The sequence below is a fragment of the Semicossyphus pulcher genome, unplaced genomic scaffold (assembly GCF_022749685.1).
Source record: "Semicossyphus pulcher isolate SPU_LCO1_2020_fin unplaced genomic scaffold, fSemPul1.0.p SCAF_1, whole genome shotgun sequence".
Taxonomy (NCBI): domain Eukaryota; kingdom Metazoa; phylum Chordata; class Actinopteri; order Labriformes; family Labridae; genus Semicossyphus; species Semicossyphus pulcher.
Window position 1 is genome coordinate 291,196 of NW_027211603.1, and position 144,179 is coordinate 435,374.

General features: G+C 41.2%; 6 protein-coding genes across 19 annotated transcripts; all 6 read left to right on the forward strand.

Moving 5' to 3' along the window:
* The first annotated feature begins 4,525 nt into the window (after window positions 1-4,525).
* Window positions 4,526-54,683, forward strand: ppfia1 (PTPRF interacting protein alpha 1). 11 transcript variants are annotated; one of them, XM_069657919.1, is made up of 31 exons: window positions 4,526-5,529; window positions 7,236-7,505; window positions 24,312-24,413; window positions 25,443-25,607; window positions 27,267-27,341; window positions 29,185-29,286; window positions 30,062-30,295; window positions 30,544-30,690; window positions 31,783-31,917; window positions 33,554-33,595; window positions 34,562-34,645; window positions 34,951-35,082; window positions 35,266-35,328; window positions 36,186-36,265; window positions 36,356-36,506; window positions 37,126-37,349; window positions 37,429-37,660; window positions 43,012-43,136; window positions 43,261-43,433; window positions 43,537-43,630; window positions 45,156-45,237; window positions 46,223-46,423; window positions 46,751-46,813; window positions 48,623-48,649; window positions 50,956-51,131; window positions 51,355-51,452; window positions 51,553-51,728; window positions 51,928-51,996; window positions 52,095-52,266; window positions 52,813-52,877; window positions 53,104-54,683. In XM_069657919.1, the coding sequence occupies exons 2-30, from the start codon at window positions 7,236-7,238 to the stop codon at window positions 52,866-52,868; spliced, it is 3,750 nt and encodes a 1,249-aa protein (XP_069514020.1). In that variant the 5' UTR covers window positions 4,526-5,529; the 3' UTR covers window positions 52,869-52,877; window positions 53,104-54,683. The 11 variants fall into 11 exon arrangements, with proteins under 11 accessions (XP_069514020.1, XP_069514002.1, XP_069514011.1 ...); XM_069657901.1 differs by lacking the exon at window positions 52,813-52,877 and having other exon boundaries at window positions 43,261-43,445; window positions 53,126-54,683; XM_069657910.1 differs by lacking the exon at window positions 52,813-52,877 and having other exon boundaries at window positions 53,126-54,683.
* A 1,112-nt stretch (window positions 54,684-55,795) lies between these two features.
* cttn (cortactin) lies at window positions 55,796-75,154 on the forward strand. 4 transcript variants are annotated; one of them, XM_069679112.1, is made up of 17 exons: window positions 55,796-55,949; window positions 57,352-57,423; window positions 58,077-58,177; window positions 58,293-58,366; window positions 58,448-58,577; window positions 59,573-59,683; window positions 61,109-61,163; window positions 62,592-62,702; window positions 63,730-63,840; window positions 66,601-66,711; window positions 67,760-67,870; window positions 69,965-70,020; window positions 70,095-70,164; window positions 70,260-70,537; window positions 71,450-71,570; window positions 71,718-71,786; window positions 73,736-75,154. In XM_069679112.1, the coding sequence occupies exons 3-17, from the start codon at window positions 58,094-58,096 to the stop codon at window positions 73,870-73,872; spliced, it is 1,629 nt and encodes a 542-aa protein (XP_069535213.1). In that variant the 5' UTR covers window positions 55,796-55,949; window positions 57,352-57,423; window positions 58,077-58,093; the 3' UTR covers window positions 73,873-75,154. The 4 variants fall into 4 exon arrangements, with proteins under 4 accessions (XP_069535213.1, XP_069535178.1, XP_069535277.1 ...); XM_069679077.1 differs by lacking the exon at window positions 57,352-57,423; XM_069679176.1 differs by lacking the exons at window positions 57,352-57,423; window positions 67,760-67,870.
* A 21,427-nt stretch (window positions 75,155-96,581) lies between these two features.
* On the forward strand, window positions 96,582-98,453 carry LOC138588587 (CUB and zona pellucida-like domain-containing protein 1). The gene is made up of 3 exons (XM_069658797.1): window positions 96,582-96,707; window positions 97,843-98,056; window positions 98,155-98,453. Exons 1-3 carry the CDS (start codon window positions 96,582-96,584, stop codon window positions 98,325-98,327), a joined length of 513 nt encoding a protein of 170 aa, XP_069514898.1. The 3' UTR covers window positions 98,328-98,453.
* Window positions 98,454-106,308: 7,855 nt separating this feature from the next.
* Window positions 106,309-108,203, forward strand: LOC138588603 (ras association domain-containing protein 8-like). The gene is made up of 2 exons (XM_069658823.1): window positions 106,309-106,338; window positions 107,544-108,203. The coding sequence occupies exons 1-2, from the start codon at window positions 106,309-106,311 to the stop codon at window positions 108,201-108,203; spliced, it is 690 nt and encodes a 229-aa protein (XP_069514924.1).
* A 17,993-nt stretch (window positions 108,204-126,196) lies between these two features.
* Window positions 126,197-128,675, forward strand: LOC138588626 (CUB and zona pellucida-like domain-containing protein 1). The gene is made up of 5 exons (XM_069658854.1): window positions 126,197-126,207; window positions 126,291-126,349; window positions 127,720-127,910; window positions 127,998-128,398; window positions 128,552-128,675. The coding sequence occupies exons 1-5, from the start codon at window positions 126,197-126,199 to the stop codon at window positions 128,673-128,675; spliced, it is 786 nt and encodes a 261-aa protein (XP_069514955.1).
* A 9,520-nt stretch (window positions 128,676-138,195) lies between these two features.
* On the forward strand, window positions 138,196-140,090 carry LOC138588634 (ras association domain-containing protein 8-like). Its single transcript, XM_069658865.1, has 2 exons — window positions 138,196-138,225; window positions 139,431-140,090. Exons 1-2 carry the CDS (start codon window positions 138,196-138,198, stop codon window positions 140,088-140,090), a joined length of 690 nt encoding a protein of 229 aa, XP_069514966.1.
* The last annotated feature ends 4,089 nt before the right edge of the window (window positions 140,091-144,179 follow it).

A 144,179-nucleotide genomic window follows, 5' to 3' on the forward strand; every position in this document is an offset into this window, starting at 1 on the left:
AGACAAGTCACTTGATTGCTGACTTTTGTCTTTTGTAATCACAATAGTTTAAATAAAAATCTTTTTGAAGGCCATAATTTCATGCAAAAAAATTCTTTATTGCTTCACCTTAGACAGCTACACAATACAAAACAATAATATACATTATGACAGTACAATTCAAATCATCCTGCTACAACACAATATAATACAAAAAATCATTTACGATACAATACAAAAACACATGCTACAATACGTTACGATATGATACAATAGAACACATAATGGTACAATACAATATAGACCAGTGGTCAGCCTTCTTTCATCTGAGAGCTACTTTGAAAAAATGAAAGTGGCCAAGAGCTACTCGCATTGCTGCTGGTGGCGCCCCCTGTTGGTTTTTATGTCAACTGAAACGTTGGTACTACAGATGAGGCACACACACTTGTCCTTCACATTCATGAATAAAAACTTTCCCACACTCTGTGGAAATAGTATTCTTTCTGCTTTTTCTTGGCATGGCCACCTTCACTGTCTTAAATCTGGCTAAACAGGCTTATAGCACCGACTCCGACCTGTGGAAGGAGGTTGCTGCAACATTGCTGTGATAGGTTAGGTTCAGATGTTGACAAACTTGCTAAGAGCATCACCATTTTTTAGTGACAGCTGATAGGCCTGTCCTATTGTTTTGTATTGGAGGGGGTTTGATTGAATGGAAGTGGGAAGAGGCTTTCAAGGTGCATTTATGGTAAAAAAAAAAATGCTACCTGTAGCTTGTAAGCTACCTGTTGGAGACCCCTGATATAGAACAACATCCTACAGTTGAAACACAACAATAAAACATGCTACATGATACAACTAAATACATTATGATGCAATACAGTATGCTGCAGTACGACATGATATAATAAAACACAATAAATTACAACACAATACAACATGCTATAATATAATACAATAAAATAAAACATATGATGATACAATACATTACAACATGCTACAATACTATACAATGCAATAAAACACATTATGATACAATACAATACAACTTTCAGCAGTTCGATACTAAGATGCAATAAAACAAATTTTAGACAATACAATAAAACCTGCTACAATACGATACGATAAAACAAATTCAGATGCAATACAATATAAAACAATATCCTATTATAAAAAGAGGGACAGGGAGAGACTGAACCAACTGGTCAGGAGGGCCGGTTCTGTCCTGTAGACTCCATAGAGGAGGTGGGTGAGAGGAGGATGTTAGGCAAGCTAACATCTATCATGGACAACCCCTCCCACCCCCTGTGTGAGACTGTGGGGGCCGTCCGCAGCTCCTTCAGCAGCAGACTGAGACACCCACCCTGCAAGAAGGAGCGCTACCAGAGGTCCTTCATTCCATCTGCAGTCAGACTTTATAACATCAGCATCACTATCTGATCACAACGCTCTGTACCTCAACCATCAGTCACTACATGGAAGCTACTTTGCACTGTTTTTACTATTCATGCATATCTACTGTAACATATTATTATAGTATAATATCAGACTTTAGTACATGTATTTCTGCTTTTTTTTACCTCATCAATATCAGCAGTTATGTCTGTGCAACTACTTCTTATGTGCAATTGTTATTTATTATGCAATATGTCACTTTACTTATCATCAACCAGATCACCACAATATACACCGTGTGTGTTTTTGACTGTTTTTTGTACAAAAATGTAACCATCCAAAATAAGTGAAAGGTGTACAGTGTATATATTTATTATTGTATTATTATTGTATTTTATTGTCTATTTGTCTTGCCTTTTTTTTAATCTATCCCTTCTTTTACCCTGTCCTTTTTCCCCAATGGGGGATCAATAAAGTCTATCTTATCTTACTATACGATGCACTACAATACAACATGCTAGGATATGATATGATACAATACGATGCAACAAAGTAATTGACACTTAACAAATACAACAAAACATGCTACAATATGATATAATAAAACCCGAACCTGAACGCCCTCATCCAGGTCTACACTCCGTCCTGCCCACCACGCTCTGCCAATGAAAGGCGTCTGGTGCTCCCATCACAACAGGGCCCTAAGTCTCTAATTAGACTCTTGTCCTCTGTCGCCCCCCAGTGGTGGAACGAGCTACCAAACTCTATTCAGTCTGCAGAGTCCCTTTGACCTTTAAGAAGAAGCTAAAGACCCAGCTCTTTATGACCTCTGACCTTAATGATACTGATGCTGTTGATGATGATGACACTGAGGATGTTGTTGATGTCGATTAGGACATTCATGATGATGATGATGACTATATTGACCATATGCCTCCAAATATATGCGTCATCGTGTTGGTGAATGGACGGAGCCAAAGATTGCAACTTATAAACAGAATAGAGGAAAGAAAGAAAAAAGAATAAAAGACAGGATCTTCTGTCGTCATGGTTTTATATTCACAGAAAAAATGATTTACATTACAGATTAGCTACAGCGTCAGTTGTGACAGGTCAATTTACAGCAACACAGGAAACCCAGCAACAGGTGAAGGTAGTTTGGCAAATTTTCTGCACACCAGCTAAATTAAAGTGGCAGTAATTTGTATTTTGTGTACATATATATATTTATGTACGGTGTCCTTGAGTGCAGAGAAAGGCGTCTTCAAATAAAATGTATTATTATTATTATTATTAATATTATTATTAGTAGTAGTAAGCAACATGAACATGCCAATGGAAATGCTGACACAATTCACGTAGAAGCCGGAATGTTTCAGTTTGTACAGAGTCGCTGTGATTGGCTAGTTATGTGGAAAGCTAACCCTGATTGTTGTTTGATTCAGACTGGACACATTTTTTAACAAACTAAATACAAAGGGGCGGGCGCTCACAGTCACAGATCAGCAATCAACATAATTTCAGTTTAATGTTGTTAGGGAAATGCAACAATCAAAATGTGTCATTTTAACCAAATTCTTATGAGATAATGTTGCCTGCTGTAGCTTTAAGTATCTTAACCTTCAAGCCATGGGGTTCGTGGGAAAGTTTGGGAATGCCTGCTTTAGACTTCCATTCTTCAAGCTCTGAAATAAAAATGTCATATTCAGTTAAAATGTTGTCATGATAATGTTTTACAAAATGAACATGATTTATTTTATTTTGTATGATTTTATTACCCATCACATTATTGTAAGTGCTGTATCATAAATACAAGTTGTGTTGCGTTGATTCCCCAGAAGATGGCGCCACTATCCTAAACTGCGAGTCCTACAATAGAATGCATTGTTTTATCAGCAATTCCATCTGCTACAGCTGAATGTAGGTCACTCAGTGAAATGTACAGTTTTAATGCTTATAATCTCAATATGTTAAGTGCAATAAAGAGGTTTGACCAACCAATTCCTATTCTCATACATTTTGTTTAATGTATTTTATAGACTGAAAGGAATTATTTGAGACAATTCAATTTAATTCAAAGGGGAAAATGTGCAATTTGTTATTAAGAATATTTTACAGCATTTTGGTGGATAAACTAATGTAGATGGATAAAATCAAAATATGACACCATGTTTAGTAGGTATTTGTTTCATGTATATCTTGATTCATATGTTGTAATGGAATTGGTAGCCAAATTGATTATTTAAGAGGCAGTTTATGTAACAGACTTGTTGACTACATTAAGAAGTAAATAAAGCATTAAGGGACCTAGGGGAATGTGGTCCGTGTGCACAAAAGTCATACTGGATGATAAAATATGTGCGTCCAGTTTATGATTTTAGATTTGTGGCCTTACCTGAATGAAGGCTGGGTTTCTACAGGATCAGAAGGTGCTGCTGATTTTCTCTTTAGTGATGTTTGGTTGCTAACAAATAAGCTCTAACGTCTACACCTTTTAGTGAACAGGGCAACCGGCTGCTGTCTGATAGCCAAATGTTTTTTAAATGCAAATCAACAAATGACATAATAAAAGAATGATCCTACAACAAATTTGTGACCCCTTCAATCCAAATAAAAAACAACAGGGTAAATAAATTATTTAATAAATCAGTATTCTAATAGTATACAATTGAAATAAAATATATGTATCTGTACAGATTTGTGTTAGATAATTATTTCGTTAACCATTATCTGAGGGTGATTTGTTTTTGTTAGACAAATAGGATAGTTATTCTTGACATATCTCAGTTGTAATCATCAAAATGAGTCTGTAATAATGTTTTATATTCTGACATGAGACAGGTGTAAAGTTATGGAATATAAAAAAATATATATGTTTTTGCATAAGGCACAACATAATTTAATAGTAACATGTACACAAATACCAATACACATACCAATCATGGTTCAAAACATTGACTCAATTATAAAATCCACAAGTTATTGCCTTCTAAATTTAAAGCGTTCAGGAGACGGCTCTTGAGATCTGATCATTAAAACAAGCAGCAATTCCCATCACTACCTCCTGTTGCCAGCCTGTGCAGCGCTCTCTTCCCGTGGACTAGCTGGCTAATGAAAAGTGCTAGCGACAGAGAGCCCACCATTGGCTGTCCCGACTGCCGAGGCTGGCAGGCAGTGGCGACGGGGAAGGACCGGATCAACGGACCTTTTTGGTGGGAATACCGAGAAAACTCCAGAAACTCGGACGGAAACGAAGGGAATATACGTTTTAAATTACAGTTTGGATTTCCCAAACGGACATAAAACGTCGCTAACGTTCAATGTTGGCTGGAAGTTTTCGAGTCGAGCCGTGATGTGGTGACGCGACTCCACCGAATCGACAGGAAGCTAGCGTTAGCTGATGCGCTAATGATAGATTAATCATTTCAGCAGATCTTTGAGGAGCTATTTCAGGATTTTTAAAAAATTGTTTTAGTATTTTCGATAATGTGAGATAAATATTTATGGTATACTGTATCATGTTGTTAACTTTTCTACGGAATAGAGCTTATCCTTTGATGACTACCCGAGGTTGTCTTAGCTAAGTTCGTATATGAGACTAGCAAGCGTTAGCTACCTAGCTGGCTAGTAGCTAACGTTGGCTAGCTGTCGACTTTAAACTGTCTTCAAGCCAAAGAACTCTGCTTCAAATTAGCTAAAGCTAGCAATGCTACAGCTGTTACCACGTCAGCTAACTGTATCATAACATTTCTACCTGTTATGAGATGTTATTCTTGGTGGATTAAACTTTATTTTAGAGGATGGCAATTTGTTTTTCTAGGCAGAGGTAGACACTTTAAAATCCACATATGCAATCATCGGATCGCCAGCATACTTAATGCTAGCGTGCTAACGTTGAGTTAGCCGGCCAAACTTGGAATACTGCCCCCTGCTCACTTTATGTGGGTTTCTCTTTGAGGCCTTTCGGATCCCTTTTATCCCTTTTCCCCACAGCCTTAATGCATCCCAGCCTCTGAATGGAATGTATGTGCTCTGATTGACTCTGGATATCTGTGGAAATTGAAACATAAATTGGAGTACCTGCTTGTTGACGTTTACTTGACACCATAAACTAACGTGGATTAAAGGCATTTGGAATAACGCCATTTTTCCAAGGTGAGATAACTAAAAAACTTGTTGTATGTAAATTGTGATTAACCATATTTACAGATCGATTGTGTGTAACTGCACCATAGTGGATATCAATTATAAACTGCACGTACGTCAATTTTTGGTTGAGGTAGCTCCAATTACACTTTATTCTCCTTTACCTGAATCGTAATTGTGGTATATTACAAGGTCAAACTTATGTTATGTCTATATTTGATTTGTTTTGATAGGTCAAATTCAGCTATAATTACACAAATTCTATTTTAAGTTAACTTAGTCATGCCAGATTAGGTCAGTTCTCCCTGTAGCATCTTTGTAAATGTAATCAAAATTGTTCCCTTTTTGATTAGAAATGTTTAAAGTCTATCTACATGTCCTGCCTCCAGATCGTGGTTTGTCATCTTTACTTTTTGATGTTTGGGATTTCTTTGCATTCACTGGACCCACCATCTGTCACTCCCTCTCATGGATGCTGAGTGACCCTCCCCCTTACAAACATTGTTGAGCCTGAGTGGCTTGACCTCGATATGGAGCATTGGTTTTGTATTTTAGGTTAAGATTTGCGCCTTCCACAAGCTATATTGTTTATTATATGAAACACTAAGTTTATGATTGGAGTTAAATAAGGATAGCAGGTTAGTTTTTGTCTGGTTAATTTGCATACACAACAGGCATTACCCAGTTTTTGAACGTCGTTGCTGGACAGTCGAGTGTTGGTGCACTGAATCAAACGCAGTGCTTTTTGGCATCTCAGGCGATGCAAAGAAAGAGATGAAGGGGTAGCTCCGGCTGCCACTAAGTTCCTACTCCACTTGTTTCAATTTGTAAATTGTTGTTCTTTGTAGGTATGTGAAATCCAGCTCACATGATTCTTGGCTATTTGTCTAACAGTCTGTCTACAGCACCTAAGCTCCTTGGTGTGGAGTGTGGTTCTAATTCCCCAGACCTTCCTGCCCAGCTGTTCCCTGATCTGACGTCACTAAAGGAGCTTCAGACACAACTAGTTTAGTTGCATGTGATTGATTAAAGGCTCTGTGTACTTTTCTGAATGCAATGTAGGTGATGCTTACTCTAGGCAAGTATATTCCAGCAGTTGTTAACAGTCCCTCTGGGATTTTGCAGGCATTTTTGATGATTGTTGTGGTCAAAAAAGCCTGATTTTTGCAGCAGCTTTTTTAATATTTTGCAATGCAAATTACAGCGTATTTAAATGCATTACACGTCCACTGTGAGCAACTGGGACAAACGCTCCAGTAAAGCCATCTACTGGCTAAGCAAGCTGTTTTTCTTCTGACTTTACTTCTGGTCGATTTCCATGTCAAGATGCCAAATAAAATGTGTGAAAACTGAATTAAACTAAAGTAAATGCTCATTTCGCACTGCACAATGCTATCCATGTGTACGTAGATAAAGGACAATCGACATGAAATCTTCAATCTACAGAAAAATAATTTAGGTTGTGTAGGATAATCCACTGACCTCACTGTGAAGAGTTTACAATAATTTTGTTTTTGTTAGTTTGTTTTGCCGAGTATTATTGCCAGGGAACTATTGGGTGTACCGTCCTTTGTGTAGGACAAAGGGTTAAGTCCATTGCAATAGACCTTTTTCACGGCATGTCACTACAGGAAAACCACAGGTGTAATTTATATTAATATCAACTTCTAAACTCTTTCTTTTCCTGCTGTCCTCTGTCCACCCCCGGGCTGTAGATGATGTGCGAGGTGATGCCCACCATCAGTGAGGCTGAAGGGCCCGGCGGGGGAGGCGGCAGTGGTCGTCGGGGCTCTGGCTCCCCGCTGCAGTCAGACTCAGAGGGTCACTTTGAGTCGCTGATGGTGTCCATGCTGGAGGAGAGGGATCGACTTCTCGACACTCTGAGAGAGACTCAGGAGAATCTGGGCCTGACTCAGGGGAAACTGCACGAAGTCAGCCATGAAAGGGACTCACTGCAGAGACAACTGAACACTGCTTTGCCACAGGTAAGTGGAGGGAGAGCTTTATAATTTTCAAAGTAAGCCCAGTCGTTTATTAAATTATTTTTTCCCTGACATGATCGAGATTTGTTACCTGCAGTATCCGCCCTTCAACTAAACATTCCTACAAAACAAAAACACCTGCTGGGTCTCACATTTGGTGAGAGGGGTGTACTCTATTCTTGTACATTCTGTGTGGTCAGCCAATCTCACTTTTTGAATCACAGCTCTTACAAATGTTTTGTTCCAACTAGAGCTGAGCAATAAATAAGATTAATTTTTACTTTAACTTGGGTAATTATGGTGCAGAACGGCCGCCCCTTTCCAGAGCTCCTGTAGATCAAAATAATGCCGCAATTCTCTTCTCACACAGGTAAAATGTCAACATGGCAGCATGCGCTAAGACGTTCATAAAAGAGTTTCTTCCTAAAAAAATCTTCTCAGTTTCCTAGAAGTGGTTTGGTTTTGCTGTGTCCGACCTTGAGCAAACCTTCATGTTTTTCTAAATTGTTTGGCAACCAAAAAGCAGCAGCACAATTAATTAATTCCAGCTTTTCAAACAGAGACACACAGCCCACTTGGACAGCTGTGTGACTGTGAGTTGCACCAGACAGTTGTAGCCCCAAAACACCTGCTCAAAAAGAAGCTAACATATGGGTACAATATCAAAGACAAATTAGATTTTTGGCCATATTGCCGAGCCCTAGCTCTCGCAGTAGAGAAAGTGATACCAGAGCCTGGCATGGTTTTGATAGTTGTATGGCTGACTGATTGCAAGGTGTGTGTGCACAAAGGTCATGTAGGCTCACGGTGGTTTGCTCGTAGTTTTTTCAAAAGTAGCCTGTCTACTAAATATATTGAAATGTTGCTTTTTCAAATATCTTGGAACCCTTCTGTGCATATAATTTCTACATAGTGCTTTCCTTACAGTAATGATGTTGTCAAAACTGTGGTTTGGTTTCTGTTATTTGCATAACAAAATGTAGAGGGAATCGTGATCCAGACTTTGTCCATCTGCTGCAGGTCTCTGTTATATTACTGACTCATGTTTCTGCCCGCTGGGGTCTTTCATTTAAAACAAAGGGATCAGGTTTCTAGGTTTTAATGATGCATTAGAAGCTGGTAATAATTAAAGTGTTGTTGTAGTTCTAGTTGAATATGCATCCTGTGTATGAACTTAAACAAGCTATCTATTATCAGGGTTTGTCTGACATTTTATTAAACTAGTGAGGGAACCATGTGGCATTCAGACTGTGAGCGATCACAGCTCAGAGGATGACAGATGACACATCAGTCTTAAAAGCAGTGAGGTCTGTAGATTGGGAGGGATCACTACATTCAGAAAGCAGAGAAGATTACACAGTCCTCTAACTGATAGTATCCCAGCTCCCATCTCCCAAGAAGTGATGCAGATGACATTTGTGGGATGCCGAGGCCTTTTCTTGCAGCTCTGTGTTGTACAGCCAGAAAAACTACATCCAAACACTGAGATACCGTGGAAGACTTCATTCTTCATTTATCCATTCTTTGACAGTCGATGCCCTTCAAAGAAAACAGGCCTATATGAAGATATAAATATGTGAAAGTAAAATGTTGTCACAGCACCCACACAGGCTGTTGCTTTATGGACGCTGAATTGATGGCAGTATTGAAGTCAAGCTACTAACACTGTTTTTTTACTCATTCAGAAGCTGCCTGACTTTCTATACACTGTCGAGCTGCAGCAATTAATCATATGAAAGAAAATGAATCTAGGGCAAATAGGGCTGCACAGTATGACGATATGAAAATGTTGTCATAATCGTATATGTTTTTCTATATCGCCTCTATCGTGATGTCACGAAACCAGCGGCTGAACTTTACAGCTGCTTTACAGCAATTTATACCTCATTTCGACAATGCTTGACGTTCTAATCCTTGCACGTGGGAGTGAACCTGGAGCGAACCATAGAGGGAGCCGCTGTTTATTAACATGGAGAGGACGGACACACAACATGCAGAAAAGGACTCGGGCTCAGGCCAAGCAAAAACAGAAACTCAGAACTCTTATTTATCAAGTATGTAGTTCGCACAGGATTGTCCGAAATAGGGTTTACCATGTGGTTATTGCATATAGACAAATCATTTGTTAAATTACCAGAAAGCCTGATATCTCGTGATATAGGATTTTGGCCATATCACCCAGACCTACTTGGGTCTCAATGTATTGTTACAGTGTTTACAGCAAAAATGTCAACATTAGCTGCTTTCAGCTTCTTAAATGTTAGGCTGCTTTTTGCCATTTTGTAAATAAAAGTTGGTTTGACCAAAATAAATCTCCAAGAAGATGTGACTTTGGGCTTTGGGCATTTTTGACACGTTTTAACATTGGATAGACTCAACGATTTTTCAATGAATCCAGTTTTTTTTGTGATCAATTTTTTATTGGTCCCTGATCCAGCCCCATGCATTCTTGCCATTTATGGTCCCGTAATAATGATATCAATACATGTGTTTATCCATTGATTTTTTTTTGTAAACGTAAAGCGTATCTTTTTGGCAGCAGTGATGTCCGTTGAGAAACATGTAATTTATACTTGTTAGTTTTAATGAGGCGGTATCATATAGGATTAGCAGAGTGGGAGAGCGTGGCACTGCTATACCCAGAACATCAGACGAAGTAGCACAAACCTGACCCCAGAAAATGTCACAACCCTGCATTCCCAGTACATATGCATGTAGGAACCCGTGGGATCATCTGTGCACAAGTTGCAGTTTGGAGAATATAGCCGTTTTATGGGATGAGCATCCCTCGATTTGATTTGGCTTTTGTGCCCACTAAACTGTGCAAAAAGACTCATTCTCAAAGCACATGCAGAGGGTTGAATGCACCTCAAAGTGCGATGCAGAGCAAACAGTGCCTCTGTGCTCCAGTGCCATTCGTGCATATTTAAATGACTGGTATTGCACTCTTGTTTAAAAAGCTGCGTTACAGACAGTTAAACTAGTTAACACCTGTGGAGTCTGGGCTTTACAATGAACTGTTAACTGTGAACTGTTGAGCTTGAGGACAGAGTTGTATTTAATCCTGCAAAATGCATCAAACTGCCAAAATGTTTGTTACATTTTCTTTACATTTCGTTTTTCTTTATTTTGTGATTTTTAAGGGTTTCAAATCTCAGCAGTATTTTAAAGTCCATGAAAACCTATTACACTGCCTTAAGACTGCCGTTATTTCAACTTCCACTCTTTATATTCATATATTTTTTACTAGCGATAGACCGATATGGTTTTTTCAGGGCCGATACCGATTATTAGTAGTCAAGGAGGCCGATTACCGATATTTGGAGCCGATATTCATTTGCAGTAAAAGTGAAAATATTGGCGTCAAAATTTTGAATAATACAAACGCCAACACTTAACTTTGTTTAAATGCCTTTAAGCATATGTTTATTAAACAAACATACAAAAAGCACAGGGAGTTCCCAGGGTCAGCAGCATCTCTTATAAAGTTACCTGAAAATTTAAATGAATAAATAACTTCCTGAAGTTTTATAAAGTAAATAAAACAAAGTCAAATAAAATTAGCAAAGAAATGAACTTATTCTCCTCTCGGCTGTGTGTGTGAGCACTCTGCATGCACAGCTTTCACTGCTGATTGACTGTTACCCGTGCCATGGCTCTGCGTGTAACCAATCAGTGCTGTGGGTGGGACAATGCTGGAGACAGAGAAGGGACTGCAGACAGAGAGGCGCGGCTGCATCAGAGCCAAAATAACCCCGTTTTAAATTGATCTCTTATCGGCCGTCGGATTGAAAAAAAAAGGCCGATGCCGATATGCGTCAAAATTCCGAATATCAACGCCGATAATCGGCCCGGCCGATAATCGGCCCGGCCGATAATCCCTATTTTTACCTTTTGTTCATCATAAAAGTATCTGATCTGTACAAGTCAGACTGAAGTTACTGCGTTCATAAATGTATGATTCCTTTGTGACTGTTCGTGTGCATGCACACTGCTGCTCATGCTTCTGTGATGTTGTCAGCTGATCATCTGGCTTTCTGCCAGGTCTCCTGGGATTTGTATCTGGAAGGCAGGAAAAATACTGCTGTTAATCAAGTAGAGGCACTTTTTATATGCTGTAATCTGGCTTTAATGCACTGTGTAATGTGTTCTTTTGTTTTCAGTGCACTTTTTAAATCTTCAATCCCAAACTCCTCTTTGGGTCACTTAATTTCATGGATCAGATTAAGTCTAATGACAATTTTGATAGTCGACTAGTCATTATTAAAACGATTAATCAGACAATGAATTGCACATTACTTAACGGCTCTTATTTAGCTATCAGCTTTAAATGTAGTGTGAGGTTCTTTTAAGCGTGTGCTAACTAACAATAAAGACAATAAATATGAGTTCCTCATTAAAAATGTCTTTTAAGAAACTTTGGGTTGACTGTGACTTAAAATGTTGCTTAGAATCCTTTAAAAGTTACTACATTTCCTTAAACCTATGACAGAATGGAGATTTAAACATTTCTGATTAATGATTGAAAGCTCTTAAATGAAATTGTTGCTTTGTCCAGATCTCAGAGACAGTCCTAGTAACCTTACGTTAACCTTGCTGCTCTCTTGACCTATTGTGTTGGAGGGAGTCACAGTGTTGAGGCTGGAGTGGGCAGGTAAAGGGGAGGTGCATTTTTCTCTCCTGTTCCCTCCCTCCCGGTGAGCGTACCCTTGGACTGGAATGCTCAGACATTCCTCAGTAGCTTGCTCACACGTCAACAGCTCTTTCAGACTCCAGCTTTGTCCTGTTGGATGGTGCTTTTTTCCCCTTTAGTTGTCCTTTTTTGCTTCTGTTGTGATTGTAACTTGGTTAGTAAATTGAAATGTCTTCTTCTGGATATCTCATTGACTCCAGTTTTCGGTGCATGCACGTGTCAGTCAAAGAATAATTTCTGACTTTTGCATGAAAGTACATCCATTCTATCCTGAAAACATGCACAGATGAATTTTAGGGCCCACATGTTGCAGAAAAGCCCACTTCTGTTTTTCTGTATCAGTCAGAGCTTGAGATAGTATTGCTTGAGCCTCACCTGTTGTGTGTTTTTGTCAGATGTGAAATTCCAGCTGTTTTCTACAACCGCTGCGATGATTGTTGATTGAAAGAAGTGGTAGTAGCTTTTACACTCCTGGTGTTGCTTCATTTATATTTTTTCTGCATATTTTAGCCGAACTACAAACTCTTTGGAATGGCGTTTCTTTCATAACTCCTCACTCTGTAGAAAAACTTGCAACAAAAAAGATAACTTTGCTTATTTGAAAGTTAAGTTTCACTGTCTGAGCTTTTATGGAGTCGCAGATTGTGCAGCTGTTTTATTTACCATTTGTGATGGGCTTCATTATGATGAAGGTTTCTTCATGGTGAAGTTGTAAAGCCCTTTTGAGTGTTTTCTTATGTCTGGTTCGGGCTATTGTATTTCTATTCATCGTGCTGCGCTTTGTGCTGCTTTTTCAGCTGGTTGAACAAGTTAGTTGTGTTGCTTTGCGGCGCAGACGCAGGTTTCATGCTTTGCTGATTATTTTTTCTTGCTTAACATCACTTGCCCTAAACCCGAAATACATCCAAACAACCGACGCTAAGCTGTTTAGGGAGCGCCGATGTTTCTGTTTAACAAGTGACTTCCTGTTTTAGCATAACATCAAGTAGTGTTCAAAACGCAACTGAGCGTTAGTTAGGGTTGGAAATCGAGAACCGGTTCTAAAATAGAGCTGGTTCCAACATTCAGATTCTGACAGAATCATCAAGAAATTTAAATTTCGATGCTGCTTATCAATTCCTAAACAAATTTCCCTCAGGCAGAGCCGTTGCATGGCCGTCACATGCATGGAAATACAGACCGATTGTGTCTGTATTTATTCAGTAAGGAGACTGTATCTAAGTTTTTAACTGATGAGAGGGAGAGGCCACAATTCTGTAATCATGCAGCGCAGTGAGGACACAGATCTGTGTGTCTCTCTCTCATGCCCTGCCCCTGACTTAATGGGGTTGCGTGATTTCCGTGAACAACCTTTTATAAAGAATAAAATCTTGGCATGCCTTTGATGAGTTAACCGGAGGGGATCAACGTGTAGTTTATCAGAGTTATCGTGGTTTATCCCTATGCTGCGCGGGGAGGACACAGATGTTAGGAGAGGAGCAGATATGACACAGATCTGTGTGTGTGTCTCATGCTGTACCTGGCTCAACAACGTCACGATCTGTCCGTATTTCAGCGCACAGTTACCATAAAGTACAAACTCCGTCTCGACACGCTGTCATGTGTGCTGTGAAGTTCATATTTTTCACTGTTAAACACAGAGCTGTGGAGGAGCATCAGGCTTCATGATCAAACAAAGTTTCATACCACGTGATCGCTCCCTCTCTGCCTCCCTCTGAGCGCCTGCGCAGCAGCTCTCCCCCTCTCTGTGCTGCTCGTCTGCTTCATTACAGTATAATATGTTTTAAAGTCTTATTACGATGCATAATGGAATTGAACAACAGGAATTTCATTTCAGAATCATGTTGGGTCAACAACAGTCAACAAAATATTATATATAGTAAAATCCTGGGTTGCCAGGTCCAGTTTTTTCCAGTGGAATTGGGCTACTTTTGCAGTGTTGTTGCAGACCCTGTGTGTGCGATTTCTTCTGTGAAATAAGCATGTGACATGTTTCAAACCTTCCCTTTAAAGAATTGGAATCGAGAAGTGGCTGTTAGTCTAGGGAGCGCTTGATTTGATATGCAGCAGAGTTTTCTACGGGCAGAAATGTCAATATCACCGTCAATCATGTTTATATAATCGTGAGAAGACAAAGCTTTAACCTACCACATGACCCTCTAGTGGTCACCGCAACCCAAGCATCATAATTAACCAGACCCAGGCTCCGCCATGAGCTCAAGGTACTGACAACGCCAATACTACAAGCAGCATACTGCAAGAGAAAAATGGACAGAAGGATAGAGAGAAGAGTTTATATAGAGAGATGTGTGAGATGTGGGGCTAGCACTCTCCCCCCGACGGATCGGGCCGTACGCTCTACCTCCCCTTACTCCCTCATGAAAGTGAGAGGAGAGAAGAGAGAGCAAGGAAGATGAGGGGTTAAGGTTAGGGTAGGGGGTGACCCTACCTAAAAGCTGGTTATGTCGCCATGTGTACCGACCTTGCGTCAGACTAATCTTACAACCGGACAAAATATGCCTCAAGGTGGCTGTCTCAGGACACAATGGGCACGATGGGTCTCCATCTATTGTAAGTTGCCCCTAACAGGAATGTGATAGGACTATCCTCCAGACTCCACAGGTCCCTCCAGCTAAGCTTCCTCTTCTTCTGAATTTCACTCTGTGGCAACATTAACCTTCCCTCCGAGACTTGGTACTTTAACAGTTGCGTTACAATATTTCGTTCACATGCACAAAATATCCACGTTTTTGCCTTTAAAAAAAAAAAAAAGTCAGTATCCTTACCAGGCTGTTTACATGCCTAATGAACAGGAATATTCCACTAATATTCGCTTTTGCATTTAACCATACATACTGTGATTAACCCTAGCTTAGCAAACTGTTGTCTAGTATTTTTTTAACAATACACAGAGCTGACTGTACACAGTCACTGTCTAAAACGGCAGTAAAGTCTGACTTGGACACACATTCTGAATGTGCTGTTTACATGTCCCAAGAATGCTCCTAACACTTGAATTAAGCAGCTTCTCCCACATGTCTGGCATGGAAACTGTTACATTCATAAGTTCTATTTCAGATCCAAACTGAATATGCAACATACATTGCAAATGTGCAATATTGTTATATTCAGAATAATAGTATTCTTTCTTTACACTGAATAGTAGTAAAACAAACTTTTGTATTATGAAGAGTATAAAACTTTTAGTCATGATTGACATGTTGCCTGACAAAATGTGCAAAATGGGGGATTAGAAGGACCCTAAATGATCTCTGATGTTGCTTCTAGAGGTCGACCGATAGTGGATTTTTAAAGGCCGATATAATAACGATAGATTGTACGAGGAAAAAGCCGATAGCCGATTAATCGGCCGATATCTCCCTACCCCACGAAAAAAAATGAAACCAATTTAAATGAACAATCTTTATCTTTATTACACATCCTTACACATAACTGTTGAACTGAAAGAATGTGTCAAATAAATAACAAAATAAAAACATAAATCTTCAACAGAGCATGAATCTCAAAGAGTAATCAATACCTAAATAATTAAAATAAGTAGTAAAGAAAATATAATCTGCAGATGAACATCTAACTCTGTTGTTGTGCCCACATTGTGCCTTTGCTCAGCAGATAGTCCCACAGAGAGACTGTATTGAACTGATTTACTTTACATTAGATGGCAGCTGGAGGAAACATAGCTATTAACTACATAGGCTATCAAATAGATAATCTATAAATATATAACTTTATTATTTACTTTTATATATTTGATGTTTATTTCAATCTACATGAATGATTAAAGTTGCACTTTATTAATCCTTTTTAAATTGAAATGATGCTGCAGATGTTTTCTTGAAGTTGCTGGTTTAATAAAACCTTTCTGATAAAGTAAAGTTTCACTAAAGTTACAAATGAATGTTTATTATCATCACGGAAGCTTTCTGGTATATTTGGGAGAAAAAAATAGAAACTCTAATTCAGCAGACACAACTCAAGTAGCATCAAAGAGTCTTATTTAAAAAGCGAATGTATCGCCCCTGCGTCAGCCTCTCGCTCTTTTCCTTTAACTTGACCTACACATTGTTGTTCACAACAGTTTGTGTTGACGCTGTGACGTGCTTTACTCCTACAGCAGCCTTATGCAAACGCTGGTTTTTAATAAACCCGTTTTTTGCCACTTCGACTTTGATAATAAGTTCGGAGAGTATCCTGAAGTGTGATCTGCTGGATTACATCGTTGGAAATGTGTTGGATTTGTTTACATGTCGATGCGCTCCGTGGCGTGTATCAGGCCAGATGCTGCGCGTCCCGTTACATTTTTAAATACCACTCTTACAAACTATTAGTGTTTGTGCACATTACCGGAGTGAGGAGGATCATAAAAAGTGTGATTTCATGTCATGAATGGACAGTTGACGTTACGTGGTTGGATTATTTAGAAGAGAGAACGCCACATTGGTAAGTAATCTAAGTAACAGTTAAATGATGTATTTTCCTCCCTGCCTGCCCGTCTTATATCGTGGAGAGCTGATATTGTTACGTTATATTCCAGAGATAACTTCTGAGGGGAGAAATAAACTGAAACGAGTCAGATATAATATGAATCACGGACCACCTGTCAGCTGTTCCCCGGTACAGCAAAGGTTTAGCCCCCACCCACCCCTCTCACGGTCTCCACGTACGAGTGGCTTTTCATGGTTTCTAACAGTTGTTACGAGTATCGTCGGGAGTTGCACACGTAAACTTAAATTTTAGCAAAAGTGCCCCTCAAATGATCAGATATGATCCCATTAGTTGTGCTAGGCTTGCACTCACTGCTAGCCAAATTGTAGCGAGCTTGCTAGCTAAACAGAGACAGCAGCATGAGCTCGGCAGAACAGCAGTGAAAGTTAACGATAGTCTAATTCATTAATGATGCAATACTATAAACAACAACCTTATCATGATCATAATTTGTGAATAAAGCTGTGTTTATAAAGTTAACTTTAATTAATTATCCCAGGTACCTGCATTACCTGTATGTCACGTATGGAGACTCCATTAAAAAGGCAAATACACGCGAGGTACGTCCCCGCCTGAGGCTGCACAGCCATCGGCCGCTATCGGAGCCAAGATCCGCCGATGATTATAGTTTTTAATAAGTCTTATCGGGGCCGATTAATCGGCCAAAACGATCAATCGGTCGACCTCTAGTTGCTTCCCTTCATCTTCATGTTCACAGTTTAGTAGAAGCTGTATGAAGAATTTAGGGGAATAAAGACTGAACAATAACTACAAGCGAGCTAGCTGTTTGTGCATATTTCTGTTTCCTGTCTGTTTGTTTTTCCTGTGCATTAAATCTATGGGACTTGTGAAGTTATATCAAATTGAATAAAATGTATGCACATGCCTAGTGAAGCAATGGGAATAATAATGTACTAGACTGTAACCTAGTTCTGTTGAATCTGTAAAAAAAACATGTTATGATTCCAAAGTTGGACAATATTTAATATTCCTGAGATGATGCAGACTTTTAATTTAAAGTAGCTGAGGTAAATATGGTGCAAACTATTCTTCGGTAACCTTCGTTACATTGACTTTTTCCTTCTCTGTCTGTGTTTGGGCAGCAGGCTAAGCAGCTCTGAATAGGAGCCATTGTGGTGTCTAATTAGTTTTTGACGGTGAGTCCTCCTCCAGGAGAACAGATGCCCTCTGCACAGTGTCAGATTTCAGCACACGCTGTAAGCCTTTAAGAGCAGCTAAAGTCATTATGCAGGAGGAAGGCCTATTGGTTCCGATCTCAGTTCCAAATCCAGAACAGTCTGACCATCATATGGTGAAGCAAAGAAAAAGAGCTTATTCTCAAGCCTATTAATCAGCTGCAATGCTCTGATATGCTGCCAAATTTTAAGAATCCATAAATTGTACCGGTACTTTCCACAAAGTCAAAACAAAATGTTATGTGCAGTGAAGACTTGAAAAGTCCCGAACGGCTGCAGTGCCAAAAACATCCTAGAGGGATAGTAGACATGACATGATGAAAGTAATGATATTCTGAAGCCGTGTTAACTTTCGTTAAGTCGGCCGTCATTTGGAGTTTGTTTTACATTCTTGTGCTTACTGTTGACACAACAGAGAGGAGCCTCGCTGTGTTCTGCCTTCCTTCCCTTTAGCAGCGTCAGAGCTGCAGTGGAGTCTAGGGATGCCACGGTGGGGACATTTTTTAAACCTTTTAACTAGGCTAGAACTTTAATGAACAAAACGAACAAGGAGGATGACGGCTTGGCAGCGATGCATGGCGCGCATACCCGTGCTGTAATATAAAAATACACAAATATTTTAGATCTATAAAGTTTTAAATAATATAGGCCTACATAGAATCAAAAAGTGACATTGGCAAACACTCTCGAACCAAATAAATGAAGGGAAACAAATTCAAGTAGGAACCAAATAAAAAAGAATACAAAGCCTATACTCCAGGTTGTAGGTGACGGTAAACAACAAAAATCCACAGGCTTAAAAGCCAAAGAACAATAATGATGATGATGATAATAATAATATATAGAGTAGAAAATTGAAGTTAGCAAACACTATTGAACCAAACAAATATAGGAAAACGAATTCAAACGGGAATCAAATAAATAATGGACTGAAAAGAAAACAATGCTAAAACACATGCTGTGTGCTGTGAATCTGCGCTGCTGCTGCGATGGAGTGGATACTGCACTTTCTAAGTGTAGCAAGAATACACACCATAGTATTTAAAAAATAGTGTTTTTAATTTGATGAACATGGGAGCTGCGCCGATAAGCGAAAATGAAATCTATGGGTTTTCTTTCTATACGCCCAAAAAAGGCAAAACGACGGTGGGGGCGGTGGGGGAGTTATGCAGCCGGTGGGTGCCTGAACACCGTGTAGCACCGGTAACACCAACTACCGCAGCAAGCCCAGTGAAGTCTGTTTGAACTATCTGCTAAAAAATGAAAGGCATTGCTTTCTTCTTGCACATATCAGAATTCAAGATTAAAAGCAGCAAATACTGTAGTCTGCTACAGATCTTTTTTTTGTGCTACCAGAAGAATTTCTTTTGCAGCAAGGAAGAATGTAAGAAATATGAAAGTAAGGCAGGACATTAAAACCATCTGAACTTAGGGAATATCTCTTTATTGTTCAATCAATCAGCCTTTCGGCAGTTTTTTGTGCACATGAATTAAATGCCAGAACAACTTCTCTACTGCAAATAGTTTGAGCCAGTGAAGAAATTTGATGTCTTCTTCCTGTTAACCTCCAAAGATGATGAAATGATGATGAGAAAAAAAAAATCCGTCAATTGAATGGACGTAGGTCTCAGCTCAGGTAGCACTGATTGTTACACAGAATTTCCTTTTATTCAGTGATTCTGATGGTTTTTTAATAGGATCAGTTTGTTTTGTAGAGGAGACCTTTGCACATAATTCAGCTCCCAATGAAAACTGAAGGAATCCTAACCCAAAAACAAGCTGAGCAAATGTTAGCATCAGCTCGGAGACCCTGCTGACATCCTGTGTCGGCTGAAGAGCATCAGAGACACAGTTTTATACTTGATTTGCTTTATTCAGTGTTTTAACCACTTTTAATTCTCTTCCTTTGTCCTCTTTAAAAAGAAGATGCAGCTTTAAAGTGTGTCATAAACAACTGTAGCACCTTAATAAACTTGTAAATTGAACTTTTAACATGCTGCTTTCTTAAGGCTTACTTTATTATCAGGGGACAAAGAAAACAAACTTTGCTCCATAACTCACTTATGTTACAACTGTGCTCTCATTTTTCCTCATCCACTTTTAACCAGGCGTCTTTCTGTGTTGTTTTATAGCCATGAAGAAACTAGCCTCTGTGTTAGTGCCACAAAGCTGAGACATGAATATCCTGGCGCTGTGTACAGTATCCCTGAAAAGCTTTGTGTGTTCTCTGTGATTTCGTACACTGTTCCTTTAATAGGTTGGCACACATTTTTTGTGCCCCCCCTTTAATCCCCTTCCCTGTTCTAAGGCTTATAGAGCAGCTCAGTCCACTTCTAACCAGCATGTCATTCATCCACACTGGCTGAGCCACACACCAGTTTGCCCTGCTGCAGGGGGGAATGGGATCACACTTCAATGCACATGGCTGCACTTGCATGTATATAAGCTTTAATTCTACTGCATTCAATCTGCATATCTTACTATCATTTATATAGTTGGGGATTAAATTGTTGACTGCATAAAACAAATGAACATTTGAATTTGCAGCGTGATGACTTCACTTTTTTTAACTATTTAAATATGGCCATCATGGCTGAGGACCTACAACGATTATGTAAGATGACATAGGGCACTAAAATAATCCTTTGATGTGTTGAAATGTCAGGCTTTAGCTATCTACAGGCATTTTGTAAGCGTATTGGCCCCTTTGTTTCATAGTCTCATGTCGGGGTTAATGATCAAAGGGATTAAGCTTTTAAAACTCATTTATGCAACAGATATCACCATAAACGAGTCACTTGGACAGTTTGCGATGTTCTATATGCTATCATTTCAATCCTTGACATGATTTTTTCATGGAAGGATACTACAAATATATAATATTGTTATGATGGTAAGTAAAATATCCACGGCTCCAGCAGGATGACTGTGTGACGGCTTCAGGCCCCCAAAATCTACCAAGTTACATTCTCATGTGTAAAAGTGAACTTCATTTTCACATCAGATATATAAGAAGCGTTTCTTCACAAGTGCCTCCGTGTGTATGTGATAGACATGTATTATCCTATAGAAAGGGTCAGCTTCTTTTCTAATATCCCCAAAGAAGACCATGTGTCTCATATTATACTGTCGTACTTTGTTGTGGATGTGCCCAGTTTGTAAAGTGGGTGGGAGAATCTGTGGGTCGATGGTCCTGCCTGGGTCATATTTCAAGACTTTCTTTGAACCAACCACCACATGCAGGGAGCTCGACGTTTTCTCTGGTCTTTGGTGAAGTTCTTACAAATACATAGTTTAATGAATAGTTATTTAGAACAGAGGACAAAGTGCATCACATGTAGACGCTCTTGATGTCTCTCTGCATCCATATTCTTGTACTGATACTCGGTAAATCTCTTGTGGGTGCTCCTCTGATTTGATTTGCAGACAGAAATAATTAAACTGCTTTTCAGCCATTCTAGTATACAATAAACTAGCAAACACCCCCATGTCTTTGTACTAAATGTGATTATTTGTCCAACTGATGAGTTAAGAATCATTATAGGAACACAAGAGGGTCATAAATGTCGGACAGAGGCAAAGACAAATCTTTAGCTTGCTGTACAACTCAACCTCAGCGTCTGCTCTGGAATGTAGGAAGTAAGCCACTCTGTAATTACCCCTGGGCCCGCCTCCAATGGCCTCTCATTGGTTAGAAGGGAGTGAAGACAAGCCAATAGCAAACTCCCACTTATTCCTTTAGCGAAGCAGAATCTGTGGCAGTCGCTGGAAAAGCTCAGAGGCTGGAGTGAAGGGAAGAGAGAATAGTTGTGGTAGTGACTGAAAAGAACGATCCGTTCCAGCAGCCCCCCTACCCCCCGTCTCTGCACACACACACGCACACACACACACACACACACACACACACACATCCCCAACCCTTGGAAATGTAGCAAGAAGGCCGCGCCACTCAGGGTGCCTGTGCTAGTTTTTGTAGGGCAAAAAATCAGGATGGCACATTCTTCAGGTTCATCCATGCATGTAATCCCTGAAAGCAAGTGTGTGTGTCAGTGCACGACTGCATTTGTCTGAGGAGGACCTGAGGAAGATGTGAGTAATGTGAGGTTTATTTGTCTGTCCAGAGAGGGGCAGTATATTTTATTCTCATCTTTCTCATGACTGTAGGCGTGTTTCAGGGAGGTTCCTGGGGTTTCACCCTCTTTCTTTATTCTTCTTCTTACTCAACATCAAACCTTTTTGCTGCATGTGTCCTTTGCTCTGATATATGAATATTGTTGTCCTCGTAACCCAGTCAGTTAATTTAGCAAGATCTACAAATATTAATCTATGGCCACAGAAGAACCAAATCTACATCAAAGAACGAGAGGCATCGAAGAGGACTGTAGCGTCCCCTTGCTCAGGCCAAGATGTTGCACTCTAATACAACGCAAAATCGATATAGCCCCTTTCATACATGTACTGCACTTCTTATGTCCGCATTTTACCCAGAGGGGCTGCGTGTGAGAATGCAAATGTCCAAATTAGTTGAACTGAACATCGAACACACTTGAATCTGCTAAGTTAGGCCGATGTGTAAACGGAGACGCTCATTTTCTGGAGCAGTTTGTGCGTAGAGGACTTTGCTGCTTTGCTGCTTCAGCTGGCCTGTATATTGGTTTTCATTCTTTAGGATATGATCAGTGCATGTAGTATTGAAATGAATGCATAAACAAACATAATTATGACCTAGTCTTCCTCCCCCTTCTGCACACTGTAGCCAAACCAGACATAGTTTTTCCAGTATAGAGAACACTGGTGACACCGACAATCTCCCGCTGTGAGCTACACATATAAAAAGGCAACTTATGACAATGTCCACACCTAAATCTTTTGACAATGTCCAGAGTTTATATTTGAAAACAGACTGTTTGATGAAAGAGTGCCTGACGGAGAGCACTGAATTGTTTTTGTTGTTTTTTTAGTAAAGAGCTCTGAGGCAAGAGCTCAAGTAGTTTTTCACAAATCGCACCCTGGTGATATCATCAGGTTATCAGGCCTGCTCATGCATTCATGTCAGAAAAAGCATTAAACTTTACTGTGGGACAGCTGGAACCATGAAATGTTTTTATATGGACAAGACAAGGTCAAAACCTCGTATGTGGCTGACTGCATCAGGTCAATGTGCGCATTTGTGGGCAATGTGTTACAGGACTGTCCTCATGAGGCCGATGACAAGGTGTTTGAAAGCAGGTGCGCGCTGCGGACGTAGGTGAGGACAGCGGACGAGCAGCGGAGCAGCAGCCCCGCCTAGTCCCTGAACAAAGTATCACAGCAATATAGACAGAGTCGTGTCGGTGGAGGTCCAATATGCTTTACCGGCAGGCGAGGCTGTCCGAGCCGAGAGAGTCAGGGCCCGTAGAGCATGTTCCACATCCAGGAGAGTATCTTTCAACGTCAGCTGCTACACGTCCTCTGTGGTGTTTTCAAACAGAAACAGGAACTGGGATTCTGACAGCTAAAATGTTAAGATCAAAGCTGCCCCACTCATTATGTGGCCTACTTGAAATAAGGATTTAGATACACAATAGCTCCTCATTTCACTACAATATTGCAGCAGCTGGCTGGACAAAGATCGCCAGGGAGCTGAAAGTTTGCTGCTGAGCACACAGCTGATATAGGCACGAGGATTGTTACATTGCGTAATAGAGCTGCGTATGATTCTGTGTGGACGGAGAGGAGATGTGCAAAGCGGAAACACTGCATATAATGAGTTGCGTTCCTTTCACACAGCAAGCAGCTCTGATCTCGTCTCCATTCTTTCTTTTGGAAGCATGACCATAGACATGTCATCGTGGTTCACAGCGTGTGCACAGTTGTTTGCTGTGGCTTGCTGTGGGATCACGGCATCTGCAGAAACCACAAAGTGATGCAGGAGCTAATTTAACTGGTATCTTTACACCACAAGTGTTCAGATGTGTTATTTAAGAAAAGAGGTTCAAAGTGTGATGATCCAGTCTGGACCAATAAAATGATAACTGTATTAGTTTGCTAAACCTTCTGTATCTAACATGTCATATTGCTGATATTTCCTCTACTTTATGGCACATTCCCTCTATTTTAGGATGAGATTAGAGAAGTTGATTGGTCAGTGTATTGTCCTCCCAGGTTGCTGTGTTTTTCCGTACTTTATAATCCTTTTTTAAAACAGGTGATTGATCAGGTGCTTGCACAACCAGTAAGGTGTTAGGATTATTAGCCGTCTAAGAACATGCATCGACTTTGGGGAACAGATGTTAGATGGCTGTGTTGGATGTAACATCATACTCAAAGCTTAAACTTTAAATATATAAGCTGTGCAACGCTCAGCGCCTTCAAAATAACTGAACTGAGTAAGTAGCAGTTACATGTTTCCGTGTTTGTTCTTTTCTATTCCAGGAGTTTGCTGCACTAACAAAGGAGGTGAACGTGTGCCGGGAGCAGCTTCTGGAGAAGGAGGAGGAGATCGCAGAGCTGAAGGCTGAGAGAAACAACACACGGGTTAGTATAAATGTGCAGCTACACACATACACAAACACTGCATAAATATGTTTAACACATTCAAATAGTTCACGACCTTCACTATACAACACTGTTGTGGAAAGTTTTAATTGGCCTCCCTTTCACATTCCTGTGTGTTTCTGTTTTGGGTATGGATGGTTGTCATAACACTGGTTGACAAATCAGTTTCTATCCTATAATCCAAACCATTGTCACACGTTCTGGGCGTTGAAAATTGCTTAATCATCAAAATATTTCAACCACCGATGATACATTTCATCACAGACAGCTGTCTGTGCTGAGAAGGAGCAGGACTATACCTCAGCCAGCGTGCTGTCAGCCGGTACCGTCCCTGACTACGACCTGTTTACTCCTGACTACTACAACCTGTATGACTGTATTGCATCAGTCTTACCTGCTAAACTGTCATTTATAGCTCCACAATCGTGATTTAGCAGAGAAGTAACAGAAACAATGTGAAGTTCTACTTTGTATTGTTATGGACATCCCTGAACACACAGTAGGCTAATAGATGCAAAAACAACTGATGTACAACAACAGCACTAGATTAATCAGCTTCACCTAAGCTCTTTTATATATAATAATATGGGTCTCTACATAATGGTGATGCTTGTGCACATTTGTTTAGTTTTGTAGCAAATGTGAATTAAATATGAAAAATGTATTAATGTACAGTGACTTTTAGGCTACATTCACCCTACATCATTTTCAGTTTAAACCGATTCTGTGTCCAGACAAGCATTTTAGAACAGTTTCACAAGTAATCTCTGTCTATACTTACATGCCTAGAAATGCATTTAAGATGACCATAAACGTGCACATGCAAGAAGGCCAATCAAAACAAGAGCTGGCTGTCTCAGCAAAAACAGCAGCACAGTAGCTAGCACAGACAAAATGTTCAGCCCCGTAGTTAGTTAATCATTTTGAGTTAACTGCTGCAAGTATTAGTTGGATTTAGTCTTTGTCTGAAGGTTTCTAACCTGTAACCACCGTCTTCTGTGTGTGCAGCTCCTGTTGGAGCACTTGGAGTGCCTGGTGTCTCGCCATGAACGCAGTCTGAGGATGACGGTGGTGAAGAGACAGGCTCAGTCTCCAGCTGGAGTCTCGAGTGAGGTGGAGGTCCTCAAAGCCCTAAAGTCACTTTTTGAACACCACAAAGCCCTCGATGAGAAGGTACGACAGTGTGTGCTATCTAAGTGTTTAATAAGTGAGTGTGCATAGGCGCCTGAGCAGATGCATCCCTATTATTCAGTTAGGGGGAGCGAAGTTCCACTTTTGGTCTTTTTAATCATCTTACAGTCCACACAATCAGGGGGATTATATTTAAGCAACTCGTATCAATACTGATTTTACTTTTTTCAGCAACTGACAAAAACAAGTAATGAAAGAAATCTGACATTTTTCAACCCGGTTCTGTTGAACGCGTAGCCGATTGTTTGCCTCAGTGTGCTTCAGGTATCAATCACAGACTGTTGATTCACACTTGAGTCTGACTGACAAAGGAGAGAAGCTTCACTGCGATCATGGACTGAAAACAGAACATGGGAAAAGATAGGTTAGCATATGTTGAACGTAGGGCTGGGTTTAAAAAATCGATTATTCGTTTCGTATTTGAATGACCCAATATCGATTCATAAATCCCGAGATCGATCTTTAAAAAATATGTAAAAACGTGTCTGATCACTCACATTTCTGAGCGCTCCTGAACGCAGCACGACTCAGCGCACCCCCCTGAAACGCAGCAGTGAGGGAGACATGCCTGGACTCTTTTTATCGTGTGTGCGTCCATGAATATGTGAGTTAGTTTTGCTCTGATGTTTATGTTACTCTCTGTCAGCGTCGGCTTTGGCTGCGAGTGTATTTTTGGCACGTTGTTTTAAACAGTATGTCTTTCCCTATAACTCTTGTGTGGTTTTGTTCTTCGCACTGAGATCTCGTGGCCACATCTTGCGCAAGTTAAAGCCCAGTTCGTTTAATTCAAACCGCGAGCCGAATGTTCAGACTGAAAATCTGAAACGGGGGAAAAAGTTCATAAACTGTCTAATTCATAAAATTGTTAATATTGTGTTGACTGCTGTGTTGGTCATGTTAAATAGAAGTACATGATGTAACTTCTTAGTGGTTAAAGGTTAGAGGTGCATTGATATTGTAACTGAAATACCCCTAACAAAAATCGATATCGAATCGAATCGGGACCCTGTGAATCGGATTCGAATCGAATTGAGAAATCCATGTCGATACCCAGCCCTAGCTGAATGAACCTGCTTCGCCCGCTGACTCCAGCCAAACTTTAAATGAGCTAAAAGTAGGATTTTACTCTCGCTGACATGCCGAACTGACTTGCTGGTAAACGTTAACCAACATTGCCAGCCCGGCCGCCTCACGTTAGCTTGCTGGTCCAATACAATAGACCTGCAGAGCCGGAGAGCCCCCGCAGAGCCGGAGAGCCCCCGCAGACCCACCGCTGGAACACTGCTGGATCTGTTTATCTAGAACTGTGGTGCGATGTTTCTCCGCTGCTTTCGGCTGTGGAGATGGGACGAAGAAGCCAAATTATTATAGCATTATTTGTGATTTCTTTGTTTTTTATTTTTAATAAATTAACAAAAATTTCAAACAAACTTTTTTTAAGTTGTCATTATGGGGTTTTATGTGTAGAATTTTGAGGAAAGAAATTAATTTAATTCATTTTGGAATAAGGCTGTAACATAACAAAATGTGGAAAAAGTAAAGCGCTGTGAATACTTTCCGTATGCACTGTAAGTGTGTATATGATGATATTTGACATTGCAGAACAAAGAAATGGCATTAAGGTAAAGATCTGTTTTCTAGGTGAGGGAGCGACTACGCGTTGCCTTGGAAAGATGCAGCGCGCTGGAGGAGCAGCTCACCATCTCGCACAAAGAAGTAAGCAAACATGACTTATAATTAACGTAACTGAATAGAATGGACTGAAGACAGTCACTTAACTGCATCGACTACTACACACTTTTACATTTTAATACTGCATTCAAATGATGTGGTAAGTAGTAGGTTGTTGGTCTTAAGTGAAGGTACATATAAGTTTAATTGCACTAAACATTTCCATTTTGGCCCTTATTACAAAAAACTAAATATTCCTACATAGCTGTTTCCATGGTGAATATTCCACTAATATTCCTGTTCACATGCAGCTGTACATACCATCAGTTTGTTTACAACACACAGAGCTTTATGCAGCATGGATGTGCTGTATACATGTCCAAAGAATGCTCCTAAAACCTGATATCAACACATCCCACATGTGTTAATCAGAAAATGCTACAAATATAAGGCCTTAATCCTGATATCCAACTGATGTATGCTGTTTACAGGTATCAAATAGTGAGGAAAGTCACATAGTTGTGAAAATTTGAATCATATAAAGACTTAAAAATCAAAGGTAAAATCGAAATGTAGGCTTGAAAGATTTTGTTACACCCCTAGCAGTCTCCTTAAAGTGCTAATTTCGAAGATTTCTGTTTCGTTCTCTTTGGCGACACCTATAGCAAACAACGGTACTTGCAGGAGCACACTTCGCAGTGATCCAGACAGTGTTGCATCTGTAGTCATCCATCTGTTCTATGTTTGTTCAGCCATAGTAGATTACTGTTTACTCGCAACGCTTGCAGAGAGCGGAAAAGCAGCCGCTTAGCTCCGCCTACCCTCTCTGGCAGACCAACCACTGCTGGCTGATGGAGAACGCGTCACTAACTGGGCGCCGCCACAGACACCCAGCCCATAATAATACTATATACTGCAGATGAAAGGCTTTCATCAGTGGGCCATAGGCTCAGTCACCGTGTGTTACCTCATTCTGTGATAGATAGAGACTTAACAGACATTTATTCAAGTGAAAGTGATGATTAACTATGAAAGACACATGATGTAGGAGGAAACGACTCAAAGGCTCATTGTTTGGATTTTTCTGTGCCGACACAAACTGAACTAAGAGACGATTCAAAGTGCAGCTTTGACAGTCGGATCAGAGTTGCAGAGTTGTGAAGAATCACAGCCTTTTAAAAACAGATGCAATCTAAACATTGAATACTTAATCTTTGAAGAAGAGCCCCATGACATACATGTGCACATGCATGCACAGAGAGGAGGAGTCTTCAGTCCACTGTGGGCTGAATGGGATTAAGATTGACAAAGGCCCAGAGGATCTTGGAGAAGTGTCCTAGATTTCCTCTCTGCTTCATGCTACAGTCATCTTTTGTTCCTGGGAATCCGCCGGGGACCACACACACACCAACACACACATCAAATCAACCACTTGCCACTCTGCTTTTATTAGTAACCTCACTTCCTCAGGCAAGGCAGCTTTTTTTCTGCTTTGTTTTCGGCCATTTGGCTGAGAGTTTATTATATACTGCAGCAGCATATTCATGGGAGTTCACAACCAGAATAGTTGTGGTTTGAACTCAAGGCTGTGGGCACTCTGGGCTGCTAGCTACGCTTCTTTGTGTCCCTGTCCCATCTGTCACACACACACACACACACACACACACACACACACACACACACGCACACACACACACACACACACACACACACACACTCGCTTGGACGGACGTGCTTCGGTAAAATAAAAGAAAATACCATCACAAAGATGAATGGGGGAAAACAAGTGTAGTGCTCTTGGTTAAGCGGCTAACCAGAACTGTTCAGATGGTTATCACCTGCAAATGAATGACCTGAACAGGTGTAAACAAACTGTTGTTTTCTCTAGCTGGCTTACCTCAGGGAGCAGAGCAGCCAGAAGAGAGGGCTGGCCGATGGAACGAGCGAGGTCAACCACAACTCTGAAAACACACCGAGTACTAATGGCAAGGTGAGGTCGCTCAGCAGCGTATGTTCCATGGACACACAGTTGGTTGTGTGTGACAAGTGTTTAGCATCTGTTTACTTATTAAATCTAAAATAATGAAAATTTAATTTATAATTTTAAATGATCTAAAACAAGTACAAATAAGCCAAAGGTTTAAAGTATACTAACCCGCCATTAGTCATCTTCTCATCTTCTGTATATACAAATAAAGTCTGTCTCAGCATGTTATGATAAGCTGTGCTCGGCTCTGTCATCTGCATACATGCACAGACAAGATGCAAACACTGCAGGACGCAGGCTGGAAACAGTCCAGCTTGCCGCTGACAGCTGGATCTGCAGCGTGTCTCTGCTTAAGATAAGAACACATCAGTTAGTCAGTGCTTGGGGAGCAGCTCAGTTTTAACAGCATGCATTGTGAAGGTCGGGATTGTTTTGTGCAAATTAGGCTTGATCGAAATGTTAACTGACAACACAGCTAACAGGTGATCATGCTAAGGTATTTGCATCCAGATGAAGAGTCGCAATGCAAATTTAACAAGAGCTGCATGTACAGAAGAACATCACTTATCTCATAGTTTAGATAAATAAGGACTGCCACTCTAGACTATTTTCTTGATTAAGCAATTGCTTGTTTGGTCTCGAGAATATCAGAAAAGGGTAAAAAATAGGTCTTGTCTTTTTCAAAGAGCTCAATGGCTGATTTGTATTATTGTTTAACCCATGTTAGGTGACTCCTTTGTGTGTGTCTTGTAAACTACTGATGTTTATTCCCCCGTAGCGGTCATCTGATGGTTCGCTCAGTCAGGAGGAGGAGTCGGGCCTTGGTTTCGGGAAGGTGGGTGAGCTCCAGGATGTGGTGGACCGTCAGACAGCTGACCTGGGCCAGATGAAGGAGCGCATGGCTGCTATGGCTTCACGCATCAACGAGCTGGAGGAGGACCTGGACACGGCCAGGAAGGACCTCATCAAGTCTGAAGACATGAACACGCGGTTACAGAGAGACCTGAGAGAGGTAGGGAGGACGGGGTCTGCATTTTCTTAATTTAAGTGATAAAATTACAATGCTTGGTGCATGTAATGCTTTACGTCAAAACACAACCTCGTATCATTGCTCGCAGTCGACTATTATCTGTGCCAAATGTCCGACAGTAGCCATCTTGTGTCCTTTATTTGATCTGAAGGTGCAAAGGTCAGAGGACAGTAGGTCAAGGCCATATGCCTTGAAGACACTAATGCAAATGTGTGTGTTTGTGTGTGTAGTCAATGGCCCAGAAGGAGGACATGGAGGAGAGGATCACCACCCTGGAGAAGCGTTACCTGGCAGCTCAGCGGGAGGCTACCTCCGTCCACGACCTGAACGACAAGCTAGAGAATGAAGTGGCCAACAAAGACTCTCTCTTCAGACAAGTAGGTCCCATTCTCTTGGTCTACAATCACGTTGTATGTATGTTCTGCTTCAGCTGTGTTTTATAGCACCTAAAACTGAGACTTTAAGAAATGCTGCTGACTGTGTTTTATTTTGAAAACTCCGGGTTGTTTGTGTACGGGCAGAAGCTGAGACTTTTGGAAATGATGATACAGACACCTACATTCGTCTTCTCAGTCACGATATGCCCTTCCCTGATTCGTCACACCCCTATCATGTGACACCTCGAACAGCAGCGATTAACTCAACATGAATTACTAATTACATGCTGACCTTCTGTTGCCGGCTATGTTGTGCAGTTAATCTTTGCATTAATCAAAGCTACTACTGCTAGCATGCGCTGGAGGAAAGCCATTATTTGAGTGATTCCTGTGCCCGGCGTTATTATCACACAAACACGTGCTAAGAGTAAGAGAAGTGTGGTCGTAACCTTTGAGTTTGATTACTGATTAGGATTGACTGAAGCATGGATCAATTCGTCCATGATTTGCCCTTCCAAAGTTTACTTAAACTGATCAAGTCCCACCTTAGCTTAACTAGCTGCAACAGTTAAGATGTCTCCTCATAATCGTCACACCTATCCCAATCCTTACATTAAGATCAAACTTGGAGTGGATGAGGCATGTGTTGGTTTGGTGTTTGAGTCTCCGGGTTTGTCTGCCAGCAGGAATCGCCTGCAGTTTCTCCCAAACCCCTGCTAATGAATTCCTGCTGTATTCACACTCTGACCAGCGCAGCAGGCAGTGAATGGGAAGCCTCAAAGACACTGGCTTGTTTCTTTACTTGTACTCACTGAGATGGAGATGTCTCTCTCCTCTTTTCTAATGGGTTTTGTCTGTCTTTGTGTCAATATGAATGCTCTCATCCTCACTTCCTGCCCACCCTAGCCTCACCCATCCCCTCTCCCTGCCTCCCTTTGTCTTCCTCCCTGTCTTTCTCTGACCTTCAGTCTTATTTCTTGCCACTTTCTTCACCTTGTGGAGCTAAAAGTAAACCCTGAGGCCAGGATGTAGCACAGACATGTCTTAAACATTCATGCTAATGACTGTTTGCTTTTGGTTTGTTTGTTGTAGACGGAGGACAGAAACCGGCAACTCCAAGAGAAACTGGAGCTGGCAGAGCAGAAGCTGCAGCAGACCATCCGCAAGGCTGAGACTCTGCCTGAGGTGGAGGCAGAGCTGGCCCAGAGGGTGGCTGCCCTCACAAAGGTACCAGCACCTGTCCACTCCCCCACATACCTCTCATCCCACCTTTTAGTAAGATTAGTAATCTAATTAAATCCTGAATCTTTGATTGAATCCTATAGTGGCAACTCTTAAAAAAGAAGCCCAACTAGTAACATGAATGAACTTTAAATTACACTCTTTACGAATATGATCCTAACCTAAACACACAGAGGGTACCAGTAGCAGACCAGGATAGTTAGAGTCATTCCTTTACATCCGAACGAGCTCCCTGAGGAAGCTGCCGAGGAAGCCATTGTTTATGTTACTCCAAATATCCACAGGGAGCTATTTTTAGAGATTCGGCTCATGTTTTTATCCATTTATAGTTTGAGTCTTTGTCTTGGACAACACACGCTTATTCAGCTCCTTATTAGTATTGCTTCTGGCTCACAGTACATCTTAGAGATGTTAATGTCTTATTCTCATTTGATCCTAAATCTTTAAAGTAATTTGATCTACATCCAATCTGCAGTTCCTCTCCCCTTGATATTGTTTCCTTGTTACTTTTGTTTATTAATTTATTAAGTTAGATTTAAAAAAATGTATAACCAGACGAACACAGAAGATACTAAATATATTTGTACGGAAAAGAAAATCGAAGGAAAACGGGCGCACCAGAGAGCTCAGGCCGTATGCTACCGTATGTGCAGGATGTAAACAACAGACATGGTGACACTTGAGGATGTTACTGTGATGTTCATTCATTCAGATCACGGCAGGAACAGCTTCTGTGTGTTCGGGGGACAGAACACACCGTCTGCTCCGTCCCCGCTCCGTCTCTCCAACATGTTCCTCCGTGCACGGACGCAACGGTGACGGACTTGTTTAGTTTTGCAGGTTTCCATGTCGACTTCTAAAATGGAACTTCTCTGTCTCCAGCTGTTTGACAGGCATGTTTGTCTACAGATGTGGATAATCGTGGACTCGGTCTATCAGCTTGTCTTCAGAGCTTTCTGCCCTTGTTGTCCCTGCTGCTGTGTCGACCCTGTCACATCCCCTCTGCCTCTACACTGCCCCTTCTGCTCATGTGCAAACTGCAGCTCGTGACTGCGCAGCGTTAATTTTTAAGGACGTGCACAGCCGATGCTCCAAACAGAGCTTGAAGCTACTTTCTTCATTTATTTTGTTATTATCCTGATTTCTTCTTTGCTTTAATTTTAGTTTCCTCTTTGGTTAGAAGTTAAGCCACACCTTCATATCGAACATGGCAGAGAGACAGACATGCATATGTATTGAAATGAAATGCCCTGCTATGTTTAATTTAGCCTCCGTGCAGGTGAAAGACTTTGACATAAATCTTCCCTTTGTTTCTCCAACCTCTTGTACTTGAAGGAGCTGGTAGCATAATTATTCCATCATCAGTTCTGTCTGATAGAACATCAATGTATTGTTCATCCCTTAAACAACATATCATCTGTTTGTCTACCTGTTCTGTGCTCGAGTCTTTAAACTGAAGTTCTGTTAAATCATCTGCAGATTTTCTCCCTCCCACCGTAATATTCAGTCATACTGAACATCACATTGACAGTGTTTTCTCCTCCGTCTCATATCTTTCTGTCATGCTCTGTTTTTGTGTGATCTTCATGCTGCCTGTTCCACCTCCATGTCAAACCCCTAGTGTGTTCTGTGTGGCTCTAAAGGCGCTAAGACTCAGAAGAAGGTAGATCAGCTTTAATCACAGAGCTAACCCCCCTCCCCTCCTGGATACTGGAAATATCCCTCTCAATTTTATTCTGTCACTGAACTTAACCAGGCCCATAGAAACTAATATCAGTATTTACACCTCCAGAACTACAGAAAAACTGTTGTCTTTTAAACTTTAAGTATATCCTACAAACACACGTGCCTGGTTAATTGCAGACTGTCAGACTGTGTATCAAAAGGCTGTCTGAGACTGAAACCCGGCCCTGACATGGCCTTCTCTGTCCGCCTGTGTTTGTTGCTTAATGTGCTGGTGAGCTTTCCTTTTTTGTTTGGTATCTAACACAAACAGGAAGTGCCAGCTGATTTGCTCAAAGACCTGTGGAGACCCTGCCCATTAGAGCCACTCAAACTGGAACAGGCTGTGCCACGGAAATGTGTTTACAAGTCTGTTGGCTCTTACATAAGTAAAACCCAACAGGCTGCTGTCAAACACTTGATAGATTTTTCAACATGCCCTAATTGCAGATGAAATATTGAATTAACTGTTCTTTCATGAGCAAGTCATCATTATTCACACCAACACGCCTGTAGTCCCCGGTAGAACTGTGAGGATTCTGTGGTAGATTTGCCCTCTTGGAAGTCATGGCTGCTGTTTTAGTTTGTCTGTGGGTGTCATTGCTTTGTCTTTATGGAGCTGTTGTATTATTTTATCCTCTACATGTAAGGTGGTATATGTAGATGCTTGCTTCCAAGGCTCTTCGTGCTGTTGACTCCATCCTTTTGAAGGACACGAAACCTCAAGCAGGGCCGAGTTAAGGCCTCTTCTCAGCGAGGTCCTTCTCCAGGATGAATGACGCATTAGGGGCAGAGCAGATCTTTGCACTAGAGACACTCCCATTAGTAGTTCGAATATTAGAGAGACTTTGCTATCATTGTACAGGGAGTATTAAAGCCTTTCTTTTACATTGTCCCCCTTTTTCAGGCAGAGGAACGTCATGGCAATGTGGAGGAGAGGCTGAGGCAGCTGGAGGCCCAGCTGGAGGAGAAGAACCAGGAACTGCTCAGGGTGAGAAATCTTCAGTCACTACTCAAGGCTCGATCCTCTCATTGTTGGGGCTCTGAAACACGAGGCTGACCTTCAACCGTTGACTAATGTCAGGCCGGGGGTGGTTGCCTTTGGTTATATTTTTGGGGGGGTTTCAGACCCTTTCCTGACCCCAGGTGCGGTTTATTCAAGTGCATCTTCTTTGCTCAGATGCAGACAACGCGAGGCGATGCAACAGTCTGCCTCTATCGTTGCTGGATCTTTGTTGGCAGTTTGGTGCTTTACTGCTATTTTATATCGCTCCTTTTCTTTTCCTGTTTGTAAAGGCAAGACAGAGAGAGAAGATGAACGAGGAGCACAACAAGCGTCTGTCTGAGACGGTGGACAAGCTGCTCTCAGAGTCCAACGAGAGACTCCAGCTTCACCTCAAAGAGAGGATGTCTGCCCTGGAGGATAAGGTGAATAATGCATAAATGAGACCAGTCGGGCAGTGATGATTGATAGTTGGAAAGCCAGTGAGATTAGCGTTAATAGCTTGGCAATCATAAATATTTGTTGTTCCTCAGCTATGTGAGTCCCATGACTTGTTGGTAATGAAATCACAGTTCAGGTCAGTCACTGTTCTTTGTCTTCTGATTCAGAATTCCCTGATCAGAGAACTGGAGCACACCAAGAAGCTGATTGAGGAGTCCCACCATGAGAAGGTGAGGGATCGTATGAAGTGTGCAGGGTTCCTATCAAAAGGTTCCCAGGTCTGGATGAGTATGAAAAATCAAAAGAGTATTAAATTATTTGTGTTTCCAGACTGTTCTGTGTTCTTAAATATATAATGAGTGTTTTACATGGTGTTGGGAGCAGGAAGGTAGCAGATCCAAGTAGCCGTCTTTACATTCAGCTCAGTCCAAAGTTTCTTTTAACTGAACCACATCTGGACCTCAGCAACCAAACGTGTGTAAGAAAATGCAGCAATAAATACATAGCATCAGAAACCAAGTATTGAGATATGAGACGTGCAGAGATGGTGTGCAAAATGACCTTTACTGCAAACCAGGTATTCACAGTGAATAAACAAGGCTGTGCAGATACATTGACTTCCTTTTTTCAGCTTAATCAGGGTTAATTGTGGTTCTTATACTTTACAGAGACTAAAACAAATTGGGGTAAAAATGGTTTTACAGTTCGGGCTGCACGATGTTGGAAAAAAAACACATTGCGATCATTTTCTATAAAAATATACAAGACATTTTACGAGAGAAAGCAGTGTGCCTTAATGTCCATATATACAGTTCAATAAAATGTATTATTTGGGACTTTATAGTCTATTTTCTTCAAACAACAATGACAAAGTAGAGAGAGTTCAGGTGGACACGTTTCTTTATAAAATACAGACAGAAATGTGGGCTGTAGTTGTGTTACTTTGCTGCTTATAACCTGATTTTCTCCTCTCTGTGTTCAGGCTTCTTGCAATATGTTTTTTACTTTCGATACTCTGGCAGTGGCTCCCTTTTGCTTCAGGGCTACTGACCAAATGATCACCATGTCTTCAAATTGTCTCTTATAGGAGCAGCTTCTGATCCAGATTGAGACCATGAGGGCCGAGAGCGAGCAGGGTCGGAGCAGGAGCAACTCCTTACTACACGGGTGAGTTGGTTAACTCATAGACTTTACAGATTCAACCTCTCAGAGTCTTACTGATTGTTCTGTTTTTCCTGTGTATTTGTGTTTTTCCAGACGGTCTCAGCTGGGCAGCACTCCTGACTTCAGGTATCCAGTGTCAGCCTCTTCGATGATGGACAGTAACTCCGACCACTACGGCAGCGCTCTGGTGCTGAGACGGCCTCAAAAGGGACGAATGGCAGCGCTCCGGGACGAGCCATCCAAGGTGAGTTTACAGCCCTTCTGCTGTAGAGTTGTTTACTTATTGTTTACATAAAATACCCACATAAGATTTAACAACATAAACATTATCCCCCAGTCAGACTGACACTAAAACTCTTACTGTCTTGTGTGCTTCTTTAACTGGGGGATTGGTGAATTCCTCTTAGCTCTTTAATTACTTGAACATTAAGGAAAACATTTCAGTGTTCTTGTGATCTTTGCCCTTTGAAATAATAGATTTTACTGGAACAGTCTTTTTGTTGCTTTTATGTTGTCCTCCTGTAACATGTCATATTTGTGTCGTGTACTTTTCACTCCTTTACCTGCTTCAGTCTAATGTTCCAGTTCTTTCTGATGATTTTCTTCCTCTCCGTTTCTCTCTGTTTGCTTCCTCTCTGGACATCAGCGACATGTAAGTCAGTGTGGTGGAGAGATCAGTGACTTAACTTGTTTCTGTGAGATACATGAATGAAAATACTCCTTCCTATTTGTTTTATCCTTTTCTCCTTTCAATGTACTTTGTGCTTCACTGTCTTCCTTTCCTATCTGAGTTATCTTGTATCTTTATCTGCATCTCAATCTTCTCTCTGTTTCCTGTTTTACACCTGCATGGATTAATCCAGGTGCAGACTCTGAATGAGCAGGAGTGGGAGCGCATGCAGCAGGCCAATGTGCTAGCTAATGTGGCTCAGGCCTTTGAGAGTGACATGGACGCCTCAGACCTGGAGGAGGATCGAGAGACGATTTTCAGCTCGGTGGACCTGCTGTCCCCTGGTGGCCAGGCGGACGCTCAGACCCTCGCCTTAATGCTGCAGGAGCAGCTGGATGCCATCAACAATGAAATAAGGTACCAGAAGCAGCATAGCTACCAGAATGATCACACCAAAATCTGGCCCCTTTAACCTTTTTCATTCCATCTTTACCAGGATGATCCAAGAGGAGAAGGAGAGCACGGCCATCCGAGCTGAGGAGATTGAGTGTCGGGTGGGCAGCGGGGAAAGCCTTGGAGGACGTTTCCGATCGATGAGCTCCATCCCTCCGTCGCTGTGTGCTGGCTCCTCGTTGGGGGGCTCTCCCCCAGGCTCCGGCCACTCCACCCCCAGACGCATTCCCCGCAGCCCCAACAGAGAACTGGACCGCATGGGTGTCATGACCTTGGTAACGCTTGCTTCACTTTTTGTTTCTTTCCCCCCAACCAGGATACCAGGATGCTTTTTGTCATCACCTAAAGGGGAGTTCCTTTATTTTTCAGCCTGGGTCTTATTTTTGACACATTTTGGCTCAGATTGTTTTTCTAAGTGTCTGACAACATTACAGATGTGCTCCCTACAGAGATGGACCTTTTTGTGAAGTTAGGACCCTTTTTTAATCTGACACAGCTGTTCAAAGCCACCAGACTCCATTGACAAGTCATTTTACCTCCACAGAAGCTGCTGGTTCTACTGCTGCCTCGATAGTTCAGTAATTTTGTTGTGTTTGATTTGGCGTAACCTTTGAACCTTTGAAGTCACACAAACAAACTCACAGACTGATGGAGCAGTAGAGCAGCAAGTCCGTGTTTCCACAAAGTTAAGTTACTTGGCCTGCTTTGTTGAAACCTTGTTGCTGCTATTCTTGGCCAGGTCTCCCTTGCAAAAGAAATCTTTGATCTCAGTGGGACAAATCTGGTTAAATAAAGGCTGATAAAAAAAAAAAAAATACACGTTTTTGTCAATGAAGTCTGGTAACTTTGAAAAGAGTGACTTAATGACAGTTTCTGGTTTAAAAAAAGGATCTTAATCTAAAAAAAAAGGTCTATCTCTGTTAGGATCCTTTCAGAATCTAAGGACGATGGTCTGAGCCTGTGAGTGGTGAAAGCACTTTTAGAGGACGTGCTTTAAGCGGGCCCATTTACCTGCAAGTTGCAACCGTTACATCTGTGACACAGCTGAAGCTTTCCACTGGAGCATTTCCAACTTTTTGTACTTATCATTAAATTAAGACCCCAAAATATGTAAAAACAAATCATAATAATAAGATAGGTCCCAGGTTTAAAAATACCTGGATCATAAGTCTTAATGTCAAAATTCAAGTTTCCTTTTGTGATAATTTACGTGTCCATGTTTTGTTGTCTTGTTGTAGTTTAGGTCCACTGGTATTTGTTCTTCCACAGATGCTGTAACACTTTGTGCCTTTCTATGTCGATTTTATGTATTTATACCATCTCAGTGTGATTAGTGAACTAACAGTTTGTGTGTATGTATGAGAGTATGTAACCAAGTGTATAACTGCCCCCCCGCCCGTAGCACTATTGCTATGACCCCTACATCATCCAGAGCTCCCTCTCCCAGCAGACAGTCACTTACCTGCCCTATGGTGCAACTGGCTTCAGTCCTCCCCCTCAAGCCTATAGCTATGCACCTTACTTCCAGGTACCTGTAGATCTCTCCTCAGCTCACTAACTTTTCTCCCTGGGTGGGTGCAGTCCGCCTCTTCCTCTCCATCCTGTCTCATTAAAGAGGAGGCTTTCCTAGCTTTCTTTTTCCTTTCCTTTCCAGCAGTAGAATAGTTTATAAATAAGCAGCCTCTAAGAGATGCTTTAGCTAATTTACTACAGCATTGTGGTATTCAGGCAGTTCTCCGGGTATGCCAGAACTCAGGTTTTTAAAGGTCCATCTTGGATGTCAGTGTTTCCCTCAGTCTTTTCTTGTTTGGGTAAGTGCACTGATTGGACAAGCTCTCCTGTTTAATTTAGGTCTACTTATTCTGTTTTTCTTTTTAAAAGCTTTTTAGTGGTGTCAGTGTCTTTTGGTTACGTCTATGTAAAAAATCGAAGCGCACGTCAGTGGTTAAGCCCCTGTGTGTTGTTAGAGACTGGGGCAGTAGATGTGTGTGTTGGGAAAAAGAGAACTGACGGTAAACAAGTTGAGCAGATTAAAGTAGTTTGTGAATAATCACGTAACCTACTAGAACTAGGGTCACGTATTCTTCACAAGGCGCCTCCCTACCTCTGCCCCACAGGTACGCTGCCGTTCTGTGGGAAACAGTGTGGATAGACAGTGTGTTTAAAAAAGTAAAATGCTTCAAAGCACAGTTTGTGGTTTTGCACAATGTATGCAAGACAAAAAAATACAACGGTACACGTGACTGTCAGAGGATGCCCATTCGGTCTTTTGTCAATATTCTAGTTACACGTGAGTATTCCAACAATAGGTTAAAAGGGAGTTTCCTTTGAATGCTAACGCTAGCTGTATTAGCTCCTCCTGCTCACCTGTGTACCTCAGGGGCTCTGGGCTGCACACAGAGCTGTCTTTCTTTTGTGGATCTGTATGGTTTGTTTTTGACCACAGTTCAGTGCAAAAGGCAGCGAGTGCTTTGTTATATACAGCTCTGAAAAAAACAAAGAGACCACTGGAAAAAATAAGTTTCTCTCTCCTTCTTCTATTTATCAGTTTGTTTGTGTAAAATGAACTTTAGTTTTATTGTAAACAACATTTCTCCTCCTTCCAAATCAAATCTTCTCAGTGAGTCTTTTATTTGCAGAAAATGACGACTGGTTAAGAACAGATGTTTTTCAGAGCTCGAATAAAGCAAAGAAAACAAGTTAATGTTTAAACAACAGAATGTTTGAACTCAGGAAGAGGTCAAAGGTCAGTGTTTGGTGAATAACCTGGTTTTTAATCACAGCATTCATGCACCTCTGCACGCTCTCCTCCAGTGTGTCACAGAGCTGCTGGGCGACGTTAGGCCGCTCTGGGAGCAGCTCTGGGAGCAGCTCTGGGAGCAGCTCTGGGAGCAGCTCTGGGAGCAGCTCTGGGAGCAGCTCTGGGAGCAGCTCTGGGAGCAGCTCGGCTCCTCTTGATCACATTCAGGAGGTTTTCGATGGCGTTCACATCTGGATTGTGCTGGCCGTGACATGTAGAGAGAGATGCTGATTTAAGGGACTTGGCTTGCTGTATAAGCACCATGCAATGCTGTACTTACTCTTGTCGTGTACAGCCTCATGCAGCCAGCCTTTCTTAGACCCCGTTTGTGTTTCATCCCCCAAAAAACACTTAGCTGGGGGGTAAATTTAGTTTCTAAGGGACTTTAAAGGCATTGTTTTTTCTGTTAACTCATCAGCTCATCAGCAATTTGTGATCTTGCAATTTTAGTGTCAAGTTCCTGCAAGATTTCCGTGAGTAAAATGTCATCAATTACCACCAGGTTCCATTTATGTGTCATATTTGTAAAGTTATGTATAAAGAAATGGAGTTGTCAGGCTTCACCTTGATTGCAGAGGAGTTCTCTTATTTAAAGAACTATTGTAATCTGCCGCTCTATTCCTCTTACAATTAGGTATTTAAACATTAAGTTTTTTGAACTAAAGGAAAGAAGTGCTGCTTTTAGTAAAGCAGAAAACACCTGAGAAGCCATCGTCGGCCTTAGAATGATTCCGTTTTTTCGTCCTGCTTTTGTAAACTTGGACGTCTGTCTTTAGAGCATCAATGGTGAAAATGGATTTGAAATCTGGCCTCTAAAAGAAAAGGAACATTTTTGTGCAATTAAATTTCTGCGCACCCCCTCAATTTCCTCTTCCTGTTTGCCTTTTATAGCTCACTAATCTCTCCCTGCTCTGGCCTCAGTGTGTCAGTTGAGGAAAGGAAATGAGTGATTAGGTATTTTCCTCCTTCAGGCAGAGAAACTCTCTCAGAAATGTGGCACGCTGATGGTTTATTTGCTCTGCTAATGCCAGGCCGGTGAGGAATGCAGCAGGGAATAAATCTCCCCCCGTTTTAGGTGCACAGTGGAAAATATGACCAGAAGAGCGGTGGCTCATAAATCCAGGTGTTACATTTTTCTTCTCTCTTTGTCAAAAAAAGCATCCTGATAAGGTTTAAAGCTTATAGTATTGTGGATTCAGCCCCAGAAATCACCTGCCAGCTGCTTGGTGACCCGCTTGGTCAGTAGTTAAAGTAAATGTATTCAATTAGTGTTCTTCTCTGATTTCCTTTATCAGTTTCCCTGAGGCTGCACCCATCCTACCATCCTGACTCCTTCAGTGTGGTTGTTTTGCAGTGTCTCCTGCTCGGGCGCAGTGCTGCTCCGGCAGACTTTATTTCCCATGAACTGCATGTCTTTACTGCTCAGTTAAACTGACTCTCAGGTCTCCTCTGCTGTGTGCGTGAGTGTGTGTTGTGTAAAAGTATATCTTGTTCTGATTTTCTGCTCTTGTGTGTTTGTGCACGGCTTGGTTCCTCGCTGGTCTGTCGTGTGTCTCACTAACTGCTTCTCTCCTCTCTCCTTTTTTTGCCACGCTTCAGCCTAGTGACCTGCGCAAGCACCGCAGGAAGGTAAACTAGAGGCCTGCTTTACTGGGCTCTGTTATCCTCACCCTCTCACCTCCCAACCAAATATAGCTCCACACAGTGTAGCATCTCCATCACATCCCATAATGCACCAACCTGTACATTTTCCTGCACACACTTCCTTGAGAAGAATCCCCTTCCTGAACGGAACAGGTGTTGCAATCAAATCTTTTTTTGTATGCATTTCTGTTTTAATGAGTGAACTTTTATCAGACCTTTTAAAGCTTTCACATTTCCTGTTTCTATTCTATAAAGGTTCAGCATGTCACAGGAAGAATTTATTTCCAATACATCCATTTGTCTCTTTCACCTTCTCTCCAAGCCCTCCAACATCCACCAAACTTTGCTCACAGCCGTATGTTTCCCTATGCATCTTAAAAACTCCCTGTTGAGGGGCAACAATGAAATAGAAATGTTTAGCCTGTTTTCTCTGCACACAAGAAGCAGACTTCAGAAACACCTTTCTATGCCCCAGGGGTTACCCTCACACATGACAGTTACCCCACGACCTCATGACGGATACTGAAAGGAAACAAACCTGCATTACAGACAGAAATATACGAAACTCCTTTAAATCAGTGGTTTCAGTCGTTCTGTTGTTTGTACGGAGGCTTAGACAACAAACTGCGACCTCAGGTTTGTGGCTGACGACGTAAAGTGCGTTACGTGCTTGGCTGAGTGTCCAGAGAGGATTCATGCGCATACATTTGCGCTTTTATAGGTAACCCTAATCAGTAATCCTCATCACCTCTTGCATACCATATCTTAAATGTATTCACAAACAGGATTAAAAACCAAAATCCACTTTCTACCAAAGAATAAGATTATCAGGACATGAAGTTGAAGTACATAGACACGTAGATGTGTGACCTGTTCAGATGTGTTTTCCACGTCAGACTGCATTCTTATTCTTTTTATGCTTGAAGGAAATCTGCATGTTTCATTCTTCTGTTTTTGAAGGTTCTTTTTCTTTGCGGACATTATGAAAGTGATAGCACAGCTGAGCTTCATATATCTATAAGATTTTTAAATATTTAGAGTAGACCACGGGGCTTTTTTGTGCATAAAAATGGGACAGTTTAATAAAAATCAACAGCTGATGGGTGTTATCGTATGGTCTGAATAGAGCAAAACTGGGAAGGATCCCTCCCCATAATGTTTGTTTCTTCTACTGTTATTTAGTCGGCTCAGGATGACAAGGCCACTATCCGATGTGAGACGTCGCCCCCCACCACTCCACGCTCAATGCGCCTAAACAGGGAGGCAGGCCACACTGCAAGCCATGAAGACATCCGAGACATTCGAGGGTAAGACCCACACCTGTCACCTGAAGATATAGCAAAGTTTCCCTTCATCCCTTTGATTATTCTCCCTGTCCTCCATTTATTTCTCTGTTCTTGCCTTATCTAATCGCTCACTCTATGTTTCCAGTCTGGCTGGCCTGCAGGACGGTCAGGGCAGTAACCCCAGCAGTAGTAACAGCAGCCAGGACTCTCTCAATAAAGCAGCCAAGAAGAAGAGTATCAAGTCTTCCATCGGACGCCTCTTTGGGAAGAAGGAGAAGGGCCGACCCAGCATTCCCAGCAAGGACTCCCCCAGCCAAGGTCAGACACCAGGTGCTGAGGTTTTATTCCACAACAGCAAATGTTTATGCAAATATCCTGTTCCTGTCAGATCTCTGAACAAGGTGTTTGTGTGTGTTTGTAGCTGGAACTCCTGAGGCAGAGAGCTCTCCTAAGGACGGTTTAGGAATGGGAACCCTCGGAGGCCCTGCAGAGAAAAACAGGAAGCTGCAGAAGAAGTAAGTTTCATCCTAACAGGCCCACACGCCCTCTGTTGTCTTCACAGATTATGTAGCCTGAGAAAAAGGTTGAGATATTACCAAATGCAGCCCTTTAATACAGGACCCTGCTGTGTTGAAAATGTAAAAATCGATGAGTGTTACTGTGGGCTTGATGCTGCTCACTCCCTGCCACCTCACTCGCGCTCACTCGATCAGCTCATCGTCCTTCTGTTCCACACCCATTTATTTCCATCGCGGTCACTCTTTTATGATTTTTCCCCTTCGTTCTCAGTTTTATGCCAATGTATTGCATCATAAATGTTTATTTGCCCCCATGTAGCGCTTAAATGACCATCAGTTCATTCTTTCTCTTTATTGTTTTTCCAACCCTCCTCTTCTTGTTTTATCATCCCCTTCTCATTCCATGTGTAGTCCAAAGACCGGGTAAGTCGTTGCCCTTTTGCTTTGCCTTAACTTTTTTCCACACTTGGCTTCACGTTGACCTCACCGCTCGCTCTGAGGACCCCAAACAACTGTCCCTCCGAATGTCTGATGGCTTTTCCATGCTGCTCTTTACCCTGCTTTCCACAGCGGAGCTTAACTAACAGGAATGTGTGTGTGCTGATTTTTAGTGAGTGATACATTTTCCTCTTGCAGTTTTCCTATCGGAGCATGAACTTATGCACTGCAACCATAGGAGAAAATAGTTAATGGAATAATTAAGCTTTTATGAGTTTTGTTTGACAATATATATGATGTGCTTGAGTGGAGTCACTGTGTTGCTGTAAATGTCCTCAGAAAGTTAAGAACATGCTCTCTCTCTGTTTATCTTTTGTTATACTGGCAGATCTGCCAAATACAGGATGAGCTTGTTCTTTATCAGTAATATGTGACCCACAGCGCCATCTAGTGGCCAAATGTAACTGCTGTCTTCATTTATAGCATCAGCAGCCTTAAACATCCCCAGAAAGTTCCAGGGAATATCTGTTAAATGGCATCTTTCCTTTTAAACAAACTGGGAATGTGCATGAAATGGATGTACAGAGCTTAGAAGGCCATCCCAAAAGTTTCCCTGAATACTTCCCTCTTTGCATGTTATGCCCCGTGCAGTTCTTGAGGAATGCATTCATACTAAAGTCGTTCTCTAAGTGGACTCTCAAAGCACTGGTTCTGGGAGAAAACTCTTCTGACTAATAATAATCCTCAATCCTGGTCGTCTTTCAGAGGCTTAAGAAAAGACATCAGTGTTTCGAAACACTGCTGGTCTTTGTAGGCAGAGTTTAGATAATAATGTTGTGTTGAAGGTTTACTAAATGAGCACGTCTCTGTTTGATACGTCCTGGGTTTCGATTTCTTTGTTTTCTCTCAAACTCCTGCTCTCTGTCTGAGCATGCATGTACGTTGATGTCTGGGTTTGTTTACATGTGTGTTCCAAGGGTGAATCTTACTAAGTGCATACTGGGACTTTTGATGGATTTGTGCCTGTCGCTGTGTATGTACGTGTGTGTTTGCACTTGGCTTTAATATGTATTCTGTGTCTCAGGCATGAATTACTGGAGGAGGCTCGCAGGCAGGGCCTGCCGTTCGCTCAGTGGGACGGACCAACTGTTGTGGTTTGGCTGGAGGTACGACAAGGACAGAAGTGATTTAAAGAACCTGCTCCATTTTTTATATATTTTTATGGTTTAACCAACTTCAATGGTAAAAAAGATTTTGGAATTGCTCTTGTAGATTGCTTCAGCGAGCTGCTGTGATACAAGTAGTAATGGCCACAACATAATCCTGAGGGAGAAATGCACCCAAGCAAAGTATGTCCAAAAAAAGAGCCGGCTTTTGCGACAGACAGGCTCAGACTGTTTTTCTAATTGTCTGGCAACATTATTGAAAGTGTACCTTCAGAGATTCTGTGAAGGTTAGATCCTTTTTTTAGAAAAACGCCTGATGCAGCACTGTGGGGCGGCTGTGGCTCAGTGGTAGAGTCCAACATCTTTCAGTCTGAAGGTTAGTGGTTCGATCCCCAGCTGTCGAAGTGTCCTTGGGCAAGACACTGAACCCCAAATTTGTGAATGTTTCCTAAATTTCCCTCAGGATGAATAAAGTGTCTGTCTGTCTGTCTGTCTGTCTGTCTGTCTCCTAATCCACCAAACTCCATTGACAAAAATAGTATTTTACCTTGCAGAACATTAGAGTATCAGGTCTACAGCTGCCTCAGTTGGTTTAGTTTGATTGTGTTATTGTGTGACTTTGGTCTTTTAAATGCTTAGTTCATATCAAAGACAATATTTGTCTAACGGAAAATAACACAAAAAAAACTTAGCGCGCCAGCTTCTCTTGTGTTCTGCAAAGTAAAATGTCTGTTTTTATCACTGGAGTCTGGTGGCAATGTAACAACTGAATCTTGCTTGAGAAAAAGCTCTTCAAAAATCTGTGTTGGGATCCTTTCTGTTCTGTTGTCAGAAACAAAAAGAACTTTTAGTGGACGCACTTAGATCAGGATGAAAATGCAGCCATTCCAAAACTCTTTTTACACGTGAGTCTTTAGGACTCCAAAGTGGTGTAAAAATAGTTCCCAGAATGAAGATCTGTCCTTATCTGCCCCCCTCTGGCCAGCTGTGGGTGGGCATGCCAGCCTGGTACGTGGCTGCGTGCCGTGCCAACGTGAAGAGCGGAGCCATTATGTCAGCGCTATCAGACACAGAGATCCAAAGAGAGATCGGCATCAGCAACCCGCTACATCGTCTGAAACTTCGCCTGGCCATCCAGGAAATCATGTCCCTCACCAGCCCGTCGGCCCCGCCCACCTCGAGAACGGTATTTGTGTGTTTGGTTAATGTGTTTCAGTCACAGGATGCACTCACATGTAGCTGTTTGGCACATTCATCCATATAATATTGAGACCCTTAGCCCCTCGGAAAAGACCTGATGATGCCTCTGTTTACACACTCTTGTCACCTGATTGAGCATGACACTTTAACATTTTAACTTGTACTAATAACGGAGTCAAACTTAATTCTTTTGCTAACAGTGATAACAGTAAATAAACCTCTTGATCTTTTCTCCATCCTGCTTTCTTCATCGCTCTTCCTTCTTTACACACTTCTCTCACTTGTGATTGGGGGCGGGGTGTCACATGATCAGACCACAGGAAACGTTTGGGTCACACATGAAGAAATGGAAACTATGGCAGCCACTCCTCCCACGGTTAGTCTTCTCCGATTGGCTGGTGCACTGGTGGCTTCTGCGGTGACTGCCGAGGCTCGTTCCAAGTTGCCCTCAGGACAGTCAGACATTACTAACTCACTGCATGCTTGTTTTATCGTTAGAGAATCTTTCTTCATGCAGTCTCACGAGGCAACTTGAAACGAGGCCTTATTCTGTTTTGGTAGTTAGTGATATTTTTCCTCCTTCTTAGTCCTAGTAGTTTCTTGTCTCCCACCTTTTATATGTTACATACTGTGTGTGTGTGTGTGTGTGTGTGTGTGTGTGTGTGTGTTCGTGTGTATGTCTCTGTGTTAGTGCTGTGTAGTTGTTCACGTCAGTCAGAACTCGTGCTTCCTCAACTAAAGATTTATCATCTTCTTGTGGCACATCTCGGTAATGTTTTAACACTGTGCTACATTAATAAATTTTACTGTCGAATAATTACTATTGAAGAATGTTGGTGAGACATTAAATGAATCAGATTCTTCATTAACTCAGTGGAGCGAACACAGCACACAGCCCTTTTTACAGCCGCTGTACTTGAACCTGAGCTTCGCTGTGTCCATGCTAAATGTTCTTACTAACACAAAGGAAAGACTCACTTCACATAGATGAGCGCAACCCGTCCGGGTTCTTTGCCCCCTTTTTGGGTGAAAGCCGTCCCTCACATGTCTTAATGCTCAGTGTAAAGCATTTTGAATTGCTTTATGTATGAATGGTGCTCTATACATAAGCCTGCCTTGCCTCTAATATGACTGGTGGTATATAGAAATCCTAGGGTCAGTTTTATCGCAGTTAAGAGCCCAAATCCAATGGACAGTCAGGCAAACGGATATATTACGACCTTTACGAGTTACAGGAGCACACGAGTCCTCTCATGCCTTCATCAAACTTGATGACGGTCCCCATCTTGGAACAGATGTATCATAAACTGACATCACGTACGCTGTGTGTATTTAAACTAGGGCTGTCAATCGATTAAAAAAATTAACTGATTAATTTGCTGTGATTAATCGCGATTAATTCTTTTATTTTCTTCTTAAGACTGAAGCTTGTAATAATGGATCTTTCAATGTCAAATCAGGAAATGAATGTAGAATCAGCACAAAATAATTGAAGTTAAAATGCTCTTGTTTAATAATCTTTTTAACTTAAACAGATTCTCTCCTGGGAACCACAGATTTACAGTAGAACCCTCCATGCAGATTTCTTATGTCCTAAAAGAAACAATAACAAAACCCAGGTCCAGAAGGGCCAGCTGAATTTCTCAACCATCATTGTCCTTCTTTAGCCAGGATGGTTCGGTGTGGCGGTTGTCACAGCGCTGCAAGGCGGATAAACATGCAGTGCTCCCTCTCACTGTCACCGGTGTCAGGGATTGGTCAACATGACGAAACAGAGAACAAAAGAACTTTAGAGAGAAGAGACTTTATCCTTCATAACAAGTTGCTTCTTAAACCTTTCTGGGCAGAATTGTGAATCACTGAGGATGTCTGCTTGTTTTTGTTCAATCATTGGGATATAAAAGCTTTGATTTGGAAGCGAATGTGCCTGATTGGCTTATAACAAACGTCTTTTTTAACCTATTTTAGTTTAGTACATTAAGAGATGTATGAAAGTAAAACTACACTAGTTTGTATTGTTTTGTCTCCCCTTGTTTCCTGTTTGGTGTGATAACATGAATTAGTCTTGCTTGTTTTATTTTGAATAGTTTCCACATTGAGCTGCTCTCACACAGCACTGCTGCCTCACTAACCCCTCGCCTTTCTGTTCTTCTCACCATGCTCACTCTAACCATGCTAACACCAGGAGGATGACGAGGGTAGCTGGGCACAGGTTTGCACACATTCACTAAAAACCCACACCTGTTCTAACCTACTTAATATATATATGCTATTCTTTACTCCATCCCTTTGTCAGTGTTTTTAGGGCTCTTATTGAGGAGGTGTCACAGTTTTCACTCTTATTTCTGTGTCACTTTTCACCAACAATGTTTTGTGTCGTCTCTTCAACATCGTATGGATTTAAAATGTGTTCGCTCACTCAGTAGAATCATTTTTCTCTCTAAATACTTAAAACTGCTTGTGTGTGATCGTAGCTTCAACAAAATCCAACAGCCGGCACATGAGCATCGAGCTTTAAAGGACACACTAACTTGCAGGCTTCCTACACAGTGTGGAGTGGAAGTACGCAATTTGACACTGAAAATAAACAAGGCTGCAACTCTTTTTTGGTTGTGCATTGGGAGCGAAAATATGATTTAATTTAATATGAAAAATAATGCTGTTATAAGTAGTACCAGTTAGATGACCTCCCTGTTTGGACACAGATGTTTTTAAAGTGGAAGGTTGCTGTACCTGGTGAGTGTGCAGTAGTAATAGCTAATAGTAGCTAATAGTTATATCCCTGTAAGTATGAGCACAGTCGTTTTATGTTAAACATGTGAAGTAAAATAGATTCTTCGTAAAGTTAATTTATCGCGATGCTAATTTCCGTTAGCGTGCAACTAAAACACTCGATCTTTTGACTGAAAATGACTTGATGACATATCCTGACGTCAGCCAGCCGGTAGCACAAGTTCGCTGCCTCAGCTCCGGTCTCGGCTCCCACAGCCGTCACATTCACAATCGAGTCCTGCGAGCGATGTGAGATTGCTGCCTGAGACGCTTTCTAACCAACTGAAAGACGAAAGAAAAGTATGACACTTTTGTTTTCAATATGTTGCTGTGTTCTTTCAGGTGTAACTTGGATAGATGTAGGCGTAATGAACGACTTCGCCCCGCCATTCCGCCTCCGTGCGTTTTACACAGAAGACGGAACATAACAGAGGAGTAATAATCCCGCCCTGAACTGGCAGTGTAAAAGGAGACACTTCATCATGAACCCTGCATCATTAAAAATGAGGAATAAAACTGGGCTTAAATGTGTCAGTACGAGGCCTACCAGTAATTATATGACCGTTTGTGAGCAAGTGCCGTCCTGTATTGTCAAAGAAACTCCTGGAAAATGATTTCTTAAAAAGAGAGGGAACCCTGCTTTAGTGTCCTTCATTTATTACACATTAAATCAAGTCAGACGACAAATGGCTCGCTCAGCCAATACATTACAACACATGCAGTCGCTCACACTGGATGTGAGATGTGTTAGAAAGAAAACAACATCACAATTTTGATTGCTTTCAGAAAAAGCTGCTGCGAAGTCAAGGTTGTGAAGTCCTGGGGGGACTGATTAAAAATCCAAATTAATCTTTGTACTATAAAATTATAAATAAAGTTAATAAACAAACAAATGTTATTTTCTAACACTCAGTAACTGAAACCATCCCCCCCTTGAAATACCTCAAATTTAGATGTGGAACTGGATTCTGACGCCTTAAAAATGCAGATCCGCTGCTACAATCGACAGAGGTGGAGAGAGACGGAGGTTAAAAACACGAGAACTCTTTTAAATGATTATTTCTACAAAATACTTGAATACAGAACAAAGAACTTCCATCACTCTTCGGTTTTCTTTGCTATTTATCCAGTATGATATATTTTGATGCACCTATCAAAGCTTCCTTTTGCTGATCCTTTCAGAAGCATCTCTGGTTTCATCTTTACAGGTTGTCTAGCTGAAGTGCAGCGACGAGGTTTCAGAAGTAAACCTGTGGTTAGGCTTCACAGGTTCTTTCACGTGTGGTTGCTCTGCAGGAAGTCGGCTTCCTGTACGAAAACCCCAGATTACGAACAGCCGAGCAAATGTTGTCAGAAGATGTCGTACAGATAAAAGCCTTTGAACACTATTTAATTAAAAGTCAAATAAACATTGTAGGTTAACTAGAGCACGGTGTGCCTTCAGTGTGACAGCATGGTGGTTAATTATAATCCAAGCCTTTTGTGTGGTTGTACATACTTCTGCTCAGAGATGTTGGATGGATAAGAGTCACATAAATCTCTTAACATTTAGAAAACATGCAGGAAAAGGTAAAAAAAAAAAAATGAAGAATCTTTGTGAGGAAATTGATCATCCTAAAGAACAGCAGAGGAAATATTCAGCATTTATTGTAATAATGATGGTATATCAAGTGTCTAAATATAGACCATTCAACCTTCTGCACAAAACACGTCTCCCTTGTTAAGCCGTCTCCTCTCTGACCGCAGACTCTGGCGTACGGAGACATGAACCACGAGTGGATCGGTAACGAGTGGCTGCCCAGTCTGGGTCTGCCTCAGTACCGCTCCTACTTCATGGAGTCCCTGGTGGACGCCCGCATGCTCGACCACCTCACCAAGAAGGACCTCAGGGGACAGCTCAAAATGGTGGACAGCTTCCACAGGTAAAACTTAACAAAATGAGGAAACAGTGCTCTCATTTCTCTGTTTATCGCTCTTGATGGGCGCCCTGTAGACCAAAAGTGATTCAACTCAAACTAGGTCCACAGTGTTGCAGTGGGAAATACCAACTAGAAAGAATGTACGACACTGGAACAAGAGGACATTTTGCCAAGTTGAGAACTTATTGGGATCCAAACAACAGCTTTGTTTGTGTTTGAACAACAGGAACAGTTTTCAGTGTGGAGTCATGTGTCTGAGACGGCTCAACTACGACAGGAAGGAGCTGGAGAGGAGGAGAGAAGAGTCTCAGGTGGAGCTACAAGGTAAACAGAACATTCTGCAGAATGCCTACATGAACACACACCTGAGTTATTTAGCTCTTGAAGTCACACTGTAAAACACAATATTTTTCTGTCACTTCAGAGGTGCTGGTGTGGAGTAACGAGCGTGTGATCGGCTGGATTCAGGCCATCGGGCTCAAAGAGTACAGTGGAAACCTTTACGAGAGCGGAGTCCACGGGGCGCTGTTCGCCCTGGACGAAACCTTCGATCACAACACCCTGGCTCTCCTGCTGCAGATCCCCACGCAGAACACACAGGTACACACGCACACACACACACACACTAGTGTTCAATATCATGTGAGGTCTCTAACCACAGGTTACACCAGAAGCCCCTAAAGTAGGCTGTCGCTCCAAGAGGATATATCGCTGTCAGGCGAGGCCGGGTTCAGAGTTAAATGTTTGCTTTGATTTCAGTAACAGTCTGTGCTGTCCTCCTCTTGTCTCTCTCTTCTAGGCCAGAGCGACTCTGGAGCATGAATACAACAGTCTGCTGGCCATGGGCACAGACCGGAGAATGGAGGAGGTGACAAACATACACACACACATTATAACACCACCGCAAACACAACCACAAACTGAGTGAGAAATAATCTGTGAAACTTCTCACGATCTCTCTTCCAGGACGACGATAAGAACTTCCGCCGAGCTCCCTCATGGAGGAAGAAGTTCAGGCCCAAAGACATGAGGGGGATGTCGTTGGGTGCGTCGGACACCCTGCCCGCCAACTTCAGAGTTACCAGCAGCAGCGCGGCATCATCTCCCTCCCCGCAGCCAAAGAGGAGCCCGATGGACGGTAAGCAGAGGAGTGTGAGAACGTGTGTGTGTGTGTGTGTGTGTGTGTGTGTGTGTGTAATATCATTGCTGCTTTTTACTCAATTATAACTTCTCTGATGGGCCCTGAATGAGCCCAGACTCCTTGTGTTCTCTTTGACCCTGTTCACACCTGGTATTAAGATGAGTCCTGGGTGTTCAGTCACAAGAGGACAGCTCTAATACGTCTGTTCACACCTGGCATTACCAAGTGTCTCCAGTGACCAGTTCTTCGAATATTGTCAACTAGTACCCAGAGTGAATATCGAGTAGCAAACATAGTATTTGCTCAAAAAGCCCATCCCTACTCCGAACGTAGCCTGAGTGATTGGATTTCAGTGCGTACACATCTTGGGTGCGTTTACACCTGGACTTAGAGATGTCCAGGTGTGATCAGATCCTCCTGGACGCATGTTAATACTCGGTGTAAACAGGGTCTTTATTCTTCTTGAATGGCTTTGCTGCTTGTTTATTATGCTGTGACTAACGGCACGTCTTTGCATGTCATTTTGCCAACATGGAAACACAGGAAGTCAGTCTATACAGAGGCTGGACACTGCCACAGTCAGGACCTACTCTTGTTAACATACAACGGTAAGTTCACAGCACATGAACACTCGCAGCATTCAGTGCGGCTATTACCTCACTGCAGACGTCCTCTCTTATTCCAAGCAGACAGCAGCTGTCTTGTTCCGTAGTTCTCGGCTCTAATAACGCACGTTGCTTCTCCTCTCTTTCTCCTTTTTTCTCCCCCGACCATCACTCGCTTCTGTCCTGCTTCTCCTCCTGTGTCCGTTCATCTCTCTCTTCTCCTTCTCAGTTTATCCTCATTATTTCTATAGGTAACCGCTGGTCAGAGGATGAAGGGGAATTCCCTGCCTTCAAGACCAGGATGATGAACTGAAAGGACTTTAAGGACACTAAAAGATGTTTTGTTTTTTGTCATCATCACAGAGAGAGACCTTACTCACCAATCTCAGTATCCCTAGAGGAAACTTTCTAGATTTATCTACAGTTGTTATATTTATGTAAACCAATGGGACATTTTAATTGATTTTTAGAGTAACTATGTAATCCTTTTTGCCTCTATCCCCTTAATCAGCCCACTTTTTAATAAAGAAACATTTCTCCACTGTGCCCGTATTAAGCTCAGCTCTAAGATGTATGTAACTGAATGTTTCTATGGTCTGGAGTTTGTATATTTCTACCAACAGACATTTTATCTAATCTTTTTATAATCCTGATTCTATTGACCAGATGTATGTTTTTGTTTCCTCTCTGATTTCAATTCTAATCATTGAAGTTATGCTTAAGTGACTTTGACATGTGATATAACTTAATTCATATCCTTTGCCCTTTTTAACTGTTGTCATTTTTGTAGCTTCTTACCTGTGATGTTGTGTAAATGCAGCTCTTAGGTCAACAGATGTGTGAATATCAGACAAATTGCTGGAGTTGTCAGACTGTTTCACAAACTGCTCGACACTGTGAGTCATCCATCGCCGTTTAAATAACTGCTGGCAAGCCGGGCGATGGAGGCGACAGATATCATGTGAAACACTCGGTATATTTTCCTTTTCTCTTCTTTATTTTTCATATCTGCGAAACCAAAATGAAACTCTTGAATTTTAAGAATTAAAGCCATATATCAGTAGCGAAAAAAAAACAAAAACAGAGGGCTTCTCTTGGATGCAAAACAGAATTCGAGGTTCTCTCTTGTTGAACTTGCATGCAGAGACTTCTCCTTGATCCCCTCCCCAGCACGACCCTTTAATGAAAACCTTCCTCACCTCTGGAGACGCACACTGACAGGCTCACCTGTACAGGAGGACTTGAAACGTACAGTTGAGTCGAACGTGTGGAAACTCCTTCAATGGACCAACTTCACTGCGGCCTCAGTCGATCCCCGCTGTGACTCGAGGCGGTGCGATCCACCACCAACCTTTTTTTAAAAACACTTTGTACGAAGATTTCATATCAAGCCTTATTGTTTCTCAACTCTTCTGTCATCTGTTCTTATTTATTATCACTCATCCACGTTGTGTTTTGTCAGTTGTACTTTCATAGCTGAAGCCCAGTTTGCTCCTATGAATGTAGCAAAGTTCTGTCTACGCTCCCAACACTGGTTCCAACGTCATTTCTCTTTCAAAATGAGAAGGAACCGAAGATTTTCTTTCACCCTTCATGTAGTTAAATCTTAACGTAGAAATGCTTTCTTTCTATTTGTGATTTAGTCATTTATGCACAATGCAAATCATGTTGCTGTTGTTTTATTCCTGCTCTTCCCATTGAATCTTCTGATCTTGTAACAATGATGTACAGTCTGAGTACTTATAAACTATTTTTATCACAATATTATTTATTGCTTACTTTCAATAAAATACTGAAACTTATTTTCCACGGCAGATTAAAAGACTAAAGCTTGTCTTTTCAAAATCTCTCGTCTTTTTCTGTCCGACTTTTGCTTTAACAAAAAATGAAGTAAGGAATATGGACATTCCTATTTTTGAGTGTATGAATGTATTTTGTCATGTTGGTCATTTGCACAGTGAAATGAAGGAATAGGCAGCATTTAACCCCATTGATCGTAATATTTAGGTGTAGTTTAAATGATGAGAGGGTCATGTTTTATGGTAATAGTTTCCCAGAAGTTCCATATATTACTAAATTATTTAATACTAGTTACAGGGAAAATTTATAGATTTAGTTTGCAAAAAATATGAATCCATAAGTTAGTACACAGCAGGACAGCTGTGAAATTTCTCTACAGGTGAGCTTAAAGTGCAACATGTTTGAAAATAATTCCTATAAAATTAAAATGGAGTTGTAGTTTGTAAAAGATTCCTGTTGCAGGAATGTTGAGGAATTAAGAGTACCTTTAAAAAATGTTTCCTCCCACACTGAAGTTTTGATGTTTTATAAAGCCTCAAAATGATCACGTCAACTGATCACGAAGTGGTCAAGACTGATCACAAATATAAAATGCAAAGGTTAGTGACTATCACAGCTGTCTGTCAAGAAAAATGTGTACTTCAAATAACTTTATATCCAGAATTTTTTTGTTAAAAAAAAGGATATGATTCAGGAGTTGCAGGTTAAGGTATATCAAGCGCGGTATTTAACAATTTATTTGATTTTACTCTAATCCAAAACAAAAAAGGAGAAACGTAATATATGCTATTTAATCAGCTAGAGTGTTATAAGATTGTTGGTGTTTCTGCATTGCTCTGACCTTTTCAAGATGATATTCAAATTTGGCCGGAAGAAATTGTAGGAATTTAATGGTAATCCGTTGCTAAAATCCCCGTTTGCAGTTACAGGTTTGAAAAAAGGCACATATTTTTCACATAACCGCATGGGATTTCTTTTTTTATATAATTATAAGGAGTTTAGTTGTAAAAAGAAAAATAGGAAGGCGTTGGGAGAAACTAGGAATTTCTTATTAAATTAAAATTTCACCCAAAATGCCAAATCTCCACCCATTTGTGACGTCAGCGCTGGCAGAGAACGGGACACAGGGAGAGCCGGAAGAGCTGCGGAGAGCGAGCCAGCAGATCCCAGTAACGTTTCTGTTTCTCCATCAAAGCTGGAGGTCTGAACGGACCACATCCACCAGGGGATTTTATTAACTTTAGACTCTGGTAGGAGCTACCTTTGTCGAAGAAGGTGAGTCTGAACACTTCAGTGGAGGATATTAAAATGTCTACCTGTGAAAACCTCACCGGGCGCGCGCTGTGTCAGTTAATCCTTCCAGAAGGCATGTTAGCATTAGCTGGCTTGCTAGCTGGAAAACTGGAACAGGAAATACCACAGCCTGGCAGGCACAGACAGCAGTTTTCTGTTTTTTGGAGCTAAATGGAGCACATTTACCGCTGCCTTTCACTTGATGATAAATCACCCTGTGTCTATTTAACCGTTAAAAAGATATACATCCTAATTTTAAAGCCTGTCTCCTTGTCATAAACCTCCAAACCGTCACATAGATAATTGTGTGCCAGTTGAGCTGGTGTTCACATAAAAAGTACGTTTAATTACCTGCGTTTTAATGGGACATCTAAACGCACATCCTTGGAGATATTGTATATGTGGTCTGGCCTACTTTGATTAAAGCATACTAACCCACATTTACGCAAGCTTGGATAACGTCAGACAAGCTAAGTTGTGTCTCTTTACGTACATTACGTTATTGTATCGGGATAACGTTATTTAACGAGCTGCTCCCTTTGATTTATTTACACCAAACAGTCATACCTAATAACTCCTTTATTCCTCCGACCCTGTGAGAAACACTGAATATTTTGGAATTTGGATGTTAGCAGCGGATGGGTGTGGTTGTGTAGTGGGAGATTCTCCTGTCAACTAACTAACAGACGGAAAGTTGAGACTTTGAGCTACTTCCGGGTCTGAGGAGGCTCTCCTCTGTTCTGTCCCCTGTGAGGTGAATGGAGCCACGTCTCCTGCAGCCTCTGATTGAACACAGATGCTGATGCCCACATTGTGCTGAGTCAGGAATCAGGTTTAGTACAAAAAGTGTTTGTTCGCCTTAAAAGCTAATGCAAGCTAACACACTATTCAGTTTTGAATTCTGTTGCATCACTGTGATTCAACATGTTAGCAAGATTTAGCAGACATGTGCTTTCCAAAATAAAATTCAACATGGAGACTACTTTGGGAAAAAATGCTTGAATGCGTCTCTATTTAGACATCCCTCACGAGCCCTGATATTTATTGAGATATTGTTCACTGTAATCACTCCACCTGTGCATGCATGCGGTCAGGTAACTATTTCCTGAATTCAAACGTCAGTGGAGCTTTAAGGACAGTTTGCTTAATTAGTCAGTTGACTTTAATTGACATGTAAAAAATATAGAAATCTGAATTAAAAATCAGAGATGAAGTAATTCTCTGATTCACTGTGGGTAAAAACAATATAAAAACGTATAGCAATAACTTTCATCACACTGATGTCATCAGCTGCTTTCATTTCACGTTAAATGGCAACAAACTTCGCCAAACATCAGTTTTCTATTGTGTAACTGCTTTTTGACTTTTTCTTTTTTATGTGAAGATCGACCGTTAGAGAGGGATGTGTTGACACTGATTTAGAGGGGAAACTCAACCAGTACCCATTCAGCTGCAGGTACATTACATTTTGGAGCATGAATGAAAATAGAACTTTTCTTTGTGGACTGTGCTCTGACTCTGCACTCATAACAATACAAAAGTACACAAAGGCTGCTTTCTTAAACACATAATTCTTTATTATACATTGCAGCTTATTGTAAACTATAACCAATGTTTTCTGAATTATATACTATGTAAAATAAAAGACACTGATATATCTTTAAACAGTCGGGCTGTAATTTATTCTATTTCAAATTTTGGGTTTTACTCAGAGATTACGGAGATCTGGGAAATTGTGCCAGAACTTTTACCCCTTCCCAACATCTTGGAGAAAATAATTACCAAATTAAAAAACGCTGAGTTGAGCAGGATGCTGATATGAAGTTCAAGTCTTGGATGTACAAAATCCTCCTCCACAGACAGTGCTTGCTGTCTTGGCTACAGTGGAGGAAAAGTACCTGAAAAGAATAATTAGACTTATTGATAAGCATTTACCAGCTCTATTTGCTGTGTTGTATAAGCTCTCTCTGCAACTCTAAACTGCACCAAATAACGTTCGCTGACAAAGCTATTCCTGGAGCTGTTAACCATTTCCTCCTGCCTCCTTTAGCTTTGTAAAAACTGCTTATAACCTGGTCTGTCTGTATAAAGTATGTTTTCTGTTTTCAGCGTGTTCTCCTCTAAAAATGTGGACGGCAGCAGCAGGACAGTCCGTCAACGTGGCTGTAAATGATGAGGGGGACGACTGGGAGACTGACCCCGACTTTGAGGTACCAATGCTGTCTCCATTTCTCCTTCAGTTCTCCTCAGTGCACGTATAACGTTCTGCTCCATCCTTCACTGCATAGTACATTTTAACTTTTCATTGTCTTCCATGATTTCTAGAATGATGTGTCAGAGAAGGAGCAGCGCTGGGGGGCCAAGACAGTGTCAGGCTCGGGACATCAGGCGCACATAGAGTAAGGAAGCAGATCTCATTTTTCCTTTTTTAAAGTAACATCTTATTTGTGCCCCCTAAACTCTGGCCTTCTTTGGTGTAGTATCCACCGGCTGCGTGAGACGGTGTTGACGGAGCACACCGACCTGGAGCTGGAGGAGCGGGAAATCATGCCCAAGGCCTCGCACGGATACGGAGGAAAGTTTGGAGTGCAGCAGGACCGCATGGACAAGGTGAGAGACGGACAATGAGACTTGTGAGAACGATAAGATGAAGCTGTGTCATACTTATTTTACCTTTTCAAAGAGCTGATGACCAGACTTATCGCTGCTTTGATGAAGTTCTGATGGTGCAAAAAATCTCACCTCAACATTCATTCAGTTGCTTCTATATGGCCCTTGAGGCGAGGTTGTATTGTCCAGCGCCCTATCCTAGAAGAAACATTTTAAAATGAGAAAATTAAGTGTTTTATATTTCACATTAGATATTCTGTAAGGTATCTTTTGAGGCATTAACCCGAGGATTCGAATCAAAGTCATCTTGAGTTGGCTCTCATTTCATCATAGATGATTGTTTAAAGGTTTTTACTGGAACAGAATGATCTGGTGGGGTCTCCTCCTCTCCAAAACAAACAGGCACAGTGATTAAAACTGAAGAGAAACATCTAATAAAACAATTCCACATTAGAAATCAGGACGTCAGGAAGGGCTATACGTTGTTGGAAGCTAGCTTGTTTGTAGATGCTTATAGATGATTTTCTTTGGAGCAACACTGCTTCCTGCAGCTGAAGCTAAATATAAACACTGGATCCTGGATTGCATTACTAAAATATCCTCTTTTATTTTGTCAGGAGCTCTTTTTAGCCGACGTTTTCACGGATCTCAGGACTTCAGGTCCCTTGAGCCTCTGCAGCGTTTCTCTGATGTGTTTTGTGTTTGAACAGGCTGAGTCAGTTGTGGCCGTTTCACACTCGGTAATCTTTCCTGGCAGCAGCTCTGTCCATCCACACCTTTCTGTCTCTGGGCTGTGTGGTCAGTGCAGCATGAATGTGATGACCGAGCACTGTTTACACCACACAGCGAGCGTCTGTGATGAGTCCGGTGTCACCACTTCAGAGCGCTGGCTGCGTTTCCTGCTGTTCTACTCCTTTCATGACCCCTCCTCTCCTCAAATGATCCCATATCCCTCTTTTTGTATTCAAGTTGTTTTTCTGTGTGTTTCTTGACAGTCTGCTGTGGGTCACGACTACCAGAGCAAGTTGTCCAAACACTGCTCCCAGACCGACACGTCAAAGGGCTTTGGAGGGAAGTTTGGAGTGCAAGCTGACCGTGTTGACCAGGTATTTCCTGTTGCTGTCCACAGCTTAACACTGCTAACAACATTTACCCTGGAAACTCAGCTTGAAATAGCAAAAATGCATTTATGATATCAGAGCTGAGTGTGTCATAAAGCATCCACAAAAATCTGAGTGAAAATAAACGTTCAGAACATCGAGAAAATCTTCTTGAAAAACAGCTCATTAGACTGTTCAGACCATTTCTCTGGACTGTGTAGGCGTGGCCGATCCCATGTTGATTGACACCTGCCGGGGTCCGCCTGTCCGCGTTCTCATGGCAACTGTCAACACAACAATGGCGCATGGGAAAGCTGTGTTTCCTCTTGGACTTTCAGCAGCAGGGTAGAGGGTGCGCATGTGCACATCATATCAAAACTATTGCTGTCAGGTGATTAAAAAACTGAATCTAAATAATTATCTCTCTGCACAGCTACTGCTTCTGTCCGTCTCTCTGTCTGCTGTGCGTCTTCATCAGCAGTCTGTTTCATTAACCCACAGAAGTTACATATTTTCTCTTTCGCAATTCAGTTCTCACAGCACGTGAGCCGCGTGTGCACGAGGGACGTTATTAATGATGTCGCGATCAAAACAATCGATCGTTACCAAATGACATCTCCTTTTATAAGCTTTATAAAGCGCGACAATCAATGTACTTACAGTCGGGATGTACGGAGTTAGACAATCTCCTCATTTCAGTATGATATTGTGCAGCTCGCTGGAGGGAGATCGCCAGGGAGCTGAGAGTTTGATACTGAGCGCACAGCTGATGTAGGCGCGTGGATTGTTTACACTGCGTGTTAGAACTGCACATGTGTGCACATGTTGTTTATTTAGTGTCCAAGACTTTGCGCGTTCACTGTTTCAGTGCTCTTCTTCAGTGAGGAGAGGATGGACGATCGTTGATTTGAAGCAGGAATCTCCAAAGAGTCGTTTAATTATAACTTCTGAAGCAGCGGCTGCAACAATTCACTACATGTATGTGGCGGAAACACTGCTGCTTCTCCAAGTCCGCCGCATTTACAAAATAGAAGAAAATAAAAGAATGACATGTTGTCATCTCAAATGGTAGATGTTCACCGGGGACAGCACACACAGGCATGATGGGAAAAAGGCGATCGTTAGGTAATTGCTACAGCTAGTATGTACATAAGACCCTAGATTACACAGTTAGAAGGATTTTGTGGATTTGGGTTTACAGGGGCTTTAAAGCATGATTTTGTGTAATATTTGTTAATGAAAAGGACTGATACAAAATATTTGGAGTTCCTCCGGTAGATGTGTTCATCCTGCAGCAGTGAAACAGGCAGAGACTTTCAGAAAGCAGTGATATTAATTGTAGTATATCAGAACTGTAATGTAGATAAAACATGCCAATAAGGGGAAAGTAGTCAGTAGCATAACTGTGTTTCTTCTGATCTCTCGTTTCAGTCAGCTGTTGGGTTCGAGTATGCCGGGAAGACGGAGAAACATGCTTCGCAGAGAGGTGATGTCACGACTTGTTGTCATTGTGCGCGTCTGTTACAGCCACAGATTACTTTTGGATTAGTTTGGCTGACTAGTCTGGATAAATTCAAGTAATAACTCGCCGCGTTAGGGCATGGACTTCTTCTTCTATTATTAATTTCTAAATTCACCTACATTATCACCCTTTTATCTGCCAGTTTTATTAACAGTTAACTCACCAAAGTGCCTGCAGGAGACACATTTATCAGGCCTAAACAGTTTGATGTGTATCTGGCTGGTGGCCAGCTGCAACATGTGCGCTCCTGTTGTGCCGATCAGAAGCTGCTTGATCTCCGCTCTGTCAGGATGCCACCACACAGACGCACCATGCTGTTGTGTTCATGGTGTTGGCAACTGAAGCTGTTGTTTTGTATTTGTTTTCCTGGCATATAATGAGTCCCAGCGCAGTTTGTAAGAATTAAAACCGGGGTGTGTTTTACTATTTATTTTGGCTCCAGCACAGAAGATTTAAATTGTAACAGGGTTAAAGTGAGTTTACACCAATATCAAACCGTGTGCGATTATAGCTGTGTTCTCGCTTCAGAGGAGGTAAACGATGCTGTGGTTTCTGTGTCTTCAAATAATCTGGACGGTTTTCAGTTTCATAAACTCTGTTAAGTCACTATCTTGAAAGCCTGCAGCTTTTGCAGTTTTCTTTGGTTTCACAAGCTGGCTTTGGAGTCGGCATCCATCCATCACCCAGCAGTGGTTGGTCGTCCAGAGAGAGGAGGTGGAAGCAGTGTAATGTTTTCTGTGATCTCTGCTGAACTGTGGATCACTCTGGCAACAAACAAAGAAAAGATATGATGATGATGATGATGATGATGATGATGCTTAAAAGACAAGTAAAAGTACAAATACAAATGAACAAAGCCAAACCTGCAGTTGCCACTGATCGCCATAGGTGTCGCCAAAGAGAACCAAGCTGAAATTCATGACCGAACCTGCGCATTAACTGTAACGTTTGAGGTCCAATGTTCTGGAGTAAACCCATAACAAAGGACTGATGATTATTCGCTGCACACCGAACTTTAAAGCGCCCCTGGTGCTCTGAGAGTTCACTCTGGCTTCTTAGCTTTCAGAACTTAGAGGCTGCATTTTCATGTCTGCATATAGTCATCACCTTTGTTTTGCTTTCATCCCCTCCAGAGAAGTGCTGAACATCTGCCCAATTCCAGTGATTCCTCCAGTAACAGTCCAGTAACAGTTTAACAAGCAGTCAGCAGTGTATCTAGCGCATCTCCTTAAAACTGGATTTAAAACAGGAATGTGTTGTAGTTTTGGCGATGATTGTACATTTAATGGAATTTAATTTGGAATTGGGCTGCTTCTTGACCACTGCTACCATGCTGCTTCACCCTGACCTTTGACCCTTGCCCCCCTCCCCCTCCCCCGCTTTGCTGTGTAGACTACACCACTGGGTTTGGGGGGCGATACGGCGTGCAGGCAGATCGTGTCGACCAGAGCGCAATGGGCTTCGATTACCAGGGCAAAACCGAGAAACACGAGTCCCAGAAAGGTTTGTGTAAAGTCCTACTAACCCGGAGAGACACGGAGAGAATGTGGCTAATGGATACACACTGACACACACACACACACACACACACACACACACACACACACTCATACATACAGCAAGGCCTGACTCAGTGAGCACAAGTCCTGTCAAATCATGTTCTTTTGCATTTCTTCCTCTTCCTTCATGCCTCAGCCTTTGTCTGCTGCAAACAATAGCTTTCTTTTCTCTCAGTTGCAATGCATGATGAGATGTTTTTTTCTGGTGTCAAAATGCACTTTTTTAATCTAAAAGTTCTTGTTGTTTCCACTGACAGGCTCAGGTTGTTCTTCTAAGTGTGTGACAACATGACAGAAAGGATCCCTACAGAGATAGACCTTTTTGTTACAGAGGGAGATGATTGTTTTAACCACACACAGACGTTACATCGCTCTCTGCACACACACCAGACTCCATTCAGAAAAACAGTGATTTTACCTCACAGGACACAGGAGATGGTGGTGTAATGCTGGAGTGTTTTAAATAGTCGGATCCAATAGAATATTTTTGTGTGGCACAAAAGGTAAAAATGACACAATAGCAAAAAGAAAATAAGGGACATGTTTTAAAAACACCTGATTGCCCCTTTAAAACGTGAGTCTATTTGGACGTAGATGTTTGAAGTTCTCTCTTTTCATGTTGCTGCTCCCGTCTCTTCTCAGATATCAGCTGGTTGTCTGTGGCTTCGGCCTGACCCAACTGGTTTTTCTGGAGAGAGTGGGATGTTTTAATTTATTTTTACCGCTTCCTTTTAAACGAGCCCTTTGTTGTGAAGGTATCAGTTTGCCTCACTTTAAAATGGCCGATTCACAGCTCTAATGTGCTTTATTGGCAACTTATGTGTTATATTTACTCTGACAGAAAGATACTTCATAAAACAGCCACCATGATGCTTTGAATTAACTGCTTTGAAAAATGACACTACTCCACCACATCCTGTCTCAATGCTGTTTGTCTCTCCTCTCTCCTCCTCGTGTCGCGCCTCCGGCAGATTATGCTAAAGGCTTCGGCGGCAAGTTTGGCGTTGAGACCGACAAGGTGGACAAGAGCGCTGTGGGCTTTGAGTACCAGGGCAAAACTGAGAGGCACGAGTCACAGAAAGGTTGGTACCATCACAACAGCCCCCCCTAATATGAAGCACATTTTGACTTTGTAATGATGAGCATTTTCAGAGATATTCTCCATCATTTATTTTACATTTGACAGCTGATACTGTTGAAGTCATATCTGCTGAAACTGGTCAATAATCCACCACTTCTACGTTTGTTTTTCCTGCCTTGAAATACTTCAACATATTCTCTGAAGAAAGCTCAACAGGAGGGATAAACAGAGAAACGCATTTACAGTTTGTGTTGATACATTTTACACATTGAACTCAAAAACCAAAATACATATTCAGTAAAAACAGGAAGCAGGAAGACATTGTAAGCAAACTACTAACCCTCAACTTGTTATCCGATTGTTTAACAGTCAGCAGCATATTTAATGGCGGGCTGTTTTAATCACCGAACCCTCTGCTGCGGTGCGTTATCAGAGGGTCTGAATGAGCCCCCTCCTCCCTCATGTCTGTCCTGACTTGTCTGAACTCTGTTGCAGAACAGCTTCACCTGTAGATTCTTCTCTGACACACCTATGCAGCACCAACAGCAGCTGAAAGAAATCCCCACAATGCACCGGGCTGGGTTTGCATATGTGGTGCAGATTGTGAAAACTGGGTCACATTATCTGGACAGGGGCAGTCATTATAGTGCTCAGGTGTGAAAACATCCTGTAGGCCTTTTAATACAGCACAAATGAGCTGTTGCTGTTTTATACATGTTTACATCTTACTGCCCCACTGACGGGAATGAGTGAAATAAAGCGATATTTCACTTTAAGGTATTCTTCCTGATAGCCATCACCTGTTGCAGTCTTTAAGTTTAAAGCTCTTAACTTCATTAGCCTAGCTCTGGCAGGTATTAGTCGGCACTCCCCCGTGAAGACCTGGCAGTGTATTGTAAAACCACTTTGGGATGTTTAAACCTGCTGTAACCCTGGTGAAATATTGAGACATTTCATACAGATTAGGCTCCGACAACACGGTTCTGTGAGCTGATAGAGTTTTGTAAACTAGTAGAGATTTTGAATACCACTAATACTGTGGGAGCTGAGTAGTATCTGTGGTTGTTAGAGTAGGGGTGAGCGATATGGCCTTAAAATTATGTTTTGCTAAATTTTGCGATTACGATATTCGTGACGATGGGAAAAAAGAAAACTGAATAATGTTTTGTATGACTTCAGGCAGCAGCATTTATTCATGCGAACTGTAAAGTGCTTTGACAATTTCCCTTCTTTTCCAATGAACTTCTTTCATATTAACTACTAGAGCTGGCGACAGGGCTAAAAAATGTCAGTTAGAGGGTAATCTGAAGAGGAATAAAGAATACATATACTATATATATATATATATATATATATATACATATATATATATAAAGGTAATTCATTGATCTGTTCATTCATTAAGCCCTTAATCGTCTGCGTGGCGTATCAGGAAAACTTTTCACTGCTTACTGTGCAGGCGTCACGTCGCTGCCACCAGTGTTTTCTGGAGCAGCACATTATGACGATGGCTGCTCAAAATGCAACTGTTCTTCTTGTCTTCAATTCTTTTGCTCATATCTATCAAACACTGAAGTCTGCTCTCTGCTCTCAGCTGAGCACCCCGCCTCCCCACACTCACACACTCGGACAGACGGGCATCTCTCATGCTCGTATTGATTTAAAGCGGAGGCGAGTGTTTCTAAAATGAACCAGAAAAGTGATTCGCAACTTGTTAGCCGTAACAGTTTTCTTGCAAAATGTGCAAATCATGTTGGAGGTCCGACCTCTTGTAGCTAAACCACTTCCACACGTCATTACGTCGCCACATCTTTGATATCGTGACATGACACTTTCTTATCATGTGAAAAAATGACACCAGTATAATCTGAACAATGTGATATGGCACAGCCCTACATTACAGGATCACAGAAAATGTTGCACGTCAGTGAGCAGAACTGTTGTAGTATACCGTATTCCTCAAATAGGAAATGTGACCTTTACAGGCTCAATTGCAGAAGCGAGTATGCTTGTCTTAAAGACCCTCAATTTCTAATTTCCCTCTGTTTGATTTGTGTAATTGATTTAAACTTTTTTTTTGTTACAAAAGTTACAGTTTGTGTGTACGTTACATTTAAATCTCCCCTGGCATGTTAGTAGACAGATTCCTTACATTTCTTAACGAGGCTTAATTGTGAAATATTAGCAGTGGCAAATTCGGTGAGCTGCATTGTTTCCATATGGAACTTGTGATGCAGCTGCCACCTTGTGGTACTTAAATGTTACTACAAAATACAGTTCGGCTGAGACATTAACGCACAAACACTCGCAGTGACGTAAACTGGATAATAAAAGTTTATGTGAGTAAATAATAACTAAATAACTCGCCTAAAGTTAAAAAGATGCAAAAGTTCATGATGCTAAGTCGTGTGCACATTATATGAGTGGCTCCGGGAGTTTATCCACTCCTGTTTTTCTCTGCGGAAACGATTCAAGAAACCAGATTTAATCTGAAGAAATGAGCCGTGGTGTTTAGCTTTGACTAAGATTGTTTGTTTTGTATCATTATTGTGTTCAGATGTTCTTATTAGCACTCTTAACGACCAGTTTCTTGATAGAACAACCTGAATATCTACCACATAACAGTGTACATCACTGGTTAGAATTACTCATATCAATACTGGGATGTTATCCGTAACATACATCCACCAGGTAATTCATGCAGAATTACCTTTCAGAAACATTCAATGTCTGCTTCTCTGTGTGTTTTCTGTGTCTGCAGACTACGTGAAGGGCTTCGGGGGCAAGTTTGGTGTGCAGACAGACAGACAGGATAAATCAGCGCTGGGATGGGACCACCAGGAGAAACTACAGCTGCATGAGTCCCAGAAAGGTACTGCTTCTTGGTTTTGTATGTGTGTTCTTAGCAGCACCACAGGTGAAGTTTGTAATTCGGTGTGATGAGCAACTTTTTGTCCTCTTTTTTTTGTTAACTTATTATATTATATATGTTGGAAATATACAGGATGTAGGTAAAAAATTATAGCCACACATGTTTCTGTTGTTCAAACTGTCGCTCATAAAACCCCTCACTCTCTTTTTGTACTTTAAACGGGGAGAATATAAAACAAACCTCAGCCTGTACACGTTGTCTGCTTTGAGTTAGTTTTGCTCTGATGTGGTTTCTATGTGGCTTCGGATGTGGTGTTTCAAAGGTTGATTACTTCCTGAATCTGTGGGAAACAGAAAAAAACACTGCTCAGATAGAGGAAGTGGAACCACAACTCAGATTTATATTTGCATGTCAGGCGTATTCACAGTAACTTGTGCAGTAGTAAAAAAGAGGCATATTTTCACCAGCAAAAGCAGCTACTTTTGTTCTTCCTGTAACTTAAGAACTTTATTTAACAATTACCAATAAATACTTAACTGTAATCACCCATACAATTTGAAGCCAGCCTCTCGCCCCATTTAGGAAATGTGATGTGCAGCCACAGAATTGTAGACCCTCTCATCAAACTTACCAAAGCGAAGTGCTCTGTGTGCTCTTCATGTCACAAACCTTCGTCTCTCCTTAGAGGACGCTTCTAAAGACCTGATTCTTAATCAGAAACCAGGAACAGGTGAGGAAAGGCTTTATGTTGACGTCCTGCTTTGAGCTCAGAGGATTTCACATCAAGCAGGAGCCAGGAAGTAGTCTGTCTAGTTCACGGTAGAGCTGTGACCTCTGACCTTTTATCATGTGTAGAAAGACCATGAATGTGTTTTCAAACACAGGAATTAATCATGAAGTTAAAGACCGTCCTTCATGTCACTGAGTGTTTCTGAATCTGCCAGGTGCATCATTGTCTCATTGTCTGTTATATATGTATGTCTATTATATATATGTGTGTGTGTGTTTGTTATTGTCTGTCTTTATGTGTGTGTGTGTTGTATTGCAGACTATAAGCGTGGGTTTGGAGGGCAGTATGGGGTAGAGAAGGAGAAGCAGGACCAGTGTGCCCTGGGCTATGAGCACAAGGAGAACCTGGCCAAGCACGAGTCCCAGAAAGGCACAGAAACTCCCCTGAACACAACACCCTCCTACCCCACCTCCCATTCCAAAACCTTCACCCCTCCCACACCCCACTCCTTACCCTCTCTTCTGGCATCTTCCTAGCTTGATGTCCCGTCCCTCACGCCTCCTCCTCGTCCTCAGCTGTTTTAATTTAAATAAAGAACACACCTTTCTCCAGACAGACAGCCCTTCTGTCATCACACCTGTCCCCCTTCACGTAGACAAGCTCCTTTTTGTGCACTCTCACCCAAATGTCAAACTAAAGCACACTTAGCCTTACTGTTGTTTAGCTGTGCAAATACTTTTGGTTTTGGGATATTTCCAGTGCATGCTAGAAAAATCTGCTCAAATGATCACCAGTTTTTTTTGGTGTCGTAGGGCTGCGACTAACAACTATTTTGATAGTCGACTAATCAACGATTATTGAAACGATTAAATAAGAGCCATTTAGAAATTGTGAAAGTCATTATCCGATTAGTCAATTAGCTGTCAGCTTTAAATGTAGTGTGAGGTTCCTCTAAACATGTGCTCACTAACATTAAAGACAATAAGAGTTCTTCGTTCAAAATATGTCTTTTAAGAAACTTTGCTGCTGATTTGGCTCCGACTGATGCAAAGTTTTTTTTCAGTTTAAAACCAACGACAGACAAAGTGCCGACAAACAAGCTCCACGTCACCGATCCTGCAGGCGATCCCTTTCTGCGCAGCGTTGAAACGCTCCCAGACTTTACAAGTTTTAGGACGCGATGGTGTTTCATCGGCCGGCAACATTTTGATTAGACAGAAACTATGTACACGTCGCAAGTGGAAAATGTGAGATAATTTAGGTCTAACATAAGTCGGTGTGCAGGAAATATAAGTATACTACAAAATGAATCCAGAGCTAGATGTAGAAATGTAGTGGTCTTCCTGTGGCATGAACCAGAGATTAAAACATGATTCATAGCTTAATGTTATTAAACTCTTCATATATCACCTCGGCCCTCCCCCTCCCTCATCACCTCCCTCATCACCTCCCTGCTGTTTGCAGCACGGCCATCATGCTCTCTGTTTGCTTATACATTCATTTTGTGCATGTCATTCATTTCGTACGGCCACCGTGCATTTTAACAAGACCTCCTCCAGAGACACAGCTGATCTTCAATGCAAAGATCGAGCCGAGATGGCTGCTTGACCCCAAATGTCTGGCTTATATTATATATAAGATTCTCCTCTCAGTTCTTCTGCTGTCACTGCCTGCAGTCAGTTTTTTTATTGTTTCTCTTTACAGGTTTGCATGAACGCATCAGCCCGTCCTTTGATCCCAGCAGTTCTTCTGTTTATCATTTCCTGTGAAACCAACCACAGTCTGCTTCATCTGAACTTAGCAGAACAGGAAGGGGTCTAATCAATGTCTCTAATATTGTGCCATTGTTAAATATAATGAAGAGGCAAATGTTCTGTATTTTCAAACCTGGGCCCTTTTTTTTTTTTAAATTGGAGCTTTTTTTGAAACCAGAAACAGCCGTGACATCGCTTTCTTTGAAGCCACCAGACTCCATTGGAAAAAACAGTACTTTAACCTCGCAGAGCATCTGATTTATTTGTCTAACATGGCCTTATTTAATCAGGTTTTTGAGTTACTGTGTCTTTAGGGTTTCTAAATGCTTATATTTGAATATTTTTAACACAAAACAACACAAATAAACTAACCGAAATGGGCTGCAGTAGAAAACCAGCTCCCGTCTTCTGTAAGGTAAAATCAGTGTTTTTCTGAATGGAGTCTGGTGTGTTTGCAGAGAGCGATGTAACGTCTGTTTGTGGTTAAAACAATCATCTTCCTCTGTAACAAAAAGGTCTATCTCTGTAGGGATCCTTTCTGTCATGTGGTCACACACTTAGAATAACAATCTGAGCCTGTCAGTGGAAACAACAAGAACTTTTTATGGATGTACTTTAATCAATTCTTAAAAAATGGACCCAGGTTTAAATAAATACCAGAATCCCCCTTTAAGGGCTGCTCTGAAAAAAGAGTTCTGATGATACAGGCTGTGGTTGTGTCGTTATTAGAAGACACAAACCGACTGTTTCTCCTCATTTTTGTTACCAGATTACTCTAAAGGATTCGGAGGGAAGTTTGGCGTCCAGAATGACAGGATGGATAAGGTAAGGAGTGTTGGTGCATGTTTGTGTATGAAGATATGTTTGGAGAGCTCTGTCTGACATCTTTATCTCCACAGAGTGCAGGGACTTTTGATGAAGTGGAAAAGCCGAGCCCATCCTACCAGAAAACCAAACCTGTGGAGGCTGGTGAGCATTTATTCAACAACCACAGAGTAAGAATGTAGGACAACATCTGAACTCTTCTCATCGTCTCCTCTTTGTTCATTTTTCCCACTCGTCAGCCGGCAGCAGCACAGGAAGCATCAAGGCCCGCTTCGAGAACATCGCCAAGCAGAAGGAGGAGGAGGACAGGAAGAGGGCCGAGGAGGAGCGGGCACGTCGACAGGCCAAGGAGAAGCAGGAGCAAGAGGAGGCCCGCCGTAAAGTTGAACAGACGCCAAAGGCTCCCTCTCCTGCTCCTGCTGCCAATCCCACTCCTAGTCCCACCCCCAGCCCCACCCCCAGCCCCACCCCCAGCCCGACTCCAGCAGTCCAGCCAGCTGCTGCCCGAACATACCAGGTGAGTCCATGTGGCTCTGTTAAAACAAAGTGCAACACATTCAGGTAGAGACGGGAACAGCCTTTGAGCCTTTGAGTCTTTGAATTAATCAGGTCAGCAGATCTTTTAAAGTCGCTCCCTTGTAAAAAACTCAGAGAACCTTTCCTCATCTGACTTGTCTGTTTTATTTTGCTGCCTTTGTGAAGCACATTGTAACATTTTGAAAAGTTCTCTATGAATATAGGTTAATAATATTCCTCGTATTAAAATAATTATAAGAGAGTGAAAACAGGTGAAGAGGTCATGCAAAGAGATGTTTACAATAGGTCAGCCTTCACCTCGTTAGGTAAATATGCAGAATATTGAAGCCTTTGATATTATTATTATTATTCTAAACTTTCACTGGTAGTTACGGATGAAATTGTTATCTGTAAACATTGTTGGATTTTTTTTGCAGTTGGAGCAAACAAACAACCTCCAACCAGTGTGTTTAAAGCAGTGTTTAATTCTATGTTATGCCTGTTGTGTGAAAACAACATGGCTGGAACGTGACAGCACATGTGCATCTTAATAATATAGAATATAAGTTTCTTGGTCAGCCCCCTAAATGTCTACAATGAGAATCATCAGCCGAGAAGGCTTGACCAAGTTGTGTCGTATTTAGTCACATATGCACTTCCTCCTCTCCCAAACAAACAGATTAAGTTATTAAAACTGGTAAAACACTGAATAAAACTGTCTCATGTTAAAGTGTGTGTCTCTGATGCTCTTCTGCAGGCCAATGCTTACTGTAGCTTAGCTTGTTTCTCTGATACCAGATGTAGGATGGCTGAAATACTCAGATAAATGATGGTCTGATATTAAACATATCAGATTAGCAAGAACAATAGCTAAGAAGGAACTCTCACTTGAACTTATATTTCATTTTGCTAGAAAACAGAGGAGCCGTATTACGAGACCACCGAGGAGAACGGAGAGCAGCTGTACGAGGCGGAGCCGCAGAACCAGCAGGAGGACCTCTACCAGACCCCAGACGAGACCGCAGAGGCAGGAGGTGAAGCTCTTTTTATTCCTGTTGCTGACTTCTTCCTTCTCACTGGATACATTATGAGAATGGAGTTACCTGTCTACTGTGCTGCTGGGCTTCCCCGAGTCAGTCCATTGATCTTTGCTTCCCTAACAAAGCCTTCTCCTCTTTCAGATGGCCAGCAGTACGACTACAGCGAGGACATCGGGGTGACGGCGGTGGCTCTGTACGACTACCAAGCAGGTGAGACAGAAAACTGAGACACAGACCCAAAGAGCTCAGTCAACCACAATCAGACATTTCTTCCTACTAGTGAAGTAAACTGACATATTACTGTCGTATAGTTGATCTTGGTAGTCATCAGCACAAACACCATCTGGGCAGTGCTGACCTTCAGTGGACAGGCAGACAGTCCTGTATGTACGGAGGGTACCCTTCCTCCGTGTTTCTATTGTTGTTATTATGCTGCTGTGTTGGGGACGTTTCTGGACGTCCATCGCTCTGGAGCTCAGCCGACAGTCCACAGGTCAGGACTACACGGAAACATGGCTGTCTCTCTGCTCTGCTGTCTGTCTGTCTCTCTGCTCTGCTGTCTCTCTGCTCTGCTGTCTCTCTGCTCTGTCTGTCTCTCTCTCTCTCTCTCTCTCTCTGCTCTGCTGTCTGTCTGTCTCTCTGTCTCTCTGTCTCTCTCTCTCTCTCTCTCTCTGTCTCTCTCTCTCTCCCTCTCTCTGTCTCTCTCTCTCTCCTCTCTCTCTCTCTCTCTCTCTCTCTCTCTCTCTGTCTCTCTGTCTCTCTCTCTCTCTCTCTCTCTCTCTCTGTCTCTGTCTCTGTCTCTCTCTCTCTCCCTCTCTCTGTCTCTCTCTCTCCCTCTCTCTCTCTCTCTCTCTCTCTCTCTCTCTGTCTCTCTGTCTCTCTGTCTCTCTCTCTCTCTCTCTCTCTCTCTGTCTCTCTCTCTCTCCCTCTCTCTGTCTCTCTCTCTCCCTCTCTCTCTCTCTCTCTCTCTCTCTCTCTGTCTCTCTGTCTCTCTGTCTCTCTCTCTCTCTCTCTCTCTCTCTCTGTCTCTGTCTCTCTCTCTCTCTCTCTCTCTCTCTCTCTCTCTCTCTCTCTCTCTCCCTCTCTCTCTCTCTCTCTCTCTGAGACGTGTCAGGGACGTCACAGACGTCTTCATGTGTCGCTCAGTGAGAACAGTCCGTGTGTTGTTGCTGTATCAGAGCTGCAGGTGACGGAGGGCGGAGCAGACAGACAGACAGACAGTCGCCTTGGGCCTATAAGAAGTGAACCCTCTCAAAGTCTAATAGACGTGGAGTCACAACGTGTCTGTATTGAGACCATTTGTCGACATGAAAACAGAATATTTGTGGAATGTTGACTTGTTTGACAATGGTGTGACACTGCTTACAATAACTACCATTTAACTTTGCAACATGAATGCAGACAGTAGAGTTTACTCATGAAAGTTACTATTCTAAACACAATATGCTATCATGTATATGGCCATTATAGGGGCTAAATCAAATCAAATGTTATTTGTATAGCGCCAAATCATAACCAGAGGTATCTCGAGACACTTTACAAAAAGAAAGGTCTAGACCGTACTCTTTATTTAGAGAGAGGCCCAACATGAATCCCTATGAGCAGCAACATTCGGCACATTGGCAGAAAAACTTCCTTTAACAGGCAGAAACCTCGAGCAGAACCAGACTCATGTTGAACATCTGCAGAGACTGGACGGGCCCAACCGTGGGATAGGAGGAGATGCAGGATAGAGACAGGCATAGAGAGCAACAACAACATATGTTGTTGTTACATCAACAACAACAGGTAATACATACTTCTGGTTACAATGTACCCAGTGAGCACCAACCGGGATTTCAACAATGAATGTTGGTTGTAAACGGTGAACTCATGTCCGACGGCTAAGAACTCTTTCACCCTGTTTTCAACCGGTTAAAATGCGGTGAAGACATCAACGTGTCAGAAACACATCTCTGTTATACTTCTGTTCATTTGTTCATCTGAGCTCTGAAAGGGTGACGAAAGTGATGATTGTAGCTCTTATGACCGACCACCAGTCCAAAATGTTGACCAGCTTATTATCCCAGAAAACTCTTCACATTGTTAATCGACTTATTGCTTCAGCTCTACAGATATCTCGCACTGCTTCTTCATCGGTCTGTGTTCTCTGGTTTCAGCTGGTGACGACGAGATATCCTTCGACCCCGATGATATCATCACCAACATCGAGATGATCGATGAAGGCTGGTGGCGAGGCGTCTGCAGAGGCGCTTACGGCCTCTTCCCTGCCAACTACGTGGAGGTCCGGCAATGATGACGCCCCGCAGAGATGACCCGTGTCCCTGTGCAAAAAAAACAACAAAAAAAAAGAAGAGGAAGGAGACGATTTCTAATCCCCCTTTTTCCTTTTCATACTTTGGTCTGTTTTCTCTTCACCTCATCTTAGAGCTTCGACACTGTGCGAGACATCCTCAAGTCTCCTGCTGGCTTTCTTTTGCTCCTTTTTCCATCCTTCCTTCTGTCCCCAAAGTTTCCCTCTGTGCAACAGAATCTTAGAGTTAGAGAACATATAGACTCGTTATCTAAAGCTGTGCCCTGCACCTCGGCTTTGTCACAGTTAAAGCAACAAATTGCAGCGCGGATGTTAAGTTGCATTTTGGAGCTTTTTATTTTTCTAGATACAGTATTCTAGTCAGATCAGGTTTTTCTTCACACATGCGAGAGGAGATTTTAGTCTCACCAAAGACCAGAAGACGACAGTAATGAGTCTTGTGCACGGGGCTCAGGGTGCTCACTGTGTTGTAGCTCAACCTTAAAGTAAGCAGGAGCAGATTAAAGTGGGAAAATGCTGCATTATAATGTATATTTCTGACTGTTTACTGTCCAGGACATCAGGACCCAAAACCTGAAACAGTCTGCGTAAAGATGGCGGCGTTGCACAGGAGGTTAAATTCTCTCCTGATTGACGCTTCATGTAGTACGAAAACGATCTCCCCTTTCCGAACACATCAGTCGTGTGGTTCCTTAGGAATGATCGATAATAAAGTTTCCTCCTTTAACTGATGCTTCAATTGTTCACAGAGTAACGGGCCATAATGTTAAGCTAGGCAGAAACACTACAGCTCATGGTGTTACTTTAATCGTCTCCATGCATCATCCTGGTGAACTGTTGATGCTGTGGTTGAATCATGTACAGAGATCATGATGTGACGCTTTGAGGACATATTTGTTCCCTGTGCTCGTCTGTATTTGTGGATGCTGCAGGTTTTTGTGTTGTAACCTCAGACAGTGACCTTTCAAAATAAGAGCGATTAGAAGAGCCTGTAGAAACGCAGATCAGGCAGCTGTTAAGGGAAGAGGCTTCTGTGTGTTTCTCCAAACACTAATTATCTCCAACAGACGCAGCGTCTGTTGGTCGCAGTAGTGTAGCTCAAACAGGTGTGAGTGAGGGCTTCATTAAAATCATCTTTGGGGTTTTATAATAAAAAAGTGACCTTTTTCAAATGCATTGTTTTTATCTGTACCTCTGTTTGCTTGAGTCACATCATTACCTGCTTGTTCTTTTTTTTTTTAATTTCAATAAATTAACTATGAATTCTAAAGTTCAGGCTGCCTTATTTATGTCCTTAAACAGCATTATTTAACTAACTAAACTTTGCTTAAGAACTAATAAGAAAGTGACTCTTGTTTAATGTTTTCCTGATTGTGTTGATGAGGGGGGCGGTTCCTCTCCTGGTAAACCCGTCTCAGCTCAAAATGTCTGGTGAATAATAATTAAAATCCAACAAGTTTGACAAAGAAAAGTCTGACCAAAAGAGCCAAACTAAAAACTCTGATATCTTCATTAAAAACAGCATTTTTAGAACAATATATTGATATATTGTTTGATGGCTTTGTTAGAGGATTGTGTGTCAGGGATATCTACAGAGAAAACATACCCTACATGAGCAGTGGATGTACACTTGTCGTTTCCTCTAGTGGATAAAACTGTTAATTACTCCCTTCACACACGTTCAAGCATTTCTTGTTCCGCATCAGCCGACGTAAATGCTGGCTCCTCTTTGCACACAAACACACATTATATGTTACAGAATCGGTTACATCCAAAGAGCTGAGTGTCACCTCTCTTTGGTCCTGGCTTTCTAATTCCTCACAGTAGAGGGTCGTATTCTCATACATATGCTATTTAAATCATTATATCTATTCTCGAGTGTTCTTTTTTTTTTAAAAAGCCACATCGTAGAATCTAAAGATATTCTTGTTTTTTTTTTTAAAAACAAGCCCGCTGCCAGTTCAGAGAAGGCATAATGACGGGCAGAAGGGCAGTCTGTCTCCTGAAGGGGGCAGCTTGGGGACATTTTAAGAGGTGGACCAAATTTTCTCTTCATTGTTATAAAATGTACTTCTTATAATAATATAAGTACAAAATATGGTCCATATTATAGAGGATGTTTAAAGCTGCTACAAGCAGCTAAACTGGACTCATTATCTTTTGCACAAACCGATCTACATATTGAAATATTGATATCTTTATATGTTTATAGTTTATAGCGTGTGTGTTGTTCTGAGGCACGTGTTCGTACCTGGACTGGGCCAGGGGTTAGTTTAGTTTAAGTATTACACACTCATGTAAGGACTTCTTTGTCAGTGACACTAGGTGCAGGGGTGCTGTTTCACTTGTTGTTCGGTTCAGTTAGTCTCGTTTAGTTAGTCAGGTTTTATTTCTATTGTGTTTTACTTCACTCTAGGTTAGAGTCCTTCTTTGGTTATGATTATTTCTTGATTTCAGCAGCACCCGCTGGCCCATTTTCAGTTGTATTTAGCCACACTTTTGTTGTTGTTGATCAATCACTCTGCTGTGTAATAGATAACTTTGATCTACCAAGAATGATTTCATGTTGCTTCCCTTTCCCCTCGCGAGCTGGGTCGTAGCTTTAAACATCCTCTATAATATGGACCATATTTTGTACTTATATTATTATAAGAAGTACATTTTATAACAATGAAGAGAAAATTTGGTCCACCTCTTAAAATGTCCCCAAGCTGCCCCCTTCAGGAGACAGACTGCCCTTCTGCCCGTCATTATGCCTTCTCTGAACTGGCAGCGGGCTTGTTGTGTGTGATGTGGCTGTTTTTCAAGAAACACTTGAGAATGATTAACTCGAAGCAAAATTAAACATTTTATTCCTGAAAGAACTTGTGTTGTAATAAAAATCCCTCGAAACATTCTTTAAGTATATGTTCTGCTAAATTATATTTAGTTTTTGTGATGCATCGTGTTTCAACAGGTGGCAGTTAATGTTATTATCTTATTGTCTGGGTCCCTTTTGTCAATTTCAAAACTTAAAACGTTTATTTATATCCAAGAATTACATTCCAAAAACTTCTGAACCTTTGACAAATAAAATTATAAATAAGAGTTACAAGAATAAGCTCAGTTTTTCTAGGTGCGTCACAGAAGCAGAATCACAACAGACACCTGAACCTACGAAGGCAAAGTTGAATGAGTTCCAGCCTGTCAGAAAACATTTAGTTCATTTTAAAGACGCAAACTCAGCTAAAAGAAACAAAGCGGAGCCCAACAAACAAAAGATGGAACTTAGCATTTCAGTCATCCCAACAGAGACCCTTAGTCAATCCTGGAGGCCCAAACAAATGATATCGCTGTCTTTGATGGTGATAATGAGGTTTCAAAGGAAGAGTTAGGCCTGCTTGTGTCCAGCTCTGACAAAGACACAGACCAGGCAGCTTCTGACATTGTGGAAGTTATTATGGCCAACGCTGAACTGGAGTCTGAAGACCCACCTCACTGGAGATGTGAGTCAGTGATCTCATCTGAACCAACATCCTGCTGGACAAAGGTGTTGAGAAGAATAGAGGCCTTTTTCATCCAAAAGTTTGCCAAGAAGTCAATCCTCAACGTCGTGGCAAAGCTTCAGAGAGTGTTCCAAGACATCTTACCAAAGAAAGACAAAACATCGATGAAGCTGCTAATCGACGGCGTGGACTGCCTGGTGGAGGACATGATCCCACCAGAAGAAGAACAGGACGGGAGAGCGGGCACAGATGTGATGTGTCTGTTCAGGAGAATGGCCAGAGACATCACTAACGGTCTGCATGAATTCACACAGAAGATGCTGGGTGAATTCATATTCAATAATCTGAACCCACAGAAGAAACAAAAGGTGCACATCATGGGTTTTATTCGCACCGAAGTCGACAGGCTTATGAAGCTGATGTGGAACTGGCTCAACCAGCAGGCGGGGAAGTATGAGAGGAAGAGGCTGTAGGATGAAGTGAAAAAAAACTTATCTAGTCCTAACCCTTTTTTCTATAAGCTATATCAATTCAGTGTAGGCCGAAGCATTCAAAGTAACACTTAATACAGATACCTATAGCTAACCAGACAAAAAATGTAACAACCACATAATATTAATTACACAAGATACACAGTAGTGATATTAGTCTAGTTTAGCCTTTTGTTCTTCTGTTCTGTATCTGTTCAATATTTCAGTTATGAAGATTTGTTTAAATTTGCTTAACTATTATATATAACTTTATTTATATAGCACCTTTAAAAACAAGAGTTTACAAAGTGCTTTGACAGCCAAGCAAGCAAAGCAAAGAAGAGAACGAGCAGATCATAAAACCTGCAAATCACAAAACAAGCAACTCACAGAACAAGCAAAGCACAAAACCCAATAGGCAACAGGAGAACCCACACAACCAAGACCAAGGGGACGAAGCAGGAAGAAGTAGAAAGAGTTAATAAAATAAAATAACTAAAAGAGATAAAAGAAAGGAAATGAGGCAAAAAGAAATAAAAGCTGTAAAAGTAATAGGAGAGATAGAAACCAGTAAAGGCAATAAAAACAACAGAAGAGCTAAAAGCAATACAAGCATTGACATCATCCAATTTGATGGAGGCAAACTGAAAGGACATTCACGTCCACCTATAAACTTAATTATTTATTTTCTACGAGGTCGGTTGTTCATCAGTGACGTCATAATATATCAGTTTGGATTAGGGTTCCGCATAGCCATTAAACAGAACGGTATTCCTATTTATGCTGTAAAAAGGCAAGACCTCTGAAATGAATTTGTCTGAAACCACCTTATCCTGGTTTACTGTGAAACATTTCATGTGACAACAATGCAAGTTATCATGGTATAACATAAAATGTATCGCTGTAAAAAACCATAAATTAGGGTTCTCTTGTTATTAGACCTTTAGTTTGTTTTTTGTTAGAATACGAAAATATCTTGTTATAAGATCAAAATAGTGTCATGGTTTGGACTAAAACAAAAAGGGAGAGGACCCAAGGGGCAGACCAAACAAAAGTTGAATTAACAAAAGACAAAAGGGCAACAAACAAAAGCTTACTGGGAAACAGTCCAGGTAGAAATCCAACAAAAATATCCAACTGAAAGGCAAAACCAAAAATCCAACAGAAACATAGGGAGTCACAAGAAAGTCCAGGTACAGGTTCGGGTAACAGGATCACTGACAAAGATTCGGGATAAAGATGACGACGAACCGACACTAACAGAAGGGAGCACAAAGACTAAATAAACCTGGGAGGTGAAGCTAATTAGACACAGGTGAGACAATCAAGGGCAGGTGAAAACAATCTGAAAGGCGGGAAACACAACAACAGAGGGAAGTAAAACAAGACATGACTTAGGCTGCTTCCCAAGTCTCTTATTTGATAGCTCCTCGCTCCTCGCTCCTCGCCCGAACCGGAAGTAGTTCCGGAGCCGCCATATTAAGGACCGTCTCAAAGCTCTTATCGCTGCTCGGAGGAGCGAGGAGCGAGGAGAGAGGAGGGAGTTCCGAGGAGCGATAAGCGAGGATACATGAGAGCAGCCTCCACGGAAGTCTTTTACTGGCCGACACGCCCCCTTATTAGATATCAGTTAGTGATTGGACGCTGCAGCAGATCGGACTCATGTGAAACTTCACAACATCACCGGAGTTTCATATCGCAGAGAGGAAGAAGCGGACCTTAAAACAGACTTTACAGGGCGCCTTGAAACCGACTATAAACAACGTCGGTATTATGAGTTGGTATCTGACAAGCTGAGATCGTTTAGAACGAAATATTGATCATAACTTGTCGTAAAATATATAAAATGCAGTGAATAACTGCAGATTTGATCTGTTTTCTGGGTCAACATCCGAGTAGAAATAAGTTGTCAAAAATCAAAAGTAGCAAAAACAGATTCATTTGTATTAAATGTAATCTAAAAAAATACCTCTCGTCATGATCAGTTATTTCCCTGCTAACTTTTATTACGGATGAATGAAAGAATTCAGAGGGAGCAGGAGAGTCTCTCTGTCAGCAGGTAACACTTTTTACGTGTGAGAGTGATCATCAGTGAGGTCGGGTTTGATCAGCGTGAATTGATTTCTATTTATCCTGAAACTTTGAGCCTAATCAATCATTTTCATAGCTCATGAGCAGACAGTATTTGGGCTTATTAAATAATTAATTCTGATCAGATGATCAGTGATCAAAAATGTAAATAATGAACAAATAATATAAAGACACAGTGCTGGTAAGAAATGTCCGTCTGGCTCTGCAGCAGGAACACAGACTGCAGCCTGTTCTTCATGTGCAGGTGTTTGTTACACAGGTAACAGGATACAGAGAGGCAACACTGTTACTGTGCGTTTTATTAGAATTAATACAGAGCACATGTGTGCAGACAGAAACAGCTGTTAAAGCAGACTGACAGCTGATCCAGCGGTGATCAGATGACGCGATCATCACAAACGGACGTCGCAGCACGTGACGCTTCATCGGAAAGGACGTCTCATGTCTCTTAAAAAACATTCCCTCGTTTCCTCTCTCCTCTCTTGGTTTCCTCGCGTCTCTCCATGCATCTCTGGTGGGAGGGACTAAGACGCAAGTGAACGACGCAAGTGAAGGGAACATGGATGCAATTTAAGAGACTTGGGAAGCAGCCATACAAGGGGCAAGAACTACAAAATAAAACAGGAAACACTAGGAACCAAACTCAGGACTGACAGGACTACAAAGTAAAACAGGAAATTCTCTACATGAAATGCACAACTAAACCAGACTAAACCAAGACAGGAACACAATATACAAACTAAACAATAAGAACTCATGACAACAAGAGACAAAGTGACCGAGGAAAAAAGGACATGATATCAAAACACCAAAATATAAATCAACAACACAACTAAACTAGAATGACTCATAGTCTTGTTAGAACAATAAAATGTTGTACTCACAAGCTCATGTGATGTTACCTGAAGCAAAGGGACAAAGGAGGAAAACAGTCGAGGCTGAAGTTGGATTTCAGGCTGGACTTTAAAACTGTCCACCATGGTGGTCTGCCTGGAGGATGCCCAGATCCAAGCTTCAGGGAACATCTGCAGTTACTCCTCACAGGGTCCAGGAGAGATTCCTGGTCCTCTCTGTGTAATTAGCACACATTTCTTCCCCTCAGTCAATTTGCAGTTTAAACTAATCATACATTATCATACAGAGGGAATTCTCTAAGCTAACAACACCAAGTACATGAGGTTCACAGTAACAAAGGCTGCTTCCATGATAACAGCTTTCCAGAGTTGTTATCATGCTAACACGCAAATCGCTATTAGCATGCTAACGCAATAATCGCTATTCAACTTCTTCAACTTCAACTTTATTTATTTGTCCCCAAGGGGCAATTTGTTTTGCAGCAAAACAAAAACAACAATACATAACAACACATACCCGAGTACAATGATACGAGAGGTCCACCACACCGGGAGATGCAACCGCAATCAACAAAAGAGAAAAATAAATATATAAAACACATAGTGCTAAAAGGACCATATGCCTATTACATAAGTTAAAACTGTGGCCACAGTAAAAAAGAACTATAACACTGTCAGGTAAGCGCCTGCTCAGGTAAAAGCCTGCAGGTAAAAGCCTGCTGACTTCTCCTCTGTCCTGAATTTAAAATGGAGATGGCTGTGGGGATAAAAGAATGTTTGTACCTGTTGCTCTTAACAGGGGGGAACCTCAACCTGGAGCCAGAGGGCAGGGTCTGAAATTCTGTAAACAGGCGGTGGCTAACATCTGACCTGATGCTATTAGCCTTCCTCACCACCTGCCTGTCAAGCAGAACAGAGAGTGTGCTCTGCTGCACACCTAGAATCCTGCTGCACACCTTCACTATTTTAGCGAGTTAATTTTTTGCCTTGATGCTGAGGTTCCCATACCAGCACATCAATGAGAATGTCAGGACAGATTCAATACAAGATTTATAAAAATTAGTCATGAGGGACCTGTCCACATGAAAGAATGACAATTTCCGCAAGCAGAACAAATATTGCTGACCCTTCTTACACAGCTTATCAGTGTTCTCATTGAAATTAAATTTCTTATCAATTACAGTCCCCAGGTACTTATACCTCTCCACAGACTCTACCACCTGGCCCTTGATGGTTGTCTGGGAAGATGTGGGCTGCCGCCTAAAGTCAATACACATCTCCTTAGTTTGAACAACATTTAGATGCAAGAAAAACTCATCACACCACTGGACGAATTCATTTACCACAGGGCCATGGCTATTCTCATTGTCACATAGGAGACTTACAAAAACCGAATCATCAGCAAATTTTAAAATAAATCTGTTGTCATAGCGACTCTGGCAGTCGTTAGTGTACAAAATGTAAAGGAGTGGTGAAAGGACGCAGCCTTGAGGGGAGCCAGTGGATGAGATTAAAACATCTGCCAAGTGCTCATTTACCTTAACTCTCTGTGTTCTGTCGGTTAAAAAGTCAAGGATCCAACGCACAACATTAAAGTCCAAACTAAAATGATTGACAAGCTTGTCTATTAAAATATGGGGTTGAATAGTGTTAAAAGCTGAAGAGAAATCTACAAACAGCAGTCGGGCATGTGTTCTGCTGCCTTCAAGATGTTTAAAAACCATGTTTAAAAGTGTGGCAGTAGCATCCTCCACCCCTCGACCAGCTCTATAAGCAAACTGCAGTGTGTCAAGCAGGGGTTGTAAGTGAGGGACAAGTGCATTCTTCATTAATCTTTCCAAGGATTTCATAACCAGTGAGGTCAAGGCAACAGGCCTAAAGTCATTTAATTCTTTTGGATATCTATTTTTAACCACTGGGATAATTATGCTGTTTTTCCAGCTCCTTGGCACCCTCTGCTGATTCACTGACATCTTGAAGATGTCAAAGAAGATGGGGCCTAGTTTTTCTGCACATGAATTAAGCAAACGGCCACAGATATTGTCGGGTCCAGGGCTCTTCCTGACTTTGGTCTTTTTGAAGGACTTTACCACAGAGTGTACATCAAAAGGTGGGGAGCCAGTACACTGTAGTTCATTTTTCAGAGTTAAAATCGCTATTAGCATCAAACCTTTTCAGACGGCAACAAATTGGTACAGTTTTGAAACAAACACTCACATTTACCTTCGTTTGCTCCCACAGCGCCCTGTAGAAGTGCTTTTTACTCTCCATTGACCGAAATGATTCAAATAGACTGTAGTTCTCTGCCGTGGTCAACTTGTTGTGTCTGACTCAGCAGCTCACCTTGCACTGTGAAAGCATCGCATATATTTAACAAATGCATTTTGTTCCTCTACAACTTTTGATATCTGTACACCTCAGCTAAAATTTGGATTAAAACACAATAAAAGAGTACTGACGTGTATATTAGAGAGTAAAACCTCTGGGGTCTTCAGAGCAGCAAAGCACAAATACTTCAGCAACAAACTGCCAGCTAGCAAAACCAGTTCAAACCGGTTCAAACTCCATGAGTTTAGAAACTGTTGTTTTAAGCACTGTTGTGCTCTCAGCTTAGTGTCTTAAACACAATTTAGATCAATGAAATAATAAATTGTTGAATTTATTATTTTAAATAATAAAATGTTAAATGTAAATGTTTTAAATTCATATTAAAGGGTAGGCTTTGTATTTGAGCAAATCTACATTTTAGTATTGTTGGAAGTCTGGGAGCTTTCTTATGACGTGAGCATCTATAAAAACTCGAAATTCCATACTATACTAGCAGTACATACTGATTTGGCCAAAATGTAGTGTAGTGCCTAATTTATACAAACTAATTTTTATCTAAATAGACACTAACGTTGAGGTGCAAGTTGTGGAAGTTTCGGACGCGTGCTCCAGCCAAAGTAACAGATCGAATGTCCACATATTTCTTCCCTTTAAAATATCACATCCTATTATTAAACACGTTTTCAGAAATCACAATGTCCAATAATGCGTCCAAAACTGTTTGCTTCAATCCACACCTGCCAGCAATCACCTGAAGCCCTATACAGAACAAGGCTCCAATTAGTGTTCAGTTACCAAATTCCAAATAAATACAAAATGATCCCCACAAACGATCTAAGTAACAGAAGTTCTCATGGCAGGAGAAATGAAAGACAGAAAAAAATCACATTTTGGCTCCAACATGTAGCCTACTATATAAAGTATGCAGTATGCAAACAAAAGCAAAATGTGCAGTATGCCAAAAATAACGCCACAACGCCATTTAAAATAGCGGACAGCAGCATTCAAGCATCTCATTCACCATGAACTTTCATTTTTTTCACAGTACACCCGCATAGGCATGTTTGCTGTTTTAGGAAATTAAAGTCCATTTTTTGGGAGGGGTCATTATTCTTTAAGCTTCCTTAGACAGTTAATTTTAGAGCAATAAGGATGACAATTGGTCCACTACCTTAAATGCCCCTTTACTGCCCCCCTCTGGAGACTTATCTTAATGCCTTCTATGAACTGATCAAACTGAAGGAGTCTGTGGTCCTGGTTTTGTTTGGATTTGAATAAATACAAAAACTGTCTGTTCAGAACTGTGCCTTTTTGGAATGTTCAACACATGAGAAAAAAAATTAAATAAAGCAAAACATTTTATTAAGAACTTCCTTCACTGTTTTTTAATTTAAAAAAGAAAAATGCCATTTTATATGACGTCATGACATCCCAACCATATTAGAATTACATTCTAACAACTTTCCCAATGACGTCATCGTCAACGTCAAGACATCAAAGCCAGCCTTTGAAGTGAAATGTTATAAACTGAAGTGGTGTACAGGTCCGTTTTTCTCAGTGCGTCACAACAGCAGAAGTTATTTTAGTTCCAGCCTGTCAGAAGACATACATTTGTTTATTTGTTTAAAGGGATCCCCTTAGCTCTCAGGGCAGCAACTAGTCTGCATCGTTTCAAAGACACGAACTCAACTAAAAAAAAAACAATGCAGAGCCGAAACACACAAGAGGAGATGGAACTCCACATTCCAGGCATTCCAACCGAGACACTTCGTCCGATTGTCATCAAGTTTCTGGACAAGCTGACGGTGAAACAGTGGGTCGATCTGGAGAGTGGATCCCACGAAAGAAAAGTAATGGTGATAGTTTCCGAGATGGTTTTGGATATTATTAGCATATTATCCAAATACATTCATGAGATGGTGCAGAAGAGGAACTCACTGCAGAGTCGGCCGAAAACTGCAAAAGGCTCTTGTGGATCCAGCAAATCCCAGAGGGGCGTCACGGAGGACCAAGTCCGCGAGTGTGTGGGTGACTCTATTCCATTGACCCTCGCGGAGGTGTTGGGTGTTCGAGAGGACATCCGCTGCCGGAGCACGGAGGAGGCGACAGAGCTCGTGGTCACAGAAGTGACGGAGAGGGTGAATTCCGAGCGGGGCGGCGTGAGAAACGAAGTCCCCAAGTCTATCACCAGAAGACTGAAAATTGCAAAATGCTTTATCAATATTCTGAAAATCATAAAAAAGAATATGTCATTCCTGCCTGAGTCAAGTGACGAAGATGAATCTCAGACATCAGAGGAACCAGAGACACAGCAGCAGGAGGAGAAGGAGGAGGAGCTGGATGTAACCAGGGGGTCATATCAGACCCCCGTAACGCCACTGGTGGAGGATGAATCACCAAGGACTCTTCCCATGAAAAGCTTGAAAGCCACAGCTTTTAAAAGAATCAAGTCAATCCTGGAGGCCCAAACAAATGATATCGCTGTCTTTGATGGTGATAATGAGGTTTCAAAGGAAGAGTTAGGCCTGCTTGTGTCCAGCTCTGACAAAGACACAGACCAGGCAACTTCTGACATTGTGGAAGTTATTATGGCCAACGCTGAACTGGAGTCTGAAGACCCACCTCACTGGAGATGTGAGTCAGTGATCTCATCTGAACCAACATCCTGCTGGACAAAGGTGTTGAGAAGAATAGAGGCCTTTTTCATCCAAAAGTTTGCCAAGAAGTCAATCCTCAACGTCGTGGCAAAGCTTCAGAGAGTGTTCCAAGACATCTTACCAAAGAAAGACAAAACATCGATGAAGCTGCTAATCGACGGCGTGGACTGCCTGGTGGAGGACATGATCCCACCAGAAGAAGAACAGGATGGGAGAGCGGGCACAGATGTGATGTGTCTGTTCAGGAGAATGGCCAGAGACATCACTAACGGTCTGCATGAATTCACACAGAAGATGCTGGGTGAATTCATATTCAATAATCTGAACCCACAGAAGAAACAAAAGGTGCACATCATGGGTTTTATTCGCACCGAAGTGGACAGGTTTATGAAGCTGATGTGGAACTGGCTCAACCAGCAGGCGGGGAAGTATGAGAGGAGTACACACCCGTCTACTGGTGCTCTGAGGCTGATTGAGGGAGTTGTGAAAAGTCTCTCAGGACGTAAAGCTTCTTGGTTACAGGAAGAAACACAGACGACACCCCTGTTAACCGCAGCACCAGCTTCTGTCACTGATGAGCCAGCTGTCATTGACAAAGCAAAGGAGACAGCACAGCCAGCAACAGGTGAGACGGAAGGACTAAAATGGGACAAACTGACCTGTGAGGTTATGGTGTCAGGGCTGGCATATCAGATTCTTAAAAAACTTAAGCTTTACCAGCCCAATGACATCTTCAAAGAACACCTCAGAATAATGACAGAGCTGCTCTGGGCAGAGATGGAAGGCTCCAAGATCGAGGTCAGTCTTAGTATTGACAGCATTAATAAGACTTCGAAGGCAGTGTACAAGGAGCTGTGTAAAGATCTAGGTGCAGAGGAGATCTGGAGGAGCATGCTGCTGCAGCAACAGACGGTCATGCAGCACATAGTGGGAACCTTAAAGAGACATCTGGAGGCTCCAAAGAAGAAAACCGGCATCAAAGGGTTCTTCCGATCCGTCTTTAAGACCGTGGCCAAGCCGTTCACTGCCATGTTCCAACGTAGCTAGTCATCATGGGATTTTTCTTTGGGTAGGTGGGACATGATGCAGGACTTCAGGCCCCACAGGGCGTCAGTGTTTAACTCGCAGCAAGGAGGTGAAGGTTCACATCAGAGCCTTGACCCCATTGCTGTGAGGAGGCTCCCTGTGTAGGCATGGGTTTACTCCGAGCGCTTCGGTTTCTTCCCACAGTTAAAATAATTTAGCAAAAAAAAGTTAAATTAAAAAATCTGAAAAAATCTAATCAAAATGAAGTCCTGTATCATGTCCAGCTTCTTCTCTGTGCTACCAGCCACACTTGGTTTCTTCCCACACTTAAAATAATTTGCCTAAAAAATGTGAAAAAATAAAAATACAATTTGAAAACTTAAATTTCTCATACAATATCTTTGTTTGCATTAAAAACTGTAGAGTTGTCAGTGATCTACAATGTGTATTTAAATAAAACACTAGAAACGGTTCTAGAACTTAGATGTGAACATGTTGTTGGCTGTGTCAGCAGCAGCATTAAATATATTTTGGTTTTTGCCTCTGTGTCTGACAAACGATCACACTTGGGGGGGGGAACTCTCCTCATATTTTACAGCGGACACATTCAATCTTGTCAGAGGCCTTTTGACAACCGAAATGGGCTTTGAAACATTAGTAAAGTTATAAAAGTGTAAAAAAAAATGAAGTATGAAAAGATGTCAATACGAGAAATTAGCACTCATGTTTTTGATGCCATGATCTCAGTTTGTACTCGTTTATCCTGGATTTTAATCAAAAAAGAAGCAACGGGTGAAAAGCAACGAGTCAAACTGAATATACAAATGATTTAAAGCAATATCATTGTGATTTTATCTTTTTTTTTTTTTTAAATGCTCAAATTTTAGGTTTATGGTGTCAACATTGTTTCATTATAGATACAGTACATCATTAGTTTATTACTAAATCATATAGCCTGTCAATTGTTATGTCTGTTGTTGTGAAAATTTGATTAATAAGGTTTGATAACACACTCAAATTTATAGATGGGAAACTCTAAATTCAAACATTAAAAACATTTACCCTAAAGTGTCCCCATCCTCATCATTTCTTTGTCAGAATTATTTTAAATACATTCCCCTGAAAAACTCACCTGCTCTCGGCTTCAGTCGCTCTAGTGCAGTTTCCGTTTTCGCCAGCAGGTGGCAGTAGTCGCTTTGTAGAGACAGCGTGTGGCGATGTGATTTTTTTGTTTTTAAATACATTTTATATTTCGATTCTGGCTCTTTCTTCATTATGCAAGTGTAGTAACAGCCTGTTACACATACATTATAAAATATTTTTTAAAAGTCAGGTGTATCTGTAGCTCACCTGTTGGGGCACTTACCTGAGACTAACCCCTTTGCAGTTTTCTGGGGACATTTCATGCGTTCTTTGCTATATTTCAGAGAGAAATACTGTATTTTACTATAATTAAATTTATTTTTTCCAAGTAATTTTCATCCCAACTACTCTACTTTTGATATTTTAAGAATAATTTTGAGTGCAGCACTTTTATTTGTATGTTACAGTATAAAAATCTTTTTAAAGGCCATCATGTCATGTTTAAAATCCTTTATGGCTTAACCTTAGACAGTTAAACAATACAATAGACCCAATACAAAACAATAGCATACAGTGTGCTTTAATATGATACAATAACCTACAGTACAATACAATAAAACAGTACAATACCATAAGATACCACATGATACTATACATGTTACAATAAGATAAAACATAATGATACACTATAAAACAATGCAAAATGCTCCAATATGATTCTATATGAAATGATTTGATGCAATGACACACATTATGATACGACTGTGGCAACCCTAAGTGGTGTGACAAGTTAGAGGTAGAGGTATAATTATTTATAGATATAATATACGTATATAAATCACTTATTTTATACATTCACAAGTCCGACAACGCCACCTTGGGAATTGCATCCAAGGAATTAGAACAGGCACTCAGGTTCCTTAAACTGAGAGGCAAGAGACGTGGTTCCAGTTGCAAAGTAAAACAAAGTTTATTAAACAATATAAAGTTGACAATCAGTAAAACCAGTAAAACAGTGGGACTTGAGGAAAAGAGGGGAAGGGAACCAAACAGTTGCTGAGGCTTACCGCTAGTGAGGAGCTGACGCTAGGTGAGGGGGAAATCCCTGGGAACCAAGGAGCACGAAAAGTAAATCACCCTCAATCACACGTGCCAGTCACACACACATGCACAGTCGTGAGGTAGCCCAAACCAGACACAGCACACAGAAGGGGACACCGCCACCAGGACACCAACACCTCCACCCGTGGCTCTCAGCAACTGAAAGGACAGAAAGGAAAATTAGTGGGGTCGCACTCAAAACAACAGATCAATCAGTGTGCCCAAAAGGATATGACACACAAATATCAAAACTGTGGGTTTGGCAGCCACCAACACACAAACTAAACGAATAAATGAACCAATGTTATGTGCTGCCAAAATGAGTAATAGAAATTAAACAAAACTAAAGAGAACAAATAATATTAATTAAGGGGACTAACAGATCACCTCAACTAATGAGTACTGAATTTCAATAAACCAAAAAAAAAAAAAAGAATGATTACAATGATGACAAAAGAGAAATAATTACCAAATCAAGGAAATAAACAGCAAAAGAAAAGAAACTAATAGTAATCAACGAAATGCAAAATCTAAATCAAATTAACCCCAACAGATCCCCAATCCACATACAGTCAATAGAAGTCAGTCCAGTGGTAATGAGGGGCTGGTGGTTTAAACGGTTTACCCACACACACAAAAATAGAGATTAAAACGCAAAGCCACGCGAAGCAGAGCTTGGCGAAATCACGTGGGGTGAAGCAAGCAAACAGTCAGGGCAAAAGCTGTGAAGCCAAGCAGCCGTGTTTCTTACGCCAATTAGAGCCGCAGCAGCAGGGAAACGTTCTCAGACCTGGCAAACAACCCCAATCAGGCAGTAAGTATCCGCTCGCGCCACAGTAGAGCCAAAACAGCCGCGAGATCCAAGAGAGATCCGCACAGGAGCGTGTAAAACAAGCAAAAACGGCTAGTACGGCAGCGCAACAAGGGATATTTATTTCAAACAAGCCAGCAACACCTCACACACACTAGCCTACCTATACCGGTGGACACGAGCAGACTGGAGCAGAGCAACCCGTAAGTGGGCGGAGCCAAAGAGAAAAGGGGCGACGAGATGACACACTACGGCTGCTTCCCAAGCCTCTTAAATTGCATCCATGTTCCCTTCACTTGCGTCGTTCACTTGCGTCTTAGTCCCTCCCACCAGAGATGCATGGAGAGACGCGAGGAAACCAAGAGAGGAGAGAGGAAACGAGGGAATGTTTTTTAAGAGACATGAGACGTCCTTTCCGATGAAGCGTCACGTGCTGCGACGTCCGTTTGTGATGATCGCGTCAGCTGATCACCGCTGGATCAGCTGTCAGTCTGCTTTAACAGCTGTTTGTGTCTGCACACATGTGCTCTGTATTAATTCTAATAAAACGCACAGTAACAGTGTTGCCTCTCTGTATCCTGTTACCTGTGTAACAAACACCTGCACATGAAGAACAGGCTGCAGTCTGTGTTCCTGCTGCAGAGCCAGACGGACATTTCCTACAGCACTGTGTCTTTATATTATTTGTTCATTATAAACATTTTTGATCACTGATCATCTGATCAGAATTCATTATTTAATAAGCCCAAATACTGTCTGTTCATGAACTATGAACATTATTGATTAGGCTAAAAGTTTCAGGATAAATAGAAATCACGTCACGCTGATCAAACCCGACCTGATGATCACTCTCACACGTAAAAAGTGTTACCTGCTGACAGAGAGACTCTCCTGCTCCCTCTGAATTCTTTCATTCATCTGTAATAAAAGTTAGCAGGGAAATAACTGATCATGACAAGAGGTATTTTTTTAGATTACATTTAATAGAAATGAATCTGTTTTTGCCACTTTTGATTTTTATTATTTTTACTCAGATGTTGACTCAGAAATCAAATCAAATCTGCAGTTATTCACTGCATTTTATATATTTTACGACAAGTTATGATCAATATTTTGTTCTAAACGATCTCAGGTTGTCAAATCCGATCTGCTGCAGCGTCCAATCACTAACTGATATCTAATAAGGGGGCGTGTCGGCCAGTAAAAGACTTCCGTGGAGGCTGCTCTCGCGTATCCTCGCTTATCGCTCCTCGGAACTCCCTCCTCTCTCCTCGCTCCTCGCTCCTCCGAGCAGCGATAAGAGCTTTGAGACGGTCCTCAATCAAGCGGCAACCTCGGGTGTTGAAAAATGAAGCCAATGCGGAAGTGCAAAAAACTGCAGTTCCTCGAGTGGCCACTTGAGGCTGGCTCCACAAAACAAGAAATAACATTATAGCAGGTGGGAAAATGCCCATTTTTACAGCTGAAATAAACATGTTTACAGCCTGGTACAAAAAACGGTTTTGTTATAAATAGCTAATTTTATTGTTCAGGATAACTGTACGGGGGGTGAATTTTTATTTAACACACTCGTTTTAATTGTATTAAGCCTTAAATCATAGGGGCCGGATCAATTGATTGACAGGTGGATCCTGCTGGCTGTCTGCTAGACGTCAACACAGACACAGACACTGAGCTTAACTTCACCTGTTTGTGTTGTTGGAGACTTTTGGGGATTTTTTCATTCAAAGTTTGGACAAATAATCTCTCTGTGGGATTTATGGAACTTTATGGCTGTGCAAGAAGTCTGAGCTCCAGCTTTTCGGTGAGTTAAATGCTAGTGTTATTGTACTGAAATATTTTTAGCACTAAGTAGCAGGTATACTGTGCTCCCTTTAGCTGCTTGTTAGCCTGTGCAGTGTTTATTTATTTAATCGTCGGTCAGTAAATAGGAGTCAGGAGTTGTTGGCGTTTCCCCGGAGAGATTACATCGGACCGTAGTGATAAAGACCGGTTCTTTTACGTTTCCCGTTACGTGTCGGCTCGCCGCTCTCTCACCGGGCGAGCGAGCAGCGAGTCCGCTACTTCTTTAGTCTGATAACTAAACACCTGCAGTCAGTCACCGACAGAATCTCCTCCTGGGAAAGTCAAACCAGCTCATTCATGATTTATACAGTCTATGGATAATAACCGTTAGCTACGCTGAGGAGCATATAGCCTAGCTTCATAGCCGTAGCTGGCTGATTCATGCGGCCCGCCCATAGAGCTCAGCCATAGGCTGTAGCTCGGTCGTGCTCCGCCTCTGGATTAGCCGTCTCTGGCATTTCCAATATGGCGACCCCCAGCGGCGGCGCAATTCGGGCTTCCAAACACTTCTTCAGAAACCAATGGGTGACGTCACTGAGACTACGTCCATTATTTATACAGTCTATGTCCTCAATATGGCGGCTCCGGAACTACTTCCGGTTCGGGCGAGGAGCGCGGAGCGAGGAGCTATCAAATAAGAGACTTGGGAAGCAGCCTATATTTCCGTGGCACAAACATTCTCAAAACACACTTCCAACTCACACACAGTCCGCACAAATACATTAATTATTATACATTATTTCAAAGTACCATTCTTGTGTGTTTTTCATGCTTATACATGACACTAACCTGTTTAAAAGGTATAATGAGCAGACAGGGCAACGTAAGGCTGTTGCTGCATTGATCCTCGTAGCAGAATAGCGAGAGGGTCAACAAGAGTGCAAAGCGGGATCCTGGTCGGCTGTCCAACGTCCTGCTGCCACCTTCTGACGCTGCTGGGTATTGCACAAGGTTAACAAGTCCACAAAAACTAGATAAGTGTGTTTTAACACAGAGAATAATTCATCAGCAATAGCTGAAATACACGTGATCATCACAATCAGGTACTTACTTCACAACAAAATGTGACCACATCTTTTTTGTGCGTCACATAGTGGCCACACCACAGGTGTGATGCCCCAGCTGAGATCACACTCACACTCAGGATCATGTGAGCTTAACGACCCATCAACACCAGAGGTGTACTTGGTTCAGCTAACTCACAGCTAACGTTAAAGACGTCTTGAAGAACTTCAACCAAGTCCAGTTGCCTTTTGGATTAAACTTAGAAGTTTATATTTATACTTGTTGCGCTATAATGTTACTGGGAATAGTAGATTCGAGGGGTAACATAGATTTGGAGGGTAAATTGGTGGGATGATTCCAGTTTGTGGGGACAGAGGAATTAAGAAAATAGAAGACTACGTAGGTCTGGCAGTTGGACACAAATGGACTGAACCTCTTCCTGCTGTACAAGAGTGCTGTGAGTGTGCGCCATGTTGATATCCAATGGTCAGCCATTTATCGCATTTGGGGTCTCCCCCTTACAAAAAAGTGCATTCCAGCAGACTGTCCTCTGTCGTCATCGTCCTCCTACTTGTGTCCATTTCTCCAGGGAAGCCCAGGAAGACCTCATGGATACCTCCTCATAAAGGAGTGGCTGCTTGTCCACCTTGTCTTTTTGTCCGTGGCATAGCAGGACTTTAAACGGGCGACATGCACCACCTTCCTGTCCGCTCCACTGTCCCACATCACAACGTCACAGTTAACAGGACCCACTCGAGCCACAACACGGTAAGTGCTGAGCCACTTGGGAGCAAGTTTTGCTGTGAATGTCTTTCTGCTCTAGATAATTGATGTAACTGGAGCCATCATTTCCTGAAATGCCTGATCTCAGTGAATTTTATTCAAGAATACAAGTAACATTAATGAATGAATTAATTAATTAAAGGTAACAAAAACTAAAACTGCTATGTACAGGCCTATAGATAAAGATTTAAATATATATACACTACCAGTCAAAAGTTTGGACACATTTTCTCATACAAGTGAATGGGAAAGTGTGTCCAAACTTTTGACTGGTAGTGTACATTATTTAAAAACACAACAATAACACAGGACAGGAGACGATGGACAAAAGTGCAATGAGAGTGCAAAAGCTGCTGACATACACATGATTATGAATAGGGAGCTATATTCACAAGACACAGCACTAGAGGTCGATGGTTTGGTAGCAGTGGTAACGTTACTTTTAAAAGTAACTTGTTACGTTACTGCGTTACCTCCTGAGAAAAGTAGAGCGTTAGATCAATTTTGCCTTACCAAAAATTAAAACCCTTTTGTAACTTGTTACACAGGTCGGTCATTGCATAGCCTCATTTACGGCCCATAATCTGTAATTCTGCAGCCTGATAACAGGAATGACAGACACAATGTTACCTTTACAGCTCTTTATTATGCTAACTGTGAGGGAATTTGTGTAGCTTGACAAACCAGAAACGGAAGAAGACTCAGGAGATTGAAGAGTTTATATAGCTTGGCCAAGGAGAAGTGACAGACACAATGCACTGTGAGCAAAATGTTGGTCCTCCAGAATGTTCAGATCTTAAATTTCTCACTTGCAGAGGTCAATTTTCCATACGATTTTGAGGTATTTGGAATGGCTTTTATGACATTTAAAAAAATTGTTCATAAAATGTTGCCGTAAAGACCATCTAACTGCTGTCTTCAAACTACTCTTTTGATGCATTGTTGTCCATGTATCCATGTTTTATTTGTTTACCTCAAGTATTCTCAAAACACATACTCACATACATACACACTACACACTGACAATCTCTATTTTAAATTTTAATTTGATACTAGTTGTATTATTGTTGTCAATATACAGTATATATATTATTTGTTTGCCATCATATGTTGTTATATTATTTCCCTGTGCTAATTTTGTGTTCTTTATAAAATTGTGAAATTTCTAACATTATTTCAGTGGAGACTTTACATAAGCCCATTGGGTTTTCTGTCAATCCCTTCACTGTATATTGTTACATGTTATCTTTGTCTTTTTGTGTATTGTAAATTGTGCAAAAATAAAATTCAACGATGTATACGATGTACCTGTTAATGATGTTCATGATGAATCAGCTACATTTCTCTCCACAGTTTAAGTGTTCAGTGTTCCTCGGATGTTTTTCAGGTCCAACGTCTATCAGTCAGATATGAGGTGTGTTGTGGTCGACGTTGGAGAGAGGACAGGTCAGTCTATTTACTACTTAAGCATCAACATTTTGTAGTGTGACTTAAGCTGTAATGGTATGAATATAGATGCACATATACATAATGATGCTTAATGCTTTGGCTACATGCCTGGTTTACATTAGCCTATATGAGTTTCTGCAGGTGTACTAATACAGCAAGAGGTATTTTGGAGAACTGCAAACGGTATTGAAATAAAAAAGGTAATTAAAAAAGGTACAGTCATGTTTAATTCCTATAATAATTGTACTTTTGTAATTAATTTGTAATTTTCTTATTTTCAGTGCAATTGTTAACTGTTGTAGACCGTCAACTGTCACAGCAAACACGATAACATCAAGTTTGTTATGTTGTTAAATCAGCCAAAGGCAGTTTTGATATTTAATGACAATCAACAAAATGGATTCTTGGTTTGAATCGTTGAAGTGATACAGCTAAAAAATACAGGCAAAAACAACCCTTGCTTAATTTTCTCCCAACAAAAACAGTGCAGAGGCTGGGAAGGGTTTAAATTAGATCAACAGCTGCATGAAGCCTCGGACCTCATGAAGTGTTTTTCAGTATAGACGTTTTTGGTCTTCAAATACACTTTTTTTCTACCATAACTTTCCTGTGCTGGTCAGGGGTCACTGAGCTGGAGAAATGATTGAAAACGTTTGACAACCACTGCACTGACTAATGGTACCTCATACAAGCCCACTTCAGAAAAATCCATACTGTAACTTTGTCATGGTTTTAGTTATACACCTGCAATATTCATTCTGTTTGTCTGCAATATTCTGTTTACTAATTCTCTCATTTCAGACCCGGTCACTCTCATCTCTCAGCTCCCCTCACCCTTAGTTCACTCACCCCGCCTCCTCTCCAGCTCCACCTCCTAACCACTCCTACCTCATCTAGACAAGTCCCTTCACCTGTAGTCTCACCTCACCTGCTCCTCATTCCCTAATCACTCCCCACACTATTTAACATGTGCTTCCCCACTCACCCTCTGCCAGATTGTCATAGTGTCTCGTACCTATACCTTCCAGCGTTTTTGTATCCTGCCTTATTATCCGTTTTTGATCCTGATATCGACCCTGCCTGTTTCCCGACTCTGCCTCAGTCTGATCCCTCTAACTTGGTTTGCCTGCCTGGATATTTTGTCCTTGTAACCTGTTTACTGTTTCAGTAAAGAAACTGTTTTTTTGTGAACTCTGGTCTCTGAGTCGTGCATTTGGGTTTGTCTTTGGTTTTGACGTGTGACAAACTTTGAGCAATTTCGTGTTAAAAATATGGTTTTGGCTTTATTACACATGATCCTTTTTTTAAAACATGCGTAGCTCTCAACATAATGTGTGTTTTTCAATGAAAATAAAAGGGATTGCACATCTCTTGCTCTAGTGGAAGCTAATGTGATCTGCAAGCAGTCCACAATGAGAGGAGAGGTTGACAAATCAACGTTTCCCAGACTACATGAGGATCATCTGCAGCTCAATGACCCGTCCAACGTCGTCTGCAGCCTGCAGACACACTCAAACAGCACTCATGTCATCGCCATCATCCCCCTCAACGCCTGCGGCACTCAGATCGAGGTAACGGGGTCATTTGTTCCTTTTTTAGTTGTTGCTTTTTCCTTCTTAACAGTGTGAGGACTGAATGCATATCCTCTTACTCTGCAGGAAGATGACGAGTACCTAAAGTTTAAAACAATAACTCCTCTGCCCATGAACTTTTTGATTTGCTCTGACAGGTGCAACGTGGACTCAACTGTTAGAATCCATTCTCCTGCCCATAGCAGACAGTTCAGGTTCAGCATGGAGGCCTTCAAGTTCATTGGCTTACACGACCAGGTGAAGAATGCACTTTGTGGTTAGACTGGAGAAACTCAAGTAACCCAAATTGTTTTTTTTTTAATCTAACGGAATTTATAAAATGATGTCTAAGTTGTTTGTGCAGTGCATGGGGACATTGAAATATCAATGCTTTCAGTCCATAGACTGTATAAAAAGATGGCCGACATGACAGCTCCCTAAAGTGAAGCTAAACCCTCTCTATCGCCCCCTGCTGACTGGCTGCAGTATAGCTCATAAAGCCCGCCTCCTCCATGTTAACAGATGGGACATGAGTCAAACTATAAAATCAAAATACACGTCAAAAACATTTTTCTCAAACATGGTTTCTGTCATTATAGTTAGTTCTTATCATGCTGATTTATGTCACAGTGTTCATTTTTCTGACAAGTTTACTTTGAATTAGTTATTTGATGCTATAAAAGGGGGCGTGGCCTCATGATTGACAGGAGATATAACTAACAGTAACACTAACACTACAGTCACTGAACTGTTCTGCTGTTAACTACACATGAGGGATATTTGTTGTTTTGTTGATCGGGTAAAGGTGTGTTCTGGTTAGAGGTAGGGGCGGTATGACAATACCGCGGCTCCACCAGCCCATCTCTACTGTGCAGACTCTGGCTCCAAATGTGCCAGATGACAGCGCCCACTGCGGGGTTATTTTGGCTTCACTTTTGTACAACGAGAGCAGATAGAGAGACACATTGTCTATCTTTATATACAGTCATTGCTCCAAATGTACAAGATGGAAGCACCTACCCCAGGGGATATTTTGCCCTCATTGTTGTACAGTGAGACGCCTTGTCAATCTTTGTATGCAGTCATTGTTTCAGTCCAGAAACAAAGTCCAGTAGTACATGGGGTAGCTGTGAAAAATGAAGATTACACCCACAAATATGTAGGAAAATGGGATGTTTATTTTATTTCATCTGGCAAATTTCTGACATATTTTCATAGATTAGAAAAAGTAACTTAGAGAAGTTATCCTGCGAACTTATTGTGCTGCAAAACATTTATTTCCATGACTTACAAATGGATGACCACAGTTTTCTTGTTGTATCTTGCCTCTCAGGGATCCTGCTGAAAACAGTTAATTTCCTGACATAACGAGCACATGTCCTGTTGTATTCAGGTGTACATCAGCTGCTCAGTCCTGATGTGTCAAGCAGGAGACCCCAACACCAGGTGCTCGCAGGGATGCCTCAACCCCACACTGTCCAATAATCCCCGCAATTACAAGCGTAAGAGAGCGGCTGTCACCCAGAGTACGGCGCACTTCATTTCCCAGGGTCCCCTGCACCTGAAGAGATCAGTGAGATCAGCATCAGACGGGACAGAAAGCCCAGGTAGGAAAACAGGAAGTGCTTTCTTCACAGCACACCTGCCTTGTTTGACTCCCAGTTTGGACATGATCAGATTCAAGTTGTGCTTCTCCTTTCTCCAGGGATCAACCTGAATCTCAACCTGGTTTTCATCGCTGGATGTCTTCTTGCAGCTGTTGGCATGATCAGCGGAGTGGCCGTGTACAAAGCCAAAATATCAGGGGTGAAATACCAGCCTCTGCCCACACTTGAAAGTCAAGGCAGCAGTGTGGGCAGAGAAACAATTCCATATTAATTACACTGGAATATAAGCAGTTATTTAGATTATGTCTGCTGAGGGATTTGGGTGTTCATGTATCTAATTATGTGCAAATTAAAATAGATTTGTCCACAGGTGTGTAACCTGAAGGAGGAGAGATGTGTACCTTTGGAAATGGGAAACCAGGAAATAAGTTTTATATCAATGAACTCTGATCATCTATCACTGCAGCTGCTGGGTGATTGTTCAGTGTTGTTTCTTGTCGTTGTGGGATCTGATTAAGCTTCACATCTGCTTCTAACTATGTCATGTTACAGTTTAAGACAAGTCACTTGATTGCTGACTTTTGTCTTTTGTAATCACAATAGTTTAAATAAAAATCTTTTTGAAGGCCATAATTTCATGCAAAAAAATTCTTTATTGCTTCACCTTAGACAGCTACACAATACAAAACAATAATATAGTCTGTTGAAACATGATGGGTTTGGACTAAAACAAAAAGGGAGAGGACCCAAGGGGCAGACCAAACAAAAGTTGAATTAACAAAAGACAAAAGGGCAACAAACAAAAGCTTACTGGGAAACAGTCCAGGTAGAAATCCAACAAAAATATCCAACTGAAAGGTAAAACCAAAAATCCAACAGAAACATAGGGAGTCACAAGAAAGTCCAGGTACAGGTTCGGGTAACAGGATCACTGACAAAGATTCGGGATAAAGATGACGACGAACCGACACTGACACAAGGGAGCACAAAGACTTAATAAACCTGGGAGGTGAAGCTAATTAGACACAAATGAGACAATCAAGGGCAGGTGAAAACAATCTGAAAGGCGGGAAACACAACAACGGAGGGAAGTAAAACAAGACATGACATACAAGGGGCAAGAACTACAAAATAAAACAGGAAACACTAGGAACCAAACTCAGGACTGACAGGACTACAAAGTAAAACAGGAAATTCTCTACATGAAATGCACAACTAAACCAGACTAAACCAAGACAGGAACACAATATACAAACTAAACAATAAGAACTCATGACAACAAGAGACAAAGTGACCGAGGAAAAAAGGACATGATATCAAAACACCAAAATATAAATCAACAACACAACTAAACTAGAATGACTCATAGTCTTGTTAGAACAATAAAATGTTGTACTCACAAGCTCATGTGATGTTACCTGAAGCAAAGGGACAAAGGAGGAAAACAGTCGAGGCTGAAGTTGGATTTCAGGCTGGACTTTAAAACTGTCCACCATGGTGGTCTGCCTGGAGGATGCCCAGATCCAAGCTTTAGGGAACATCTGCAGTTACTCCTCACAGGGTCCAGGAGCTTTCTTATGACGTGAGCATCTATAAAAACTCCAAATTCCATACTATACTAGCAGTACATACTGATTTGGCTAAAATGTAGTTAGTGCCTAATTTATACAAACTAATTTTTATCTAAATAGACACTAACGTTGAGGTGCAAGTTGTGGAAGTTTCGGACGCGTGCTCCAGCCAAAGTAACAGATCGAATGTCCACATATTTCTTCCCTTTAAAATATCACATCCTATTATTAAACACGTTTTCAGAAATCACAATGTCCAATAATCCGTCCAAAACTGTTTGCTTCAATCCACACCTGCCAGCAATCACCTGAAGCCCTATACAGAACAAGGCTCCAATTAGTGTTCAGTTACCAAATTCCAAATAAATACAAAATGATCCCCACAAACGATCTAAGTAACAGAAGTTCTCATGGCAGGAGAAATGAAAGACAGAAAAAAATCACATTTTGGCTCCAACATGTAGCCTACTATATAAAGTATGCAGTATGCAAACAAAAGCAAAATGTGCAGTATGCCAAAAATAACGCCACAACGCCAGTTAAAATAGCGGACAGCAGCATTCAAGCATCTCATTCACCATGAACTTTCATTCATCTTGGGACAATTTACACATGCACACACATCTCTGTGACGTAAGGGAGACACACATGCAGAAGGGATAGTGAGTGTGTGCCACATTCTCCCTTGACAGTTGAGGTTCATAAGTGACAATAAAGAAAGCACAAAAGAAAAGGACAGGACTTAATTAAAAGATCTGTGGTTAACATAACTGTTACACTTCAGGCCCCAGTGGGAAGCTCCCCCGGTGATCTTCTGACAAGTATGAACTGCAACAGAGGGCCTTTTTTTTTTTTTTTTTTTTTTTACAATATGTGATATATTACTATAAATAGGCTATATGAAAGAGAGATTTGTTTCATTAGTTCTGTGACAAGAAGGCTTTCTGTGGGCCACCAACAGAAAACCCACATGGGGGCAAATAATGCTGTAAAAATGGGTAAAAACTTCCCTGGTTAAACCACATTTTTTTCACAGTACACCCGCATAGGCATGTTTGCTGTTTTAGGAAATTAAAGTCCATTTTTTGGGAGGGGTCATTATTCTTTAAGCTTCCTTAGACAGTTAATTTTAGAGCAATAAGGATGACAATTGGTCCACTACCTTAAATGCCCCTTTACTGCCCCCCTCTGGAGACTTATCTTAATGCCTTCTATGAACTGATCAAACTGAAGGAGTCTGTGGTCCTGGTTTTGTTTGGATTTGAATAAATACAAAAACTGTCTGTTCAGAACTGTGCCTTTTTGGAATGTTCAACACATGAGAAAAAAAATTAAATAAAGCAAAACATTTTCTTAAGAACTTCCTTCACTGATACACTTCACACAATTATATTTAGTTTCTGTGATACATCATGTTTCATCAGATAGAAGTTAATATAACCTTACTATCTGGATCCCTTTTGTCAATTTCAAATCTCAATAAAGTTTAAAAATAAATAAATATATATATTTCTTTGATTTAAAAAAATGCCATTTTATATGACGTCATGACAGGCCAACCATATTAGAATTACATTCTAAGAACTTTCCCAATGACGTCATCGTCAACGTCAAGACATCAAAGCCAGCCTTTGAAGTGAAATGTTATAAACTGAAGTGGTGTACAGGTCCGTTTTTCTCAGTGCGTCACAACAGCAAAAGTTATTTTAGTTCCAGCCTGTCAGAAGACATACATTTGTTTATTAGTTTAAAGGGATCCCCTTAGCTCTCAGGGCAGCAACTAGTCTGCATCGTTTCAAAGACACGAACTCAACTAAAAAAAAACAATGCAGAGCCAAAACACACAAGAGGAGATGGAACTCCACATTCCAGGCATTCCAACCGAGACACTTCGTCCGATTGTCATCAAGTTTCTGGACAAGCTGACGGTGGAACAGGGGGTCGATCTGGAGAGTGGATCCCACGGAACAAAGGTAAGAGAGATAGTTTCCGAGATGGTTGTGGATATTATTAGCATATTATCCAAATACATTCATGAGATGGTGCAGAAGAGGAACTCACTGCAGAGTCGGCCGAAAACTGCAAAAGGCTCTCGTGGATCCAGCAAATCCCAGAAGAGCGTCACGGAGGACCAAGTCCGCGAGTGTGTGGGTGACTCTATTCCATTGACCCTCGCGGAGGTGTTGGGTGTTCGAGAGGACATCCGCTGCCGGAGCACGGAGGAGGCGACAGAGCTCGTGGTCACAGAAGTGACGGAGAGGGTGAATTCCGAGCGGGGCGGCGTGTCCAAGGCTTTCACCCAAAGACTGAAGAAAATTGCAAAATGCGTTATGAATATTCTGGAAAATATAAAAAAGAATATGTCATTCCTGCCTGAGTCAAGTGACGAAGATGAATCTCAGACATCAGAGGAACCAGAGACACAGCAGCAGGAGGAGAAGGAGGAGGAGCTGGATGTAACCAGGGGGTCATATCAGACCCCCGTAACGCCACTGGTGGAGGATGAATCACCAAGGACTCTTCCCATGAAAAGCTTGAAAGCCACAGCTTTTAAAAGAATCAAGTCAATCCTGGAGGCCCAAACAAATGATATCGCTGTCTTTGATGGTGATAATGAGGTTTCAAAGGAAGAGTTAGGCCTGCTTGTGTCCAGCTCTGACAAAGACACAGACCAGGCAGCTTCTGACATTGTGGAAGTTATTATGGCCAACGCTGAACTGGAGTCTGAAGACCCACCTCACTGGAGATGTGAGTCAGTGATCTCATCTGAACCAACATCCTGCTGGACAAAGGTGTTGAGAAGAATAGAGGCCTTTTTCATCCAAAAGTTTGCCAAGAAGTCAATCCTCAACGTCGTGGCAAAGCTTCAGAGAGTGTTCCAAGACATCTTACCAAAGAAAGACAAAACATCGATGAAGCTGCTAATCGACGGCGTGGACTGCCTGGTGGAGGACATGATCCCACCAGAAGAAGAACAGGACGGGAGAGCGGGCACAGATGTGATGTGTCTGTTCAGGAGAATGGCCAGAGACATCACCAACGGTCTGCATGAATTCACACAGAAGATGCTGGGTGAATTCATATTCAATAACCTGAACCCACAGAAGAAACAAAAGGTGCACATCATGGGTTTTATTCGCACCGAATTCGACAGGCTTATGAAGCTGATGTGGAACTGGCTCAACCAGCAGGCGGGGAAGTATGAGAGGAGTACACACCCGTCTACTGGTGCTCTGAGGCTGATTGAGGGAGTTGTGAAAAGTCTCTCAGGACGTAAAGCTTCTTGGTTACAGGAAGAAACGCAGACGACACCCCTGTTAACCGCAGCACCAGCTTCTGTCACTGATGAGCCAGCTGTCATTGACAAAGCAAAGGAGACAGCACAGCCAGCAACAGGTGAGACGGAAGGACTAAAATGGGACAAACTGACCTGTGAGGTTATGGTGTCAGGGCTGGCATATCAGATTCTTAAAAAACTTAAGCTTTACCAGCCCAATGACATCTTCAAAGAAGACCTCAGAATAATGACAGAGCTGCTCATGGCAGAGATGGAAGGCTCCAAGATCGAGGTCAGTCTTAGTATTGACACCATTAATAAGACTTCGAAGGCAGTGTACAAGGAGCTGTGTAAAGATCTAGGTGCAGAGGAGATCTGGAGGAGCATGCTGCTGCAGCAACAGACGGTCATGCAGCACATAGTGGGAACCTTAAAGAGACATCTGGAGGCTCCAAAGAAGAAAACCGGCATCAAAGGGTTCTTCCGATCCGTCTTTAAGACCGTGGCCAAGCCGTTCACTGCCATGTTCCAACGTAGCTAGTCATCATGGGTTTTTTCTTTGGGTAGGTGGGACATGATGCAGGACTTCAGGCCCCAGAGGGCGTCAGTGTTTAACTCGCAGCAAGGAGGTGAAGGTTCACATCAGAGCCTTGACCCCATTGCTGTGAGGAGGCTCCCTGTGTAGGCATGGGTTTACTCCGAGCGCTTCGGTTTCTTCCCACAGTTAAAATAATTTAGCAAAAAAAAGTTAAATTAAAAAATCTGAAAAAATCTAATCAAAATGAAGTCCTGTATCATGTCCAGCTTCTTCTCTGTGCTACCAGCCACACTTGGTTTCTTCCCACACTTAAAATAATTTGCCTAAAAAATGTGAAAAAATAAAAATACAATTTGAAAACTTAAATTTCTCATACAATATCTTTGTTTGCATTAAAAACTGTAGAGTTGTCAGTGATCTACAATGTGTATTTAAATAAAACACTAGAAACGGTTCTAGAACTTAGATGTGAACATGTTGTTGGCTGTGTCAGCAGCAGCATTAAATATATTTTGGTTTTTGCCTCTGTGTCTGACAAACGATCACACTTGGGGGGGGGAACTCTCCTCATATTTTACAGCGGACACATTCAATCTTGTCAGAGGCCTTTTGACAACCGAAATGGGCTTTGAAACATTAGTAAAGTTATAAAAGTGTAAAAAAATGTCAATAGAAGAAATCAAAACCAAAAAAGAAGCAACGGGTCAAACTGAATATTCAAATGATTTAAAGCAATATCATTGTGATTTTATCTTTAAAAAAAACTGCTCAGATTCTCAGTTTATGGCGTCAACATTGTTTCATTATAGATACAGTACATCATTAGTTTATTACTAAATCATATAGCCTGTCAATTGTTATGTCTGTTGTTAAGCAAAAAGCATATTTCATTGATTCTCGTGGCTGGGAAATGAAAACATAATCAAGTGCAGATAATATTACTCCCCATGGCAATGGTAAATAAAGAGTAGAGCCTCAATGTGCAGCTTACATTTTTAAAAACACACTTTTAAACAACATTTTGTCAAATTCAGCTGCATCAAAGTTAAACTTGCTTATATATTTGGGGTTTTTTGGCCATTTTTACTGTAACTATAAGTGTGCTGTATTGTTTATTTGTATTTTTAATGTGCAGGTTAAGTTAGTAATAAAAGTGGAATATTGTCTTTAATATTTTTAACAATAAAATGTGATAAAAATTTCAAAATAGACACTAATGTAATTTCTTTCATGTCAGTTGCCCTACTCAAAAAAATAACTGAAATCACAACTTGAAACTTGAGTGTTAAATATGCGTTAGTGTTAAGGTATAACAGTACTGGTTTAAATATCCTACAACTAATTTAAAATTGTAATAATACCATGAACCCCCTAAAGTGTCCCCATCCTCATCATTTGTTTGTCCTAATTACTTTAAATACATTCTGGCACATTTAAGTCCCTGAAAAACTCACCTGCTCTCGGCTACAGTAGCTCTAGTGCAGTTTCTGTGTCCGCCAGCAGGTGGCAGTAGTCGCTCTGTAGAGACAGCGTGTGGTGCTGTAATCCATACGAGAGCAAGTTAAACAGATTTAAACGGTTGTGATATATTTTATCCCAGAGTGTAAAAGGCTGCATTTAATGTTGTTTTGCTTTGATTTCAGGTATGACGGTTTAAAGCAACACCAAACACATACATACATCTATAGACATAAATAAGTGTGTTTAGTTTTTATTGATATTTCGTGACAATTTTTATGTTTAGCAGGCTAAATTAAGCGGACTTTTCTGGACAACCACACCACCCTAACTTTTAACATTTGAATAAAAAGAGCTGAGAGCTACAAATCTACAGGGGCAATATATTATTTTAAATACATTACATTTTTTATATTTCTATTCTGGCTCTTTCTTCATTATGTAAGTCATAACAAAGAGTACGGTATAGACCTGCTCTAAAGTGTCTTGAGATAACTTGGGTTATGATTCGGCGTTATACAAATAAAATTTGATTGATTGCTTGATTGATAGTAACAGTCTGCTACACACAAAATATTTCAACAGAGTAATGGAAACTTAATAAACATGTATGTAATGTTGGTTCACACTTTCTGAAAACGCAGCAAAAGAAACAGTGAATACAGTCTTTGACTCTATCAACGAAAATCAACTAATGAAAAACATTTTTTAACTCTTTTACTGAGCCCCAAAATTGGTCTTTGATTGTAAAATCAGTGAAGGTAAAAAGAAGTCAGAGTCAGGGTGTATCTGTAGCTCAGCTGTTTGAGCACTTACCTGACACTAACCCTTCTGGAGGTTTCTGGGGACATTTCATGTATTTTTATTATAATTCAGAGAAATATTGTATTTTACTACAATTTAATACATGTCAAGTAATTTGCATAATAACTAGCCTTCTTTTGATATTTTAAGTACAATTTTTCACACAGGAGGAGCATATTTGCTCTTGACTGTTTTACTTGGTAATGACTCGGAGTAGTTGTTCCTCCACTGCAAAACAAAGTACTTTATCACTTGATGCAAAAACAATATTAAAATTCAATAATGCAATATATCAGTCCTGTCCATTGATTTGCAATATTGCCAGCAAGCTTTATTAAAACTAGAAGAAACAACAAACTAAACCTCTGACTAGAGACAAATGTAAAACCCTCACATGTATATCCTACATCACCAAACTCCAGTGGTGTGGATTTTATTTTTGGGGTCTTTTCATAGCTTATGTTTCCTGAATGGTTAATGCGTGTATTGATTTCATGTTTTAAATGGATATATATTGTTTTCTATTGAAATTGCATTACACATACAGTTTTCAGATGTCTCCGTCTGTCTCCTTGCAGATCACTTGTAGTGCTGGAACAGAGTGATGGAGCTGAAGGTGTGGCTGGAGGGTGTGGTCAGAGTGGTGTGTGGCCTGTCACTGAACACTTCCTGCCAGGATGTCGTTATAGCTCTTGCACAATCAGTTGGTAAGTGGCTCAGTTTTTCTTTCGACACAGGCTTGTTCACATATTCTAATGAGCTTTATCAGATAGGAATCTGTAGAGGGTTTGGTTTGGAGGAATACCGACTTTCCCTAAAGGTAGTCTAGATCAAAGATTAGAAATAACTCAATGACACGTCTGTTAGAATAAAGACAAAGGTCGGAGTTACAGTCCTATGTTTTATTCTGGAAAAGTTTTACTGGTTTCCATATCACACACTCAGATCACACTTATACAGGGATGAGACATCTGTAGAAGTCCAGATGTGTATATAGACTGTGCCCACTCACTCAGGTAGCAGAGGCGCAGGTACAGGACGGTCAAAGGTAGACGGGAATTTCCAAAAAGGTTTTGAACTTACCAAAAGATGGATTTTCTTGTTTCTGACCATGAAATATATTTCAGTCAGACAGCTCACTTTGTTATAGTTTGAAATGTTTGTTGCAGCAGCAGAACACCGCTTGTGTTTGGCGTCCAGGCTCCGACCTCATCACTCCTCGCCGATTTATTTTACATGCTGAAATTGAGGAGTGATGAGATAACATCTTGAACCCCCCATTCGGACGTGCAGGTGGATGCTGGGGTGGTGGTGGGGCTGAAAGTAAGAGCGCAGTAATGGTGCAGGGCAGCGATGGCAATGACAGAGCAGAGGGAGAGACGGGAAATCTTAAGCAGCTAAAATAGACCGCTAATTGGGAGGAAGTGTTTGTCAGGTGATGTGGAAGTGACGATATCAATTATTAAATCAGTGCAGCTCGAGTTGTCTGCCTGAACTAGCTCGCAGGTGTCGCCCCATAAATGACCGTCTGTGAGATTTGCTGAGCACACGTCCAAAGGCATATACCCTGATATAAATGATCCTACAGTCTTTTCTCTTGTGCCACCCCAGGTAAAAAAACAGTCCGTTTGGCATTTTAGCTTCTGCATGAGATACATTGGGCCTCTAACTTACTGTATTGTAAGTGACGTAGTAAAAAGAACGGGAAAGTCCTGTTTAGCGAAGTAGTAGTAGCCATTGATGGGAAAAACAACACAGGATGTTCATCTTTCAGACCTGGGTTGCAGTCCTGTTTCATGTTGTGGTCTGACCTTCCCTTCCTGCTTGTATTTTCTGCAGCTTCTGGCTCAGCTGGGGCAGCAGGCTGCAGAGGTCCAGTTAATTCTGCGGAGGACGGCTCCCAGCCTCAGTGATGGCAGGGACACACCCACCAGAGAGGCTCATCCTCTGCCCAGACCATCAGAACCAGAGCCCCTTAAAGGCCGCACAAAGCCACACAAAGCTCTCACCTTCAGTTTGGGTCCGTCAACAAGTCCCAGGAGGATGAAATCAAACAGGGCCTGGTCTCCATCGCCTCGAGCCTCCCCGGAACCAAGAGCTTCCCTGGTGTCTCTCCTTGATCCCTTTAACACTGTCAATGCTCTTCCTTCTTCCTCCTCTAAAGAAGAGGTGTTTAGGCAGATTCTGCAGCAACAGAAGAGGCTAGAAGACCTGGAGATTCAGCTTCAAGCTCCGGAGAGGGAGACGGATGTTTGGGAGCGGGACAGATCGTCTGCTGGTCTGAATCCGGTCCCAGCCGGGGAACTGGAGGAGCTGGAGCAGCGGCTGACGCAGAACCAGACAGAGCTGATGAACAGAGAACACTGGGAGAGACAGTTACAGGATGAGATAAACACAGAACGAGGTATGTCTTCACATCTGGTCAGTACGGAGGCCCTGAAGGTCAAAACAGCACAACAGTGGATGAGATGGAGGAGCTGGAGAGGATCGAGCTGTTAGCCAATGCTAAATTGTGTGTGTGTGTGTGTGTGTGTGTGTGTGTGTGTGTGTCTGCGTGTGTTTCTGCGTGTGTGTGTGTGTGTGTCAGTCACTGCCAGATTATCTCTTCAAATTATAGAGTGGATAAAAATAATGTTGATGCTATTCACAAAAATGAATATATCTTAATTGAACCTGTGACATGAGACCAGATTTGTAAATTATTGATCATTAAACTTTCACATTTATTAAAAGTGTTTGTTTTATTTTTGAAAACGGTTCGTGTGTATTTACTGTTTCAGTTCAGCTCATGATGCAGTTTATTTGCGCTCCATTAGAGGGCGTCAAAGCGCTTAACTAGTTAACGTGCTTACTGGCTAACATAATGAAGGAAGTGCTTAGATGCTAGCATTAGCGATAGTCTAAAGGTAGCTAATGGGTTATAAAATATGTCGTGCTTTGATATGTCGACAGATTTCCCTCCTTCACCATCAATGGTCTCATCGGTTGCTCATCTATGGAGAAGTGATTAAATGATAACAATTAGCAGGTGCCCTTTATTTTTACCATTTACAACCTGGAATACAGCAGTACGACTTCATGCAGTCCCTCCAGGATTTCACAGCTTTTTCTGTGATTGTTGCAGCTTAAAACGCCTCGCTGCTTTTTTTTAATTTAGGGTGCTAGCTGTGATGTTCTGAGGGTTTTTTTCTGTGTAACACATCACACATCCACTGTGAGCGGCCGGGACAAACACTCAATGAAGCCGCCTATCGGCTGAGCGAGCTGTTTGTCTTCTGACAATTGTTGTTTTCATAATCATTTGGTTTTATAACAATTGAATTTATAAATAAGGGGACATAAGCACATGTCACTTACATTATATACATTATCAATTTTCCAGAAGTTTAAATATGTTAGGCCTTATTATTTCTAGAATAACTTCATTTTCATTATGTTTGATAGAAAACTTGAAATAGAAATATCAAACATATTTATTACTTTAATTACTTAGTTTACCAAAGAAGGACTCTAACCTAGAGTGAAGTAAAACAATAGAAATAAAACCTGACTAACTAAACGAGACTAACTGAACCGAACAACAAGTGAAACAGCACCCCTGCACCTAGTGTCACTGACAAAGAAGTCCTTACATGAGTGTGTAATACTTAAACTAAACTAACCCCTGGCCCAGTCCAGGTACGAACACGTACCTCAGAACAACACACACGCTATAAACTATAAACATATAAAGATATCAATATTTCAATATGTAGATCGGTTTGTGCAAAAGATAATGAGTCCAGTTTAGCTGCTTGTAGCAGCTTTAAACATCCTCTATAATATGGACCATATTTTGTACTTATATTATTATAAGAAGTACATTTTATAACAATGAAGAGAAAATTTGGTCCACCTCTTAAAATGTCCCCAAGCTGCCCCCTTCAGGAGACAGACTGCCCTTCTGCCCGTCATTATGCCTTCTCTGAACTGGCAGCGGGCTTGTTGTGTGTGATGTGGCTGTTTTTCAAGAAACACTTGAGAATGATTAACTCGAAGCAAAATTAAACATTTTATTCCTGAAAGAACTTGTGTTGTAATAAAAATCCCTCGAAACATTCTTTAAGTATATGTTCTGCAAAATTATATTTAGTTTTTGTGATGCATCGTGTTTCAACAGGTGGCAGTTAATGTTATTATCTTATTGTCTGGGTCCCTTTTGTCAATTTCAAAACTTAAAACGTTTATTTATACCCAAGAATTACATTCCAAAAACTTCTGAACCTTTGACAAATAAAATTATAAATAAGAGTTACAAGAATAAGCTCAGTTTTTCTAGGTGCGTCACAGAAGCAGAATCACAACAGACACCTGAACCTACGAAGGTAAAGTTGAATGAGTTCCAGCCTGTCAGAAAACATTTAGTTCATTTTAAAGACGCGAACTCAGCTAAAAGAAACAAAGCGGAGCCCAACAAACAAAAGATGGAACTTAGCATTTCAGTCATCCCAACAGAGACCCTTAGTCCCACATCCACATGTTTCTGGACAAGCTGGCGGCAGCACAGCGGGACAGTTTGGAAAACGGGTCTCACGACAAAAACATAAAAGAGATTGTTTCCGAGATGTGCGTGGATCTTATCCAAATACATTTATAAGGCATTGGAGAAGAGGGACTTGCAGCAAAGTCAGCCAAAATCATTCAGAAGCTCCTAGATTCAACAAGTCACAGAAAACCAAGTCCACAAGTTTCTGGGTGTCACTGACTCATGCAGAGGTGTTCGAAAGGACATCTGCTGCCGGAGCACGGAGGAGGTGACGGGGCTCATGGTCAAAGAAGTGAAGGAGAGGGTGAACTCCCAGCAAGGCAGCACAGGAAGCAAACCGCTCGCCTCTAAGTCTTTTGCCGGAATTACATCATGTGTTTCTAAGCTACCGTTACAACTCCCAAAAAGAATACTCACAAAAGAGGTCCAACCTACCAAACGGGTCAATGTCCTCGCCCGCAGCTTTGATCACAGCATCCAAGTGAAAAAGAAAACAGTTTAAATGTAAGACAGGAAACGGATATTGGTTGATAGATAGACAGGTACTTTATTGATCCTGAGGGAAATTCATTTGGCAAACTTTAGCAACCACGAGACTGACACCAAAGCATTCAGGACAGAACAGATGATTTCAGCAAAACTGTAGTTATTCCTAATATGCTGTTGCGAAAGGATTAAAGCCCCAAAACATCTTTCGACACTTTTGACAGTTATTTTTCAGGCATAGGCACCTGCACTAGCCATTGACTGCTGCAAAAATAGCACATTCTGTGGACATGTCTCTTTGCTGCTGTTCAACACTGGAAATTTCCCCATTGTGGGATCAATAAGGGTTTTCTTATTCGATTCCTTATCCTACAAAATGCAGCTAAAATACAAAAAGAAATTTACCGAAAGTTGCCACAGCTCCTAACTGACACAACCGCTGCATGCGAGCTGCTGACACACTTCAGGTAGAAGCCGGACGATGCTAGTTTGTATAGAGTCGCTCTCATTGGTTATGTGACGTGGCTACGTGAAAGCTAACGCTGATTGGTTGTTTGATTTAGACCGGACAATTTTTTTAACAAACTCGATACAAAGGGGCAGGCGCTCACAGTCACAGATCACAAGTCAACATCATTTCAATTTGATATTATTAGGGAAATGCAACGATCAAAATGTGTTATTTTAACCAAATTCTTATGAGATAATGTTGCCTGCTGTAGCTTTAAGTGCTGCTGGGTGGCAATTGTTGAATGACCCATGGGTGACCAATACATTTTTTCTTACACATAGTTTATCTATATATCAAACGTTGATTATTAATATGAAAAGTAACTAAAAGCTGTAAGATAAATGTAGTGGGGTAAAAAGTTTAATACACAGTCTATCTCTGAGATGTAGTTGAGTACTTTAGAAGTAGCCTATAAAAGGAGCAGAAAGTAAAGTACCTCATATTAATGCATAAGTACAGCACTCGGGTAAATGTACTTGGTTACTTTTAACCACTGAGTTTACTAATGGTAGCTAGTATATCTGCTCCAGCTGCAGGTAAACAAACTGAATCCACAACTGTATCAATGTACTGTATCAACTGTAGCCTCCAAATCTGACAAGACAAAAGTACTTAAATGTCCCCAAAATAAAAGCTTACTATTTGCCAGGGGCAGTAGCGTATCTCTGAAGGAGACGTAATGTAGCAGGCAGATCAAAACTCTGTTTGGCCCATAGAAATGTAGCTGAAATCAAATGACTACAATATTGCTCAACGACTCACTTTAATGACCTGTTTGACATAAAGGAGATTTTTATTCAACTTATTTAACGAGAGCATTTTCACATGTAAATCTCGCTGCTCATTCTGCTCTTTAGGCCCTACTCAACGTAAACTACAAAACAAACAAATAAACCACAATTATAACAACTTTGAAATAAATATTCCTTATTCTTGCAGGAATAAATGAAGCTATATAGTTAATAAAAGTTCTATATGAATAAAGTAATAATTATGTATTTTGGAGAAATAACCTCTGGATTTGTTTATCAATTCATTCATTTAATTAATCTGGGTAAGAGTCAAAACAGCGCCAACATCACCACCACTCCGACGTTTTATTTGTTTATTCCATATTTTTCTAGTCAAAACAATTGATGGAAATCGGTTGCAGCAAATAACGTATAACGCTAAGCTTTAATGCAGATTAAACAGTTAAGTTATATACAAATTCAACATCTTTTTAAAATGATTCTTTCATTTATTTATCTCGAACATGTTTAAATGGCAACATAAAGGAAAAAAAACCATTCAGGCAAATCACAATAACCGCATTCTTTCTAAAGAGTCTCAATTCATAACTAAAGTCTGTTCGAAAAGGCTGTAGGATGAAGTGAAAAAAAACTTATCTAGTCCTAACCCTTTTTTCTATAAGCTATATCAATTCAGTGTAGGCCGAAGCATTCAAAGTAACACTTAATACAGATACCTATAGCTAACCAGACAAAAAATGTAACAACCACATAATATTAATTACACAAGATACACAGTAGTGATATTAGTCTAGTTTAGCCTTTTGTTCTTCTGTTCTGTATCTGTTCAATATTTCAGTTATGAAGATTTGTTTAAATTTGCTTAACTATTATATATAACTTTATTTATATAGCACCTTTAAAAACAAGAGTTTACAAAGTGCTTTGACAGCCAAGCAAGCAAAGCAAAGCAGAGAACGAGCAGATCATAAAACCTGCAAATCACAAAACAAGCAACTCACAGAACAAGCAAAGCACAAAACCCAATAGGCAACAGGAGAACCCACACAACCAAGACCAAGGGGACGAAGCAGGAAGAAGTAGAAAGAGTTAATAAAATAAAATAACTAAAAGAGATAAAAGAAAGGAAATGAGGCAAAAAGAAATAAAAGCTGTAAAAGTAATAGGAGAGATAGAAACCAGTAAAGGCAATAAAAACAACAGAAGAGCTAAAAGCAATACAAGCATTGACATCATCCAATTTGATGGAGGCAAACTGAAAGGACATTCACGTCCACCTATAAACTTAATTATTTAATTTCTACGAGGTCGGTTGTTCATCAGTGACGTCATAATATATCAGTTTGGATTAGGGTTCCGCATAGCCATTAAACAGAACGGTATTCCTATTTATGCTGTAAAAAGGCAAGACCTCTGAAATGAATTTGTCTGAAACCACCTTATCCTGGTTTACTGTGAAACATTTCATGTGACAACAATGCAAGTTATCATGGTATAACATAAAATGTATCGCTGTAAAAAACCATAAATTAGGGTTCTCTTGTCATTAGACCTTTAGTTTGTTTTTTGTTAGAATACGAAAATATCTTGTTATAAGATCAAAATAGTGTCATGGTTTGGACTAAAACAAAAAGGGAGAGGACCCAAGGGGCAGACCAAACAAAAGTTGAATTAACAAAAGACAAAAGGGCAACAAACAAAAGCTTACTGGGAAACAGTCCAGGTAGAAATCCAACAAAAATATCCAACTGAAAGGCAAAACCAAAAATCCAACAGAAACATAGGGAGTCACAAGAAAGTCCAGGTACAGGTTCGGGTAACAGGATCACTGACAAAGATTCGGGATAAAGATGACGACGAACCGACACTAACAGAAGGGAGCACAAAGACTAAATAAACCTGGGAGGTGAAGCTAATTAGACACAGGTGAGACAATCAAGGGCAGGTGAAAACAATCTGAAAGGCGGGAAACACAACAACAGAGGGAAGTAAAACAAGACATGACATACAAGGGGCAAGAACTACAAAATAAAACAGGAAACACTAGGAACCAAACTCAGGACTGACAGGACTACAAAGTAAAACAGGAAATTCTCTACATGAAATGCACAACTAAACCAGACTAAACCAAGACAGGAACACAATATACAAACTAAACAATAAGAACTCATGACAACAAGAGACAAAGTGACCGAGGAAAAAAGGACATGATATCAAAACACCAAAATATAAATCAACAACACAACTAAACTAGAATGACTCATAGTCTTGATAGAACAATAAAATGTTGTACTCACAGGCTCATGTGATGTTACCTGAAGCAAAGGGACAAAGGAGGAAAACAGTCGAGGCTGAAGTTGGATTTCAGGCTGGACTTTAAAACTGTCCACCATGGTGGTCTGCCTGGAGGATGCCCAGATCCAAGCTTCAGGGAACATCTGCAGTTACTCCTCACAGGCTCCAGGAGCTTTCTTATGACGTGAGCATCTATAAAAACTCCAAATTCCATACTATACTAGCAGTACATACTGATTTGACTAAAATATAGTTAGTGCCTAATTTATATAAACTAATTTTTATCTAAATAGACACTAACGTTGAGGTGCAAGTTGTGGAAGTTTCGGACGCGTGCTCCAGCCAAAGTAACAGATCGAATGTCCACATATTTCTTCCCTTTAAAATATCACATCCTATTATTAAACACGTTTTCAGAAATCACAATGTCCAATAATCCGTCCAAAACTGTTTGCTTCAATCCACACCTGCCAGCAATCACCTGAAGCCCTATACAGAACAAGGCTCCAATTAGTGTTCAGTTACCAAATTCCAAATAAATACAAAATGATCCCCACAAACGATCTAAGTAACAGAAGTTCTCATGGCAGGAGAAATGAAAGACAGAAAAAAATCACATTTTGGCTCCAACATGTAGCCTACTATATAAAGTATGCAGTATGCAAACAAAAGCAAAATGTGCAGTATGCCAAAAATAACGCCACAACGCCAGTTAAAATAGCGGACAGCAGCATTCAAGCATCTCATTCACCATGAACTTTCATTCATCTTGGGACAATTTACACATGCACACACATCTCTGTGACGTAAGGGAGACACACATGCAGAAGGGATAGTGAGTGTGTGCCACATTCTCCCTTGACAGTTGAGGTTCATAAGTGACAATAAAGAAAGCACAAAAGAAAAGGACAGGACTTAATTAAAAGATCTGTGGTTAACATAACTGTTACACTTCAGGCCCCAGTGGGAAGCTCCCCCGGTGATCTTCTGACAAGTATGAACTGCAACAGAGGCCCTTTTTTTGTTTGTATTTTACAATATGTGATATATTACTATAAATAGGCTATATGAAAGAGAGATTTGCTTCATTAGTTCTGTGACAAGAAGGCTTTCTGTGGGCCACCAACAGAAAACCCACATGGGGGCAAATAATGCTGTAAAAATGGGTAAAAACTTCCCTGGTTAAACCACATTTTTTTCACAGTACACCCGCATAGGCATGTTTGCTGTTTTAGGAAATTAAAGTCCATTTTTTGGGAGGGGTCATTATTCTTTAAGCTTCCTTAGACAGTTAATTTTAGAGCAATAAGGATGGCAATTGGTCCACTACCTTAAATGCCCCTTTACTGCCCCCCTCTGGAGACTTATCTTAATGCCTTCTATGAACTGATCAAACTGAAGGAGTCTGTGGTCCTGGTTTTGTTTGGATTTGAATAAATACAAAAACTGTCTGTTCAGAACTGTGCCTTTTTGGAATGTTCAACACATGAGAAAAAAAATTAAATAAAGCAAAACATTTTATTAAGAACTTCCTTCACTGATACACTTCACACAATTATATTTAGTTTCTGTGATACATCATGTTTCATCAGATAGAAGTTAATATAACCTTACTATCTGGATCCCTTTTGTCAATTTCAAATCTCAATAAAGTTTAAAAATAAATAAATATATATATTTCTTTGATTTAAAAAAATGCCATTTTATATGACGTCATGACAGTCCAACCATATTAGAATTACATTCTAACAACTTTCCCAATGACGTCATCGTCAACGTCAAGACATCAAAGCCAGCCTTTGAAGTGAAATGTTATAAACTGAAGTGGTGTACAGGTCCGTTTTTCTCAGTGCGTCACAACAGCAGAAGTTATTTTAGTTCCAGCCTGTCAGAAGACATACATTTGTTTATTTGTTTAAAGGGATCCCCTTAGCTCTCAGGGCAGCAACTAGTCTGCATCGTTTCAAAGACACGAACTCAACTAAAAAAAAACAATGCAGAGCCAAAACACACAAGAGGAGATGGAACTCCACATTCCAGGCATTCCAACCGAGACACTTCGTCCGATTGTCATCAGGTTTCTGGACAAGCTGACGGTGGAACAGGGGGTCGATCTGGAGAGTGGATCCCACGGAACAAAGGTAAGAGAGATAGTTTCCGAGATGGTTGTGGATATTATTAGCATATTATACAAATACATTCATGAGATGGTGCAGAAGAGGAACTCACTGCAGAGTCGGCCGAAAACTGCAAAAGGCTCTCGTGGATCCAGCAAATCCCAGAAGAGCGTCACGGAGGACCAAGTCCGCGAGTGTGTGGGTGACTCTATTCCATTGACCCTCGCGGAGGTGTTGGGTGTTCGAGAGGACATCCGCTGCCGGAGCACGGAGGAGGCGACAGAGCTCGTGATCACAGAAGTGACGGAGAGGGTGAATTCCGAGCGGGGCGGCGTGTCCAAGGCTTTCACCCGAAGACTGAAGAAAATTGCAAAATGCGTTATGAATATTCTGGAAAATATAAAAAAGAATATGTCATTCCTGCCTGAGTCAAGTGACGAAGATGAATCTCAGACATCAGAGGAACCAGAGACACAGCAGCAGGAGGAGAAGGAGGAGGAGCTGGATGTAACCAGGGGGTCATATCAGACCCCCGTAACGCCACTGGTGGAGGATGAATCACCAAGGACTCTTCCCATGAAAAGCTTGAAAGCCACAGCTTTTAAAAGAATCAAGTCAATCCTGGAGGCCCAAACAAATGATATCGCTGTCTTTGATGGTGATAATGAGGTTTCAAAGGAAGAGTTAGGCCTGCTTGTGTCCAGCTCTGACAAAGACACAGACCAGGCAGCTTCTGACATTGTGGAAGTTATTATGGCCAACGCTGAACTGGAGTCTGAAGACCCACCTCACTGGAGATGTGAGTCAGTGATCTCATCTGAACCAACATCCTGCTGGACAAAGGTGTTGAGAAGAATAGAGGCCTTTTTCATCCAAAAGTTTGCCAAGAAGTCAATCCTCAACGTCGTGGCAAAGCTTCAGAGAGTGTTCCAAGACATCTTACCAAAGAAAGACAAAACATCGATGAAGCTGCTAATCGACGGCGTGGACTGCCTGGTGGAGGACATGATCCCACCAGAAGAAGAACAGGACGGGAGAGCGGGCACAGATGTGATGTGTCTGTTCAGGAGAATGGCCAGAGACATCACTAACGGTCTGCATGAATTCACACAGAAGATGCTGGGTGAATTCATATTCAATAATCTGAACCCACAGAAGAAACAAAAGGTGCACATCATGGGTTTTATTCGCACCGAATTCGACAGGCTTATGAAGCTGATGTGGAACTGGCTCAACCAGCAGGCGGGGAAGTATGAGAGGAGTACACACCCGTCTACTGGTGCTCTGAGGCTGATTGAGGGAGTTGTGAAAAGTCTTTCAGGACGTAAAGCTTCTTGGTTACAGGAAGAAACACAGACGACACCCCTGTTAACCGCAGCACCAGCTTCTGTCACTGATGAGCCAGCTGTCATTGACAAAGCAAAGGAGACAGCACAGCCAGCAACAGGTGAGACGGAAGGACTAAAATGGGACAAACTGACCTGTGAGGTTATGGTGTCAGGGCTGGCATATCAGATTCTTAAAAAACTTAAGCTTTACCAGCCCAATGACATCTTCAAAGAACACCTCCGAATAATGACAGAGCTGCTCTGGGCAGAGATGGAAGGCTCCAAGATCGAGGTCAGTCTTAGTATTGACACCATTAATAAGACTTCGAAGGCAGTGTACAAGGAGCTGTGTAAAGATCTAGGTGCAGAGGAGATCTGGAGGAGCATGCTGCTGCAGCAACAGACGGTCATGCAGCACATAGTGGGAACCTTAAAGAGACATCTGGAGGCTCCAAAGAAGAAAACCGGCATCAAAGGGTTCTTCCGATCCGTCTTTAAGACCGTGGCCAAGCCGTTCACTGCCATGTTCCAACGTAGCTAGTCATCATGGGATTTTTCTTTGGGTAGGTGGGACATGATGCAGGACTTCAGGCCCCAGAGGGCGTCAGTGTTTAACTCGCAGCAAGGAGGTGAAGGTTCACATCAGAGCCTTGACCCCATTGCTGTGAGGAGGCTCCCTGTGTAGGCATGGGTTTACTCCGAGCGCTTCGGTTTCTTCCCACAGTTAAAATAATTTAGCAAAAAAAAGTTAAATTAAAAAATCTGAAAAAATCTAATCAAAATGAAGTCCTGTATCATGTCCAGCTTCTTCTCTGTGCTACCAGCCACACTTGGTTTCTTCCCACACTTAAAATAATTTGCCTAAAAAATTCAATTAAAAAATGTGAAAAAATAAAAATACAATTTGAAAACTTAAATTTCTCATACAATATCTTTGTTTGCATTAAAAACTGTAGAGTTGTCAGTGATCTACAATGTGTATTTAAATAAAACACTAGAAACGGTTCTAGAACTTAGATGTGAACATGTTGTTGGCTGTGTCAGCAGCAGCATTAAATATATTTTGGTTTTTGCCTCTGTCTGACAAACGATCACACTTGGGGGGGGAACTCTCCTCATATTTTACAGCGGACACATTCAATCTTGTCAGAGGCCTTTTGACAACCGAAATGGGCTTTGAAACATTAGTAAAGTTATAAAAGTGTAAAAAAAAATGAAGTATGAAAAGATGTCAATACGAGAAATTAGCACTCATGTTTTTGATGCCATGATCTCAGTTTGTACTCGTTTATCCTGGATTTTAATCAAAAAAGAAGCAACGGGTGAAAAGCAACGAGTCAAACTGAATATACAAATGATTTAAAGCAATATCATTGTGATTTTATCTTTTTGTTTTTTTTTAAATGCTCACATTTTCAGTTTATGGTGTCAACATTGTTTCATTATAGATACAGTACATCATTAGTTTATTACTAAATCATATAGCCTGTCAATTGTTATGTCTGTTGTTGTGAAAATTTGATTAATAAGGTTTGATAACACACTCAAATTTATAGATGGGAAACTCTAAATTCAAACATTAAAAACATTTACCCTAAAGTGTCCCCATCCTCATCATTTCTTTGTCAGAATTATTTTAAATACATTCCCCTGAAAAACTCGCCTGCTCTCGGCTTCAGTCGCTCTAGTGCAGTTTCCGTTTTTCGCCAGCAGGTGGCAGTAGTCGCTTTGTAGAGACAGCGTGTGGCGATGTGATTTTTTTGTTTTTAAATACATTTTATATTTCGATTCTGGCTCTTTCTTCATTATGCAAGTGTAGTAACAGCCTGTTACACATACATTATAAAATATTTTTTTAAAAGTCAGGTGTATCTGTAGCTCACCTGTTGCGGCACTTACCTGAGACTAACCCCTTTGCAGTTTTCTGGGGACATTTCATGCGTTCTTTGCTATATTTCAGAGAGAAATACTGTATTTTACTATAATTAAATTTATTTTTTCCAAGTAATTTTCATCCCAACTACTCTACTTTTGATATTTTAAGAATAATTTTGAGTGCAGCACTTTTATTTGTATGTTACAGTATAAAAATCTTTTTAAAGGCCATCATGTCATGTTTAAAATCCTTTATGGCTTAACCTTAGACAGTTAAACAATACAATAGACCCAATACAAAACAATAGCATACAGTGTGCTTTAATATGATACAATAACCTACAGTACAATACAATAAAACAGTACAATACCATAAGATACCACATGATACTATACATGTTACAATAAGATAAAACATAATGATACACTATAAAACAATGCAAAATGCTCCAATATGATTCTATATGAAATGATTTGATGCAATGACACACATTATGATACGACTGTGGCAACCCTAAGTGGTGTGACAAGTTAGAGGTAGAGGTATAATTATTTATAGATATAATATACGTATATAAATCACTTATTTTATACATTCACAAGTCCGACAACGCCACCTTGGGAATTGCATCCAAGGAATTAGAACAGGCACTCAGGTTCCTTAAACTGAGAGGCAAGAGACGTGGTTCCAGTTGCAAAGTAAAACAAAGTTTATTAAACAATATAAAGTTGACAATCAGTAAAACCAGTAAAACAGTGGGACTTGAGGAAAAGAGGGGAAGGGAACCAAACAGTTGCTGAGGCTTACCGCTAGTGAGGAGCTGACACTAGGTGAGGGGGAAATCCCTGGGAACCAAGGAGCACGAAAAGTAAATCACCCTCAATCACACGTGCCAGTCACACACACATGCACAGTCGTGAGGTAGCCCAAACCAGACACAGCACACAGAAGGGGACACCGCCACCAGGACACCAACACCTCCACCCGTGGCTCTCAGCAACTGAAAGGACAGAAAGGAAAATTAGTGGGGTCGCACTCAAAACAACAGATCAATCAGTGTGCCCAAAAGGATATGACACACAAATATCAAAACTGTGGGTTTGGCAGCCACCAACACACAAACTAAACGAATAAATGAACCAATGTTATGTGCTGCCAAAATGAGTAATAGAAATTAAACAAAACTAAAGAGAACAAATAATATTAATTAAGGGGACTAACAGATCACCTCAACTAATGAGTACTGAATTTCAATAAACCAAAAAAAAAAAAAAGAATGATTACAATGATGACAAAAGAGAAATAATTACCAAATCAAGGAAATAAACAGCAAAAGAAAAGAAACTAATAGTAATCAACGAAATGCAAAATCGAAATCAAATTAACCCCAACAGATCCCCAATCCACATACAGTCAATAGAAGTCAGTCCAGTGGTAATGAGGGGCTGGTGGTTTAAACGGTTTACCCACACACACAAAAATAGAGATTAAAACGCAAAGCCACGCGAAGCAGAGCTTGGCGAAATCACGTGGGGTGAAGCAAGCAAACAGTCAGGGCAAAAGCTGTGAAGCCAAGCAGCCGTGTTTCTTACGCCAATTAGAGCCGCAGCAGCAGGGAAACGTTCTCAGACCTGGCAAACAACCCCAATCAGGCAGTAAGTATCCGCTCGCGCCACAGTAGAGCCAAAACAGCCGCGAGATCCAAGAGAGATCCGCACAGGAGCGTCTAAAACAAGCAAAAACGGCTAGTACGGCAGCGCAACAAGGGATATTTATTTCAAACAAGCCAGCAACACCTCACACACACTAGCCTACCTATACCGGTGGACACGAGCAGACTGGAGCAGAGCAACCCGTAAGTGGGCGGAGCCAAAGAGAAAAGGGGCGACGAGATGACACACTACGGCTGCTTCCCAAGCCTCTTAAATTGCATCCATGTTCCCTTCACTTGCGTCGTTCACTTGCGTCTTAGTCCCTCCCACCAGAGATGCATGGAGAGACGCGAGGAAACCAAGAGAGGAGAGAGGAAACGAGGGAATGTTTTTTAAGAGACATGAGACGTCCTTTCCGATGAAGCGTCACGTGCTGCGACGTCCGTTTGTGATGATCGCGTCAGCTGATCACCGCTGGATCAGCTGTCAGTCTGCTTTAACAGCTGTTTCTGTCTGCACACATGTGCTCTGTATTAATTCTAATAAAACGCACAGTAACAGTGTTGCCTCTCTGTATCCTGTTACCTGTGTAACAAACACCTGCACATGAAGAACAGGCTGCAGTCTGTGTTCCTGCTGCAGAGCCAGACGGACATTTCCTACAGCACTGTGTCTTTATATTATTTGTTCATTATTTACATTTTTGATCACTGATCATCTGATCAGAATTCATTATTTAATAAGCCCAAATACTGTCTGTTCATGAACTATGAACATTATTGATTAGGCTAAAAGTTTCAGGATAAATAGAAATCACGTCACGCTGATCAAACCCGACCTGATGATCACTCTCACACGTAAAAAGTGTTACCTGCTGACAGAGAGACTCTCCTGCTCCCTCTGAATTCTTTCATTCATCTGTAATAAAAGTTAGCAGGGAAATAACTGATCATGACGAGAGGTATTTTTTTAGATTACATTTAATAGAAATGAATCTGTTTTTGCTGCTTTTGATTTTTATTATTTTTACTCAGATGTTGACTCAGAAAACAAATCAAATCTGCAGTTATTCACTGCATTTTATATATTTTACGACAAGTTATGATCAATATTTTGTTCTAAACGATCTCAGGTTGTCAAATCCGATCTGCTGCAGCGTCCAATCACTAACTGATATCTAATAAGGGGGCGTGTCGGCCAGTAAAAGACTTCCGTGGAGGCTGCTCTCGTGTATCCTCGCTTATCGATCCTCGGAACTCCCTCCTCTCTCCTCGCTCCTCGCTCCTCCGAGCAGCGATAAGAGCTTTGAGACGGTCCTCAATCAAGCGGCAACCTCGGGTGTTGAAAAATGAAGCCAATGCGGAAGTGCAAAAAACTGCAGTTCCTCGAGTGGCCACTTGAGGCTGGCTCCACAAAACAAGAAATAACATTATAGCAGGTGGGAAAATGCCCATTTTTACAGCTGAAATAAACATGTTTACAGCCTGGTACAAAAAACGGTTTTGTTATAAATAGCTAATTTTATTGTTCAGGATAACTGTACGGGGGGTGAATTTTTATTTAACACACTCGTTTTAATTGTATTAAGCCTTAAATCATAGGGGCCGGATCAATTGATTGACAGGTGGATCCTGCTGGCTGTCTGCTAGACGTCAACACAGACACACAGACACTGAGCTTAACTTCACCTGTTTGTGTTGTTGGAGACTTTTGGGGATTTTTTCATTCAAAGTTTGGACAAATAATCTCTCTGTGGGATTTATGGAACTTTATGGCTGTGCAAGAAGTCTGAGCTCCAGCTTTTCGGTGAGTTAAATGCTAGTGTTATTGTATTGAAATATTTTTAGCACTAAGTAGCAGGTATACTGTGCTCCCTTTAGCTGCTTGTTAGCCTGTGCAGTGTTTATTTATTTAATCGTCGGTCAGTAAATAGGAGTCAGGAGTTGTTGGCGTTTCCCCGGAGAGATTACATCGGACCGTAGTGATAAAGACCGGTTCTTTTACGTTTCCCGTTACGTGTCGGCTCGCCGCTCTCTCACCGGGCGAGCGAGCAGCGAGTCCGCTACTTCTTTAGTCTGATAACTAAACACCTGCAGTCAGTCACCGACAGAATCTCCTCCTGGGAAAGTCAAACCAGCTCATTCATGATTTATACAGTCTATGGATAATAACCGTTAGCTACGCTGAGGAGCATATAGCCTAGCTTCATAGCCGTAGCTGGCTGATTCATGCGGCCCGCCCATAGAGCTCAGCCATAGGCTGTAGCTCGGTCGTGCTCCGCCTCTTTGCCTGCCTCTGGATTAGCCGTCTCTGGCATTTCCAATATGGCGACCCCCAGCGGCGGCGCAATTCGGGCTTCCAAACACTTCTTAGGAACCTTCAGAAACCAATGGGTGACGTCACTGAGACTACGTCCATTATTTATACAGTCTATGTCCTCAATATGGCGGCTCCGGAACTACTTCCGGTTCGGGCGAGGAGCGAGGAGCGAGGAGCTATCAAATAAGAGACTTGGGAAGCAGCCTATATTTCCGTGGCACAAACATTCTCAAAACACACTTCCAACTCACACACAGTCCGCACAAATACATTAATTATTATACATTATTTCAAAGTACCATTCTTGTGTGTTTTTCATGCTTATACATGACACTAACCTGTTTAAAAGGTATAATGAGCAGACAGGGCAACGTAAGGCTGTTGCTGCATTGATCCTCGTAGCAGAATAGCGAGAGGGTCAACAAGAGTGCAAAGCGGGATCCTGGTCGGCTGTCCAACGTCCTGCTGCCACCTTCTGACGCTGCTGGGTATTGCACAAGGTTAACAAGTCCACAAAAACTAGATAAGTGTGTTTTAACACAGAGAATAATTCATCAGCAATAGCTGAAATACACGTGATCATCACAATCAGGTACTTACTTCACAAACAAAATGTGACCACATCTTTTTTGTGCGTCACATAGTGGCCACACCACAGGTGTGATGCCCCAGCTGAGATCACACTCACACTCAGGATCATGTGAGCTTAACGACCCATCAACACCAGAGGTGTACTTGGTTCAGCTAACTCACAGCTAACGTTAAAGACGTCTTGAAGAACTTCAACCAAGTCCAGTTGCCTTTTGGATTAAACTTAGAAGTTTATATTTATACTTGTTGCGCTATAATGTTACTGGGAATAGTAGATTCGAGGGGTAACGTAGATTTGGAGGGTAAATTGGTGGGATGATTCCAGTTTGTGGGGACAGAGGAATTAAGAAAATAGAAGACTACGTAGGTCTGGCAGTTGGACACAAATGGACTGAACCTCTTCCTGCTGTACAAGAGTGCTGTGAGTGTGCGCCATGTTGATATCCAATGGTCAGCCATTTATCGCATTTGGGGTCTCCCCCTTACAAAAAAGTGCATTCCAGCAGACTGTCCTCTGTCGTCATCGTCCTCCTACTTGTGTCCATTTCTCCGGGGAAGCCCAGGAAGACCTCATGGATACCTCCTCATAAAGGAGTGGCTGCTTGTCCACCTTGTCTTTTTGTCCGTGGCATAGCAGGACTTTAAACGGGCGACATGCACCACCTTCCTGTCCGCTCCACTGTCCCACATCACAACGTCACAGTTAACAGGACCCACTCGAGCCACAACACGGTAAGTGCTGAGCCACTTGGGAGCAAGTTTTGCTGTGAATGTCTTTCTGCTCTAGATAATTTATGTAACTGGAGCCATCATTTCCTGAAATGCCTGATCTCAGTGAATTTTATTCAAGAATACAAGTAACATTAATGAATGAATTAATTAATTAAAGGTAACAAAAACTAAAACTGCTATGTACAGGCCTATAGATAAAGATTTAAATATATATACACTACCAGTCAAAAGTTTGGACACATTTTCTCATACAAGTGAATGGGAAAGTGTGTCCAAACTTTTGACTGGTAGTGTACATTATTTAAAAACACAACAATAACACAGGACAGGAGACGATGGACAAAAGTGCAATGAGAGTGCAAAAGCTGCTGACATACACATGATTATGAATAGGGAGCTATATTCACAAGACACAGCACTAGAGGTCGATGGTTTGGTAGCAGTGGTAACGTTACTTTTAAAAGTAACTTGTTACGTTACTGCGTTACCTCCTGAGAAAAGTAGAGCGTTAGATCAATTTTGCCTTACCAAAAATTAAAACCCTTTTGTAACTTGTTACACAGGTCGGTCATTGCATAGCCTCATTTACGGCCCATAATCTGTAATTCTGCAGCCTGATAACAGGAATGACAGACACAATGTTACCTTTACAGCTCTTTATTATGCTAACTGTGAGGGAATTTGTGTAGCTTGACAAACCAGAAACGGAAGAAGACTCAGGAGATTGAAGAGTTTATATAGCTTGGCCAAGGAGAAGTGACAGACACAATGCACTGTGAGCAAAATGTTGGTCCTCCAGAATGTTCAGATCTTAAATTTCTCACTTGCAGAGGTCAATTTTCCATACGATTTTGAGGTATTTGGAATGGCTTTTATGACATTTAAAAAAATTGTTCATAAAATGTTGCCGTAAAGACCATCTAACTGCTGTCTTCAAACTACTCTTTTGATGCATTGTTGTCCATGTATCCATGTTTTATTTGTTTACCTCAAGTATTCTCAAAACACATACTCACATACATACACACTACACACTGACAATCTCTATTTTAAATTTTAATTTGATACTAGTTGTATTATTGTTGTCAATATACAGTATATATATTATTTGTTTGCCATCATATGTTGTTATATTATTTCCCTGTGCTAATTTTGTGTTCTTTATAAAATTGTGAAATTTCTAACATTATTTCAGTGGAGACTTTACATAAGTCCATTGGGTTTTCTGTCAATCCCTTCACTGTATATTGTTACATGTTATCTTTGTCTTTTTGTGTATTGTAAATTGTGCAAAAATAAAATTCAACGATGTATACGATGTACCTGTTAATGATGTTCATGATGAATCAGCTACATTTCTCTCCACAGTTTAAGTGTTCAGTGTTCCTCGGATGTTTTTCAGGTCCAACGTCTATCAGTCAGATATGAGGTGTGTTGTGGTCGACGTTGGAGAGAGGACAGGTCAGTCTATTTACTACTTAAGCATCAACATTTTGTAGTGTGACTTAAGCTGTAATGGTATGAATATAGATGCACATATACATAATGATGCTTAATGCTTTGGCTACATGCCTGGTTTACATTAGCCTATATGAGTTTCTGCAGGTGTACTAATACAGCAAGAGGTATTTTGGAGAACTGCAAACGGTATTGAAATAAAAAAGGTACAGTCATGTTTAATTCCTATAATAATTGTACTTTTGTAATTAATTTGTAATTTTCTTATTTTCAGTGCAATTGTTAACTGTTGTAGACCGTCAACTGTCACAGCAAACACGATAACATCAAGTTTGTTATGTTGTTAAATCAGCCAAAGGCAGTTTTGATATTTAATGACAATCAACAAAATGGATTCTTGGTTTGAATCGTTGAAGTGATACAGCTAAAAAATACAGGCAAAAACAACCCTTGCTTAATTTTCTCCCAACAAAAACAGTGCAGAGGCTGGGAAGGGTTTAAATTAGATCAACAGCTGCATGAAGCCTCGGACCTCATGAAGTGTTTTTCAGTATAGACGTTTTTGGTCTTCAAATACACTTTTTTTCTACCATAACTTTCCTGTGCTGGTCAGGGGTCACTGAGCTGGAGAAATGATTGAAAACGTTTGACAACCACTGCACTGACTAATGGTACCTCATACAAGCCCACTTCAGAAAAATCCATACTGTAACTTTGTCATGGTTTTAGTTATACACCTGCAATATTCATTCTGTTTGTCTGCAATATTCTGTTTACTAATTCTCTCATTTCAGACCCGGTCACTCTCATCTCTCAGCTCCCCTCACCCTTAGTTCACTCACCCCGCCTCCTCTCCAGCTCCACCTCCTAACCACTCCTACCTCATCTAGACAAGTCCCTTCACCTGTAGTCTCACCTCACCTGCTCCTCATTCCCTAATCACTCCCCACACTATTTAACATGTGCTTCCCCACTCACCCTCTGCCAGATTGTCATAGTGTCTCGTACCTATACCTTCCAGCGTTTTTGTATCCTGCCTTATTATCCGTTTTTGATCCTGATATCGACCCTGCCTGTTTCCCGACTCTGCCTCAGTCTGATCCCTCTAACTTGGTTTGCCTGCCTGGATATTTTGTCCTTGTAACCTGTTTACTGTTTCAGTAAAGAAACTGTTTTTTTGTGAACTCTGGTCTCTGAGTCGTGCATTTGGGTTTGTCTTTGGTTTTGACGTGTGACAAACTTTGAGCAATTTCGTGTTAAAAATATGGTTTTGGCTTTATTACACATGATCCTTTTTTTAAAACATGCGTAGCTCTCAACATAATGTGTGTTTTTCAATGAAAATAAAAGGGATTGCACATCTCTTGCTCTAGTGGAAGCTAATGTGATCTGCAAGCAGTCCACAATGAGAGGAGAGGTTGACAAATCAACGTTTCCCAGACTACATGAGGATCATCTGCAGCTCAATGACCCGTCCAACGTCGTCTGCAGCCTGCAGACACACTCAAACAGCACTCATGTCATCGCCATCATCCCCCTCAACGCCTGCGGCACTCAGATCGAGGTAACGGGGTCATTTGTTCCTTTTTTAGTTGTTGCTTTTTCCTTCTTAACAGTGTGAGGACTGAATGCATATCCTCTTACTCTGCAGGAAGATGACGAGTACCTAAAGTTTAAGAATGAAATCAGCACAGTTGACAACAGCAGAAACCTGATCACCAGGAAACACCTGCTGGAAGTTAAGTTCTACTGTCAGTACCCCAAACGGGGGAACGTGACTCAGGCCTTCACAGCACACAGAAATATTACCACAGTGTGGGAGAAAGGCTTTGGAAAGTTCAAGTACCAGTTTGAGTTCTTTCCTAACGCCCAGTTCCAGACCATGATGGATCCGAGCTCTTACCCTCTGGAGTACGGCTTAGGGAACAGGATCTACATGCAGATCGAGGCCACGTCTTCAGTCAGCAACACCGAGCTGTTTGTGGAGTCCTGCAGAGCTTCACCATATGACAACCCCAACTACCGGCCAACCTACCCCATCATTGATAATGGGTAGGCATGAGTACGCCCCCTAAGCTCTGTAAGCTCTGATTACAGTTAGGGAGTGTTTTTTTTGTTTGTTTTTTTCTGTTTATCTTCTGCTTTTATCGACACTCTCAAAACAATAACTCCTCTGCCCATGAACTTTTTTATTTGCTCTGACAGGTGCAACGTGGACTCAACTGTTAGAATCCATTCTCCTGCCCATAGCAGACAGTTCAGGTTCAGCATGGAGGCCTTCAAGTTCATTGGCTTACACGACCAGGTGAAGAATGCACTTTGTGGTTAGACTGGAGAAACTCAAGTAACTCAAATTGTTTTTTTTTTAATCTAACGGAATTTATAAAATGATGTCTAAGTTGTTTGTGCAGTGCATGGGGACATTGAAATATCAATGCTTTCAGTCCATAGACTGTATAAAAAGATGGCCGACATGACAGCTCCCTAAAGTGAAGCCAAACCCTCTCTATCGCCCCCTGCTGACTGGCTGCAGTATAGCTCATAAAGCCCGCCTCCTCCATGTTAACAGATGGGACATGATTCAAACTATAAAATCAAAATACACGTCAAAAACATTTTTTCTCAAACATGGTTTCTGTCATTATAGTTAGTTCTTATCATGCTGATTTATGTCACAGTGTTCATTTTTCTGACAAGTTTACTTTGAATTAGTTATTTGATGCTATAAAAGGGGGCGTGGCCTCATGATTGACAGGAGATATAACTAACAGTAACACTAACACTACAGTCACTGAACTGTTCTGCTGTTAACTACACATGAGGGATATTTGTTGTTTTGTTGATCGGGTAAAGGTGTGTTCTGGTTAGAGGTAGGGGCGGTATGTCAATACCGCGGCTCCACCAGCCCATCTCTACTGTGCAGACTCTGGCTCCAAATGTGCCAGATGACAGCGCCCACTGCGGGGTTATTTTGGCTTCACTTTTGTACAACGAGAGCAGATAGAGAGACACATTGTCTATCTTTATATACAGTCATTGCTCCAAATGTACAAGATGGAAGCACCTACCCCAGGGGATATTTTGCCCTCATTGTTGTACAGTGAGACGCCTTGTCAATCTTTGTATGCAGTCATTGTTTCAGTCCAGAAACAAAGTCCAGTAGTACATGGGGTAGCTGTGAAAAATGAAGATTACACCCACAAATATGTAGGAAAATGGGATGTTTATTTTATTTCATCTGGCAAATTTCTGACATATTTTCATAGATTAGAAAAAGTAACTTAGAGAAGTTATCCTGCGAACTTATTGTGCTGCAAAACATTTATTTCCATGACTTACAAATGGATGACCACAGTTTTCTTGTTGTATCTTGCCTCTCAGGGATCCTGCTGAAAACAGTTAATTTCCTGACATAACGAGCACATGTCCTGTTGTATTCAGGTGTACATCAGCTGCTCAGTCCTGATGTGTCAAGCAGGAGACCCCAACACCAGGTGCTCGCAGGGATGCCTCAACCCCACACTGTCCAATAATCCCCGCAATTACAAGCCTAAGAGAGCGGCTGTCACCCAGAGTACGGCGCACTTCATTTCCCAGGGTCCCCTGCACCTGAAGAGATCAGTGAGATCAGCATCAGACGGGACAGAAAGCCCAGGTAGGAAAACAGGAAGTGCTTTCTTCACAGCACACCTGCCTTGTTTGACTCCCAGTTTGGACATGATCAGATTCAAGTTGTGCTTCTCTTTTCTCCAGGGATCAACCTGAATCTCAACCTGGTTTTCATCGCTGGATGTCTTCTTGCAGCTGTTGGCATGATCAGCGGAGTGGCCGTGTACAAAGCCAAAATATCAGGGGTGAAATACCAGCCTCTGCCCACACTTGAAAGTCAAGGCAGCAGTGTGGGCAGAGAAACAATTCCATATTAATTACACTGGAATATAAGCAGTTATTTAGATTATGTCTGCTGAGGGATTTGGGTGTTCATGTATCTAATTATGTGCAAATTAAAATAGATTTGTCCACAGGTGTGTAACCTGAAGGAGGAGAGATGTGTACCTTTGGAAATGGGAAACCAGGAAATAAGTTTTATATCAATGAACTCTGATCATCTATCACTGCAGCTGCTAGGTGATTGTTCAGTGTTGTTTCTTGTCGTTGTGGGATCTGATTAAGCTTCACATCTGCTTCTAACTATGTCATTTTACAGTTTAAGACAAGTCACTTGATTGCTGACTTTTGTCTTTTGTAATCACAATAGTTTAAATAAAAATCTTTTTGAAGGCCATAATTTCATGCAAAAAAATTCTTTATTGCTTCACCTTAGACAGCTACACAATACAAAACAATAATATAGTCTGTTGAAACATGATGGGTTTGGACTAAAACAAAAAGGGAGAGGACCCAAGGGGCAGACCAAACAAAAGTTGAATTAACAAAAGACAAAAGGGCAACAAACAAAAGCTTACTGGGAAACAGTCCAGGTAGAAATCCAACAAAAATATCCAACTGAAAGGCAAAACCAAAAATCCAACAGAAACATAGGGAGTCACAAGAAAGTCCAGGTACAGGTTCGGGTAACAGGATCACTGACAAAGATTCGGGATAAAGATGAAGACGAACCGACACTGACACAAGGGAGCACAAAGACTTAATAAACCTGGGAGGTGAAGCTAATTAGACACAGGTGAGACAATCAAGGGCAGGTGAAAACAATCTGAAAGGCGGGAAACAGAACAACGGAGGGAAGTAAAACAAGACATGACATACAAGGGGCAAGAACTACAAAATAAAACAGGAAACACTAGGAACCAAACTCAGGACTGACAGGACTACAAAGTAAAACAGGAAATTCTCTACATGAAATGCACAACTAAACCAGACTAAACCAAGACAGGAACACAATATACAAACTAAACAATAAGAACTCATGACAACAAGAGACAAAGTGACCGAGGAAAAAAGGACATGATATCAAAACACCAAAATATAAATCAACAACACAACTAAACTAGAATGACTCATAGTCTTGATAGAACAATAAAATGTTGTACTCACAAGCTCATGTGATGTTACCTGAAGCAAAGGGACAAAGGAGGAAAACAGTCGAGGCTGAAGTTGGATTTCAGGCTGGACTTTAAAACTGTCCACCATGGTGGTCTGCCTGGAGGATGCCCAGATCCAAGCTTCAGGGAACATCTGCAGTTACTCCTCACAGGGTCCAGGAGCTTTCTTATGACGTGAGCATCTATAAAAACTCCAAATTCCATACTATACTAGCAGTACATACTGATTTGACTAAAATGTAGTTAGTGCCTAATTTATACAAACTAATTTTTATCTAAATAGACACTAACGTTGAGGTGCAAGTTGTGGAAGTTTCGGACTCGTGCTCCAGCCAAAGTAACAGATCGAATGTCCACATATTTCTTCCCTTTAAAATATCACATCCTATTATTAAACACGTTTTCAGAAATCACAATGTCCAATAATCCGTCCAAAACTGTTTGCTTCAATCCACACCTGCCAGCAATCACCTGAAGCCCTATACAGAACAAGGCTCCAATTAGTGTTCAGTTACCAAATTCCAAATAAATACAAAATGATCCCCACAAACGATCTAAGTAACAGAAGTTCTCATGGCAGGAGAAATGAAAGACAGAAAAAAATCACATTTTGGCTCCAACATGTAGCCTACTATATAAAGTATGCAGTATGCAAACAAAAGCAAAATGTGCAGTATGCCAAAAATAACGCCACAACGCCAGTTAAAATAGCGGACAGCAGCATTCAAGCATCTCATTCACCATGAACTTTCATTCATCTTGGGACAATTTACACATGCACACACATCTCTGTGACGTAAGGGAGACACACATGCAGAAGGGATAGTGAGTGTGTGCCACATTCTCCCTTGACAGTTGAGGTTCATAAGTGACAATAAAGAAAGCACAAAAGAAAAGGACAGGACTTAATTAAAAGATCTGTGGTTAACATAACTGTTACACTTCAGGCCCCAGTGGGAAGCTCCCCCGGTGATCTTCTGACAAGTATGAACTGCAACAGAGGGCCTTTTTTTTTGTTTGTTTTTTACAATATGTGATATATTACTATAAATAGGCTATATGAAAGAGAGATTTGCTTCATTAGTTCTGTGACAAGAAGGCTTTCTGTGGGCCACCAACAGAAAACCCACATGGGGGCAAATAATGCTGTAAAAATGGGTAAAAACTTCCCTGGTTAAACCACATTTTTTTCACAGTACACCCGCATAGGCATGTTTGCTGTTTTAGGAAATTAAAGTCCATTTTTTGGGAGGGGTCATTATTCTTTAAGCTTCCTTAGACAGTTAATTTTAGAGCAATAAGGATGACAATTGGTCCACTACCTTAAATGCCCCTTTACTGCCCCCCTCTGGAGACTTATCTTAATGCCTTCTATGAACTGATCAAACTGAAGGAGTCTGTGGTCCTGGTTTTGTTTGGATTTGAATAAATACAAAAACTGTCTGTTCAGAACTGTGCCTTTTTGGAATGTTCAACACATGAGAAAAAAAATTAAATAAAGCAAAACATTTTCTTAAGAACTTCCTTCACTGATACACTTCACACAATTATATTTAGTTTCTGTGATACATCATGTTTCATCAGATAGAAGTTAATATAACCTTACTATCTGGATCCCTTTTGTCAATTTCAAATCTCAATAAAGTTTAAAAATAAATAAATATATATATTTCTTTGATTTAAAAAAATGCCATTTTATATGACGTCATGACAGGCCAACCATATTAGAATTACATTCTAAGAACTTTCCCAATGACGTCATCGTCAACGTCAAGACATCAAAGCCAGCCTTTGAAGTGAAATGTTATAAACTGAAGTGGTGTACAGGTCCGTTTTTCTCAGTGCAGAAGTTATTTTAGTTCCAGCCTGTCAGAAGACATACATTTGTTTATTTGTTTAAAGGGATCCCCTTAAATAAAAAACAATGCAGAGCCAAAACACACAAGAGGAGATGGAACTTCACATTCCAGGCATTCCAACCGAGACACTTCGTCCGATTGTCATCAAGTTTCTGGACAAGCTGACGGTGAAACAGTGGGTCGATCTGGAGAGTGGATCCCACGAAAGAAAAGTAATGGTGATAGTTTCCGAGATGGTTTTGGATATTGTTAGCATATTATCCAAATACATTCATGAGATGGTGCAGAAGAGGAACTCACTGCAGAGTCGGCCGAAAACTGCAAAAGGCTCTTGTGGATCCAGCAAATCCCAGAGGGGCGTCACGGAGGACCAAGTCCGCGAGTGTGTGGGTGACTCTATTCCATTGACCCTCGCGGAGGTGTTGGGTGTTCGAGAGGACATCCGCTGCCGGAGCACGGAGGAGGCGACAGAGCTCGTGGTCACAGAAGTGACGGAGAGGGTGAATTCCGAGCGGGGCGGCGTGAGAAACGAAGTCCCCAAGTCTATCACCGGAAGACTGAAAATTGCAAAATGCTTTATCAATATTTTGAAAATCATAAAAAAGAATATGTCATTCCTGCCTGAGTCAAGTGACGAAGATGAATCTCAGACATCAGAGGAACCAGAGACACAGCAGCAGCAGGAGGAGGAGAAGGAGGAGGAGCTGGATGTAACCAGGGGGTCATATCAGACCCCCGTAACGCCACTGGTGGAGGATGAATCACCAACGACTCTTCCCATGAAAAGCTTGAAAGCCACAGCTTTTAAAAGAATCAAGTCAATCCTGGAGGCCCAAACAAATGATATCGCTGTCTTTGATGGTGATAATGAGGTTTCAAAGGAAGAGTTAGGCCTGCTTGTGTCCAGCTCTGACAAAGACACAGACCAGGCAGCTTCTGACATTGTGGAAGTTATTATGGCCAACGCTGAACTGGAGTCTGAAGACCCACCTCACTGGAGATGTGTGTCAGTGATCTCATCTGAACCAACATCCTGCTGGACAAAGGTGTTGAGAAGAATAGAGGCCTTTTTCATCCAAAAGTTTGCCAAGAAGTCAATCCTCAACGTCGTGGCAAAGCTTCAGAGAGTGTTCCAAGACATCTTACCAAAGAAAGACAAAACATCGATGAAGCTGCTAATCGACGGCGTGGACTGCCTGGTGGAGGACATGATCCCACCAGAAGAAGAACAGGACGGGAGAGCGGGCACAGATGTGATGTGTCTGTTCAGGAGAATGGCCAGAGACATCACTAACGGTCTGCATGAATTCACACAGAAGATGCTGGGTGAATTCATATTCAATAATCTGAACCCACAGAAGAAACAAAAGGTGCACATCATGGGTTTAATTCGCACCGAATTCGACAGGCTTATGAAGCTGATGTGGAACTGGCTCAACCAGCAGGCGGGGAAGTATGAGAGGAGTACACACCCGTCTACTGGTGCTCTGAGGCTGATTGAGGGAGTTGTGAAAAGTCTTTCAGGACCTAAAGCTTCTTGGTTACAGGAAGAAACGCAGACGACACCCCTGTTAACCGCAGCACCAGCTTCTGTCACTGATGAGCCAGCTGTCAGTGAAAAAGCAAAGGAGACAGCACAGCCAGCAACAGGTGAGACAGAAGGACAAAAGTGGGACAAACTGACCTGTGAGGTTATGGTGTCAGGGCTGGCATATCAGATTCTTAAAAAACTTGAGCTTTACCAGCCCAATGACATCTTCAAAGAACACCTCAGAATAATGACAGAGCTGCTCTGGGCAGAGATGGAAGGCTCCAAGATCGAGGTCAGTCTTAGTATTGACAGCATTAATAAGACTTCGAAGGCAGTGTACAAGGAGCTGTGTAAAGATCTAGGTGCAGAGGAGATCTGGAGGAGCATGCTGCTGCAGCAACAGACGGTCATGCAGCACATAGTGGGAACCTTAAAGAGACATCTGGAGGCTCCAAAGAAGAAAACCGGCATCAAAGGGTTCTTCCGATCCGTCTTTAAGACCGTGGCCAAGCCGTTCACTGCCATGTTCCAACGTAGCTAGTCATCATGGGTTTTTTCTTTGGGTAGGTGGGACATGATGCAGGACTTCAGGCCCCACAGGGCGTCAGTGTTTAACTCGCAGCAAGGAGGTGAAGGTTCACATCAGAGCCTTGACCCCATTGCTGTGAGGAGGCTCCCTGTGTAGGCATGGGTTTACTCCGAGCGCTTCGGTTTCTTCCCACAGTTAAAATAATTTAGCAAAAAAAAGTTAAATTAAAAAATCTGAAAAAATCTAATCAAAATGAAGTCCTGTATCATGTCCAGCTTCTTCTCTGTGCTACCAGCCACACTTGGTTTCTTCCCACACTTAAAATAATTTGCCTAAAAAATGTGAAAAAATAAAAATACAATTTGAAAACTTAAATTTCTCATCTTTGTTTGCATTAAAAACTGTAGAGTTGTCAGTGATCTACAATGTGTATTTAAATAAAACACTAGAAACGGTTCTAGAACTTAGATGTGAACATGTTGTTGGCTGTGTCAGCAGCAGCATTAAATATATTTTGGTTTTTGCCTCTGTGTCTGACAAACGATCACACTTGGGGGGGGAACTCTCCTCATATTTTACAGCGGACACATTCAATCTTGTCAGAGGCCTTTTGACAACCGAAATGGGCTTTGAAACATTAGTAAAGTTATAAAAGTGTAAAAAAATGTCAATAGAAGAAATCAAAACCAAAAAAGAAGCAACGGGTCAAACTGAATATTCAAATGATTTAAAGCAATATCATTGTGATTTTATCTTTAAAAAAAACTGCTCAGATTCTCAGTTTATGGTGTCAACATTGTTTCATTATAGATACAGTACATCATTAGTTTATTACTAAATCATATAGCCTGTCAATTGTTATGTCTGTTGTTAAGCAAAAAGCATATTTCATTGATTCTCGTGGCTGGGAAATGAAAACATAATCAAGTGCAGATAATATTACTCCCCATGGCAATGGTAAATAAAGAGTAGAGCCTCAATGTGCAGCTTACATTTTTAAAAACACACTTTTAAACAACATTTTGTCAAATTCAGCTGCATCAAAGTTAAACTTGCTTATATATTTGGGGTTTTTTGGCCATTTTTACTGTAACTATAAGTGTGCTGTATTGTTTATTTGTATTTTTAATGTGCAGGTTAAGTTAGTAATAAAAGTGGAATATTGTCTTTAATATTTTTAACAATAAAATGTGATAAAAATTTCAAAATAGACACTAATGTAATTTCTTTCATGTCAGTTGCCCTACTCAAAAAAATAACTGAAATCACAACTTGAAACTTGAGTGTTAAATATGCGTTAGTGTTAAGGTATAACAGTACTGGTTTAAATATCCTACAACTAATTTAAAATTGTATTCATACCATGAACCCCCTAAAGTGTCCCCATCCTCATCATTTGTTTGTCCTAATTACTTTAAATACATTCTGGCACATTTAAGTCCCTGAAAAACTCACCTGCTCTCGGCTACAGTAGCTCTAGTGCAGTTTCTGTGTCCGCCAGCAGGTGGCAGTAGTCGCTCTGTAGAGACAGCGTGTGGTGCTGTAATCCATACGAGAGCAAGTTAAACAGATTTAAACGGTTGTGATATATTTTATCCCAGAGTGTAAAAGGCTGCATTTAATGTTGTTTTGCTTTGATTTCAGGTATGACGGTTTAAAGCAACACCAAACACATACATACATCTATAGACATAAATAAGTGTGTTTAGTTTTTATTGATATTTCGTGACAATTTTTATGTTTAGCAGGCTAAATTAAGCGGACTTTTCTGGACAACCACATCACCCTAACTTTTAACATTTGAATAAAAAGAGCTGAGAGCTACAAATCTACAGGGGCAATATATTATTTTAAATACATTACATTTTTTATATTTCTATTCTGGCTCTTTCTTCATTATGTAAGTCATAACAAAGAGTACGGTATAGACCTGCTCTAAAGTGTCTTGAGATAACTTGGGTTATGATTCGGCGTTATACAAGTAAAATTTGATTGATTGCTTGATTGATAGTAACAGTCTGCTACACACAAAATATTTCAACAGAGTAATGGAAACTTAATAAACATGTATGTAATGTTGGTTCACACTTTCTGAAAACGCAGCAAAAGAAACAGTGAATACAGTCTTTGACTCTATCAACGAAAATCAACTAATGAAAAACATTTTTTAACTCTTTTACTGAGCCCCAAAATTGGTCTTTGATTGTAAAATCAGTGAAGGTAAAAAGAAGTCAGAGTCAGGGTGTATCTGTAGCTCAGCTGTTCGAGCACTTACCTGACACTAACCCTTCTGGAGGTTTCTGGGGACATTTCATGTATTTTTATTATAATTCAGAGAAATATTGTATTTTACTACAATTTAATACATGTCAAGTAATTTGCATAATAACTAGCCTTCTTTTGATATTTTAAGTACAATTTTTCACACAGGAGGAGCATATTTGCTCTTGACTGTTTTACTTGGTAATGACTCGGAGTAGTTGTTCCTCCACTGCAAAACAAAGTACTTTATCACTTGATGCAAAAACAATATTAAAATTCAATAATGCAATATATCAGTCCTGTCCATTGATTTGCAATATTGCCAGCAAGCTTTATTAAAACTAGAAGAAACAACAAACTAAACCTCTGACTAGAGACAAATGTAAAACCCTCACATGTATATCCTACATCACCAAACTCCAGTGGTGTGGATTTTATTTTTGGGGTCTTTTCATAGCTTATGTTTCCTGAATGGTTAATGCGTGTATTGATTTCATGTTTTAAATGGATATATATTGTTTTCTATTGAAATTGCATTACACATACAGTTTTCAGATGTCTCCGTCTGTCTCCTTGCAGATCACTTGTAGTGCTGGAACAGAGTGATGGAGCTGAAGGTGTGGCTGGAGGGTGTGGTCAGAGTGGTGTGTGGCCTGTCACTGAACACTTCCTGCCAGGATGTCGTTATAGCTCTTGCACAATCAGTTGGTAAGTGGCTCAGTTTTTCTTTCGACACAGGCTTGTTCACATATTCTAATGAGCTTTATCAGATAGGAATCTGTAGAGGGTTTGGTTTGGAGGAATACCGACTTTCCCTAAAGGTAGTCTAGATCAAAGATTAGAAATAACTCAATGACACGTCTGTTAGAATAAAGACAAAGGTCGGAGTTACAGTCCTATGTTTTATTCTGGAAAAGTTTTACTGGTTTCCATATCACACACTCAGATCACACTTATACAGGGATGAGACATCTGTAGAAGTCCAGATGTGTATATAGGCTGTGCCCACTCACTCAGGTAGCAGAGGCGCAGGTACAGGACGGTCAAAGGTAGACGGGAATTTCCAAAAAGGTTTTGAACTTACCAAAAGATGGATTTTCTTGTTTCTGACCATGAAATATATTTCAGTCAGACAGCTCACTTTGTTATAGTTTGAAATGTTTGTTGCAGCAGCAGAACACAGCTTGTGTTTGGCGTCCAGGCTCCGACCTCATCACTCCTCGACGATTTATTTTACATGCTGAAATTGAGGAGTGATGAGATAACATCTTGAACCCCCCATTCGGACGTGCAGGTGGATGCTGGGGTGGTGGTGGGGCTGAAAGTAAGAGCGCAGTAATGGTGCAGGGCAGCGATGGCAATGACAGAGCAGAGGGAGAGACGGGAAATCTTAAGCAGCTAAAATAGACCGCTAATTGGGAGGAAGTGTTTGTCAGGTGATGTGGAAGTGACGATATCAATTATTAAATCAGTGCAGCTCGAGTTGTCTGCCTGAACTAGCTCGCAGGTGTCGCCCCATAAATGACCGTCTGTGAGATTTGCTGAGCACACGTCCAAAGGCATATACCCTGATATAAATGATCCTACAGTCTTTTCTCTTGTGCCACCCCAGGTAAAAAAACAGTCCGTTTGGCATTTTAGCTTCTGCATGAGATACATTGGGCCTCTAACTTACTGTATTGTAAGTGACGTAGTAAAAAGAACGGGAAAGTCCTGTTTAGCGAAGTAGTAGTAGCCATTGATGGGAAAAACAACACAGGATGTTCATCTTTCAGACCTGGGTTGCAGTCCTGTTTCATGTTGTGGTCTGACCTTCCCTTCCTGCTTGTATTTTCTGCAGCTTCTGGCTCAGCTGGGGCAGCAGGCTGCAGAGGTCCAGTTAATTCTGCGGAGGACGGGTCCCAGCCTCAGTGATGGCAGGGACACACCCACCAGAGAGGCTCATCCTCTGCCCAGACCATCAGAACCAGAGCCCCTTAAAGGCCGCACAAAGCCACACAAAGCTCTCACCTTCAGTTTGGGTCCGTCAACAAGTCCCAGGAGGATGAAATCAAACAGGGCCTGGTCTCCATCGCCTCGAGCCTCCCCGGAACCAAGAGCTTCCCTGGTGTCTCTCCTTGATCCCTTTAACACTGTCAATGCTCTTCCTTCTTCCTCCTCTAAAGAAGAGGTGTTTAGGCAGATTCTGCAGCAACAGAAGAGGCTAGAAGACCTGGAGATTCAGCTTCAAGCTCCGGAGAGGGAGACGGATGTTTGGGAGCGGGACAGATCGTCTGCTGGTCTGAATCCGGTCCCAGCCGGGGAACTGGAGGAGCTGGAGCAGCGGCTGACGCAGAACCAGACAGAGCTGATGAACAGAGAACACTGGGAGAGACAGTTACAGGATGAGATAAACACAGAACGAGGTATGTCTTCACATCTGGTCAGTACGGAGGCCCTGAAGGTCAAAACAGCACAACAGTGGATGAGATGGAGGAGCTGGAGAGGATCGAGCTGTTAGCCAATGCTAAATTGTGTGTGTGTGTGTGTGTGTGTGTGTGTGTGTGTGTGTGTGTGTGTGTGTGTGTGTGTGTGTGTGTGTGTGTGTGTGTGTGTGTGCCTGTCTGTCTGTCTATGTGTGTGTGTGTGTGTGTCAGTCACTGCCAGATTATCTCTTCAAATTATAGAGTGGATAAAAATAATGTTGATGCTATTCACAAAAATGAATATATCTTAATTGAACCTGTGACATGAGACCAGATTTGTAAATTATTGATCATTAAACTTTCACATTTATTAAAAGTGTTTGTTTTATTTTTGAAAACGGTTCGTGTGTATTTACTGTTTCAGTTCAGCTCATGATGCAGTTTATTTGCGCTCCATTAGAGGGCGTCAAAGCGCTTAACTAGTTAACGTGCTTACTGGCTAACATAATGAAGGAAGTGCTTAGATGCTAGCATTAGCGATAGTCTAAAGGTAGCTAATGGGTTATAAAATATGTCGTGCTTTGATATGTCGACAGATTTCCCTCCTTCACCATCAATGGTCTCATCGGTTGCTCATCTATGGAGAAGTGATTAAATGATAACAATTAGCAGGTGCCCTTTATTTTTACCATTTACAACCTGGAATACAGCAGTACGACTTCATGCAGTCCCTCCAGGATTTCACAGCTTTTTCTGTGATTGTTGCAGCTTAAAACGCCTCGCTGCTTTTTTTTAATTTAGGGTGCTAGCTGTGATGTTCTGAGGGTTTTTTTCTGTGTAACACATCACACATCCACTGTGAGCGGCCGGGACAAACACTCAATGAAGCCGCCTATCGGCTGAGCGAGCTGTTTGTCTTCTGACAATTGTTGTTTTCATAATCATTTGGTTTTATAACAATTGAATTTATAAATAAGGGGACATAAGCACATGTCACTTAGATTATATACATTATCAATTTTCCAGAAGTTTAAATATGTTAGGCCTTATTATTTCTAGAATAACTTCATTTTCATTATGTTTGATAGAAAACTTTAAATAGAAATATCAAACATATTTATTACTTTAATTACTTAGTTTACCAAAGAAGGACTCTAACCTAGAGTGAAGTAAAACACAATAGAAATAAAACCTGACTAACTAAACGAGACTAACTGAACCGAACAACAAGTGAAACAGCACCCCTGCACCTAGTGTCACTGACAAAGAAGTCCTTACATGAGTGTGTAATACTTAAACTAAACTAACCCCTGGCCCAGTCCAGGTACGAACACGTGCCTCAGAACAACACACACGCTATAAACTATAAACATATAAAGTGTAGCTGCCCTCGGCATCAATGACACAGCGGTAGTGTTCGACTGGTGCTCAATCTGGTCTTTATTTGTCACACCGTGAAACTAAAACACACAAAACATTGTCAATTCATACTTACAGTTTCAGTTAAAATTGCTCAAACCAACAGCGTCAGTAATTTACAATGTTATAACAATTCCCTCGCTTCGCCTGCCAAGGGTTCAAATTTTGAGCTGGCGACAGGTATGCCTCCATTCACAGAAAAGCACAAACAGAGTTCAATCATAACACAATTATTTAACGCCACACACCTTCTGACCTTCCTGCACATACACACACACACACACACACACACACACACACACGAGCTCCTGGGTTGAATTGACAAAAGTTGGCGTGTGACGACACACCCGACCTTTTATACAAGTTCCGGGGCGAGCCGCTCAAACCCCGGAACCTGAATACACCGACCAAATGCCGGTGGCCACTTGTATAAAGATATCAATATTTCAATATGTAGATCGGTTTGTGCAAAAGATAATGAGTCCAGTTTAGCTGCTTGTAGCAGCTTTAAACATCCTCTATAATATGGACCATATTTTGTACTTATATTATTATAAGAAGTACATTTTATAACAATGAAGAGAAAATTTGGTCCACCTCTTAAAATGTCCCCAAGCTGCCCCCTTCAGGAGACAGACTGCCCTTCTGCCCGTCATTATGCCTTCTCTGAACTGGCAGCGGGCTTGTTGTGTGTGATGTGGCTGTTTTTCAAGAAACACTTGAGAATGATTAACTCGAAGCAAAATTAAACATTTTATTCCTGAAAGAACTTGTGTTGTAATAAAAATCCCTCGAAACATTCTTTAAGTATATGTTCTGCAAAATTATATTTAGTTTTTGTGATGCATCGTGTTTCAACAGGTGGCAGTTAATGTTATTATCTTATTGTCTGGGTCCCTTTTGTCAATTTCAAAACTTAAAACGTTTATTTATATCCAAGAATTACATTCCAAAAACTTCTGAACCTTTGACAAATAAAATTATAAATAAGAGTTACAAGAATAAGCTCAGTTTTTCTAGGTGCGTCACAGAAGCAGAATCACAACAGACACCTGAACCTACGAAGGCAAAGTTGAATGAGTTCCAGCCTGTCAGAAAACATTTAGTTCATTTTAAAGACGCGAACTCAGCTAAAAGAAACAAAGCGGAGCCCAACAAACAAATGATGGAACTTAGCATTTCAGTCATCCCAACAGAGACCCTTAGTCCCACATCCACATGTTTCTGGACAAGCTGGCGGCAGCACAGCGGGACAGTTTGGAAAACGGGTCTCACGACAAAAACATAAAAGAGATTGTTTCCGAGATGTGCGTGGATCTTATCCAAATACATTTATAAGGCATTGGAGAAGAGGGACTTGCAGCAAAGTCAGCCAAAATCATTCAGAAGCTCCTAGATTCAACAAGTCACAGAAAACCAAGTCCACAAGTTTCTGGGTGTCACTGACTCATGCAGAGGTGTTCGAAAGGACATCTGCTGCCGGAGCACGGAGGAGGTGACGGGGCTCATGGTCAAAGAAGTGAAGGAGAGGGTGAACTCCCAGCAAGGCAGCACAGGAAGCAAACCGCTCGCCTCTAAGTCTTTCGCCGGAATTACATCATGTGTTTCTAAGCTACCGTTACAACTCCCAAAAAGAATACTCACAAAAGAGGTCCAACCTACCAAACGGGTCAATGTCCTCGCCCGCAGCTTTGATCACAGCATCTAAGTGAAAAAGAAAACAGTTTAAATGTAAGACAGGAAACGGATATTGGTTGATAGATAGACAGACAGGTACTTTATTGATCCTGAGGGAAATTCATTTGGCAAACTTTAGCAACCACGAGACTGACACCAAAGCATTCAGGACAGAACAGATGATTTCAGCAAAACTGTAGTTATTCCTAATATGCTGTTGCGAAAGGATTAAAGCCCCAAAACATCTTTCGACACTTTTGACAGTTATTTTTCAGGCATAGGCACCTGCACTAGCCATTGACTGCTGCAAAAATAGCACATTCTGTGGACATGTCTCTTTGCTGCTGTTCAACACTGGAAATTTCCCCATTGTGGGATCAATAAGGGTTTTCTTATTCGATTCCTTATCCTACAAAATGCAGCTAAAATACAAAAAGAAATTTACCGAAAGTTGCCACAGCTCCTAACTGACACAACCGCTGCATGCGAGCTGCTGACACACTTCAGGTAGAAGCCGGACGATGCTAGTTTGTATAGAGTCGCTCTCATTGGTTATGTGACGTGGCTACGTGAAAGCTAACGCTGATTGGTTGTTTGATTTAGACCGGACAATTTTTTTAACAAACTCGATACAAAGGGGCAGGCGCTCACAGTCACAGATCACAAGTCAACATCATTTCAATTTGATATTATTAGGGAAATGCAACGATCAAAATGTGTTATTTTAACCAAATTCTTATGAGATAATGTTGCCTGCTGTAGCTTTAAGTGCTGCTGGGTGGCAATTGTTGAATGACCCATGGGTGACCAATACATTTTTTCTTACACATAGTTTATCTATATATCAAACGTTGATTATTAATATGAAAAGTAACTAAAAGCTGTAAGATAAATGTAGTGGGGTAAAAAGTTTAATACACAGTCTATCTCTGAGATGTAGTTGAGTACTTTAGAAGTAGCCTATAAAAGGAGCAGAAAGTAAAGTACCTCATATTAATGCATAAGTACAGCACTCGGGTAAATGTACTTGGTTACTTTTAACCACTGAGTTTACTAATGGTAGCTAGTATATCTGCTCCAGCTGCAGG

Excerpts from the sequence above, each read along its gene's own strand:
- LOC138588587 (XM_069658797.1), top strand. The coding sequence starts at position 96,582 with ATGAACTTTTTGATTTGCTCTGACAGGTGCAACGTGGACTCAACTGTT. Across the intron at positions 96,708-97,842 it reads TCATTGGCTTACACGACCAG|GTGTACATCAGCTGCTCAGT; the intron begins GTGAAGAATGCA and ends TGTTGTATTCAG. Across the intron at positions 98,057-98,154 it reads AGACGGGACAGAAAGCCCAG|GGATCAACCTGAATCTCAAC; the intron begins GTAGGAAAACAG and ends TCCTTTCTCCAG.
- ppfia1 (XM_069657901.1), top strand. The coding sequence starts at position 7,236 with ATGATGTGCGAGGTGATGCCCACCATCAGTGAGGCTGAAGGGCCCGGC. Across the intron at positions 45,238-46,222 it reads CTGTTGTGGTTTGGCTGGAG|CTGTGGGTGGGCATGCCAGC; the intron begins GTACGACAAGGA and ends CCCTCTGGCCAG. Across the intron at positions 46,424-46,750 it reads CCCCGCCCACCTCGAGAACG|ACCACAGGAAACGTTTGGGT; the intron begins GTATTTGTGTGT and ends TCACATGATCAG.
- cttn (XM_069679112.1), top strand. The coding sequence starts at position 58,094 with ATGTGGACGGCAGCAGCAGGACAGTCCGTCAACGTGGCTGTAAATGAT. Across the intron at positions 63,841-66,600 it reads GAGGCACGAGTCACAGAAAG|ACTACGTGAAGGGCTTCGGG; the intron begins GTTGGTACCATC and ends CTGTGTCTGCAG. Across the intron at positions 71,787-73,735 it reads TCTGTACGACTACCAAGCAG|CTGGTGACGACGAGATATCC; the intron begins GTGAGACAGAAA and ends CTCTGGTTTCAG.
- LOC138588603 (XM_069658823.1), top strand. The coding sequence starts at position 106,309 with ATGGAGCTGAAGGTGTGGCTGGAGGGTGTG. Across the intron at positions 106,339-107,543 it reads AGGTGTGGCTGGAGGGTGTG|CTTCTGGCTCAGCTGGGGCA; the intron begins GTCAGAGTGGTG and ends TATTTTCTGCAG.
- LOC138588634 (XM_069658865.1), top strand. The coding sequence starts at position 138,196 with ATGGAGCTGAAGGTGTGGCTGGAGGGTGTG. Across the intron at positions 138,226-139,430 it reads AGGTGTGGCTGGAGGGTGTG|CTTCTGGCTCAGCTGGGGCA; the intron begins GTCAGAGTGGTG and ends TATTTTCTGCAG.
- LOC138588626 (XM_069658854.1), top strand. Across the intron at positions 126,350-127,719 it reads CGACGTTGGAGAGAGGACAG|TGGAAGCTAATGTGATCTGC; the intron begins GTCAGTCTATTT and ends CTCTTGCTCTAG. Across the intron at positions 127,911-127,997 it reads CCTGCGGCACTCAGATCGAG|GAAGATGACGAGTACCTAAA; the intron begins GTAACGGGGTCA and ends CTTACTCTGCAG.